The sequence below is a fragment of the Malania oleifera genome, chromosome 3 (genome assembly GCF_029873635.1).
Source record: "Malania oleifera isolate guangnan ecotype guangnan chromosome 3, ASM2987363v1, whole genome shotgun sequence".
Classification (NCBI taxonomy): Eukaryota; Viridiplantae; Streptophyta; class Magnoliopsida; order Santalales; family Ximeniaceae; genus Malania; species Malania oleifera.
Genome location: NC_080419.1, coordinates 99,314,400 through 99,432,622, shown reverse-complemented (window position 1 = coordinate 99,432,622; position 118,223 = coordinate 99,314,400). Strand labels below are relative to the sequence as shown.

Genomic DNA, 118,223 nt, shown 5'->3' with positions numbered 1-118,223 from the left:
GAAAAATTTCTTAGGATTATCCCATCCAAAATGCAACGTCGTCGACGAAGTCGACTGCCTTCTTCAGTTCCTGTTTCCATTTCCCTTTCTTTTTATTATTTAAATACCATTATTCTTCGGGTCGTTACACCATATGTGCCGACCCGAAGAGTGTTGTGGCGAGTAGGGAGGGCGAACCAAGTTAGGTGTTTAGCAGATAGTGCAACCACACTATTCAGAAAGTGTTGGGTCGGAGGCCTATTAGCCCCAAAGTGTTACGGCGAGTAGGATACCCACTGTGTGCCGACCCAAGAAGTATTGCACTGAGTAGGATGGGTGGACCAAGTTGGGTGGGCAATCGTGCATAGTTATGTTATGTTTGACTTAGCCTAGTAGGCCTACCATGGTTAAGTCCAGCCCTCGGGCCGCACAACCCGATCATGCGAGGTTAAATCATGATAGTATGCTAGTACCATTAGGGAAGGAAAGAAAAGAAATTATACTATAAATATATTTATGCAGATTTATGAACACGGGATTATTTATTAAGTTAAAGTATGTTTGAGTAGAAAATAAATATATTTTCAATTATAGGTGTGAATTACAGTTTATTTAGAATTTATTTACAGCTAAATTAATGGTTATATATATTTTACTCATGCTAAGAACTCATTTGCCACACACTAATAATAATTTATTCCTTCTTACCGAGAGGTGTCTCGCCCCATGATTATTCAATATTTTTCAGATGTCATATGAAGTAAAACTGTGATCAGAGTAGCGCAATGAAACGTGGGTGGGATAGAAGGTTTTATTTAGAATAGATTTTTATTAAATTATGTTTTTAATGTATTTAGAATTTTAGGGGTGTTAATTGTGATATTGAAAATAATATTATTATATTGGATTAATTAGTATTATGGTAATTTGTATTTGAGGTCTTCCGCTGTATGAAAATATTATTATAGGTGGTATTAGAGAAATTGAATGAAAATTTTTGGGTCGTCACAGTTGGTATCAGAGCTTAGGGAATAAGTTCTGTAGACTCTAGGGATGATTATTACCAGAGTATAGGTATGAAGTAGGATGAGGATAGGAATGGGTAGGCTAGGTGCGGTAAGAGTGATCAGATATAGGATGCGTAGCGGAGTAAAATATAGCAAGCAGTTGGAATTTTAAAGTTTTGTCTTGCAGTTGAAAGTAGAATTTCATCTTGGGTTTTCTATGATTTTTTCGGAACAAATGACAGTTCCAGAAAAGTCATGGCAAACCATTGACGTTTTTCTTTTGGAATGCTACACCATGATCTTGTATTGTGTATATGGTCATTGTAAGGAATGAGCTACCATTTGCAATACTAAAATATGTCAAATAGAATTTTGTGCATTTTTGGAATGTGCGCACCTTTGCACATTAGAGTATACTCCTAACTGTGATACCCCATGGATGAAAGACTTAAAAGATTAGATGTTACTACCCATATCAACAAGGTGCACCTTTATTTTCGGGAGCCTTTCCATAAGAACTCCATAGTTAAGCGTGCTTGGCTTGAAACAATCTTGGGATGGGTGACCACTTGGGAAGTTTTCTCAGGAAGTGTGTGAGTGAGGACAAAACACACTGAAAATGACACGTGTTGGTTTGTGGGGCTAGTCATTAGTCTGATAAGGCCCGTCACCCCTGTTGTCTGGTCTAGGTGGAGGAGAATAGATGTAGTGCTCCCTGACAGATCTAGGTTGGGGCGTTACAAATGGTATCAGAGCCAACACCCAGCCGGAAGTGTGATGAGATTCACATCGCTTGGGTTTGGAAATGTGGGTTCGCAACAAGGACGTTGCTGTCTATAAGTAAGTGAGAATGTGATACCCCATGGATGAAAGACTTAAAAGATTAGATGTTACTACCCATATCAATAAGGTGCACCTTTATTTTCGGGAGCCTTTCCATAAGAACTTCATAGTTAAGCATGCTTGGCTTTGAGCAATCTTGAGATGGGTGACCACCTGGGAAGTTTTCTCAAGAAGTGTGTGAGTGAGGACAAAACACACTGAAAATGACACGTGTTGGTTTGTGGGGCCAGTCATTAGTCTGATAAGGCCCGCCCCCCTGCTGTCTGGGCTAGGTGGAAGAGGAGAGATGCAGTACTCCCTGGCAGATCCAGGTTGGGGCGTTACAAAAACTATAACGACCTGCTTAATAAACTGGGGTTTATATATATATATATATACTCTACATACTCTGATACCATACTGGGAATAAACCCAACCATAAACCTAAGCAGCGAGAAGCATAAATCACATACACATAACCATATGAAAATTTATACACAGTACAAAACCAATACCAGAGTGCTACATGTTTCCCAAAATATGTACACATATTTGTTTCCAAAAAAAAATACCCTCAACTAGCTAGTTTTATACATAAACACTCCCAAAATATACTCACTCTCTGACAGGGCACTACAGAAGCCCCTCTATTTGCGAGCCTGGTTCGCTCGCCTACCTGGATCACCTGAAAATAATTCAACACTGAGATGAGCCAATGCTTAGTAAGAAGAAATATGCTATTACTAGTGTGTGGCAAATGAGCTATTATATCATGAAAATCTATTTTCAAATAAATATGTATAACTGAATATATACTGAAGTATAAGTGATAAAATCCACCACCCCTGTCCCTATTGCTTAACATGACAGTTTTGAAGTTTTTTATTCAAAATACTTTTAATATAAGTAAGTATGTTCCCTGTTTCTGCAAATCAATACATACGTAATAATAATTGAAAATGATCCCTGTGGCTATCTGTGTGTCATGACTTACCCCCTCATTACAGGGTTGTGCGGCCTATAGGCGGGATTTACCCTGGCTATCAAATTAAAAATAAATCATTATACTCCATCGGTCAATCTGCCCACCTCAACCCATATCTAGATGGGGAGTCTAACCTCTTCAAGGGCCTAGGTGATTGACCTTACCACGTATTATCTAAATAGGTGGTTGCACTCATAAAGTAACATAGTATCTGTAGCAACGGTACCGTACTCTGTAACTGCAAGTTCAACAGGGTCTGATATCATATAATATAATTCTATATATATATATATATATATATATATGATTTACCATGATTCTAAAGTACTGAAATAACCTTGATGCTGCATAAACTGTAACGTAGTTCATACGTAATACTGAGAACTGTATAATCATAATAATGTCATTTGCATAATCATGATACTGAAACTGCATAATCATAATACTGATATTCGTGTAATCATGGTACTAAGATTCATAAAATCATGGTACTAAAATCCATAAAATCATGGTACTAAAATATCGTAAAATTAGGATACTGAAATATCCTAAAACTTATATTCGTACTATATTCAAATTCAAAAGCCACACGATACGGTAATACGTAATTTTCATCGTTAAATAGACTATATAATATTTTAAAAATACCTAGCATAGTATATTTCCCTTACCTGACTACTAGAAAGCCCCTATGGAATACTAGCCTAATACCCGCAGGGCCTCCTACGAAACACCCTGAAACCAACATTTTTCAGAACTAAATATTAGTATTTCATCGCTTACATCATTTCTTATAACTGTCATAAGACAAAAAACAGGCTAAATGGTCTTACCCTGAATTTGGGATGAAATCCAACTTTGTTTCCCCAACGATCCGCTCCGGCAGACGTGTAGAGAACTTTACCAGAAGCGTCGTGGTAGCTTCAAATCTTCGATCCGGTGACCAGCGGGGCCAAAATCGAAAAGAGAAGGGAGAGAGAGATGTAGAGAGAGAGAGAGAGAGGAGAGAGAGAGGATCCGGAAATTATGATAAAAATCCGAGCTTTTCCTACTTATAGGGTCAGATTCGTCAACGAGACACATCACCTCGTCGAAGAGTCCTTTATTAAATTTGTCGACGAAATCATGTGTTCATCAACGAAATTCAGAGCAGCTAAAATCTTGCTCGGTATTTTCTCGTCGACGAAGCCCTGTATTCGTCAACGAAATCCTTCATACCTTCGTCGACGAAACCCTATATTCGTTGACGAAGCTTGACAGTTTTCTTGAAATTATTTTATTCTCCAAAATGCAATGTCGTCGACGAAGTCTACAACCTCCTTCTGTTTCTGTTTCTATTTCTCTCCCTCATTATTATTAAAATGCTATTATTTTTAGGGTCACTACACTAACTCTCTATGGTTCCCTTATGGTTTAGTGTGCGTGGATCTAAGAGCAACTGAAAGAATGTTAGTGGTTATCCTCAGATTTAGATGCTTAAAAATCCCAAGGGTTCTTTAATGGTGAAGTCCTTGTGGATACTGATTATTCTAAGGTTTCATGAAAAGTTATAGTTCTTTTGTGTATGTTATTTGTTGACCTTATAGGTCATACCCTGTTTTGATTATGACAAATACTCTGGTATTTAATGTTTGTCAAGTTTGTGTGCAGGATCAAATTGGCAAAATCATATGGCGGCACACAATGGCTTGAAGCAAAAGAAAACCCAGAATATTCATTTATTGTAATTTATATTATGCTTAATTCGGGTCTATAATAGTAAAGTAGGAATGATCTATAATAATTTATGTGCATTATGCATGTAGGAACTTATAAGCTCAAGACCATAAAGTGACCTTAGGGATATTTATTTTTAGGCGTACTCTTAAAGGTCATAGAATGACCTTAGGTCCTTGCACTTACACGTAAAATTGTCCCCAACATCACATATAATATGAAGGGAATCAACTGAATTAAATTAGGACTTAAAATAGCAAAATCACAAAGGGTTTCGGGTGACCGAACTAAGCAAGTTAAATTGCCTCGGGCGACCGAACTATTGAAAGGTCAAACGGTTAACCAAACTATGGGCGACTAAATCGAAAAGGGCACCACCGTCCTCGGTCATCTGAATGTCCATTCTTACTTTTTCCACCAACTCGGCAGCCCAAACTCTTACGTTCAAAACTGCTTCGTGCTACTAAATGTTCAAGTTCTGTAAACCAAGCTTAATATCAGGCGACCGAATTGTGAACTTTTGGAAAATCATCTCAGCTCAGCAAACCGAACCTTTTGTCAGGCACCCGAACCTTGAAAAATTACTTTTCTTGTTGTGTCTGTTCGGGCGACCGAACCACAGATCAGGCACCTAAAACTCTCGAGTTGTCCCAATTTTTACCGTGGCTATTTTAAGTTAAACATGGTTAATTTTATTAAACGTTTTTAAAACAAATTTAATAATGCCCTATGTATCCCCAACGGTTATAATTTTAACCTTCTCTATATATAGGGGTTCATTTGCTTGGATTAGCACTAATTAGCACATTGATTAAGCAAAAATTCTCTGAAATTTCCTAAGCCCTAGTTTCTCATACAAGCCATATACACTCATATACTACCATTCCTTTGAGAAATCTAACATTGTGAGTGTGTTATTCATTGTGTGCTATTGCTAGAAACCCTCATTTGTTCATTACATTGTTGATTATTGGATTGAGGGTTAAGCTTTGTTTCCCCTCCAGATTTAATTTAATAGATCTTTTGAGTGGGAAAACTTAAAGCTTGGGAGTCTTTGCACTCATATTGCAAGACACCTTAGCTTATATTTTTGTGTGTGCAAAAATCGTTTTACAAGCTCATATTTGAATATCTCCTTGTGCTTTGATTTTGAGAAATTTTTTTTGAGATATTCATATTTCTCTTGGTACAAATCTTTGAAACCCTAAAACTGTGATTGAGATTTTTATCTAAACATAGTTTCAAAGATTAGCTTGTAGATACACTATTGTGCTTAAATTTGAGATAATCTTTACTTTGAGTGTTGATTGCACATATACACCATTGAGCTTATTATTTATACATTACTGGTGTGTTTGATTATTACTGGTTTGAGAAGCATAATGTTTGTACGCATCTTGTTTTGAATATTGGTTGTATTCCAAGCGTGGCCTGAGAGGGCGGTAATCCAGCCCGGAAGGATTGGTTGTAAAGGATGAGGTCAGCCCTATGCTAATTGACCTGGTTGTATTCAAGTGCCGCTCCACCCGTTAAGTAAGCTTTAGTGTAATCCTTGTGCTAGTGAGTCAAGGTGGGGACGTAGACAGTTTGCCGAACCTCAATAACATATCAGGTGTCATTTCTCCTTACAGCTTTATTGTGCATGCTTAATTAGATTACTTGTGCAGTTTAATTTTCGCTAAATATTCATTGATTTTTTTTATCCGCACTAGCTTGACCTTAGGTTTGTGTAATACTACTGCTGGTTGATTGACCTAGGGGATTAATTTTTAAAATACCAATTCACCCCCTCTCTTGGGATTGCACCAAAGTCAACATTATTCTCTCTCATATTTTTTGTGCTTAAAGAAAATATTCAATCTTTTTATAAGTCAGTCATGAGTCCTTAGATCACTTTTTAAGGAGAGTAGAGGGTCAAATTCAATTCCAAGCTGCCATAAAAATGTCACGAAAGTAAATGTAGATTTTGTTTGAGGAAAAGAGGAATAGAAGATATTCTTTTATAGCCCATGAGCCAAGCATCCAATGAATTTAGAATTTCAAAGAGTGAGGATCCTTTTAATTGGTTAAAGAAAACAAGAAATAATAATAATAATAATAATAATAATAATAATAATAATAATAATAATAATAATAATAATAATAATGGGATAAATTTAAATTAAATGGGATTACACATAAAAGGATATGGAAATAATAAATTTAGGTGAGTGTGAGAAGATCCTACAATAAGAAATCATATTGCTAGCCCATAGAAATGTAGGCAACACCCAAGGAAATATCAACTTGTAAAAGATACTGCGATGCATAAGTGTCTTAAGACTCGTCCCATGATCAGTCGGGCCAGTTATTTCAGATTTGGAAGTTACAATCCTTGCATCTGTGTAACAAGATAATCTAGTATATTAAGTTGATAAGCTAAGGAAAAATTTAGTTTGGAAACCATCAAAGTTCTTTAATGTATGAAATTAGAATCAAAATAAATGAGCACACATATATTGTAGAAACTCGAGCCCGAAAAATAAAAGAAATAAATAAGAAAAGAAGAAAGGAAAATTTTAAAAGGGCAAAGCAGTAGAATTCGTTGACGAATCACCTATTTTCATCAACGAGTGCCCTTCTGTGACCCGTCGACGAAGTTCAGGCGTTGTCGACGAAGAAATCCCGAAAGTCAAGAAATTTCAGGCTTAAGGTTCATCGACAAACCCCTTCTTTTCTTCGAATGTTCTTCTGCAACTCGTCGACGAATGCTCCATTTCGTCGATGAAGTCGGTTGAGTCAACGACCTATAAATAGGTTTTAAATTACTTCTTGATTAAGAAACAAAAATATCTCTTCTCTTTCTCTCTAACCCGAGCATCCCGCCCCTTCTCTCTTTGATTTCTCGTCATTGGTCGCCCAAATCAATGATCGGAAGTCACCACGAGGATCTAGGGGCAATTCTCTACGAGTTCACCGAAACGGAATTGTGTTTTGGGGTTTTCCAAACATCACTCCAAAGTTGAGGTAAGAGTAGAAATGGGTTATTTATTTAGCAGTTAACTGATTAAATGGGGTGTATGGGCCTAGGGATGTTTAATGATTATTATTCTGGGGTGGAGTTGTTTGAACTGGGGAAATGTGTTTTCAGGTTTTGGAGGCTGTGTCACTGTGGGTTGGGCTTGGGGAGCGTCGTAGGAACTCTTCCAGTAAATAGGTAAGCGGATTAAGTTAAGTTAGATTTTTATTGAATTAATTAAACTGTTGTGTGTGTGTATATGTAAATATGTAATAACCCGAAAAATTTACACAGGATCTAATCGACAAATACAGGGAGTTCGTCAATGAGCACCCCTTATGTGCTCGTCAACAAAGTCACTTCTCGTCGATGAAAAGATATCGAGAGGGGTTTTAAGTAGTCTGAAATTCGTCAACGAGGAAGGAAGGTTCATCTACGAAATTCCTTAAGGACTCGTTGACGAGATGACGTGTCTCGTCAATGAATCTGGACCTATAAGTACTTCTAAAAACCAGATTTTGACAGAATTTACAGCGCATGAATTTTCTTTTTCTCTCTCTACGCCCCTCTCCCCTTCTCTCTTCGATCTTGACTCCATTTCTTGCTGGATTGAAGATTTGAGGCCACCACGATGCTCCTGGTGAAATTCTCTGCAAGTCTGCCGGAGCTGATCATGGGAGAAGTTGGTTTGAAATTTATCTTAAATTTAGGGTAAGATGTTTTATTTAGAATCTGCTTTTCTTGTAGCTATAGGAAATGTTGTTTGCAGGAAAATACTGACGTTTTGTTTCAGGGGGGATGTCGTTATCAAGGTGTTGAGTGGAGAACCCTGCAAGTATAGGGCCAAAATTTAGTGGGGGCTTTCCAGATTTAAGGTAAGGGAAATATGCTATGCTAGGAGTTTTACAATATTAGCAAAGATTTTATATATATACCAGTTTATTATCCAGCATTTGTAGAATAAGAGTTTTCAAAGCTTGTGTGGCCTAAGTAGATATTTATTTGATATAGAATCTATATAGCTTTTTACAGCATATCATACTATATAGTATTTATAGATAAAGAATGACGTATATCATAGTATATTTCAAAACAGTTTACTATGGATGTTTATTCAGATTAATATACATATACAAAAGTTTATTCAGATTAGTATATTACATTTTATTCAGAATCAATACATTATAGTTATATAGATCATTTTATACAGTATTTACAGTATGTCATGTTTTCCTAAATGCCATAACACTCAGAGTATACAGACAGATTATACAGGCAGATGATGTAGACAGATTATACAGAGAAGCATTAAGATGCTACAGTTATACAGATATTACAGTATTTACAGTACAGAGTATAGTGTTATGGTTATTTTGGAAACATAATGAAAACAGTAAAAGAGTATATATAGTATATATAGTATTAGATCCTTGTGAAAAGATTACAGATAGATACGGATATAGAATACAAAGTATGGTACCGTTGCTATATACAGAATAGAGTGCAACCACATATCTCAGATAGTGTGTGGGTATCATCTAACCATGCTTGAAGAGGATGCAGCTCCCCGGTTCGTTGGGTTTAGGGGGCTGGATAGACAAGGTAGCAGCCAGTCCTGAACTTAGGAATGGATGCAGTTTGGCCGGACTAAGGTAGAGTAGAGTATAGTGACTTACCTGGAGGGCCGACCAGGTTAAGTCCCGCCTACAGGCCGCACAACCCTGTCATGAGGGGTCAAATCATGACATATAGAGTTCTAGGGATAAATCACAGTTATATATATGTATACAATTTTATAGTATTTGATAAATATAGTATGATATTAGTAGTATGAAAAGTAGAAAACTCATATGATACAATTATGTTTTAAACTACGAAAAATGTAAGATTTGCTTTATAGATTTATCATGTTATTACAACTCAGATGTTATAATAAAGTATATGTAACTTAGTCGCCACATACTAGTAATAGCATATTTCTACTTACTGAGCATCAACTCACCCTATTATTCTAACATTTTTTTCAGGTGAGCTAGTTAGATGAGCAGATCAGGCTCGCGGATAGAAATTTCTTGATTACCCTGATTATAGGGTGAGTTTGTGACATAATTTTGTATTTTTGGGGTAGATGATACTGGAGGAAAATGTTTTATGGCTATAGTCTGTATGTACTGAATTCTGGTATTGTATAGTATATATGGATGTGTGACTTATGATTCTGCTGCATAGGTCTGACTTTGATTATATATATAAAAAAAGATGTAAATTTTGAGGACGTTACAATATATATATATGATTTCAAGGGTTATTTCAAAAATCGACCGTTCAAGGTGGACTTTATAAATTTAGGATATATGATATGATATGATATTTTGGATAAAACAAATGGTGGAAAACTAGGTTTTATCTTACGAACTTCAAATTGTGTTTTCTTGATTGTTTAAATGGCTATATTCAAATATTGAAATTGTGTGGCAGGTGATTAATCAGTATGGGTTATGATATAACTGAATTTGGGTATGGTTGTGAAATACAAAATTGTTTGTGAAAATACTGAAACCGCCTTTGTGAAATACTGGGTTTTTATTTAATGGACGAGGGCACGTTGTATTTAACGGCTGTGAGCAGAGTTTTATTTAACAGTCGAGGGTCGGGTTGTATATGACGGCTAAGAGCTAGGTTTATTTGACAGCCAGGGGCCGGGTTTTGTGAAATGGCAGATTTTATACAGAATGAAATTTATAGTACAATTTTACTATTTAAATTGCATGATATGGTTTGAGAACCCTGAGGACCAGTTGTATTATGAGCATGGTACCGTTGTTAGGGAATTATTATTTGGCCATGTGCACCCACACTGTACTGAGAGGTGTAGGACGGTTTTAGCCAATTAGCCTACGTAGAGGTGGTACTTTACCTGGGGTTCGCACCAGGAAGTGGTAAGGCAATTGGACCTACAACTGGGTTGTGGATGCCCATAGGTGTATTAGCAAATGGATACTTTGACTTTGTCTAGGTTGATCCCCTAGGGCTAAGTTCAGCCTTTAGGCCACACAACCCGTCATGGGGGTTAAGCATGTCGTTTAGTCCCAGAGAGTGTCTTTCACGCATATATGTTAATTTATCTAAATGGTGTTATTATTTTTTGAAATGGTTTATACTGTGGAAACGAAAAGGGGTATTTTCAGCGGTGTAGGATGAGTATATTGTATAAATGCTATTTTTGGTTAAATGGAGAATGAGATGTGTTGGCCTAAACAAGGCTTACGACACTTGATTTTGATGATAACAAAGTAAGGTTACTTAATTGCTTCAAAGTTGTGATGTTTCAAGAAAACTAGATTAAGAACCAACATACTTCATAAAGTGATCAATATTGAAAGCTCAAAGAAACATGAAGCTTAGGAACACAAAGCAACAACTTCGTGAATATTCCCAAAGAGTTCAAAGAAATGAAGAGAGTCAATTAGGATATGTATTGTAAGTACTTCAAGTATATTTTGAGTATGAAATCATTTTGAAGCTCATTAGGCAAAAGAGACTTAGAGAGCACTTGCATTTTAGTTACTCATTCACAAAGTGCTCAATCTCTCTTACTCATTCATCTTGTTTGAATCATTTCTTAAGAGAGTAGTGTGAGTTTGTGTTGTAATTATTATCAGATCATTGTGAGGGGCATTTCTTTGTAATCATCTAGTTGTTGTAAGGTTCTTTATGAACCATTTGGTGAAGGTTATTTGTGAACCGAACTAGCAAGGCATCTTGGTGATCCTTGTGGCTCTTGGTGAGCGCAGTAGGGATTTGTTCCTGAGTTGTAAGGCTTATCCACCGGTGAAGAAGTTTTATAGTGGATTGTGGAATCCTTGGCTTGGTGCTAAGACATGGATGTAGGCTTGGTGTCAAACTACATTAAAACTTCGGTGTTAAGCTTTCTCTCCCTATACTCTTTAATTTATGTCGTGGGCTTGATTTTTATTTTGTATATTGTGATATAGTTGCTTGCCATCTTACCAAGACTTTTGTTTTGTAGAGAGAAAATCTTGAATACGCGAAAAGAGTCATTCACCCCCCCTCTGACTCTATATTTTATATTCGCTATGGGGCGCACGTATATACTCCCGGGCTACGACGATTAACAACATGGTTGTTGAGAATTATATTGCTATTATATAATATTATGTAAATTGCAATATAACATTGGCAGGTTATGAGGAGGTCGTTATATTGTTATTATATAATATTATATAAATTGCATTATATGGTTTAAGAACCCTGATGGACTAGTTATGTTGAGAGCACGATACCATAGCTATAGGAAGAGATATCAGTGCAGTCACACTATTCAGAAAGTGTTGGTATAGAAAGTCGATTTGGCCAGTGAAAAGGGTTGAGTATGTTGCTGGTATACGGACAGGTTCGGTAGGCGAATTGAACGAACAAAAGAGTTACTTTGACTTAGCATTGGTCGGTTGGCCAGATACTAAGTCCAGCCTTCGGGCCGCACAACCCATCATAGGGGTTATACATGTTGTTTATCCATGCAGAGAGGTTCTTTTACTTATATTTGCAGATATAAAGGAAATTTTGTATTTTTTTTTTAATAATGGGTGTGAGTTACAATTATAAATGCATATTTATTTAAAGTTAGATTAATAGTTATATTTTGTCTATACTAAAACTCATGTGAGCCACATATTGATAATAATCTATTCTGTCTTATTGAGAGGTGTCTCACCCCATCCTTATCTAATATTTTTCCGTACCTACAAGGAAAAAGAGCGTGGCAAGCGTTGGGGCAGGGTTAATTATTACAGCTTAGAGTGAGTGTTTGTATGATGTTGAATTACTTATGTTTTATGTTATTCTTGGAATGTAATATTATTACTTGTAGATACCTTTATGTTGTGACGTTTAGTACTCTGTTAATGTAATTGAGGATTATATAATTTCCGCGGGCTGTATGATAGTCATGTTATCAAAGAATTAGTTAAAAGAACTGGGCCTCAGTTTCGGGTTTCGGGTGTTATAGGTGGTATCAAAGTAGTATGTTTTTCCTACATGGCACTCTGGACCCCACTTTTGGGTTCGAGGCGTTACACCTACCTCCCACGTCTTGACCTTATTCGAATCCATCCCTAGCCTAGATGATCCTTATTGACATTGGTCACACACTTGGTCCTTCGACTGTTAGCACTTCAAGAGAATTAGTTTCACATCTCGACTTTTTACGATGTCACTCACCTAGAGTTACGAACCGAACTGTTGGCTCTGATACCACTTGTTAGGATCGGAGGAGTTTATGGGTGAGTTTGATACACATGGGTGAACATCAATTTAACCCAAAAGTAAAAAGTCGAGATGTGAAGCTAATTCTCTTGGGCTCAACCATGTATATAAGCTCCCATCATCCACTCAAATTTTGTAATTTAGGAAAACTCACAAGTGGAATTCTCAACAGTTAAAAGGTAGTTCCTATCTCTCGACCTTTTCTTAAGCTGCATTAGTGTCTGCATGCCATTTGTAACACACATTTCATTTTATTTTCTCTCATCCTTACCATGTGTCATGAATAAATTCGCCAAAAAATTTATCATTTTTCATTATTTGAGATGCTACATGTCATTTTATTATTGGAGGATAACATATTACACTATTCTACCTCGCCCCTATGAAAGACTTCAACTATTCTTCAGAGGGGATCTTTTTAATACTCAAGCAATTAAACTCTCTCTCTCTCTCTCTCTCTCTAAATTCTCACTAGTTCAGGTAATCCTTTAGCCATGAGAATAACTTCACTTACGACAAATCCATGTGTTGGGTTTCTTGGAAATTGCCTAGTTCTCCTCTTTATCCCTCTCCAAAACATCAATGAGTTGTCTACAACAAATCTCCCACACTCTCTTGAGAACCCCCTCCACATTTTGGCTGACTCCCCTAGGAATAGTTTGATTATGTAAGGTTATAGCTAAACAAAAAAGGTAAGTAATGAACTAGAAGCTTCTAGTATTCAATCCACTCAAGATACTAAGGATGGGAGGGATATTGGCTATCATGCATCCTGCCAAACATGAAGAATATCTGGACTTTGCCACCCATATGACTCATGATGCAAGTATTTTCAAACCTTTTATGAAAAGGTGTTTGGTGTTCTTTAGGAGATGATGCAAGTATTTTCAAACCTCTTATGAAAAGGTGTTTGGTGTTCTTTAGGAGAATACAAAAAATATTTAATCAAACACTAGCTACCATTAGTTAAATGATTCCCATAACCACTTCAGTTCCATGACCTTAAGGGACTACTTTGAACCCTTTTGTCGAATTATCTCCAAGTGGGAACAACGACTCAAATGCTCTTTTTTTATATCCGGCAGGACATAATAATGACACACCATCGTCCTAAAGAAACTCTTTTACCTTAAACCTTGTAGCTGTCTCTCAAACACCACCTTTTAGGGGTATAGTCTCTACTATATAGGAGCATCCATTATATCTCTTGCACAAAATAAGCACGACGAACCCACTTCACTGCCTCCTCCAAACCTCCTTCTTTTTTATTGAACACCAATTATATCCAATTCTACGCCCCACATTTTGAGGAGGAAATAAAATAAGTATGTTATATCGGGATGAACTTTATTGTTTCTTATATAAATCAGATTATCTCCAAGCATCATCCCTAGGACTATGCTAGTCCTAATATGAAGTTTGTGGACACATCTAATGTCTAGGGATTGAATAGTGATCTCAAGCTAAAAAAATTCTCTAAATCCTCAAATGAGGAGATATACAACATAAATGTAAATCACGGTCATATGTGTCATCCTTTTTGCAAGAAGATCTTCTCCATTAAGTTAGGGGCAAATAAAATGAGTAGTTCTACTTTTGATGCATTCATTTTAACATCAACCTATCTCACTTGATATATGTGAAAAGCAATGCAAAATTTTTATTCTTAATTAGTTTTTGATTTTGTGAATGTAAATTATGAGTGTGTGCTCTAAGAGTTCAAATGGAGTTTTGTCTTAGGTTCAATTGTATAATCCTAGGAAGCATGTACCTAAATCAACATTGTGCATAGCAAATGGATCTTCTTTGGTCTTGATTTGATTGGATATTATTTTACAAATTGAATGAAGGAGAGTGACAGTATTGGTGTGGATAGCTGCAAAAGCAAAATAGTCGCATAAAGCATAACTCTACAACATCTATACTATGCGCAACAACTATAATATGCATCAACTATGAATTATTATTATTATTATTATTATTATTATTATTATTAAAGACACTCAACTCCCATGTTTGACAAAAAGTTAGAGATTTCTAAAGGGATTTCAAAAATTTCAGAAATCTCCTTTAAGGTTTGTAAAAAATGACACAAACTTTTTATGAGGTTTCAACATGCCAGATTTTCCCTGAAGTTTGCAAAAAAGACATAAATCTCTTTTAAAAAAACTAATCTTTTCGTAAAATATAGGGGATATTTGTGTTTTTTTGACAAATCTTAATAGATTCTTGAAAATTTTAAAACATTTGGGGAGGTCATTATTTTTTTACCAAACCTTAGAGAAGGTTAGTGTCTTTTACCTTTATTATTATTTTTATCATGAGCAAAAAACACTTATCTCCCCAAGACTTAACAAAAAGGCATTGACATCTCCTAAGATTTTAAAAATTTTAGAGACCTTTCATGAGATTTCAAAAATGCCACAAGCCTTTTCTAAAGTTTGACAAAAAGAAACAAATTTCCTCTAAAAAAAACTTATCTTTTTTACAAAATACAAGTGGAAGTTTGTCTTTTTGATAAACTTTAAAAAGGTCCTAATAATTCTTGAAATCTCATAAAAGGTCAATGAAAATTTTAAAACATAAAAAATGGAGGTCATTATCTTTTTGTCAAATTTCAGGATAGATGAATGTCTTTTGCCCTATATTATTTGTCAATTTTAGGAAATCAAAATTTGTTTGCTATAATATATATATATATATATATATATATATATATATATAAAGACGAGTGGAAATGCAAAAGAAAATTTTTTTTTCTAATTAATTCGTTATTAAAAAGATGCAAAATTCTAATAAAATTGCTCAATAAAAACTTTACTAGTTCAAACTTTAAGAGAGAAATAAGGTTAACCAAAGTAAAATTGTGTATTCTTTATATTTGGCATATCTATTTTATAACTATTTAATTTTTTTAAAATAAAATAATATTTCTGTAATTATTTTTAAAATTATAAATTTTAAAAATAAAAACTCATTGTCATAAATCAATATGTTGAAAACCTGTAAAACCGGTCGGACCAAACCGAAACGAACCAGGTCACAATGGATGCTCAATTTTTCACTCAGAACTCAAACTAAACCCTAAACCCCGAGTAGAACCGCTCGGAATATCCGCACTTCAATCATCTCCTTTCCCTCGTGAGCCTCCTCTGACGCATGCCATTCTGTACAGTTCCTTCAGCGAACCCATGTCGTGGAATTAGCGCAAAATTTCCGTTTTTGTGTCAGTTGATCAAGTTTTGTTCATCATCAGTTGCTGTTAGGACTGTTGATTTCGTCGAAGAATGCAACGCCCACGAATCCAGTTACGCCGAACTGCGGCAGAAAATGCAGAGTTACGCTTCCTCCGGCAGCTTAGCAAAAGCTCTGGAAACTTTGAATTTCATGAGAAGGATCGATGGGAAGCCGACTGTGCATGATTATAATGCTTTAATTTACTGTTATTTAAAGCGGGGCAATCCCGTAGGGGAAGCGCTATATCATTTGTATAATGGGATGAAGCGATTCGGGCCGTGTCCGAATGCATTGACATTCAACACGCTTCTTAATGGGTTGCTGTCTCGTGGGATGATCCAAGATGCTCTTTTTATTGCACAGGAGATGCGGCGAAGTGGGTTTGCGCCGTCGTTCAGTTCTTTGTCGAAAATGTTGAGAAAAGCATTAGAATTGGGGAGCTTAGTAGATTCATTTCGCGTGTTTGGATTTATGCTAGCTTCGAGCTTCTTTCCGACCTTACCTACTTTGGATTGGATGATTTGTAGGCTTAGCAGAGCTGGGATGATTCGTGAGGCATATTTTGCGCTCTCTATTCTTTTGGGTAAGGCTTATTTTTGTGCTCCATGTAGTTACAATCCAATCCTGTGGGCTCTGTGTAAGTCTGACCAGAGTAACATGGCCTTGGCACTTTTCTATTCTTTGAAGAAGAAGGGCATTGCTCATAATGCTTGCTCATATACAGCTTTGATATATGGATTTAGTAGGGAAGGGACGTGGGAAGAAGCTCTCTGTATGCTAAATGAAATGCAAAGAGATGGGTGTAAGCCCAATGTGATAACATATACTGTAGTTGTTAAGTTTCTTTGTGATCACAGGAGGATCCAAGAAGCTACAGGCCTGTTGGATGAGATGGAAAAGGAAGGATGTGATCCAGACTTAATCACATATAATATAATTCTCCGTGAACTTAGCTATCAGGACAAAGTGGCTGAAATTAGTGAGCTCATGCAGGTTATTGATCAAAAGGGTTTTGCTCCCAATTCCTTCACACATTCTGCTTTAGCTGGAGGCTTTTTGAAAGCTGGTAAAATAGGTATAGCTAATAAATTATTGACTGATATTATTTCATGGGGCTGCACAGTTGATATTGTTATTTATAATATATATTTCCATAGTTTTTGTCGTGGTAATAGATCAGAGGAGGCATTATCCTTAGTTAATAGCATGGTGGAAAGAGGGTTTAGGCCAAATAATGTGACATATAACACAATTTTGAACGGATTTTGTAAGGAACATGATGTAAAGAAAGCTTTGGAACTATTTGATCGCTTTGAGTGGGATGAAGATGGGCCTGATATGGTTTCCTTTAACACTGTTCTTTCTGCAGCTTGCAAACGGAGAAACTCCTTAATAATTCGTAAGGTCTTGTATTTTATGGAGGACGCAGGTGTTAGGCTCAATGTTGTTAGCTTAACTTGTTTGATTCAGTATTTTTTTGTTGCTGGGAATATTCCCGAGTGTTTGAAGCTATTGGAACACATACTATGCAATGGCCCTAGTCCCACTATAGTGACTCTTAAAATGCTTCTGAACTACCTGTGCAAGAGTGGGTTACTTGAAGCAGCACACCAAATTTGTAAATATTTTAGAAGCATAGGGTATTCTCCTAACTTGACTTAATAAAATATTCTTATACATGCCTCAATAAGAGAGTGCAATGATGTGTTGGTGGATCAGTTGTTTAGAGATATGTGTGACCACTGACCAGAGATTAAAACCAGATGCTGTAACATATGGATCCTTGATTAATGGTCTTTGTAAGGAAGGGAAGATATCAGTCACTCTTGAGATAAGGGATCAGATGCGAGAGAATGGGCTCACGCCAAGTATATCTATTTAAAATGTCATCTTGGATGTAATGTTTCAGAGAGATAAGTTCCAGGGTATTGTATTTTTTCTGAAAGACAGGGCTATGGATGGATGTGAGCCTGATACCGTTTCTTTTGAGATTTTAAATCAAGCAGCATTAAAAGGTTGGACAAAAAGCTTTCCCAAGGCCATGAAACTTCTTGAATTTGTGATATGCTGTAATTGCAGTAAAGGGATATGTCAGGGAGCTGTAATAAGGTGACTGACATGGTTAGTGTCTGCCATGCTTGTTTCTGATGCCTTGTTTAAATAATTCACCTGTTCTTGAACAAGGATGTGTTCCGCAAAGATTACCAAGAACCAGGTTTGGTAAATTCTTATTGCATGTCCATTTTGTGCCTAAACACACGAATACAAATGCACACACACACAAACACATACATGTTGGGATTTTATATGCATTTTTAATGCACTCACATACTTACACCCCCTAAATCATTGAATCATGAATTTTTACCATTTCCTCAATTCTTTTTTTCTAGTTCTCATTCACTAAACAAAATTAAGATCTTTGTTAAAATGACCTGCTCACGTACCCTAAACCAGTCCTTCAGCTGTCCATATCTTATATATTGTGTAAGTATGGGCATTACCACTGTTTTTATCCCCACACGAATTGTTTCTGTATTGCCACTGAGTGCTACGATGAATGTTGGATTGGAGGAATGGCAAGTGCTCATCTACCTCATGAAGTGGCATGGATTTGAATCTGGAAACGACCTTCTAGAAAATAGGTTAAGTTGCATGTCATACACTTTCCTCAGACCATAAGTGTGAGCTTTGTGCTCCAGGTCTACTATTTTATTGCTATTTGATGTATGACATGGTTACTTTTTTAGATATTTTTTTAAGAATACTGTTTTCCTCCTGAGAAGTGTCCGTATCTCATATATATGACAATTGAACAGGACCAAAGAAGCCAGGAACTTGTTTGGGGACTATCCACAGAAACAAGGAACAGAAATTTTAGGATGAGGTAAATCACCCATATCTATGAGGGCGATACTGGTTAGTTCTTAGTTTGCATTATATGTTTTTGCATTTTGATTGATTGTTTTATAGAAGAAGAAGAAGACCACAACTGAACAAGTTTTTATTTTAATTTTTACTTTTATGGCTAATCCTTTTGTCAATCTCTTGCAGCTCTACGCACAAAAGGTTTTGATATGTGCATTTTTCTCCATTCTTCAGCTGAGAAAGACATAGCTCAATGTGAGTAAGCAATGAAATCATTCAATTTATTCATGAATTACGTTCTTTTGGTGGGACAGGCATCAGCATGCTATTTTAATTTCATGTATGGCATCACAATTAGGTTAGCATTTGAATCTGCTAAAAAAAACTGAGTTATGCAGTATATGGTAGCTAAGGGGATATAAACAACAAATCCTGTCAAGCCCTTGCTAATGTATGGAATTGGTTGGGGCATAGTGGGATATGTGCATGGGATCCTTGAGGGACATGATGCCTATGCACGACTTTCCTTTTTGGGACAGCTTAGCACTTCTGCAAGATAATTTAGGCCTACTGTTGTAACATAGACTTTGACCTGGGTTTTTTTGGGCCACTGGTTTATGCCATGAACTATAGGAACCATGCTTGTTTATCAAGAGTCTGCACCAGCTGTCATTACCTGGTCTCTTTATGTTGTGTTGGTTTTGGATGCTTGAAGGGAGAGCTTTTCAGAATTTCAGCGAGATTGGAGGATTCTTTTTGCTTTGATACTTCAATGTATTTTTTTTGGGTGATTTTAGTTTCTTTTCTTTGGATTTTTCCAGAATTTTGATGGGATATGTCTCATTCTCCTCTTTGCAAAATCTTCTCTTTCTAGTTAAATCTCTTCTTTTGCTATCAAAGGAAGAGTCTACGCCAGCTGTTGGCCAAGGTGTGACAACTATTGGCTCACATGGTGGAGGCCTGGGTTGTAGGTCAAGTGACGATCAAAATGTGGCATTGTTTATTCGTTGTATTAATATTTTGTCTTCATATATGTTCCTGTATTAGGAAAATAAAAAAGTCACTTATTGGGAACTGGGGTTATGAGAATTGAATGAAAAAGAAGAATATGATGCAAGACATAGGAGGTGGTGTGAAGAGAAAGGAATTAAGAGAGAAGGCATAGAGTGAAGAAGAAGAAGAAGAAGAGTGAGGTAGGACAAGGAGCAATGCCATGGGAAGGTCCTTGTTGGAAATAATTTAGAGGAATTCAGCCAAGGGATTGTTTGGTATAGTTAATAGTTAATTGTGTGTTAAGTTTAATTAGTAGTGTTTTGTGTATTCGAGCATTGGGGGCTTGTTTGTAATATTGGTGTATTTTTTAGGGGTATGTTTGTAATTTCATATAGTTTTAGGCAGTGTATATGTAATTTCATGTGTTAGAGACTTTCTTATAATTAGTAAAAAGCCATGAACAGGTAGTTGTTGATGAATTTGAATAGAGAAGTGAATGTGTGATTACCCCTTGTATCTCCTCTTTCCTCTCTTCAATTTCTTCGAATCTCTCCCATGGTTGCAAATCCTTGATGTTGTCCCGCATAAGAGAGGGGAGTAATGTTTGCAGGATATGCAAAATTTTCAAAAAGATATCTTTATGGATGAGCGGATACGCATCGATTTGATGTTTCTATGTCTTTCTTATGCATGTGCTTGTGTGATGTATCTTATATGTTGGACAAGATGCATCTGTGACCCTGGCTTGAATCCCTTCACAGGCCACAGTGTGGCCAATCATTCCTACTTTGGTTCTTGCTGATTCTTGTTCGCCCATTGTTTTGATATTTTGTCAATTTGCGTGTGGTGTTTTTTTTTTAAATAGAAATTTATAAGGGTAAGGTTTGTATAATTTAGAATTGTTTGGTGGTCAACTTATATGTTGCAAAATGGTGAAAATTTTGAATTTTTGGAAGCGAGTTTTTGTAGGGGTTTTGAATTTTGCAATAATTAAACAATAGGGAAGAATAACCTAAGAACAATTGGGTTCATACAAGTAGAGATTGTTGCAAAGGCATTCTTTGAAGTCTATTGATGGTGGGGATGATAGAGGATGGACTTTACTCAAGGACTTAAATTTTAGTCGAAATGTCGAAATTTCGAATTTCAAGGGGTCCCGAAAGGAAACTAAGAGACAGATTTGATTTTGAAAAAATTCAACTGAAATTTCGAGCTTTCGGCAAATTTCATTCGAAATTTCGAAAATTTCGAAAATTTTGGCTGTTCTTCCGAAATTTTCTGGAAATCATGTGGAAGAAAAAAAAAAAAAATTGGAGGGAGGAATTTCAGCGCTATTCTGAGTATTCTTAGATTTTTTTTTGTTTTTCCCACGTGATTGTGCACGTTGTGAAACCCGTGAGCTTATACAGTGAAAAACAAAAATCTCGTAGAGATACTCTGCACTCTGCAGATCCATTATTCAACCCAATAATTTCACCGACCACTACACAAATTATTTGTATAAATTAACATGCATTCGGATACATACCTCAAGCTCAAACTCTCAAAGCCTTCTTCTTCTTCCATCTTCAAACTTCAAAAAAAAAAACCCTAGATTCCAAATTTCTGCTGCCTCCTGCCTCCACCTTTGAAGTTCGAACTCCAGCCCTAGCCTTCGAATCCCCTTTTGCCAGCCCTTCGAGCCTCTGCCTCTAGCCTTCGGCTTCACCCTCCACCTCCATCGTTGTCGGCGTCGCACACAGTCGCAGCTAGGCCTGGCAAAACGGGTCATAACCCGTCGGGTCACCCGGACCTGTCTGTTTAAAACGGGTCCGGGTTTAAGAAAGTTAACCCATTTAATAATTGGGCGGGTCACGGATTAACCCGTTTATAAACGGGTTAAATGGGTTTGGGCGGGTCACCCGCCGGGTGACCCGTTAATTTCAGTTCAGTCCTTCTCACACGCGCACGCCTACCCTCACGGTTCACACTTCACAGTTCACAATCACACACACTTAAAAAAAATAAACCCTAAGGTAAAGTTCCCCTTCCCGACTCCCTAACCAGCGCTGCGCCTCTCCACTCTCCAGTCTCCACTCCAGTCTCCACTCTCCACTCTCCAGTCAGAGAGACGACCTCGGCACACCTCCACGATCTCAACACCGGGGCACAGTTGCCGTCGTCACCCTTCGTCTCCGACAAGGTCCTGGACGAAAATGTCGTCGCCAGCCTCCAGTCTCCTCGTCTGGCCAGCTCCACCTCCACAGACCACTACTCCACACGCGTCAACCCCCCGGCCCCCCCCCCCCCAAGCTCCACACATGACACACCATTTCTTTTTATTTAGAAATTAATAAATTAAATGCAGTTTTTTTTTTTTTTAAATGTCATTTTATATGAAAATTTAAAAAATTTTAAAATAAAAAAATTATATATTTTTAAACGGGTGACCCGTTACCCGCCCGTTTATTAAATGGGCGGGTTAGGGTTGGCATGTGTGTGATCCGTTTAACATTGATCCGTTTATGACCCAACCCGTTTATGATCCGACCCATTAGTGACCCGCCCAAACCCGGCCCGCCCGCCCGTTTTGCCAGGCCTAGTCGCAGCCGGCCGCAAGAACTCCAGCCTGCAATCTTCCTTTTTGCCGAGGCTCTCGCAAAGCTGCGAGCAAGAAACCGAGAGAAGAGAGACGAGAAACGAGGGACGAGAGTCTGGAGCCCCTGTCGCCCCTCCCTCCACGAGCAGCAGCAGCTCCACAAAATAAAAGGGCTGCAAATTAAAGGCTGGTTTATATTTTAAATAACATGTTTTAACTTTTAAGTTTTTTTATTTACTCAAAATCTTCCTTGCCCCCACTATATTTATAGCAATGCCCTCCTCTCCCATTTACTATTTACCCCTTAGTATAAATGTATAATAAATAATTAGTTAATAACTAGTAAATTTAATAACTAAATAAAATTAGAATAATTTACTATTATTGTCTTATTATAGTATAAATTAATAAATTATTTCATTTATTTAAATATATTCATTTTAAAAATTTATTACTTAATAATAATTTTCTAAAAATTATCATTAATTTTGTAATTTTAATTTAATAATTTAATATTTCTCTTAGTAAATAATTTATCTTTATTTAGCATCTAAATATTTTTATTTTAAAATTATATAGTAACATCCAAATAAATTTTTTTTTTTTTTTACAAATTTAGAGTAATTTAACACCTAATCAGTATAGCCTAGTAATTAAATAAATTAAAGTACTTATTAGCTTAATATAGTTTATATTATTTCATTTATTTGACTAATTTAATTTCCATAATTTATTGGTAATTTTGTACATTATCATTAAATTTTGTTAATTTAATTTAATATTTTAATGTTTGTCTTATTTATTAATATTATATTGATAATAAAACATCTCAAATAATTTTCTTTTAAAATTGTTGACTAATTTAACACCTAATTTTTGATTCATTGGTACCTTGTAGGAAAGTAAAATTATCTACAAAACTGTCTGAAAGAAGAAAACAAGATCCAGCATGAGAACATTTATATCCGATGCCCAATGTCAAGAATGGATTTATTTGCAAATACTGCGAAATACAAATGAAGAGTGATGGTGCAACAAGATTAAAAATGCACCTAGCAAATTACGACTCGCAGCATAATATAAAATTCTGCGACAAAGTACCTCCAAAAGTTAAGCAGAAAATGAGAATTGTTTTAGAAAGAAAAACAACAGCTAAGGCCAAAAAAATAGAAATAATGGATCAAATAAAAAACGAATTGCGTGGGAACTTGATGCAATCACAACAAATTGATGAAGTTGATGATATTGCATACCCGCTTGACATTTCTTCCTATGAAAGGTCTGCATATTGTCAAGCATTCTATGCTTCAAAACAGACGGAATAGGAAAGAGACCAATCTCCTAGGTTTGCAGGTAGTCAACAAGGAGGTAGTTCAGGGGCTGGTAGTAGTGCAGGGCAACCTCTGATGAGGCGATCTCAAAGTGTGAGAGAGCCAGAAATAGAGCCATATATTTCAAAGCCTTCTCAATATTACAAGTCAGATGCAGCAAAACAAAGAAACTTAAAAAATTTATTCAGCCACTTTGTCCATTTCGGCCTCCATATCTCTTATTCGAAGCTTCATGTTGTAATAACAAAAAATAAGCTGCTGAAGTCTGCTGTAGGCTAGTCTATTTGTTTGCTTTGTGTGAATGAGTGCAAATGTGCTCCAATTTCGTTCACAAGCTGATGAAGATGCGGTTTGTGACAAAATGCGCAATGCTAGCTTTCTTAGGATTGGAGCACTTGATCCATACATCATCCACCAATCAGCTGTGCAAGATGTTTTAAGAACACAAGTTAGTATTTACTACTTAGTAGATTATACTTGAAGTTTGTAACTTTGTATTGTACATTTATATAAAAATACTTACCAGGTGCCATGGTTGCCCTAGCTGCTTTAGCAGTTGCTTCTCCAAAGCTTCTTTTAGCATCGCTAAATATAATAATCTAAAAAAAATATTGTTATTGAATAATTAAACATGGATTAAGACTTATTTTATTTAAATTTTATTTTAAAAATATACCTCATTTCCAATTTGATCCAAGCCTGAGGAATGTGGCTCAAGGGTGTTAAAAACTTTGTGAACTGCATCAAGAAAATAAGGATCTTCCCCAACATCTTCTTTGTATTGACATTTTGGATTTAAGAAATAAGCTGCCAATCAAATAAAGTAAAATATAAATATGTAATAAGTATTTTGATATATGAATTTCTTGAATTTATAAATATTTTATACCTGCTGCTTGAAGAGGATGTTCAAGGGTTCTTTCCCACCGGTCATTGATGACTTTGAGAACTCATCTTGCACTTCTTGCACCTATTTCAACGGCCTCTTTCATCACCCTTATTGCTTCAAACACAACTCCTAATGTTGGCCACACTTCACTGTCAACTATACGCAATACTCGATATGTAGGCTCATAAATGTTACAAACTTTTGCCACTTGATCCCAAAATTGATGGTTAAAAACTGTACTTTCAATTTCTCTACCCATTTTTGTTCGACTAAGAGCATGCTCAGCCCATTCATCAGATGTGAATAGAGATTTTAAACCTACTCTTTTTTTTTTTGTAGGCTATCAAGTGCAATGTAGTTTGTAGCAAATCGTGTGGCCCCTGGACGCACAATATCCCCTTGACAGTGCTCCCTCATTTTAGCAAGCAACCATCCATGATTATACATAAAATTAGTGATCTGTCTCCCCTGCAAGATCACTATGCTTATTGCCTCTCTTTTTCCGATCTCTTCAAAAATGAGATCAATACAATGAGCGGCGCAAGGAGTCCAATACAAGTTGAATTTTTTCATTAATTTTAGACCCGCTTTCTTGTAGGCACTACCATTATCGGTCACCACTTGGACAACATGTTACTTTCCTACCTCTTGCACAACATGTTTTAATAAGGAATATATGTATTCATGGTCTTTTATTTTGTCAGAAGCATCTACTGACTTTAGAAAAATTGTGCTTCCTTTTGAGTAAATCATGAAATTTATGATGGATAATTTTGTAGGGCCTGTCCATCCATCACACATTATAGTGCAGCCATACGTGGCCCACTTTTTCTTGACTTCTTGTACGTGGTCTTCCATTTCCTTTACCTCTAAATCAAGGTATTTTGTTTTGATTTCATAGGGTGTCGGTGGATTGACTCCCATTCCAGCTGATTGGCAACCCCATACCATGTTTTTAAAATGAGGTGATTTTGCCTTCTCAAGTGGAACATTATCATATATAAAAAACTTTGAAATCAACCTATTCATTTCTTCTTTTATTTTACCTCATTTGAATAAATTTTCAGGTTTCTTTGTTTTGCTGCATCTGACTTGTAATATTGAGAAGACTTTGAAATATATGGCTCTATTTCTGGCTCTCTCACACTTTGAGATCGCCTCATCGGAGGTTGCCCTGTACTACTACCAGCCCCTGAACTGCCTCCTTGTTGGCTACCTACAAACCTACGAGATTGGTCTCTTTCCCATTCTGTCTGTTTTGAAGCATAGAATGCTTGACGATATGCAGACCTTTCATAGGAAGAAATGTCAGGCGGGTATGCAATATCGTCAACACCATCAACTTCATCAATTTGTTGTGATTGCATCAAGTTCCCACGCAATTCATTTTTTATTTGATCCATTATTTCTATTTTTTTGGCCTTAGCTGTTGTTTTTCTTTCTAAAATAATTCTCATTTCCTGCTTAACTTCTGGAGGTACTTTGTCGCAGAATTTTATATTATGTTGCGGGTCGTAATTTGCTAGGTGCATTTTTAATCTTGTTGCACTATCACTCTTCATTTGCATTCCGTAGTATTTGCAAATAAATCCATTCTTGACATTGGGCATCGAGTATCCATGTTCCCATGCTGGATCTTGTTTTCTTCTTTCAGACATTTTTGTAGATAATTTTATTTTCCTACAAGGTAACAATGAATCAAAAATTAGGTGTTAAATTAGTCAACAATTTTAAAAGAAAATTATTTGAGATGTTTTATTATCAATATAATATTAATAAATAAGACAAACATTAAAATATTAAATTAAATTTACAAAATTTAATGATAATGTACAAAATTACCAATAAATTATGAAAATTAAATTAGTCAAATAAATTAAATAATATAAACTATATTAAGCTAATAAGTACTTTAATTTATTTAATTACTAGGCTATACTGATTAGGTGTTAAATTACTCTAAATTTGTAAAAAAAAAAATAAAATTATTTGGATGTTACTCTATAATTTTAAAATAAAAATATTTAGATGCTAAATAAGGATAAATTATTTACTAAGAGAAATATTAAATTATTAAATTAAAATTACAAAATTAATGATAATTTTTAGAAAATTATTATTAAGTAATAAATTTTTAAAATGAATATATTTAAATAAATGAAATAATTTATTAATTTATACTATAATAAGACAATAATAGTAAATTATTCTAATTTTATTTAGTTATTAAATTTACTAGGTATTAACTAATTATTTATTATACATTTATACTAAGGGGTAAATAGTAAATGGGAGAGGAGGGCATTGCTGTAAATATATTGGGGGCAAGGAAGATTTTGAGTAAATAAAAAAACTTAAAAGTTAAAACATGTTATTTAAAATATAAACCAGCCTTTAGTTTGCAGCCCTTTTATTTTGTGGAGCTGCTGCTGCTCGTGGAGGGAGGGGCTCCAGACTCTCGTCCCTCGTTTCTCGTCTCTCTTCTCTCGGTTTCTTGCTCGCAGCTCTGCGAGAGCCTTGACAAAAAGGAAGATTGCAGGCTGGAGTTCTTGCGGCTGGCTGTGACTGTGTGCGACGCCGACAACGATGGAGGTGGAGGGTGAAGCCGAAGGCTAGAGGCAGAGGCTCGAAGGGCTGGCAAGAGGGGATTCGAAGGCTAGGGCTGGAGTTCGAACTTCAAAGGTGGAGGCAGGAGGCAGCAGAAATTTGGAATCTAGGGTTTTTTTTTTTGAAGTTTGAAGATGGAAGAAGAAGAAGGCTTTGAGAGTTTGAGCTTGAGGTATGTATCCGAATGCATGTTAATTTATACAAATAATTTGTGTAGTGGTCGGTGGAATTATTGGGTTGAATAATGGATCTGCAGAGTGCAGAGTATCTCTGCGAGATTTTTGTTTTTCACTGTATAAGCTCACGGGTTTCACAACGTGCACAATCATGTGGGAAAAGCAAAAAAAAATCTGAGAATACTCAGAATAGCGCTAAAATTCCTCCCTCCAAATTTTTTTTTCTTCCATATGATTTCCAGAAAATTTCGGAAGAATAGCCAAAATTTTCGAAATTTTCGAAATTTCGAATGAAATTTGCCGAAAGCTCGAAATTTCAGTTGAATTTTTTCAAAATCGAATCTGTCTCTCAGTTTCCTTTCGGGACCCCTCGAAATTCGAAATTTCGGTCGAAATTTCGACATTTGGATTGAAATTTAAGTCCTTGCCTACAGCCGACTTCAGCAGCTTGTTTTTTGTTATTACAACATGAAGCTTCGAATAAGAGATATGGAGGCCGAAATGGACAAAGTGGCTGAACAAGATCCCCTGGACCTTCTTGACATACCAGTTGAATTGGGTGATGAGGATGAGTATCCACTTTTTCAATGGATTAGGCCATCCCATCTTGATGAACGAGACGGAAGTCCCCATCCACAAATGGCCAAGCATGCACAAGATGACTTTGGCATTGATGTTAATCAGGTAATGGTAGAAGAAGTAATATCTAGTAGTGATGATTCTCAAATGAATCTTGGATCTAGATATGGAACTTCATCCACTATGCCCTCTGGTGGTGATGATGATAATGACGACGATGATGCTGGTGGTGACGGATCTAACCATGGCGGTAGCAGTGGGCAAGGTGGTGATGGTGGGGACTATAGAGGAAATGAAGGATGGCAAGATTATAGACCAGAAGTGGAATATACAGGTCCTTCCCAACTAGAAGATGAGGGTCCACAAAGAGAAACACGTCCAGTTGATAGGCAGTACAGTCGTAGAAAAGGAAAAGGGAAGATGCATCAAATAGAAGAGGATACCTTTTCCCTTAGTATGGAATCTATGAGTATAGGAACAGAGCACGACTCTAATAGTTATGGTGGTTATGAATCTACATAGAACAACTCCTCACAATCTACATATGGCCAACCGTTTTCACATGCAAATGAGCAGGCACAACAATATGGAAATTGGCAACCACATGTCTATGGGTATGGACAAACAGGTCAAGAATATGGGTATGAGTATGACCAGTATGCAAATGCAAAACAATCCTATGGACATGCACAACAAGTAGAACCTGCAAGAAGAAATCCTAGCACACGAAGATCTTCTGGCCGAGTAGAAACTGCCATGAACCAGATGACTACGGAGGAGTATAACAACACATGTACACCTATACTCAATATTTTGGAAATTATATGACATGGAGTGATTATTGTAAACAATATATGTCATCTCGAAATCCTAATGATAGGGATAGGAGAGATGACTTTGAACCACCAAGAAAGTCCATGTGTTATTAGATCATTAAATGTATAATTTTTATTGAAAATGTAGTTGTTTAAATGATAATTTGTTGCCTTAAATCTTAAAGGAATAGCTTCAAAACTTTATAATCATTTGAATGTTCTTCAGTTCGTAGTTTGTTTCGCGATATGCAGTTTAATATCCTACACACTGGAAACTTGTCATAGATGCATTTTTTTAATGTATTTGATACCATATTAAGCATAATCATCTATTCTAATATTTCCTAAAGTTTTATTGTAAATTTCCATAATTTAATATAAATTTTCGTAACTTCTTTAAATCAAAATCGAAATCGAAATTTCCGTAAATTGAGACCATTGAAATTTCCATCGAAATTGAAATTTAAGTCCTTGACTCTACTCCATACTAGAGCTCAAAAAGGTGAACTCAGGGAGGTACATTATAATGTCATGATGTTGCAGTACTTATTTGTTTTCTTTATTGACATGAGTTGAACATTTTATGCAATTTTTCATTTCTCAAGGTGCTAGCATAGGGCTTCCTTATAATGGAATCTTTCTTTATAATGGAATCTTATACAGTTTTTTCTTGTCTTAAATTTTTTTGAGTTTCTAAAACTGTGAACAAGAATCAACATTTCTTTTTAATGAAGCGTGATTTAAAATGTAAATTATCATCTCATGGGTATCTGGCCCACCACTTCCCCCCTCTGGTTCAGATTTATTAACTATTTTCTTTTTCCAGTTTTTATTCCCCAGAATGCATATGAGAAGATATATTGAAAACAAAAGCCTCAGAATAATGTGGATCTGTGATCAAGGACTTAAAAATTCCAGTTGAAATGTTGAGGTTTCGAGAGTTTGGAGGGTATTGAAAGAAAATTGAAATTCATAATCAGTTTTGAAAAGTTCGGAAAATTGGACAATTTCAATCAAAATTTCGGGTCTAAACTTGAAAATTGATGGAAATTTAGAAATAAAATGAATTTGGAGGAAGACATGAACATCTGACCACTAGTGGTCGGGGGGGATTATCAGTCCCTTGTTTTTCCTTTTTTTTTTTCCTTCCCCCAGATGTGATTTGTGAATTGTGTCTTATGCAACTGCACTGAGTATACAATGGAGAGGGGCAGAGCATCTCTGTAAAAGGGTTTAGGGTTCTTTCTCAATTGCAGATTTACTAAAGCACGAAGAGATGTTCTCTGCATCTCTGTAAGCAGTGAAATAAGTCTCCTAATCCCTTTGTGTCCACAAATTAAAATTCTTAAGCATAGAATCACAGTCACAGTCTCCACTTCTTGTCTTCATCGTCTTTTACTTTCTTCCAACTCCAAAAAAATCCCTAGCTTGAACAAGGACTCTTGTGCAGCAGTTATCCGCCCATTGAAAAAGTCAGAGAGTTGATGACTGAGTGGTCATACATCACCATCACACCATTGCACGGTTTGCACCGCTGCAAGCACCCCCAGCTGTGGCATCCCTTGGGTCTTGATGTGCCAGCTCCCAGCCTTCCACTGCTCTTTCCATCTCTGCAATTTCTCCCACAAGCAACAGCAAATTAAAACATACTCCCTCCCCAAAAAGCACTTTTCTTGTTTTGCCCCTTCATAAGTCTCAATTCACACTACCTGTTCCCATTTACCCTCCTTATTGTTGGTAATGATTGTATTACTGAACAAGATCTTATACCAGATTGGGATAGGATGTGACTAGCTCCACAATTCCATCTTGATGAGTCAAGGATTGATCTTCACGTGAATCGAACCTTGGACCTCCTATTACCAAGTAGCCATGCAGCCCACCCATGTACTTGGTATAATTATTTTTGTCTAAAAATGATAAAGATATTTAAATTTATAAATAAATTACATCATAAAATGATTAAATATTTTAATGCATTTTATTTTAATAATTTTTATCCTATCTAGTTTAGCGCATGTGTTATTTTTTAATTTTATTTTGATTTAGCATCTGATTAGTTTTTCTTTGAAATTATTCCTTAATTTAACACCCAATCATTGTAGGAAGGTGAAACTATTTGCAAAAATGTTTGGAGGAAGAAAGCAAGATCTAGCGTGGGAACATGGGTATCCATTGTTGTGTGTAAAGAATGAATTGATTTGCAAATATTTTTGATACATATAAAGAGTGGTGGAATGATTCTATTAAAGATGCATTGGCAAATTTTGATCCGCAATATAATATCAAATTTTGTGACAAGGTACTTCTTTGATGCAAAGCAAGAAATGAGGATTGTCTTAGAAAGTAAGACAATAGCTATAGTAGAAAAAAGCAGAAAGAATGGAGGAGATCAAAAATGAATTGTGCGAAAATCTAATGCAACCTCAATAAATTGATGATGAGGATGATGTTGATGAGATAACTTTTTAATAGCAAAAGAAATTTCATTAATAGAGAGAATTTACAGGGAGAGAGAATAAGAAATTATCCAAAAAAATTCGGTCCATACAAAAGAAAATTAAAATAACAAAATTCAAGTGTACGTGTTCCTCCAACCCCTATTTAAAGCATGAAAACTAGTTTCCTTGAAAATTCCAAACCCGACACACCATAAAGAAGTCAAAAGCTGAATCTTTTTCCACACCAAAGACGAATTCAACTTTTTCCCAAAAAAAATCCACATGTTGCTTTCCAAACATGAACTGCATAAAATTGCATATTTGCTGCCCTTCTGCAGGGCTGCCCTATCCTTCCTTCTCCCAAGCCGGTAAAATTGATGACTAACAAGTCTTCCATTGAATAGGGGGCAAACCCAACTCTCTTCCATAATACCAAACAAATTTTTCCAAATCCACCATGCAAAGTCACGATGCAAAAAAGGATAGGAGGCTGTTTTGGATTTCCTATAACATATCATGCAAACATCTGGAAAAAGTGCCTTCAAAGGGGCTCCTAATTTGCAGCAAGTTATTGGTGTTAATTTTGTTAAGCACAACCAACTAAGTAAATGCTATAATTTTTGGGGTAACTTTTACCTTCCAAATAACAGGGTTTAAAGGAAAGGGTGAGTTTGAATAGGTCGAAAATTCAAAGAATGATTTACAAGATACGCCCCGGAATGATCTAGATACCAAGAACGAACATCCCTTCCCAAAGATAAGTTGCAATTGTCAATATGGATAACAAGGACGACAACTTCACCATCTCCCTATCATTTAGGGATCTCTTGAAATAAAGATTCCAAGAGACTGGAAAGCTACTCGCATTGTCCACAAAAAAAGAAATAACTCTGTTCGGCTCAAAGCCTAAAAAGACAAGGAAAAGAAGTGGAAAAAGATACTTTCCTGAGCCATGGGTCTTTCCAAAAATGAATCTGGGAACCACTCGCCACTTCAAATTTAGTGTGGGTGAAAATAGAGTAAATCTGGGGAATAGACCTTTATGGACTCCCTAAGAACATCTCAAACTAGCATCATTATCCTATCTATTCTCATCGAACCCAAACTTACTATGTATAACTCTGTGCCACTGGAAATTATCTTCTAACGGGAAGCGCCACAACCATTTAGCTAAAAGAGCAGTGGATTTAGACACCAAGTTACCAAGACCCAACACCCCTCCTTTTTAGGTCTACAAACAGGCCCAGCTCACTAAATGGTCCCTATGACTCCCTGCATTAGACCACAAAAAATCTCTCATGATCTCAAGCTTACTAGCAATTGGCACTGGAATTTTAAAAACATATAAAAAATACAGTGGAATGCTAGACAGACAAGCCTGGATAAGCATAATTCTAATCCCAAGAGAAAAAATGGCACCCTTCCAACCATCTAATATCTTTGTAACCCTTTCCATTCTGGATTCCAAATCCCAATGGAACTCCTAAATAAATTAGGGGCCAATCCAATAAACTACGCCCCACATTGCAGGCTGCAGCCCAATCGCAATGGAGCGTGACCTCTCATGAGGTGATCTCAAAGTGTGAGAAAGTTAGAAGCAGAGTCGTATATTTCAAAGCCTCTTTAGTATTAAAAGTCAAATGCTACAAAAAAAATTCTAAAAATTTATTCAGTGGTAAAATAAAAAGAAGAATGAATTGGATTTCAAAGTTTTTATTGAGAATATTCTAAAAAAGGAAAAATCATCTCACTTTAAAAACTTAGTGTGGGGTTGCCAAGTTGATTCACCAACACCCTATGAAGGTAGAACAAAAGACCTTGATATGGAGGTAAAAGAAATGGAAGATCATATAGAAGTGAAGAAAAAGTGGGTCATGTATGATGTATAGCATTGTAATGTTTGATGGATGGATGGACAAGCCCCACAAAATTATCCATCATAAATTTTATAGTTTACTTCAAAGGGAGTACAATTTTTCTAAAGTGATAGATGCTTCTGACAAAATAAAAGACCATGAATACATATGTGGCCTACTAGAAAAGTGTAGTGTAAGAGGTAGGAAAGCAAAACGTTGTAAAGGGATTGATAATAATTGCAGCACATACAAGATGGTGGGTCAAAAATTAATGAAAAATTCAACTTGTACTAGATCCCATGCGTGATGCCCATTGCAATGATCTGATTTTTCAAGAGATCAGGAAAAAGAGAAGCAGTAACTGACGTGATTTAATAGGGAAGGCAGATCATTACTTTTATAAATAACCATGGGTCGTTGCTTGCTAAAATGAGGGAGCAGTATCAAGGGGATATTGTGCGTCCAAAGGCTACACAATTTGCTACAAAATATGCTACAAAAAAGGGTAGGAAGGCAGATCATTAATTTTATATATAACCATTGGTGGTTTCTTGCTAAAATAAGGGAGCAGTATCAAGGGGCTATTGTGCATCCAAAGGCTACACAATTTGCTACAAAATAGGCTACAAAAAGGGTAGGCTTAAAATCTGTATTGACATCAAAAGAACGGACTGAACATTCACTTAGTCAAACAAAACTGGGTAGAGAAATTGAAAGTGCAGTTTATTTTTTTAAACTTTTTGATAGTATTGAAAGCATAGATCTTAACCACCAGTTTTGGGTTAGTATGGAAGAAGTTTGTAAAATTTATGAGCCAATATATCAACTATTGTGCATAGCTGACAATGAGGTGTGGCCAACTCTTGGAGTTGTGTTTTAAGCAATAAGGGTGATGAAAGAGGCTGTTGAATTAGGGGCAAAATGCTTAAAATGGGTTCCCAAAGCTTCCCAATTCCACAACGAAGGCAATTAAGTTCATGCAGCAATTAACCGAGTGCTAATACCAATTGTCATGGCCCAAGTATTTCACATCTTTGTGAAGGGCCGTGCAGTGCTAGCTAAAACACTTGTTTAACTAGCCAACCTTTATCACAGTTTACCAATAGAATGCATTCATCGTCGTTGAATGAAATGTAAGCAGAATCAGTAAGCGATTCATGAAAGTAATTGCAAGTAAGTGGTAAATATTGTAGCAACATAATTCATTAAAGCAATACCTCCATTAACCATGTGTGTCTAGCAAGGGAGGCTAGTAGGCTAAATACATTTACAATGACTAGTGAGTTTTACAAATTGATGAATACTCACCCATACCTAGTAACAATAACAACAACAAAACCAAGCCCTAAGTCCCACTAGATGAGTCTGCTACATGAATCCTTTTCCGCCAATATAGGCAATCATGGACAATTTCTTTTGAAACATTCAGGACTATTAAATCCTTGCTTACTATCTCACTTTAAGTTATTTTAGGTCTATCCTTACCTTTTCTATTGCTCCTCACAGTAACTAATTCACTCGTTCTCCTTAGCGCACTATGTGGCCTATGTTGCAAGTGCCTAAACCATCTGAGTCGTCCCTCCCTTATTTTATCTTTTACAGAAGTTACCCCTAACTTACCATGAATATGTTCATTTCGTAATTTATCTTTTAACGTTATACCACTCATCCATCTAAGCATTCTCATCTTGACAACTTTTACTTTTTGGATATGTTGTTCCTTATTCACCCAACATTTTGATTTATATAGCACAACTGGTCTTATAGCTGTCCTATAAAACTTCCCTTTTAATGTTAAGGGTTTTCGATGATCACTAAACACACTCGAAACACTTCTTCATTTTAACCAACTTTAACTCTGCATTATATTTTCCTCAATTTTTCCTTCAGCTTGCATAATAGATCCAAGGTATCGAAATCTACTAGTGCTATTGATTTCTTATTGATTTCTTCATCATCAAGTTTAACTTTGTCTTCAGTATTCCACCTACTATTATTGAAATTGCATTTCATATATTTTGTCTTATTTCTACTTTTTCTAAAGCCTCTAGGTTCTAAAGTTTCTCTCCATAATTCTAACTTAGATTCTACTCCACCCCTAGTTTCATCAATCAAGACAATACATCTACAATCAACATACACCATGGAACCTCATTATGGATATTCCTAGTCAATTCATCCATCACTAAAGCAAAAATATAAGGGCTCAAAGCAGATCTTTGATATACACCTACTGTGATTGGAAATTCTCTAGTCTCTCCACCTATACTCCTAACACTAGTCATTACTCCATCATACATATCCTTAATGACATCAATATACCTACTACATATACCATTTTTTCCTAAAACCTACCATAGAATTTCCCTAGGTACCATATCATATGCTTTCTATAAGTCAATAAATACCATATGCAAGCCCCCTTTTTCTTTTTTTCCCCTAAACTTTTCTGTTAATCTTCTTAAAAGATGTATAGTTTTTGTAGTAGATCGCTTAGACATAATAAAGCCAAATTTATTTTTTGTGACCTTCATTTCTAGCCTTAATATTTGTTCAACTATCTTTTTCCACAGTTTCATTGTATGACTCATAAGTTTAATTCCATGATAGTTTTTATAATTTTGAATACCTCCTTTATTTTTGTATATAGGTATTGAAGTGCTTTTCCTCCATTCATATGAAATTTTCTTAGTTTTTACAATTGTGTTAAATAAATTAGTTAACCATATAATTTCGTTATCACCTAAGCATTTTCAAACTTTGATTAGGATGTTATCTGGTCCTATAGCTTTTCCATTTTTCATCTTTTTTAAGTGCAAATTTAACTTCATTAACTCTAATCTTGCAAATAAATTTCATATTTTTAGTCTTTTCCTCATTTGTAAATTCTAAGTTTAAGCTTTCTACTTGGCTTTCATTAAATAGCTTACTAAAGTAACCTTGCCATCTTTCTTTTATGTCTTCTTCCTTAAACAAGACAATATTATGCTTATTTCTATACATTTTACCTTACCTAAGTCCTTACTCTTTCTTTCTCTAGCTTTAGCAAGTTTAAATGTCTCTTTCCCCTTCGTTTGTATCTAATCTAGCTTACAAATTATTAAATGATCTATGTTTAGTTTCATTTACTACCTTTTTTGCATCTTTTCTTGCCTATTTATACTTTTCAAAATTTTCCATGCTTCTACATTTTTTCCATGTTTTATATTAATATCTTCTTGTCTTTATAGCTTTTTGGACATTTTGATTCCACTACCAACTTTATTTTCTATTCGAGAATCTTCGTCTAGATTCATCTAAAATATCTTTTGCTATCTTTTTAGTAGAGCTAGCTATCCTACTCCAAATAGTATTTGGAACTACACCATCCTCTATAGTCCAATCGCCATCTTTGATAATTTTATCTTTAAATTTTATTATATTTTTTCTCTTTATGTTCCACCACCTAGTTCTCTTATACTGATTTATTTTATCCTTTCTCTTCCATCTTTTTAATACATATATCTAACACTAAAACTCTATTTTGTATGGTTAAGCTTTCACCTAAGATAACTTTACAATCCTTACACGATAAATGATCCACCCTCTTAGTTAAGAAAAAATCTATTTGGCTTTTATTTTGTCCATTTTTGAAGGTTATTAAGTATTTTTTTTCTTTTCTTAAAGCAAGTATTCACTGTAATCAAATCATATGACATGGCGAAGTCTAAGATCATCTCCCTAGGCTTATTTTTGTCTCCATATCCATATCTTCCATGTATCCTCTTATAACCTTTATTATCCCTTCCAATGTGTCCATTTAGATCTACTCCTATGAATATTTTCTCAGTCTTTAATATGCCTTGTATGAATACTATCCATATCTTTCCAAAATTGTCTTTTAAGGTTTTTTGCTAAGCCTATTTAAGGAGCATAAACACTAATAACATTTATTATCTCTTGCCCTAAAATTATCTTGATTTTTATAATTCTATCCCTTACTCTTTTGACATCGACAACGCTATCTTTTAAGTTTTTGTCTACAATAATTCCTACCCTATTCTTATGTTTTTCTTTTTTAGCGTACCAAAGTTTAAATCTCGATTTTCAATTTTTGTAACTTTCTCCGCCACCCACTTAGTTTCATTCATAAGGATTCATATCATAATGATTTGACAAGCTTTATGCTGGCTATCAGCTACCTATGCAAATCTAGCTTTGACACTAGGAAACATAAAATTGTCCGAGGAGTCATACTCCCATTTTTACCCTAGGACAGAAATACTCTTGAAAAATAAACTTACATTAATATATACGTGATGATAACCCATCCCATGCACACAAGACAAGCGGTCATATGAAAACATAATTCCTTGAACAAGCTTGGCTTGTGATGACTATGCCATGTGGTGATGATGATGATGATGATGCCAATGATGGCGATGATGCCTCTCGAGATGGGTATAATCCTAGTGGTAGTGGTGGGCAAGGTGGTGATGGAGCAGACAATAGAGGAAGAGAGATGTCAAGACTACAAGCCAGGAGTGGAATATTCACATCCTCCCTAAGTAGAAAATGAGGGTTTAGAAAGAGAAATGCATGTAGTTGAAAGGCAATACAATTGAAGAAAGGGAAAAGGGAGAATGCATGAAACAAAAGAGGAGACCTTTTCCCTTAGGAATGTATGTGTATTGGAATTGAGCATGACTCTAATAGCTATAATGGTTATCCGTCTATCCAAGATGGTTTCTTATGATCACCATATGGCTAATCATTCCATATGCATATGAGCACGCAGAACAAATGGAAATTGGCAACCTCATGCCTTGAGTATGGACATGTAGGCCAACAATATGAGCATGCAAATGCAAGACAATCCTATGGACATGCAGAATGAATATAACCTGCAAGAAAGAAGACATGATGGTACAAGAAACTCTTCGTGCAAGAACTACCATGAATTAGATGACGATGGAGTGTGAACAACACTTGTACACTTGTCGCTTCATGGAATGCAAGTACAATTAGTGTAGTACTCCAATAATATAAAAGCATGCCCAAATTTGGTTTGCAATGGAAACATGATATTCCAGTCATTCAAGGTATTTTATATGATTTGCCCACATTTGGTTGGAATGTGATTACTATAGTATAGATGGTGTTTGTAATTTTCCTGGAATGAGACAATGCGTCAAAAAATAAATGACAAAATACCCCTTTTTTATGGAAATTTCAAGACCCTATCAAAATAATCCCAACCCACCCCAATATCTTCCTGCTATCTGCCATGGCTGAGGTGAGAGTTTCTGCAATGGTAATGGAGGAGAGTTGATGGGATCTGGAAAAGACAGTGAGCTCACATCATATGGAGAGCTAACTAGAGTCATGATGGTAGGCGACAATGTTGATTTAAATCAGTGCAACTTTTGACACTGTTGCCGGAGCATTTGGTGGAGATGAAATCTTAGGCATGGATGAAGCAGGAGCATTGGCTGGAGTTGGCGAATGGCAATTTAGATGTTGAAGGCGTGGCGCACTAGCACTCTAGCAGGCAACGAAGAGGGTGTGCCAGCAATGGGAGTTTCTGTAGTCGGGAGTTGTTGAAGGGGTAGCAGCTGGAGATTTATCCATCTCCGGCACTTGCGTTCACACCATGAATTTCGAATGCAAAGGTGAAGGTACTTGTGATCCATCACTTCACAAAAGAGGCAAAAGCTTTTGAGTTAGTGGTAGATTCTAGCAGCAGATCTGTAGCAGCAGCAATTATAAGTAATAATTATAAACAAAACTTTAAAAATTGAAATAAAAAATCATGATTTATAAATATAAAAATATTACTATGACTGATGGACCAAACACGGGATACATGCATGGCAATCTAACTATTGGAATTCTAGAATCTAGTAATTTGAAACTTTACTGGAATATTAATTTACTTGAACCAAATCCCTCTTATATGTCATCTCAAAATCCCAATGCTAGGTATAGGAGAGATGGGTTTGAGCAACCTAGAAACTTCATGTGGTATTAAATGTGTGATAATTATTGGCAATGTACTTATGTAAATGATAAATTTATTAGCTTAAATCATTAAATTATGAGCTTTGTAATTATTTGAACCTTTTTGCTTCCTTGCTTGCTTCTTGATATGCAATTTATATATTCTCGACATTGCTGCTCATGAACTTGTCATGTTTGCATTTTAAAAATGTATTTCAATACCATATGAAGCATAATCATCTATTTTTTTCCAAAGTTTCATTGTAAATTTATGTCATTTACTATAAATTTTCTTAGTATTCTTTAAATCGAAATCAAAATTCCTGTGAATTGAGGCCATCAAATTTCTATCAAAATCAAATTTAAGTCCTTGTTTGTGATAGGTTGGGACTGCAATCACTGTCCTTGTATTCTTTTTTCTTTGATGCTTCTATGTTCAGTGGCTGATGCTCTCAAGCATTTCTTGAGTGTGCATTAGAGCAGCATTCGGATGACATGGATTTCTAGGATTGGGCATTCTTATCAATCACTAGTAATAGCACTTCTCCATCTAAATTTATTTTTTGTGAGCAACTGGAGCTACAAAATTGAACAAGAAAATTTTTATTTAACAATTAGCATGGGTTTCTGTTTATACACACACACACACACACGCATGCACACATTATATATAGATAGATAGGTTGTAATTTTCTCTCCTCTCTTTCTTCATATATATATTTTTTTCTATTGGGACCAAAATCTCTACACACATTCGCAAAAAAAAAAAAAAAAACCATATTTTGGAGGTGCATGGTTTTTGCAGTGTTATGAGAATATGGTCAGAACAAAATGTGTGTATATTTCTGGGGAGAAAGTTGACTTCCTTTGAGTTATGGTATTGGGTTCGTTATATTCGTGTTTTGCTCTTGGTTGTTAAAGGAGTGGTGCTTTCAGATATCTAGCTAAATTGGCTAGCATTTTTATTTGGTTGGTTGTTTTTTTCTTATCTTTTCTTTATTTTACTTGTAAATAGTTACATGCATTGCACGTGTAATAAGTAAGACATAACTCTTAAAAGACTCTTATTGGAATAGACACTTAAATGAATAGGTATCTGTGATAACTCTTAAAAGACATAGAAGTAGGTACCTTTTAAAAAGTAAGGATAAAATTGTAAGATTAATATAGGGGTAATTTTGATTAAATCTTCTCTAAAGAAAAAGAAAAAGAAGAAGAAGAGAGATGATGTTATTGTGTGTTCTATGTTAAGCATTTAAATATTATAAGGAAAGGAGACGTATCTGAGAAGGCATCTATCATGAATATGGCATCTCTTATGGAAGAAAGTCTGTCGAAGGATACATATTGGAAGAGGTACCTTTTAGAGAGTGAATGGGTAGAAGGACATAACTTCTTAAAAGAACGCCTATTGAAACAAGTACCTTTTAGAGTGTGAATAGGTATCTCTCGTGGAAGGAGAAGGCACGCTTAATAGACTAAGGATAAATTTGTAAGATTTAAGGTGGTGGTAATCTTGAGAAGTTTGGAACGTATCTAAAATATAGGAAGAAGAAGAGAGAGAGGAGATGATGTTATTGTTGTCTTATTAATATCTTTTGTATTAAACATATAAACACCATCTCTTATATAGACACCCTTTCATGATTCGCATTTTAGAAGACACATATATTATGAATGGGTATTTTATGGGTACCTTTTAAAGAGCTGATGTGTATCTCTTCTGCAAGGATATCTCTTAATTAATAGAAAAATATCGGAATAGGTACCTGTAAAATTAAAATACGGGTAATTTTGAGAAGTTTGTGAACTTCTCTAAAACAAAGGAAGAAAGAAACAGAGGAGATGTTGATATTGTTTTGTCAAATCTGCATTAAACGGATAAACATTATTTTCTTATATAGAAGAGACACCCTTTCAGGCATTTGTTATGGGAGGGTATTACTTTTAAAAGATGCATATGGAGATAGGTACCTTTTGGGGAGTAAGGATAAAATTGTAAGATTAAAATAGGGATAATATCGAGATAGGTACCTTTGGAGAGAAAGGATAAAATTGTAAGATTAAAATAGGGTAATTTGGAGAAGTCTTTGAACTTCTTTAAAATAGAGGAAGAAGAAGAGAGAGAGGAGATGATATTATTGTTTTGTTTTTTTGAGTTAAACCTATGAACATGTTCTCCTTGTATAGAGACAGAGACACCCTTTCGTGAAAGGAGACATGTATTAAAAGACACATCTATTATGAATAGGGTATCTCTTATAGAAGGAGATAACATGTACCTTTTAGAGAGCGAATAGATATCTCGTCTGAAATACGACACATCATTTGGTGGTTTTGTTTTTTAATTTTAATAAAAAATAAATATTTAAGAAGGCATCCCCATGAAAAACACACCTTTTCCTTGTCTTTTTATAGCTAGTGTATATGTATATATATATGTGTGTGTGTGTGTGTGTGTTTGTGTGTATGGATGTATGTGTTGTTAAATAAAGGATCGCTGGATGACTTTTGTACCTCTGATTACTGATGGTCAAAACATGTTTTACACTAACAGACTAACCTTGTGTTTGGGAGCTATTGTTGGTAAGAAAAGTGTCTTTTGATGTAATGCAGTTTTAGCTATATGAATTAGTATTTGTTGATGCTTTGGCAAAATGATTTCAGAATTATTTTCAATCTATATCTAAATCATTGCTTTGAACACAAATATCCTTATCATATGAAAAAAGAAAAAAGGATTCTTTAAAAATTTAATGAATGAGAATCATAGCTTCATGAAATTTGTACCTCTGATTAATGAAGGTATAATCATATGTAAAGCAGTATCCGCAATATGAACTAATATTGTTGATGCTCTGGAAAATTCGATTTAGATTGTAAAAATATGCAAACTGTGAATTGTTTTGTGGATATAAAATCCTTATCATTGAAACATAAGAGAATCCATTCCTGAAAAAATTTAAAATGAATCAGAATTGGATAAAATTTTTGGTCAGGAAGCAGAAAGAAAGCAATAGTTTGATATTCTAAATGACGAAGATTTGTCCTGAAAAAAAGCGGAGTGGTTAAATCCTTGTAGCATATTTCAAAATTATTATGAAGTGTCTAATATCATTCTAGTCTATTTTCACTCGTTTTTTTTTTTTTTTTTAAAGGTTAGTTATCACACATCACTGGAGCCGTATTAATGGATCCGTTAGGTACCTATCTAGCAGTATATAATTTTCCTTGTTTGCGTGAAATGAATTATCCCACCAAAATGTAGTTGCAGAATCCTTATTGTTGAATTTATATTGAATTTTTCATCCACCTCTTTAGTTCTGTTCAGTTGCTCTCTCTTCTCTTTATGCTGCTTTTCCTGTTAACTACATATGCCTAATGATGGAAATTTACAAAACATCCCTTGTATATGTTTGATGAAATGCTAATGATAAATATCATGAAATGCCTTCCTAGCCTTTACCATTTTGCTCCCTTCATGAGTTTTTAACATTGCATTTTACATGTTATGCCCTATTTTCATTGTAGTTTATTCTCTTGATTGAGTGTTTGAAAGACATGGTTGCTTCAATTTAATCATAGATTTGAATGTCATAGAGTTGTATTTTTTGGAGAATAAAAATGCTTAGATGAGTGATATTTGATTGTGTCTAGGGGACATCTGATCAGAGCTTGAGACTTTCATGTTGGAGGTCTCAAGTTCTAATCTTAGGAAGGGGTAGGGATGGATTTGAGAGGGAGATGGGCTACCCTCCTTTGTGTAGCTCTTGATGGGCTTCCAAGTTACCAAATTACCTTGAAAGGCCTTCATCTCTTCCCTCTCTGCCCACCCTAATTGCTATCATATCTCTCTTTTCTTTTTGGAATTGTTTCAAATAGTTAAATCCATTAGATTTTGATTTTTTTTTCATCAGTATAAATTAGTCTCAATATACAGATGATTTCTACAAATATGCTCTAGCCAATTCTATTTTTATTGCTAAGGACTTTTCCAATTTTTCTTTGTTGGTTCTGTCTAGATCATCTACAAGAATAATTTGCACATTTTGATTTGTCAAAAGCCTAGTGATAGTTTTTGGGTAATAGTTGTTCCAGTTCTAGTCCTTTTTTACCCCCATTAATTAGTGAGATTTGAATTGTAAGTCTTTGACACCCTGTACAAGAGTTAATCACATTAGCCGAGCCTCATGTTGTAACCTGCTTACTTTTCTTGGTTCCATCTGTAAACTGATCTGCTTTCTCATTTCGCACTTTGAACCTCAAACCTCAACCCCAAATACTATATTATGTTGTCATCCCTCTAAAAGTACTTTTTACCTGATTCACCAGCAGATGCAGCTTTCAGTGTCTTCAAATATGTTGTCTTCCTGTAGAGCATAGAATTCTTCCAACTGAAGCAATACAAAGAAAACATTACATGTATATAAATATTTGACTTATTATGGTGCCAAAAAACCTCATTTTAGATTCTTTAAGTTTTCAATTCTCTCTATTCATCTGTTTCTCTATATGTATTTTTAGACCTCCTGATATTGATCCTGAAATGTCTGGATACTCTACCTTCAAATATTTTTCTTGGCACTAAATCATGACAACAGCAGTCCTTTTAAATAAAATTGTCATCTCACCTTACTAGTATTGTTATTTTAGCACCACTTATGGTTCCAAAGATTTGGGGAAGTTATGTTTGCCCTCTGCCCATGAGCATTCACAACTGCACTAAAACTGTTGAGAATATCATGCATTATATACCAACTTGGGTTAAGAAATTCGTGTAGAATATAATAAATTTGAAGAAAAATTTTGTTTTGATATGAGAATACAGGAAAATGGCTAGGGGCTGAGTGAAAAATCTTGATTTTGAAATCATTAGGAATCAATTGCATTAAATAGATCATTATGTTTATGTTCTTTTAATGTGTTATGCAGTTACAATCCACTGTTTGGGAGCAATGCAGTTTTTTCAGAGGCTTTACAGTTGCAAGACCACGTGCTGGTTGGCATAACTTGTTGGTTTCAGGTGCAAGATAAATCATTGAAAATCATATCAATTACTTCAATTTATACGGTTTACAATAACCAGAAAATCATTGCCTAATATATATGTGCCCATAATCATGAATATGCATATGCTTAATTTCAAGGACTATCAAAAGTAACTAATGCATGCTTGCATTTATTGCTGTATTTTCATCAATAGGGATTGACATTAATGTGGCCAGTCTGAAACTTTATCTATCTATTCAGCTAGCACATGCTCTGTATTAAACCACCATTTTTAAATATCAGACATAAATGAGTAATCAAGGAGGTTATACATTTATTTATTTTTTTCCTGAAAAGGCGAGAGTCCAAAGCACCCATGCTGATTGCTCCATCCAAAAGTAATAAACTCAAGTGCTTAAGAATTAGTTCTGTGATCATTAATGCCTTCCTGAGCAACATAAATAATGGAACACAACAAATGGTGGGAATAGGCTTCAATAGAACACAGTGAAATCGTAAAGGAAGAAATAGAGAGGATGGACTAAAAACCTTTTATTGTTTAGAGTGATCTTTTAAAAAACACATTTATCTATGAATGAATTATGGACTATAAAAAATTAAAGAACCAAAACAATTTCTAGAGGTAAGAAAACATAGTAAATGCATGAAAAATTCCTCAAATTGGAAATTTTATGAAGAATCACAACTAAAGCTATTGTTAATGTTATAGGTGTGTCAAAATGGACTTTTCCAATAAAGGATTGGCTACCTCAACTGATTCCAGTATTGAAGAATTGGCATGAGAAAGTCCAGGAGAATTGTATTAATCTTGTCATAAAATTGATGACTTTAGGGTTGACTTTGTCCTAGCAAGAAATTGGATGTTTGGAGCTTCTGGAGATGCTTAAATCTCATAAAAAAGGTATTGTGCAAGCAACTGTGTGAACACTCGGCTATACTGCAAAGTCCATTGGGCCACAAGATATCTTGGCAAGAGAATCTCAAAGTGCAGGAGCACCAACGTTACTGTTTGATTGCAACTGTTGCTGAAACATGTTCTCCCTTTTCAGTACTGCCAGCGTTTCTGAATGAGTTACGAGTGCCAGAGCTTGAAGTACAGAATAATGTTTTAAAATCTGTATCTTTTCTACAAAATGGGTAAGAAACTATACTTATGCAGTCACCCCATTACTTGAGGATGCTCCCATCGATAGAGATTTGGCATGGTCAAATTGCTGCACCACTGTTAAGCACATGACTTTGGGGGTTGTAAGGATGCCTTAGTCCACTTGCCCAACACTTTGAGGCATCTTCACATGCAATAAATGTCGTCATGAAGCCATTGAAGGATGAGGTTGCCTTGGGTGCAGCTATAGTCCTGAAATGCTGTCTCCAGGGGCTTTCTCGTCCACCAGGAATGGTCAGGAAAGTGTATTGGAGCATTTATAACTTGCAGTGTATTGGATCTCAAGGCGCACATACATTTGGCCTGAGTTGATGGTGTCTGATGTTTTGCTTGTTCATCATGCTTCGTGCTTATCCACAGGAGACTGTTGGAAACAGATGAGAACCTACACTTGGGATCTTTGGCTGCTGCTGATTGTTTGGATAATATATAATTTTTGATGGCTTAGAAAGGATTGAGAGGCTAGAGGCGTATGAGGAGTGGCAGGCCTGAGATAATAGATTTGGGTTTAGGCAGCTGCTTTTAAGAGGTCATTAGGGTAGCAAGGGAGAGTGGAAAATTCAGTCTCTCACAAGAATTCTGTAGTTGATGCAGATGGCCAGCGGTTGTTGCAGTGATGAGAGGGATGAATTCACAATTGGCTCTTTGCATTGAAGCCTATTTGTTAATCAAATGTATCTTTATTGTTACTGATAAAGGGCTTTATTGCGCTATGTTAGGGAGTGATAATGTAATGGGGAAAAGGGAGAGAGAGATATTGCTATAATTGTATTCTCCTGGGATTTAGAATGAATATATGGTTATTTGTGTTAACGTTTGTATGATTATTCTTGTGGATTTGAATAATACAAGTAGTCATTTTCATTATGGTGTTTTGTTGCCTTGGATTGTGATATACCTGATTGTTGTAGCCTTATTCCGTGTATGTGAATATATTGCTCATGTGATATCATGTTGTCCCTTGTTTCTCTTGAGTATTGAGACTCATTTGATGCTCGTGGTTGCAGACTTGAACATGTGAGATTTAGTTGACTCGTCGGGGGAGAGCTCTCAACGAGTGCTGCATAGCCCTTACTTGAGTCCCATTTTGGGGGTCCGTGACAGTTGGTATCAGAGCACAGTGTGTGTGAGCACCATGAGTGGTAACATGAGAAACAAGTTGGGAAAAGTTGAGCGCATTGAGGCGCTTGAGACAAAACTTGTAACCTTGGAGACAACGTGTTGTGAACTCCAAGGGTTGGTGGCAACATTGATAAGGGAGAAAGACGAGTTAACAGAGCTTGAGGCCGCTAAAGAAAACCCCAGAGGAAATCTCTATGGGGTATCAAAATTTGTAGAGAGATTTGAGGAACTTGAAAAATTCATTCCACGTGTAAAATCCCTAGAAAAAAGGCCAATAGAGCTTGAGGCCTTCCAGAGGAGTATCGAGTAGTTGGAAGCCTTTGAGAGTATGCTGGAACATATTGAGGGCATATTGCCATCTCTTTCATCCCAACGGGGAGAGCCAATAGAGCTTGAGGCCTCCTTACGGGAGCTAACGGATAATTTTGATTTCTTTGCAAAAGATGTTAAGGAGTCCATCACTGTTTTGAAGGAAGATTTGAAGGAGATAGACAAAGGTTCAGAAGGATTTACAAGAGATGACGGTGAAAGTGAATGCAGTGGCACATATAGCCCGAAGGCCGATTGCAGATCCAAGTGAGAGTTTTCGATTAAAGGTACTGAAACCTAAAAGTTTTGGGGGTACGCAAGATGCAAAGGAACTGGATAATTTCTTCTTTGATATGGAGCACTATTTAATGTGCTCACGAGTCAATCTAGAAGCTTACCGAATAAATATGACAATCGTATACCTGGTTGGGGATGCTAAATTATGGTGGAGAATTAAATGAAATGATATTCAACACAATAAGTGTGTCATTAATACTTGGGAGGGGTTGAAACAGGCGTTGAAAACCTAATTTTACCCAGAAAATGTAGAGTACGTAGTACGGTGCAAAGTAATGGAATTGTACAAGACTGACTCAATAAGGAGTTATGTACGATAATATCAGGTCTTGATATTGGACATCATAGACATGATCAAATCAGACAGGCTATTTCATTTTCTCCGGGGTTTGAAGACATGGCCGAAGAACGAATTGCGCCGACAAGGAGCTAGTGATCTCTCTTCCACCCTTGCTGCTGCTGAATGGTTGGATGATTTTTGAGACAGTTCTGGGAAGTGAAATTTCCTCATGTTCGCTAATAATGATTTTAGGCCCAATAAAGTGTATAAGCCCACAAATGGGGGAAAAGACAAGGAGATGAATAGTTCTTGGAAAGATAAAAGAGTGCCCATGACTAGGGAGTGGAGGGGCGGATGAACAGGTGGTGGGGAGTGTCGGGTGCTAGTCTCATGTTTCCTAAACAAAAGGTTTTGAATGCTTTAAAGGCCCTTCGAGGGGAAATCGAAACCCCAACAGCAACCCCAGAAAAAATAGAATATGGTGGAAGCATTGAGATATTTTGGGGCATTAGAGCACCAAGTAGTTACCAACAAGTCTCAGGAGAAGAGCTTAATGTACGTTGATATACTTTTGAATGGAAAGAAAATCAAGGCCATGATTGATACAGGGGCCACCCATAGTTTCATTGCCGATTCAAAAGCTCAACGACAAGTAGATAAAGATGTGGGGAAGTTGAAAGCAGTGAATTCTCAAGTGTTAACCACGGTGGGAGTGACACCTAAAGTAGCCTGCCAAATGGGGTCATGGTCTGGAACAATTGATTTCACCGTGGCACCCCTCGATGACTTTGATGTGGTATTGGGGATGAATTTTCTTAAAGTGACACGCTCAATGCCGATCCTAGTTGCGGATTGTCTTGTGATAATGGGAGATACACCTTGTGCGGTTTCCGCAGCCTACAACACTTTCGATGAGAGGAAGTTGCTTTTAGCCCTCCAATTCAAGAAGGGAGTAAAAAGGGGAGAACCTTCTTTCATGGTTCTACTAGTAGTTTCAGAAAATGAAGAAATAGGCGAATATCTAGTTGAAATTAAGAAAGTTTTAGAAGAGTTTAAAGAGGTAATCTTAGAACAGCTACCCAAGGTTTTACCACCTCGACGACAAATTGACCACGAAATTGAGCTTTTGTCGGGGGTAAAATCGCCAGCACGTGCCCTTTATCGAATGGTGCCGCTTGAGTTAGCTGAACATAGAAGGCAACTAAATGATCAAATTGCAGTAGGATTCATCCGCCCATCAAAAGCACCTTTTGGGGTCTCAGTGTTATTCCAAAAGAAATAAGATGAAAGTTTGTGTTTGTGTGTAGATTATCGAGCTCTTAATAAGGTGATGGTTCACAACAAGTATCCCATTCCACTGATTATCGATATTTTTGACCAATTAAGTATAATTAAATATTTCACTAAACTAGACTTGAGATCGGAATATCATCAAGTGCGCATTGTAGAGGGAGATGAACCTAAGACCACTTGTGTCACCCGGTATGGAGCATTTGAATTCCTTATCATGCCTTTTGGGCTAACAAATGCACCTGCTACCTTTTGTTCTTTAATGAATCAGGTTGTTCGGGACTACCTTGATTAATTTGTGGTCGTTTACCTTGATGACATAATGATTTTCAGCGCATCCTTAGCAAAAAATAAACATCACCTTCGGCAGGTTTTTCAAAAACTTTGGGAAAATCAGTTATATGTAAAAGGGGAGAAGTGTGCTTTTGCTAAAAAGCGTATTAAATTCTTGGGGCATATCATTGAAGACCATATGCGGATGGATTCAGGTAAAGTACAAACCATCAATGAATGGCGAGCATCTACATCCGTTAGAGAACTGTGATCCTTCTTGGGGCTAGCCAACTACTATCGAAAGTTTATAGAGGGGTACTCTAGAAGAGTTGTATCGTTAACAAATTTACTGAGGAAGGGGGTACTATAGGGGTGGTTAGAAGAGTGCCAATCAGCATTTGTTGAATTAAAGGAAAAGATTGTAGGAAATCCTGTGCTAATCCTTCCTGATGTGACAAAGCCATTTGAAGTACAAGCAAACGCCTCAGACTTTGCATTAGGGGTAGTTTTTTTGTAGGAAGGACATCCAGTTGCTTTTGAAAGTAGAAAATTATCGGGTGCCGAATGGAACTATACAAAGCAGGAAAATGAGTTTCTCGCTTTGGTACACTATCTCTTGGTGTGGAGGCACTATTTCTTGGGGTCCAAATTTGTAGTAAAAATCAATAATGTGCCAGTTACTTACTTCTTGTCACAACCAGGACTAACTTCAAAACAAGCCCGTTGGCAGGAGAAGTTAGTTGAATTTAATTTTGATTTTGAATACAAAGCAGGGAAGACGAAGGAAGTGGCTGATGCTTTAAGCAGAAAAATTGAATTGGCAGCATTGAAACTCGTAAGTCATTTATCAACTAGTAGGGTGATGTTACCTTTAAAAGATCTTATCAGGGAATATTTAAGTACAGACCAGCAGGCACAGACACTGAGCAAACTGATAGAAGAAGGGAAGACACGACAATTTTGAGTAGAAGATGGGCTGATAATGACTAAATGCAGGGGAGTTTATGTGCCCAAAGCTGGAAAATTGAGGAAAACTTTACTAATAGAGTGCCATGATACATTGTGGGCTGGTCATCTCGAATGGCGAAGAACTCATGCATTGATTACACAGGGGTACTATTGGCTGAATATGTAAGACGATGTGATGAGGTATATCAAAACTTGCTTGATTTGTCAACAAGATAAGGTAGAAAGAAAGAAGACCTCAGGTTTGTTGGAGCCATTGTTAGTTCCTGCAAGGCCATGGGAGAGTGTCTCTTTGGACTTCATTTCCTCATTGCCAAAAGTAGAGGAGTATGACACGATTCTGGTGGTGATTGATCGGTTTTCAAAGTATGCAACTTTTGTACCAGTCTCGAAGCCATGTTCAGCAGAGAAGACAATTCAACTATTCTTCATGCATGTGGTGAAATATTGGGGTGTTCCAGAAAGCCTAATCAGTGATAGGGATGTCAGATTTACTAAGGGATTTTGGGGTGAACTCTTTCGCTTGATGGGTTCAAACCTTAATCTGTCCACCAACTACCACCCGCAGACAGACGGTCAAACCGAACGTTTTAATGGGATCCTGGAAGAATACTTACGACATTTTGATAACTCAAGTCAGAAGAATTGGGTTCTTTTACTGGACACGACACAATTCTATTTTAACTTTATGAAATTTTATGCAACTAATAAAAGCCCTTTTAAGATTGTGACAAGTCAACAACCATATAAAGGAAATTGCCCGAAAGCATACCAATCACAAAGAATTGGCTGCAAAACATCGAAGTCACTCGAGCTCAGTAGAAAAAGCATTGAAGCGCATGAAGAAATGAGCAGATAAAGGGAGACGACCACAACAATTTGAAATTGGAGATCTGGTTCTTATAAAAGTGTCGCCAGAAACATTTCGATTTCTTCGCGGCAAGGATAAAGAGCTTTTACGCCGTTGCGAAGGTCCAATCAAAGTGATTGAGAAGGTGGGGCATGTATCTTATCGGATTGAACAACTAGAGTGGTTGAAGATCCACAAACGACCAGTCCATCTCGTGTTTCATGTAAGCAACCTAAAGCCATTCCACACAGATAAAATAGATCTGCACTGACAAAAGATAATGAGATCAATAATTTCCAGAAGGAAGCCTGTAAACAAAATGTTCAGGAGATCATTGCAGACAAGGTCGTTAATGCAGAAGGTCGTCAACAACAACAATATCTAGTTCAGTGAATGGGGCTGGAAGAAGAAGAGAACAGTTGGGAAAAGGCATAAAACCTTTAGCATGCCATACAAAAGATTGACGATTTCAGAAATTCGAAGACAACGACATTAGCTTCAACATCAGCAGAGTGAGGAGGTCTTCTACAACACATCGACGAGGATGTCGATAAAATGAGTGGGGGAGGATGTTAGGGAGTGACAATGTAATGGGGAAAAGGGGGGGAGAGATACTGCTATAATTGTATTCTCGAGGGATTTAGAATGAATATATGATTATTTGTGTTAATGTTTGTATGGTTATTCTCGTGGATTTGAATAATACAAGTAGTCCTTTTCATTATGGTGTTTTGTTGCCTAGGATTGCGATATACCTGATTGTTGTAGCCTTATTCCATGTATGTGAATATATTGCTCGTGTGATATCATATTGTTCCTTGTTTCTCTTGAGTATTGAGACTCATCTGATGCTCGTGCTTGCAGGCTTGAACATGTAAGATTTAGCTGACTCGTCGGGAGAGAGCTCTCAATGAGTACCGCACGACCCTTACTTGAGTCCCACTTTGGGGGTCCATGACACGCTGTTTGTGCATTGATTGAGAATTTTGTTTGACGACTACCTACTCTATATGAGTTCATTGTTTCTTTTGTTTTTGGGTGTCTATAGTTTTTCTTGTTCACCTGATGATAGAAAGGGGGTTGGGGTTTGTATAATTCTGTAACATGTATTGAAATTTCTTTCGTTGTTCCATATTTGGCGAAATGTTATTCATTTTATAACACATGATCGTTCAAACTTCGATCGTTTATTGTGATAAGAGTTAAGTCTTTTGAATACCTTATTTATTTGGAATCTATTAGAATATATTGGTTTGAGAAATATTGGAAAAAAGTTTGCTCATTTGAGAATTCAGCTCCTCATGAACATCATTTTAAAATGATGATGGTTATGATGGAAACAATTAAACAATAGGTCATTTTAAAATAATGATGGTTTGATTGAAACAATTAAACAATAGGTCTGGTTTCCAAGTTTATTTGTTGCAACAACAACAACAAAACAAAACCAAGCCTTATTTGTTGCACCCTGTTGGTATTGTGCATGCTGAGTAACAAGTTGACCCTCTTCATATATGTAGGGTGTGTATTATGTTTTTAAAAGTGTAAATGAATAATCTAACATAGCAGGTATGAGGTATGGATGAAGAAAATCTACTTATTAATATTTTTACAGGGAACATTTCAATTTTTGGGAGGGATGAAAAGGGTTATGGAATGGTAGACAGGACGATCTTGTGGTGTGTAGCTCAGACAATGGACTCTCAATTTACCCGAAACAAAACATAGAAGAATTTCATCATCAAGATCACCTTATAAAAAAATTATAATGCCTGATGAAACACTTGATTTTTCGCGCATCATTCAACACAACCAATGAAGTCTCAATTCCAACATTTCCTAAATGTCCTTAGCCTCAAATGTCATGCAAATATTTTTTTTTTAAAATATAAACAATACTTATATCACCAATAATAATTAAATGAAAGTTGAAACTTTATGTTATTCAAGAAGATCTATCTTTTAAAGACATTAATTTGAAGATGTGTAATTTTTCGTTCACTTACTGCAATAGAACAACAGGTATGACACAAGCTTAAAGTACCCAAACTCATCTTTGTGCCCCCAGTAGGCTTTAAAGAAGAAAGGAGAGACTTTTGGGTTTCCTGCATATGTTTTCACTTTACTGAAAATTATGGAAGATGATGTTTAATTAGGATTTGTTGCTTGCAGTATAATTTTGCATTGAGAAGATTGGGCAGAATGAACTTGTTTAATATTTGCAAGCTTGTTTTTGTTGAAAAATTGCTTTATTTGTTACAGTTGGCTTCTTTCTCCTCTATGCATTACAGGCAGGCAAAGCATAATTGGCATGAAAAAGTGCATATGCCTTGGTGATAAAGCCTGCAGTGAGGTTTCCTTTTTGCCCTTTTTAAGGACATCTACTACAATGGCCTTGAGAGCCAAAGTGTTGGAACTAATTGCATGTTTGGTACATTAAACTTACTATTTTTTCTCATCATACTTTTCATTGAAATTTCATTCATTCTGTCTTTTTTACTTCGTTTAGAAATGACATAGATGACATGTTACAATGGTTGTGGAGGGCACAATATTCGTACTTCAAGAGATTTCCCTAGCTTCATGCTTACAATGCCTACTCCAATTGGAGCGCATAACCTTGAGTTATCATTTTTTGTAGAAGGAATACAAATAAAATGGCAGCTCTTTGTTTGGAATGCCATTACCAAAAAATCACATTTCGGGGAATGGGATGCTTGTTTCATGGGAGTATTTTTGTTTGATTCATACCGTAAGATTTCGATGAACACTGGATTCCCACATTGGTGTTTGGTTTAACATGGGAATTTTGTTAGGCATTTCAAAAAGATGTTGACATGTGTGTGAAGACAATATAAGAATATATATAATTATATTTCTAACACAAAAAAACTTTAAAACTTAATTATATCCATATCTTAAATTTTTTTATTAGTCATAAATTAAAAATATTTAACAATTAAATAATCAATTATTGAAATAATTAAGAACAATATAGTATCTAAAATTAACTATTATATTAAATTATTAGAACACATAATAGTATCATTTTTTATTAATTATCCATTATTTAAAATATTAATAGAGTGTGATTGTAATATACTAGAGGGACATTATTGTCCCTAAGGGTTGGTCTCACGTGGGCATTGGTGGGCTTCAAGAATTCTTGATAAATAAATAATATATAGGAAATGAGAGAGGGATATGATTGAACAAATAAATAAATTAAGCAAGCAAAATTGTTAATTTTATTGAGTGATCAGAGAGGCCTTTACAATAGAGGAGACCACAGAGCACAAGCTACACGTACATAAACACACATAGAATAACTATTGAAAAGTATTGTACGTCGGAGGGAGATGGATGCTGCAGCAGCCTGCAGCAGCTAGCTTAATTGCTTTGCTTTCCTCGACTGCGCACATGCGACTTTAGCACGTACCAACGTAGTACTATATACTAATTAATTGATTGATTGATTGATCGATCAGTGCTTCAATTAATTAATTCTTTTTGTCACTCGGCGTCGGAGCTTTCCGCAAGCTTGCTTTCTGTCCTGCTTCCTCTGGTGGCTGTAGACCGCCTCCCGCTGAGTTAACGATACCCCATTAACCAAAACAAAAACACAAAAACAAAACATCAAATACAGCCTTTAGTAAATTCAAGACACACTTCTAAGGAGGAGCTTTAGGTTATAATCTTTGATGAGACTATAGCTCAGATGCCTAAAGAAAAAAGTTGAATAAGATGGATATGTTCCATATTATCATTATTTCCTTTGTTGCATATGCTACTGTATGTGTAATGGACTCATACCTCGACCTGGGGGAGATTAATTGTGGCCATGCATTCAACTATGAATAATGAGTCTTGTCTTTTTACTCAAGGTTGTCGTATAAGAGAGAGAGATGACTTCTAAGTAAAAGAGCAGTATAAAGTTTTCCATATATGGAGTCTAAGAAAGAGATGGATCATGACGGATCTATATATATATAGACTGGGTGGTTCGGAGAGGTGACTTCTAGGTGATAATTAATATGAAGATGCATGGATGTATGTGTGTGTGTATATATATATATATATAAAAGTAGTAATTAATTACCTCCAGGGGAGTAGATGAGGAAGCATTTGACTTTGCAGAAGAAGTTGCCGTGGCACCGATCCAAGCAGCCAGGGTAGTCTGCGTTGGCGACGGGGGTGGTGGACAGCATCAACATCACCATGCATGCCATAGCCAATACCCACTTCCTGCTTTGTTCCATCTCTCTCTCTCTCTCTCTCTGTTTCTCCCTCTGAGATCCTCTCCCTATCAAAAAGTCTCTCACGGGGGGACTTGCTAATTATTGATTTTGCTTGTCAAGGAACAAAGGCTGAAGGTGAAGGGGTATTTATATGGGCGATGAAGCCATTTTTGGTACATCCCAGTTGGGACAGGTAATTAAAGAGAAATTGTACTTAATTGGTTCATCCAGATGTATGGTTTAGTGCAGATGTTTGACTTTTTTTCCCCTTTAAAAACGATTTTGACTTGTGCTTACAAATTATTGATCCCTGAAATTTAATTTTGACATTCAATTGCAGCCATTGTTTCCCTAAAATTTCGTGCATATATATATATATATATATATATATATATATATATGTAAGTTTTGTGTCAAGTCATTGTGGAGTAAGAGATTTGTGCGCATGAAATGTTCAAATGTTGCATTAAACGGTCATGCATGCATGCCAATTAGAATCATCTTAAAGATAGAAGTTGTAAAATACTAAATGGGTTTTTTTTTTTCTCTTTTTTGCACCCTCCAAACAACATCAATTTAAAATCAATAAGAAAAACTTACATGCCGAAGGATAACTTGACCCTTCTAATAAAATGGAGTTGCATAAATAATGTTGCTTCACATAAGTTTATGTGACAAAGTTTTAGTAAAGGAAAAATGAGAAGAAAGAAAAATTGTAATTCTCATTACACTGAATGAAATGTAAACACTAGGTAGTTCAGGAGGATACAAGGAGGGGTATTTAAATAAGATTACATGATATAATTGCAAATCAAGGAGATATCTTAAATCACATGAAATTTAAGATAAAGGACTGTTATGAATCTCATAAAATCTGAAATATTCACAAATTTTATTAGGAGTCCATAAAATTTGCTTTGTTGATATATATATATATATATATATATATGCTCTTTAGATATTTTTTTTTGAATCAATAGGCTCTGGTTTGTTAATATATATGATCCTCAGATTTTTATTATGACGATTGACTTTGGGTCTTTGACACTCCTTAAACTTTATTGTGACGATTTGTCTCGAATTTTTGACGTTTAAATCTTCAGCTAGCAGATAAAATCGTTGACGGTTTGATAAAATAGTCAACGGTTTCCTTCTGAGTTTGTTTCTGCCTGAAATCATTGATATAAATATTGACAACATCACTCTCATTGAGTGTGCCGAGCTGTGATGCATTGTTAATAGTAACAACTATACATTTTTCAAAGTCAATTTTTAAAATTATAATGTCAAATCAACGAATGATAACATAAAGTTTTCTTTGTAATTCAACGGGTAACGATGTGAGATACATCTTTTCAAGTTCAATGAATGATGACATAAATCTATTCAAATTAAATGGACAGTGATAATGTCTACTCTGATCCTAAATGATGTAAGAACAATGTAAGTCAATGAGGAAATTATTATTACATTTTGTAATGACCCGAAGTATAATGTGTTTCGTCAACGAGAAAATACAGAAAATATGTTTTTGGGCGACTTTGAATTTCGTCGACGAAGGGGGAGTTCGTCGACGAATTTCTTCATGACCTCGTCGACAAGGTGACGTGACTCGTCGACGAAACCCATAGTATAAATTGCTTAAACTTCATTTTCAGACTGAAATTTGACGCACAGACTTCTCTCTCTCTCTTTCCTCTACATCCCTCCTACCTTCTCTCTACGATCTCGGGCCGGATTTACGCCAGTTTAACCATCTGAAACCACCACGATGCTCCTCGAGAAGTTCTTTACATATCTGCTGGAGTGGATCGTTGGTGGGTTTGAGTTGAAATTCATCCCTAATTCAAGGTAAGGCTAAATATTCCAAATTTGGTCTTCTCGTAGTTATAGGAAAGGTTATTCACAGAGAAATACTTAAGTTTATTTCTGTGAGTTGTTGGTTTCAAGGTGTTGCTCGGGGAACCCTGCGGGTGTAAGATGAGTAGATTTATAGGGGGTTTCTTTTCAATATTAAGTAAGGGAATAAACTAAAGCAGTTATTTTCCATGCGAATTATTATTATTTATCAGCAAATTAAGTTTTAGGGAAGCATGTATTATATTTGAATATTATTGAGAAAATGCACATTTGAGAAAATACTGTTGTTTTACAGGAAATACGATTTTAGAATGAAATGTATGATTTTACTCAGCAATGTGTGGCATGAATATTATTTTACATGATAAGTATTATATTATGGCAAATTTTACGAGTAAAGCATGTTATCAGGAATTATGAAATAATACAGTACATTATGATTTTGAAAATACATGATAATTGATTTATTTATTCAGAATTATATGTATGAGATATTTGGCGCAAGGCCATGTATAATATATGATTTCGGCGCAAGGCCGTATTTATGAAATGTTTGGCGCAATGCCGTATTTATGAAATTATAGAAAATGCTATCAAACCATTTATGTTAAATGCTATATTATCATGTATTATATGTTATCAGAGTCCAGATATTAGTTTAGTTCAGTTTTAGGAGCACGATACTGTAACTATATATATCAGATATCTATGTTCAGATTGGTGCTAACCACCCCATAAGGGGGTGGATAAGGGGGTGAGAGATGGATAGTCAATGTGACTTTTAGTGTAGAGTTGTAGACACCTAACAGTCCAGACCAGGGTGTGGCGGGCTCATCGTACTTACAGACATTTTTGACTCTGCAGTGGTCGGCCAGCCATTGTCGGGTCCAGCCTTCGGGTTGCACAACTCGTCATGGGGGGTAATACATGACATCAGCTAACTATTCATTCTGGGTATGTTTTTAGTATTATTAGTTATACCAGACAGTTATGATTTGTATGATTTATTAAAAATATGAAGGTATATGTTTATGCAGTTATTAAATGATTAATGTTTTCTGGTATGAAGAATGTATTGTATATCTATATTATCATTAAATATTCATGTTGTCACACAACTGTATTTAATTTATTTTCCCTTATTAAGAAGTGTCTCACCCCCAAACATTAAATGATTTTCAGGATAACCAGAAAGACCGGTGGAGCATGACCGTCGTTGAGTCGATTGTACTACCATGCTAGGAGGGTAAGTTTGGGCTAGGGTCAGAAGATTTTTGTTGTGGGATCCTAGTTGTATTTTTTATATTTTGAGGTTGTATATGAGTACGGTATTGCTATGGATTGTAGTTAGCTATCGTATTTTATATTTTATGGTTATGAGAATGTGATTTACATTTACTGCTACCTAAGTTTCCGCTGTGTATGACAGGTATCCCCGCTACTGTCGAGTTCGGGTTGATTATTTTATTTATCATGTTTGCTTATATGATAATATAAGCACGTCGTTATAGTTTTGTATCAGAGCTTAGGATAATAGATTCTATAGACTTTAAAATGTAGCAGTAATAATACCAGAGTATAGGATAAGGTAATTTGAGGTCTGATTTTGTAGTCTAGATGCAGGACTTTCGTGGTGGTTTGTGTGATTTTCGTAGGGTGACAATTTCAAGAAATTTATGGTAAACTGTCATCGAGTTGGGTATCTAGGTTGCAGGATTGAACCTTAAATTAAGATCAGGAGTGATGAATTAATTGATGAAATATAGTACTAGTTGGATGATATGTTATCGTGATAGGGTTCTCAGTTAAGTTATTTGTTTTTCAAGATGGACCCTAGTGGTAGTAGTGCCTATGCTAGTGGAAATGAGGATACTGGACCCTCAAGCACTACGGGTGGTGATTCGGATGCAGTCTTACGCAGCGTGGCACAACAAGTTATGGCCAAAATTGCCAGGAGTTCGAGGGAACAGGGTGGTTCGTCGGCAGGCCATGGTAGCTCAATAGAGAAATTCATAAATATGAATCCTCCGGCTTTCTTAGAGGGAATAGATCCTGCAGTCACTGAAAACTGGGTGCAGAAGATAGAGAAAATATTTGCAGTACTGCAGTATTTAGAGGAGCAGCAGGTGCTATTTGCTACCTATAGATTGACTGGAGAGGCCGAGAGGTGGTGGACGACGGTGAAACTCTTAGAGCAGCATAGGATAGTACCTGTGGAGATGACATGAGAACGGTTCAAGGAGATATTCTTCAATAGGTATTTTTTGGCTTCATCCAGGGAAGCAAAGATAGAGGAGTTCCTGAATCTGAAGCAGGGATAGCAGATCGTGCAATAGTACGCGGCGAGATTCATCGACCTATCTCGTTTCGCCCCGTACATTATACCAGATGAAGCAAAGAAGGTATGGCAGTTTGAAAGAGGTTTGAGGAGAGAAATATATAAGCAAGTGTCGATTCTGAAGTTGTAGGATTTCGTTGAGGTGGTGGATAGAGTCACTATAGCAGAGATTGGAGAGCGGTTGGAGGCTGAGGAGCAGAGGCAGAAGAAGAGATCCACACCTTCTGGTTCCCAATAGGGATTCAACCGTGGTTCGTGGAAGAGAGGTGGCTACTATAGAGATTGGAGGTTGGAGACCGGGAATCGCGGTTTCCAGGGTGTGCAGCCATCTCCAGCTTGCCCATCTTGCGGGAAAAGACACTTGGGGGAGTGTCATTCCGGGCAAGGTGTTTGCTATCATTATGAAGAGCCAGGGCATATGATAAGGGATTTTTAGGCTCAGATTGGTGTTGCTTTTGGTCCTAGACCTGCTTGAGGAGGCTACTAGGGGCCATGTGGAGGCTAGTAGAGGAATATGGCTCTAGCCATGGTTTTTACTATGGCGTCGGGTGATGCTGAGACAGCTGATGACGTGGTGACAAGTACGATTAATATGTTTTCATTTAAAGTTATTGCACCTTTTGACTCAGGAGCCACACACTTGTTTGTATCTGTGGGGTGTGTTAAATTGTATGGGGCCGAAACACAAACATTAGATGTTGAATTATTAGTGGCCACACTGACCGGGTCAGCGGTGAGATGTAGTAGGATGCTCTGGGGTTGTCCAGTTGATATTCAGGGGAGGATTCTATCTGTTGATTTGGTAGTGCTGGATATGCATGGGTTTGATATCATTTTCGGCATGGATTGGCTAGCAGTTAACTTTGCTAATATAGATTGTCGTGCGAGAGAAGTGATATTCAGATCGCTAGGAAAACCATAATTCAGATTTACAATGTCACGAGTGCAATCTCTACCTCATATGGTCTCAGCTATTTAGGTGAGGAGACTATTTCTGAATGGTTGTCAAGGATTTGTAGCCTTCGTGAAAGAAATGTTGGAGAATGAGTTGAAGCTTATTAACACTCCAGTAGTGAAAGAATTTATAGATGTATTTTTAGATGAATTGTCGGGTTTGCCACCTGATTGTGAGGTAGATTTTCTCATTGATCTATTTCCAGGTACAGCGCCGATCTTTGAAGCATCGTATCGAATGGTGTCGGCAGAGTTGGCAGAATTAAAAGATCAGTTATAGGATTTACTTGATAAGGGTTTCATACGACCTAGTGTATCTCCATGGAGAGCTCTAGTACTATTTGTGAAGAAGAAGGACGGGTCTATGAGGATGTGCATATTACAAGGAGATTAATAAAGTGACCATCAAGAATAAGTACCTTTTACCCAGTATAGATGATTTGTTTGACCAGCTCTAGGATACACGAGTGTATTCTAAGATCGACCTCAGGTTAGGCTACCATCAAGTAAAGGTGAGAATAGAAGATGTATCGAAGACGGCTTTCAGAATCAGGTATGGGCATTACAAGTTCCTTGTTATGCCATTTGGTCTGACGAATACTCCTGCGATATTTATGAATTTGATGAATAGGACTTTTCATCCATATTTAGATCAGTTTGTTGTTATTTTTATTGATGATGTACTGGTCTATTTGAGGAGTTATGAGGAGCATGAGATACATTTGAGGCAGGTTTTGCAGATGCTCAATGAGAGAAAGTTGTATGCCAAATTCAGAAAGTGTGACTTTTGGCTCAAGAAAGTTGTGTTTTTGGGGCATTTTATCTCAGGAGACGAAATTTCTGTGGATCCCAATAAAATTGATGCGGTAATGAATTGGGCTAGACCGAGGAACGTCTAGGAGATCAGGAGTTTCTTGGAGTTAGCTGGATATTACCATCATTTTGTTGAGGGATTCTCAGCTTTATCAGGGTCTCTAACACGATTGACTAAGAAGATTGCTAGATTTGAATAGGACGACAGCTGTGAGCAGAGCTTTCAGGAATTGAAGCAGAGACTAGTCACAGCACCAGTACTGATCATTCCGTCAAGGGGTGAGGGTTATACTATCTACAGTGATGCATCCTTGAAGGGACTTGGTTGTGTATTGGTGCAGCATGGCAGGGTAGTGGCGTATGTGTCTAGACAGTTGAAAGAATACAAAAGTTGAGTAGTGTGAGATTTTCTCCAACCACAAGAGTTTAAAGTATTTCTTCACCTAGAAGGAACTAAATATGAGATAGAGAAGGTGGTTAGAGTTAATTAAAGATTTTGATTGTACTATTAGTTACCACTCAGGGAAAGCAAATGTGGTAGCTGATGCACTGAGCAGGAAGTGTGGGGAATTAGTATTGACGGCTATGAAGATCCAGCGTCCGATCATGATGGATCTAGACAGACTCGATATAGAGTTGGTAGGAAGTGATCCTCCTACATGCATCGCCAATTTAATAGTGCAGCCTACTCTGTAGGAAAGAATTAAAGCCGTTCAGAAGAAAGACCCAGAATTAGCAGAGGTGATAGATAGAGTGCAAACTGGTCAGGGTGAGGATTCTGCATTTCTGATGACGGGGCTTTGCGGTTTCGTTCTAGACTGTGTGTTCCTGCTGATGTTGGGATCAGGAAGATTATTTTGGAGGAGGCTCACAGATCCTTTTATACAGTTCACCCTAGCAGTATGAAAATGTATAGGAATCTGCAAGAGTTTTATTGGTGGAGTAGTATGAAGAGAGAGATTGCCGAGTATGTAGTCCAGTGCTTGACGTGCCAGCAGGCAAAAGTTGAGCACCAGAGGCCAGCGGGTTAGTTACAGCCACTATTTATCCTAGAGTGAAGTGGGATCATATATCCATGGATTTTGTTTCAGGGCTGCCATCGACATCACATGGCCAGAATGCAATTTGGGTGATTGTAAATCAGTTAACTAAGACTGCCCATTTTCTCCCTATCAAGATTAGCTATTCCCTCAGCCGTTTGGCAGAGATTTACATTCAGGATATAGTTTGTTCTTACGGAGTGCCTGTATCTATAGTGTCAGATCAAGACCCGTGTTTCATGTCATGTTTCTGAAGAAGCTTACAAGAAGCTTTAGGGTCTCAGTTATCATTTAGTACAGCATTTCATCCTCAGTCAGATGGGCAGACTGAGAGGATGATACAGATATTAGAATATATGCTTCAGGTGTGCATATTAGATTTTGGGGGTAGTTGGACTCAGTTCATGCCGCTGGTAGAGTTCGCGTATAATAGCAATTATCAGACCAGTATTGGCATGACACCATTTAAAGCTTTATACGGTAGGAGATGTCGATCTCCTTTGTATTGGGACGAGATAGGTGAGCGGCGAGTTGTGGGACCAGAACTTGTACAGTAGACATACGATAAGATGTGGCTCATCAGGGATAGAATTAGTGCAGCTTAGAGCCAATAGAAGAGTTATGCTGATAATCGCTGCAGGAAATTAGAAATGGATATTGGGGATCATGTATTTCTAAAGATAGCTGCGATAAAAGGAGTTATGAGGTTTGGAAAAAAGGGTAAACTTAGCCCTAGATTTATTGGTTCGTTTAAGATTTTAGAGAAAGTGGGGTCGATTGCCTATAGGCTAGCTTTGCCACTTGCATTATCTAGGATGCACGACATATTTCATGTTTCTATGTTGAGGAGATACATCTCAGACCCTTCTCATATTATCAGTTATGGTGAGTTAGAACTCCATGATTCGCTAGTTTATGAGGAGGTACCCATGCAAATTCTGGATAGAAGAGAACAGGAACTACGTAATAAGAAGATTCCTCTAGTAAAAGTTCTATGGAGGAATCATGCAGTAGAAGAGGCTTCTTGGGAGCTCGAGGAGCAGATTAAACAGAAGTACCCGCAATTATTCTAAGAAGTTCAGATATAATTAGGAAATGTAAGTAAATATGTAGTATTTCTTTTGCGGGTACATGTAATACTTTAGTTAGTAAGTGGTATATTTTCTTTTGATATATGTAATCTCCCAGGACTTAAAATGTAATCACGGTATTTCTCCGTCATAAGTGAGGGTAAGTAATAAAATAAGTAAACTGTTTTTCCTTTAAGGGATAATGAGTTGTATGAATAGTAAATATTGATGACGAAATTTTATAAGGAGGGAAGAATGTAATGACTTGAAGTATAATGATATTTAAATAATAATTAAGAGAGTAGAAAATGGAAACAGAAAAGAAAAGGGGGCAGTAGGCACATTCATAGACAACGTCATGTTATGAGCTCGTCGATGAAGGTGTGTTTCGTCGACGAGAAAATACCAAAAAGATGTTTTTGGGCAACTCTGAATTTCATTGATGAAGGGGGAGTTCATCGACAAATTTCTTCATGACCTCGTCGACGAGGTGACGTGACTCGTCGACGAAGCCCATTGTATAAATTGCTTAAACTTCATTTTCAGACTAAAATTTGATGCGCAGACTCCTCTCTATCTCCTCTACGTCCCTCCTACCTTCTCTTTACAATCTCGGGCCGGATTTACGCTAGTTCGACGATCTGAAGCCACCATGACTCTCCTCGAGAAGTTATCTACATATCTACCGGAGCGGATCGTTGGTGGGTTTGAGTTGAAATTCATCCTTGATTCAAGATAAGGCTAAATATTTAGAATTTGGTTTTCCTGTAGTTATAGGAAAGGTTATTCATGGAGAAATACTGAAGTTTAGTTCTGTGAGTTGTTGGTTTCAGGGTGTTACTTGGAGAACCCTGCGGGTGCAGGACAAGTAGATTTATAGGGGGTTTCTTTTTAGTATCAGGTAAGGGAATAAACTAAAACAGTTATTTTTCATGCAAATTATTATTATTTATCAGCAAATTAATTTTCAGGGAAGCAGGTATTATATTTGAATATTATTAAGAAAATGCACATTTGGGAAAATACTGTTGTTTTACAGGAAATACGATTTTAGAATGAAATCTATGATTTTAATCAGCAATGTGTGGTATGAATATTATTTTACATGATAAGTATTATGTTATGGCAAAATTTACGAGTAAAGCATGCTATCAGGAATTATGAAATAATATAATACATTATGATTTTGAAAATACATGATAATTAATTTATTTATTCAGAATGATATGTATGAGATATTCGACGCAAGACCGTGATTGATAGTTGGCGCAAGGCCATGTATAATATATGATTTCAGCGTAAGGCCGTATTTATGAAATATTCGGCGCAAGGCCGTGTATAATATATCTTTTCAGCGTAAGGCCGTATTTATGAAATATTCGGCGCAAAGCCGTATTTATGAAATGTTTGGCGCAAGGTCATATTTATGAAATTATAGAAAATATTATCAATTCATTTTTGTTAAACGCTATATTATCACGTATTATATGTTATAAGAACCCGAATGTTAGTTTAGTTCAGTTTCAGGAGTACGGTACCGTAGCTATATAGATCAGATATCTATGTTCCGATTGGTGCTAACCACCCCACGAGGGGGTGGGAGATGGATAGTCGATGTGGCTTTCAGTGTAGAGTTGTAGACGTCCACCTAGCAGTCCGAACTAGGGTGTGGCAGGCCCATCGTACTTACAGACATTTTTGACTCGGCAGTGGTCGGCCAGCCATTGTCGGCTCCTGCCTTCGAGCTGCACAACCCGTCATGGGGAGTAATACATGACATCAACTAGCTATTCATCCTGGGTATGTTTTCAGTATTATTAGCTATACCAGACAATTATGATTAGTATGGTTTATTAAAAATATGAAGGTATACGTTTATGCAGTTATTAAATGATTAATGTTTTCTGGTATGAAGAATGTACTGTATATCTATATTATCATTAAATATTCATATTGTCACACAGCTGTATTTAGTTTATTTTCCCTTACTAAGAAGTGTCTCACCCCCAAACATTAAATGATTTTCAGGAAACCCAGAAAGACCGGCGTAGCGTGATCACCGTTGAGTCGATTGTACTACCCTGCTAGGAGGTTAAGTTTGGGTTAGGGTCAGGAGATTTTTATTGTGGGATCCTAGTTGTACTTTTTATATTTTGAGGTTGAATATGAGTACGGTATTACTATGGATTGTAGTTAGCTCTGGTATTTTATATTTTATGGTTATGAGAATGTGATTTACATTTACTGTTGCCTAAGTTTCCATTGTATATGACAGGTGTCCCTACTACTGTCGGGTTCGGGTTGACTATTTTATTTATCATGTTTGCTTATATGATAATATAAGCAGGTCGTTACACATTTCATATACTAGTAAACATTCATCATAACATAAATGAATATGCATATACTTTGGTAATTTCTAATAAATCATAATGTACATAATGTCTGATATAACCGATAATACTGAAATTTACCCAGGATGTATAGCTAACTGATGTCATGTATTACCCCCATGACGGGTTGTGCAGCCTGAAGGCAGGACCCGACAATGGCTAGCCGACCACTGCCGAGTCAAAAATGTCTGTAAGTACGATGGGCCCGCCATACCTTGGTTCGGACTATCAGGTGGATGTCTACAAATTTACACTAGAAGCCACATAGAATATCCATCTCCCACCCCCTCTACTTGCAGGGGCGGTTAGCATAAGTTTGAACATAATAATCTGATCTGTATAGCTACAGTACCGTACTCTTGAAACTGAACTAAACTATCATCTGGGTTCTAATAACATATAATTCATGATGATATATTTGTCTAACATAAATAGGTTGATAGCATTTTCTGTAATAACATACATAAATATATATGCCCTTGCGCTGATTTCTTTCATATCTGCGGCCTTGTACCGAACATTCATAAATACGACCTTGCGCCGAAATCATACATAATACACGGCCTTGCATCGGCTATCAATCGAGGCCTTGGGCTAAACATTTCATACAGGTTATTCTGAATAAATAATATGTTTATCATGTATTTTGAAACCATAATGTATTGCAATATTCCATCATTTTTTAAAACATACTTTATTCGTAAAATTGTCATAACATAATACTTTTCATATAAAATAATATTCATGCCACACAATGTTGAATAAAACCATACATTTTATTTTAAAATCATATTTTATGTCATTCCATACTCATACATACATTTCAGTATCATAGCAAAATTTTCCCAAATAAACATTTTCTCAATAATATACAAATATAATACATGTTTTCCTGAACATAATTCTTTTAATAATTTAATACTATTTTTCATTGAAAAATAATTGTTTTAGTTTATTTTCTTACCTAATTTTCAAAAAGAAACCCCCTAAAATATACTCGACCTGCACTCGCAGGGCTCCCTATTCAACACCCTGAAAAGGACAACTCGCAAAACTAAACTTCAGTATTTCTTCGTATAAAACATTTCCTATAACTATGGAAAGACCAAATTTTGAGTAAAAAGTCTTACCTTAAACCAAGGATGAATTCCAAAGTAGTTCCACTGACATTCCACTCCAGTAGGTTTGGGGAAAACTTTTCCAGGAGCGTCGTGGTGGCTTCAGATCATCGAACCGGCGAGAATCCAGCCCGAGATCTTAGAGAGAAGGTGAAAGAGACAAAGGGAGGAGAGAGAAATAAGTTTTCGCACAATTTTCCGGCCAAAAATGAGATTTAGGCCTATTTATACACTGGCCTTCGTCGACGAGCCACAGTGGCTCGTCAACGAGATCAAGGTAATTCATCGACGAACTCTCACCCCTCGTCAACGAAATTCAGAGTCGCCAAAACACCCTCTTGGTATCTTCTCATTGACGAAGCGCACCCTCGTCGACGAGTCCAAAATGCCACTTCGTCAACGAAGTCTACTGCCACCCTTTTTTCTATTTCCATTTTCTCTCTCTTTATTATTTGAATACCATTATTTTTTGGGTCATTACACAAACTATCCCAAGCAGCATCGTCAAATATAATTAGATGTAGTGAAAATGAATAGGGTGTGGAATGGTGTGAGGTTGAGATGGATTTAGCATCCCAATCCTCTCTCCTTAATCTTCATCAACATACTTTGATCTTAAGAAAAACACATTCACAAGCCTTATTAATGATAAAATAGGATCGAAGACAACTTTGTTAAAAATGGCATTATTTCCTTTTGTCCAAATAAATGTAGCTAGAACAGCAAGCAAATTACTAATATCATCACCACAACCAATTCAATGCAAAAATTGAATAGAGGAGTCCCCACCAATTCTAAAATCCCCTTAAATTTGGTTGAATACGAGAGGCGAACCAAATGAGTTAAACTACCAAATATCGCAAGAAAACATGAATAATACATTCAATATGAAAGCCACAAAGGGGACAATTGATATCATCCCTTTCTCTCAATATGTGCTTGAAAAATCGGTTCCCCTTTGTGAGCAGAAAATTTGTAAGCAGTTTCAAGAAGAACAATTTACATGCTGATATGTGTCGCGACGTCCCTGTGGAGCGAGGGTGCCCCGGGGTTGGCGAAATAAAAATAGGTGTAGTTTTAGTTTTCATGAAAAATGGAAGGTGAAGTCACCACTAACTTTTTTGAGTGTGGTTAGAACACTTGATTACTACCCAATTAAAGGTAGAATCGGTCTGCATTACCAAAGCAGGGATCGGGAGTTCGGTTATGTGAAGGGAAGGTATGAGCACCCCTTATACACCCGTTCTACGAACGATACCTAATTAATTAGAAAATTATCCCAAATTAAACTTAATAGACTTTATTTATCCCTTTGGAAAAACTCCACAACACTAATGCAAATAATAAGCCATGTATATACTATATAATTATTCCCTCAGAACTAGGGCACGAGAAGCTTAAAAAGCTCATACCCTTTCTTTATAATCATAGGGATAAAAATCGAGAAAATATTTTATAAAAATAACTCCCAGATTTATTTCAAAAATTTTATATAATTTTTTTAAATATTAAGTAATATTTTTAAAATTTTTTGGGAAGCTTTTAGAACCTATTAGACGTCGTAGCTTGTGGAGTAATTACGTGTGCCCCACAGCGGATATACAATGTAGAGTCAGAGGGGAGGTGAACGACTCTTTTCGCGTATATTGAATTTCTCTACAAAATAAAATATCTTGGCAAGATACAAGAAATTATATCACAATATAAATATAAATCATGCCCAAGAAATAAAGTAAAGAGTGTAAGGGAGAGAAAGAACAATACCAGTATTTTTACGTGGTTCGACACCAAGCCTACGTCCACGCCTTAGCACCAAACCAAGGATTCTTCAATCCACTATCAATGCTCCTTCCCCGACGAAGCAAGCCTTACAACTCAAGTACCCAACCCTACTTTCAGGAACAAATCCCTACACGCTCACAAAGAGCTTTTAGCTCACAAAGAACCCTCACCAAAATGGTTCACAAGGAACCTTACAAGATGATGGAAATACAAAAGATGCTCCACAAATGAGCTAATATAAATTACAAACCAAACCTTACACACTCTCTCAAGGATTGTATCAAACAAGATTGGAGAACAAGAGAGTTTGAGCACTTTTGAATGAATGAACTAAATGTAAAGTGCCTAGGTTTTGTAATCAAAGAGATTTTTCACTAAATGCTTGTATAAATCACAAAAACCATTGTTAAACAAGTCTAAGAACTTGTATTTATAGGCAAAGTGGGCTACTAGCCATTTTGTTGCCGTTGGGCCTTTAAAACAATAAAAAACTATGCAAACTAGCCGTTGGGGTGGAAATCTCGACGCAAACCATTGAAAGTTTTCCCAAAACCATCAATGATTTTCCTGAAACCATCAAAGTCATTAACATGAAAGTTTTGGGATTTGCTCTTAGCTTTCCATAGACACCAAGATCTCTTTTTTCTATAGTGACAGTCGATGATATGTTCACGATGTATTGTGTGTGGCATGGTCACAGGATTAGTCTGCCATCCCTCATTGTGCAAATGATGCAAGATAATATGGGCAAGAAGACCGGATGCCTACCCTTTGGACGACTCCTTACAGCCATCTTCTCCCATCACGATGTACATTTCGCATGTGCTAAGGTGGAAAATCCAAGATTTGAAGATGCATATTTAGAGTTCACCCTGCGCCAAATGCATTTTGTTTGGGATGAGCACACCTCAATCTAGATGAAACAAGATCAACAATGAGCTCCCATTGATGAGGAAGAAGAAGCAATGGTAGAGGAGGCCACATCAATAGGAGAACCTAATGAATATATGGACATACCTGAGGGTAGTGGACAAGCATATGATTCTGTTCTGCAATGCCTTGATAGGCTTGAGTTGGGGATGAACACACGCATCGATTCAATGGAGCAGAGAATGGATGCTCTCATGGACAACATCGATCCTCATTTTTCTCAGATTCTTGATCTTCTTAGATGAGGTATTTAGAACCCCCATTTAGATGGTGTTGGTGTATTATTTGTTTGGTTAAACTCATATGTTAGTTAATAGTCTAGTATGGTAAGTATTAATGATTGTTGAGTACTACTACCATATCACATATTATCTGGAAATTCATTATGATTGGCATTGATGATTGTTGAGTACTACGACCATAACATATGTTATTGCTAATATTGCTAAATACTGCCACTATATACTTGGCTATTAACATTATGGTAGACTTATATGAAAGAAAAACAAATATGTACTATGTAAAGAATTTTTGGATGTGCTGTCTATTGGTTGGATATACTGACTCTCGATGAAACTTTAGTATTTGCTTACTGGTCCATATTAAATGAACTGTCCAAAAATTGCATGGTTGTGAAATGTAGAAATGAATAATTTTATCATGCCTAAAATGCATACAGCAAGGGGGAGTAATGTTTTCATATCCTTCAAACAATATGAATATGTTGAGGGGGAGTTTTTAAATTATATCCTACAAGAACCTCAATGGTTTGCCATCATCAAAAAGGGGGAGATTGTTAACCTTAGTGGTGACATTGTCCCAAACTATAATGTTTTGATGATAACAACCCATTAGTGATTCTAAGTTAAACTAATCTTTGCACATCAAGTTTAGTACATGAACAACATGACAATACTAGAGCAAGCACAAGATAACGTGAACATTCATGAAGCAAGATCAAAGCTTACTCAGAAGTACCCAAGCACAACCAACGAAAGCTAATGTAAAGTCACATGTATATAATGGGATGTGTTTGAGATAGGAATAATTTGTAACTCTTGTAGTTATGATTCTAGCAAATATATTTAGCAAGAGTTGAGCAATTACATATGCATGCTAGTATATAGGATATCAACAACAAACTTAATAAACTTTCAAATGCATTTTATGCAAGATATCCTATAATCAAAAGAATTTTCGTAAGGACAAGTTTTAAATGAGATTGGTATTATAATACCTTATAAAATTGGTCTTGTTTTAGTTTAAACCATGATTAAGCACCCAAAAGAATGAAACAGGATAGGTACTTCAACGATTTTAGCAATAGGCTAAATTTAAACCTTTGACGGTTTAAGAAAAACTACCAATAGTTTGCTTTAGAAACAAAACTCTAACGGGCAAAAAACGGCTAGTTCTCAACTTATCTTATTATATTAAATGTCCAATGCCCATAAAACGGCTAGTATGCCTACTTGCCTATAAAACAAGCTACTAGCACTCATTAAATACCTTTGTTAGTTGTTGATTAAATTATTGCAAGTATTTAGTTCATCACTTATTGCTTAAATCTCTCTTACTCTTTATTCTTGTGAAAATCTTTACCTGAGAGAATAGTGTGAGGCTTTGTATTGTAATCAGCTCAAGAAGGAGTATCTCTTATATTAACCACAATCTTCCACTCTCGTTTGATTGTCAAAAGGTTCTTGGTGAACCTAGGGTTCTTGGTGAATCGGATCAAAGGGGTTCTTGGTGAACTTCGCCAATCGGCTCTTAGTGAGCATGAGGGATTGGTTCCCTAATTGTAAAGGCTTCTCCGTCTTCAAAAGAGATTGGTTAGTGGATTTTGCAACCCTTTAGCGCGTCTTAAGGCGTGGACATAGGCAAGAGGTTGAACCACATTAAACTATGATGTTAAGATTTTCTCTCTTACCTCCTTTATTTAATGTGTTATTTAGTTAGCTTATATTGTTATTTAAATTGCTTGTATCTTGCCAAGTTCCATTATTTTGTAGAAAAATCTATTAATCCACAAAAGAGTATTCACCTCCCCCCCCCCCCCCCGCGCGCCCGACGGGTCTCTCTAGACACGACTTTAGGGACAACAATTACTAATACTTAAGAATTAGTAATTGTTGCTAAGCAATGGGGAAAAAAATTAGTGACAATTTATAAAACATCTCTAATATTAGATTTTAATAATGCTTTCAAAATCGTCATTACTAATGTGTTACTAATAATACTTCTGCATGGGTTACTAATAAATTTTGTCACTAAAAAATAGATTTTTTTTATTGTGGATATTAGATTATTGATATGTATTGTTTTAAAAAAAGATTGATAGATTTAAATTGAAGACAACCAATTAGCGAAAATATATAAACTTTTATTTTAAAGAAAAAGTTCTAATAAATACATGTTCTTATTTTTCTTTTCAAAAAATCTTATCAATAATGAATGATTGGCATGAATATATTGGTTCTTCATGCACAGTAACATTTTAGTTTAGGCAACTTACATTTTAAAGTTTTACAATGTGTGTGTGTGTGTGTGTAAAAAAATAAAAATAAGAAGAAAAATCACTTTTCATTTCGAGCATTTTCTCTTTTTATCAAATAGGATTAAAAATAAAACTTTGTTACAATATGATTAAAAATTAAGAAAAATCAAATGTTAATGATATATAAATTTAATTTTTATTTAATTATTTGCTATATATTTTAATTGTATTTCTCACTTTCTGATAAATAAGTATGAAAAAATGAATTCCTTTATATTTTTGCATCCTTCCTTCTTTCTTTTTTCCCATAATTTTCAAGCTCCAAACAGGTCATGAGATAAGAGAAAAATGATAAATTTATTTTTTTAAAATAAAAAAGAAAAAGATATATTTCTCTATACTTTATTTGGTTCGATGCAAAATAAACTTGAAAAAAAGCTTTCATTATTTATAACTAGTTGTGGACACACAGTGTACTTCACATTTTTAAATATACTATTTTTAGGAGATAATAGGGAGTAAAAAAAAATAGGAAGTTAAAAATTAAGATTTATTTAAAATTTTCACATTTTTAAATTTATTATTTTTAGGAGATAATAAAGAGTAAATGTTAATGGAAGTCATCAAAATTTATTTAAATTTTAAATAAAAATAATTTATTTATGCACTGAGCTACCTTTTTTTTTAATCAATAATCTATAAAAAATTATCGCAATCATAAGATAACCTTTAAATTGAGGGCACAACTGAAAAAAGAAATGAATGAATAAAAAAATAATTAAATTTTATTTTTCCTTAATTAATAAATTTAAATTTAATATTAACCTATTTGTTATTAATTGACCTTTTTTAAGAAAAGATAGAAGACCTATAGATATTTTAGAAATTGGTGTATATAAAGTGAAGAAGGCGATCGATTGAAACATAAGAAAATTCATAAAATATAATTTACATATTTATCTTTATTATTATTTGAAAATCGATGCAATTTGAGTGGTATTAAGGGATTTTCTTTAGAAAGATGATTCGATTAAAAACTAATTTGGGTTTGTTTAATTAATAGAGAACTAAATACAATATTTTTTTGCAACTTCTTAAAAAAAAATGATAGAAATTTTAGTAATTTCTATTTATTTTTCACTTTTTCTATTTGAGTAGAAAAAATGACCTTGTGTCTTTTTTTCTTTTTCTTTTTCTTTTTTTCTCCCTTATTGACAAAAAAAAAAAGGAAATTTTTTTTTACAAATTTTAAAATTATTTGCAATTGTGTAAACTTCAGGGAATTATTTGCAATTGTGTTTACTTTCAAGGAGCTACCTTGTAATTTTACAATTTTACCAATATCTAAAAACTGAATTTTGGGGAGAGAGAGAGAGAGAGAGAGAATTGTTTGCGTCGATGATTTAGAGAGAATAAAATTATTGTTTTGATGATTCGGGAAGTGGGGTCATTTGAAATTCTTGTTTTGATGAAATTGCGAGAGAGAGAGAGAGAGATTTTTTTTTCTTTAAGATGACTTGATGTGCGTGAATTTGCACTCGTCAATGGTCTATGAATCTTGTTGATCCAATTGTATTGTACACTGTTCGAATTTATAAATTCAAATCGACATGGGAGTCGATTACTACAGCGTCTTGAAGGTGAAGAAGAATGCAAGCGATGACGACCTCAAGAAATCATATAGGAAATTGGCCATGAAATGGCATCCTGATAAGAACCCCACCAACAAGAAAGAAGCTGAAGCCAAATTCAAGCAAATCTCCGAGGCTTACGAAGTACGATCCCCCATTTTTTCATCCTTTTTCCTTCTTTTCTTGCTCGTGATCGTGTCATATCTTATTCTTTTCCCCCCATCATTAAATTGCATATGTTTTGTTTTATTTAATTCCATCATCGTTTTTTATTGGTGCCATACCTGGTGTTTGGTTCGTGAGAAAATGGAGGAAATGTGAGAGAAAATTAAATTTCTTGCTTCCTAGTTTTCTATTTGAAGAAGCACACATTTCCTTGCGGTATGAACACGACATGATATAGTGAATGAGCATAACTGAAGCTGGGATATTGAGATGAATGAGCTCGGTGGCGTAAAAATTGATAAAATAGAAAATGGCTGTATTTGGTAAAATGGGTGTTTGAAAAGAATCAATTGAAGCTGACTAAGATGGTTTCATCGTGTGCAACAAAGAATTTGACGCCATCAGTAATGTGGAGTAATGTGATTGAAGTAGAGAAGATGATAGGGAGGTGACAATGTAGGTCAGGGTGGTGAGAGGGACATGTTGGTCACCTGCTATTTATTAGAAAAATGGTGATGCATAGAAGAAGTTGAGAAAAACATTTGAGCAGCTGGTGCCATGCAGTTGAAATACAAAGCATTTTTAAGCTTAGTTCAATTGGGCTAGGTTCCACAAATGAAGTGCTCAAGATGACCAAGCAGCATAACTAGTGCCCTCCTCCCCTTTCTCCCCCTGGGTGGGGTGCGCACATTCAATTTTTTTTCTCCATCCTGTATTTAAAAAGAAATAGATGTTTGAAATTTAATTTCTCATCTTGTTTCCACATTTTCTCAACAACTAAATAGGGTTTTTAAGGCATTGATTTTTGTTAGCGACCAAATGTTAAATTCCATTGCTTTGCACTTAATGAGGTTCAGTCACGCTGTGCTTTGAAACTTGTGTCATTTAAATCAACAAAAGTGAGATTTGTTGTGTGTAAATTGCCTGGACTAACCTAAGTTGCGGATTTGATGATTATTGTTGATTCAGGTGTTGAGCGACCCACAAAAAAAGGCGATTTATGATCAGTATGGCGAAGAAGGGCTAAAAGACATGCCACCACCTGGTTCTGGTGGATTCCCATTTGGCAATGGAAGTGGCAGTGCATCTAGTGGCTTCAATCCCCGAAATGCAGAGGACATTTTTGCAGAATTTTTTGGAAGTAGTCCTTTTGGATTTGGGTCATCAGGAATTGGCAGGTCCATGAGGTTCCCATCAGATGGTGGGGGAATGTTTGGGGGATTCAATGCAAATGAAAATATTTTTAGATCTTATAGTGATGGCAGTAGTGCAAGTAGCGTGCCAAAAAAACCACCATCTGTGGAGAGCAAGTTGCCTTGCAGCCTTGAGGAATTGTATGCAGGATCGACTAGGAAAATGAAAATTTCTAGAACTGTGGTTGATGCTAATGGGTATGTTTGCTTATCTCATTTATATTTCTTATTCATTTTCTTTTACTTTTCAGCATCATTACCTTTTGAATTAGATACTCAACATACATTACCAACTGTATGGCAAAAGGTCACCATAATGATTGTAAATTTATGTGGTCAGATGAGGCTCATGGAACATAAAAACTGATATTAACTTATTTGAGAATCCATTTGAAATCTTAGAATAATGTAGTTTTGTCATTTTGTTACTTTTTTTTTTTTTTTTTTGTCTCTTAAGGCCTTTAGGGGCTAATTATGGGAGCAAGACTCCCTATGAGTGGTTTGTTTTTCCGCAATTATCAAATCTTATTCATTTATAATTTGTGATTCCTGCCTCCTTTATTGCTCCTGGTTCTTTCAAGTTGCCTAGCTTGTTACATGCCAACCATTTAAGTCGTGAACATTTTTGCGATATGTGCAGCATATAATTGAGGGAATTTTTTCATTCAGAAAGTTTGGTTTCCACGCTTTTGTTTGATATGCAGAGAAGCATTGATTGTGATTACTTTTTTTTTTTTTTTCTGTGGCGTAATTCATTGGTCTCTCCTTGTCATGGTCATGCTTTTGTTTGATGTAGAAAATCTGGTTTTTACTCCTTTTATGAATTGATATTATGCTTGGTCTCTGCTAAATTATTCTTGCTGGTTTATTGACCATATATGCTGAACAACACTGGAATATTGCTTCAATAAGTCTCAATATATGTGCTCGCCAATTTGAACAATATAGTTGTGACAAAAAGAGAGAATTGGGAAGGTGGATTGCATTTTATGATTATGTTGATGACTGTCATATTGATTCTTTATCGTCATTAAGTCTGTTGCTCATCTTGCTTTATGCATACTTGGCTGCCACTTGTGTATAAACAATCTAGGTGCATCATTACTTTACTGGGTTAAAAATAGAATAATGAAATTGAAACTTTTATATAAATTTTCATACAAATACAGCAATTATCTACATTTATACCCTCTTATCTGCTGGTATCCACACCTCTTGTAGTACAAATTTCAATAGTCATGCTGATACCTTCATACCATCATAATCTCTGCCTTGGAATGACAGAAACTACTTCATAAACAAGATCTTTTTTCATAGATTTATTCAACCTATGCCATTTAATGTCAAGTCTCAGTTTGCTTCTTGTTACCATTGGATGCTTGCGTCCATTTATCTGGCCATGTGTCATTGTTATTTTTCAGCACAATAGACAATTAGTCATTGTTACACAGCGAAGCACATTTTAGCCTAGAATTGTCAATTTCTCTTGATATAGTCTTTTTAAATTTAAAATGTTGCAGAAGATTAGTTCCAGAAACAGAAATCTTGACCATTGATGTGAAGCCTGGGTGGAAAAAGGGAACCAAAATCACTTTCCCAGATAAAGGGAATGAGTCGCTGAACCAGCTTCCAGCGGACCTCGTGTTTGTGATTGACGAGAAACCCCATGATGTTTTCAAGAGAGATAGCAATGACCTCATTGTGAGCCAAAGGGTGTCACTAGCAGAGGCACTTGGGGGAACCACAGTACAGCTTGTGACCCTCGACGGACGTAATCTGTCAATCCCAGTGTCCGACATTGTTAGCCCTGGTTATGAGCTTGTGGTAGCCCAGGAGGGGATGCCAATTGCCAAGGAGCCAGGCAATAGGGGTGATCTAAGAATAAAATTTGAGGTAAAGTTCCCAACAAGATTGTCAGCAGAGCAGCGAGCAGGCCTCAAGCGAGCCTTGGGAGGTTGACAGTTGATGACACTGTTCAATTGGTCGCTGATCTGGGCATCCATGCTTCCTTGGCTAACAGGGCAACTTAGGCCTCTGGAAAACCAAAGTGGCCTGCTTCCCGTCTGTGGATATTAGATATTTGATTGTGTTGATGACCAAAAACATATGGTAATCAATCAATCCACTATTTTTCATTTTTCATCTTTTTAAAGATCAATAGATGTTACTTATCAATTATTGGTTGCTTGTTGTATTATATTCTATTTATTTTTTGGGGGATGTAATATTGCGTGTATTTTTGTTGTATGCCTTCGTATTTTTCTAATAATTAATGAATCCATAATATTTAATATTATGCATTTGAAGCAGCACACACTTAAACATGCTAGCATTTAAATCTTGTATCTTTTTTTCTATTGATTCCTGAACTAGTCTATCTTATCTTTTTTTTCCTATACCCTTTCATGTCTTACCGAATTGTTAAGATTTGGATTCAGAGACTTACAAATTTTAACATAAAAATTGCAAATTCAAACCTCTTACATATCTTATCTTGTATTATGGACTGCCAACATATTTTATCAAAGCTTGCACGCATAGCTAGCACCGAAGCACGTGGGATAACAACGCGTTAAAGGGATTCCCATGTGCTGTTTACCCAAAAAAGAGAGAGGAGAAGAGAAAGGAACTGATTGTGCATGTGCCTTTCTTGGTCATCTCTTGTGTAATGGCATTATCAAGATGCAGCCCACATGGTATCTATCTTCAACGAACCCACCGCACGTTTTCATGGAAAGGATGCTTCATATTAGAATTCAATAGGCAATTGGGTATGTTAACAATTATGACAAAAATATTTTAATCACCTTACCGACTAATCTCATGAAGCCAATTAATTTTATCCAAAATATCTAACTTATTTTGTATTACTTCACGAAAGGAACTTGATGAACTAGTTCAAGCCCAAGATTCGTATTTTGAACGCACCACTACAAAATTGCATTTTCACACTGAGAAATTCAACTCTCAAACTCTGTAGTACCAAACAATCTTTAGTATGGAAAGCCAAATTATGGGCATCTACATATTAAATCTCGAACATCCCAAAACAAAAATACCCTTTTGAAATAACAGTCAAATGACATAAAATTTCTTTCACAAATCCAAAAAAGAAAAAATATTAAGTGATTTTGTGCCATCTCACAGGCCCTTCCAAGCTAAATATTTCAGACAAGCGACCACCATTTTGGAAAATTGCAAGTAAGGTGTTTTTGGTTATTAGAGTAATCATGCACCGTCTCTAGATTCAGAGTTTCCCATAAATAAGAACGTCCGTATTTAAACTTCAATGCCAGGCCATGGTTGAGAGTGCACATAGCCCTTCGTTAGGGCATTGAACTGGCTTTTCTTCATTTCCCAACAAAGCAGAGAAGATAAAACAGAGATTACTTGTTTGATTCGGAAACTGCAAAATCTAAAGAGGCCATGTACAAGCACAAAAATTACAAAACAAGCATTGCATTTACAGGGCAGGAAATTAAAGACCTCTACTCCTAGGGGCACCCTGTCTCCACTCTGCGCTCGGGGGGATGCCAAAAAACTGTCCTGTATTGGATTGAATACCTACATTAATAGGTTGCAGGGCGGCGCCCTGTGTGGGGAGGCCATGGGGGCCCGTAGATGGTGCACTCCATGTGCTAGGTATGACATTCATGGGCGGCTGCAGGGGTGGCAGTACTCCCAAATGAGGTTGATTTAACAGGTGCAGCGGCGGCATCGGCTGCTGGAAGCTATGAATCGGCGCTGCTGGTGTTGGTTGAGGCATTGGAGGGGGCAGGCCCTGCAGTTTTGGGGTCTGGGGTTGGGATTGGGGTTGGGGTTGGGGTTGGGTTTGGGTATGGGGTTGCCACTCTGGAATGTCGTCATCCTCATCCTCCCATGGCTGAGTTGCAACCCTAAGACCTTTTCTGTCATGAAAATTCCCTGAAGCAGCATTGGTTCCAGGCTGCCCATATTTGTGTATCAACTCCCTCATTTGCTCAACAGGTCGAGATGGGGCCTGAGGTGGGTGAAGGGGGGTTCGGCCCGGGACCTGAGAGACGTTTTGCCCATTAGATTGCATCATTGGTGGGTTAGATCCACCAGAGAACTTGAACTCAGGTAGGTCATCCTCATCCCGGGCCGTGGCAGGGCCAAACCCAGGAGGAATATCATCGTCGCCATCGTCATCATTGAGTGGTAGATTAGGATTGGTGAAAGAAGGGCCCATGTGTTGGGGAGGTCTGGATGAGAAATTGGCATTCATGTTTGTTTCTCTCTCTTGCTGTCTCCTAGAATATTGTGGCTTTCTAGAGCCATGTTTGAAGTGCGAAGATGACTTTGGTGAAATTGTTGAACTCAAGTTAGTTTTTCTCCATACAGTAACACCAATTAGGCTATTGTCAGAAGCATTCAGTGTTTCTGTGTATTGTTTTGGAAGGTGCTTGCTCAACAATTCAAGTGTCCTTGTGTGAGGGGGGCAGAAATAGAGTTCAATCCCAGGGGCAGGCTCGGCAAACCCCAGCCTCTCATCCAAGATGTATGACTCTACCACCTGCAGGACAATGCCAGTACAGCTGAGTATGAGAATAACAGTAAGCCAAGGTGAAATTAGAATACCACGAGTGGCATTAGTCACCTCAGAAAGGGCCTCGCGCTCACTCTCTGGGGATCCTTCCTTCGAAACAAACTGAATAACCTACAGATTAAAATTGATTCTGTCAGTGCTGAAAATTTTCAAAAGAAAACCATAAAACCACTGCACGTGTCACAGAGACGCAGTGTACATGTACATGCACGTCTATTTATCAATACGAAAGTAATATCCCGAACAAAAAATAGATTTCAAGTAAACCAATCAGACAGCAAATCTGGAATCCACTTGGCTGCAATATTTAATATCATTTTCCTTCACTTAAATTTTCCCACAGAAACATGAATAGAAAACAAAGGGAAAAAAAATGAGAGGTTTTCTGTAACCACAAAAATTATTAGATATGGAAACATGTTCTTGCAACTAGCATAAAGCCAATCCTGCACAAATTTTTACTGGAAGACAGGCAACAAATTGGTTTTACTTGACTAAATGCAACAATGCTACAAAAGGTAAACAGTTTAACTGCTCCTGGTTCTCTTTGATGGCAACAAACAGCCTATTATATGAAAATAATAGGCTAATGTTGTGAACCAATGAAAGCTTGTTAATTATCACAGGCATGCAGAGTTCTTACAACACAAACAGTTAGTCTAGAAATAATGAGAGAAATTTTTATTATCTACACTTGTGTGTGTGTGTGTGAGAGAGAGAGAGAGAGAGAGAGTTCTTACAACACAAACAGTTAGTCTAGAAATAATGAGAGAAATTTCTTATTATCTACATTTGTGTGTGTGTGTGTGAGAGAGAGAGAGTTCTTACAACAAAAACAGTTAGTCTAGAAATAATGAGAGAAATTTCTTTATTATCTACATTTTCTCTAACACCAAACCAGAAACACATTTTTACTAGCCTAAAGCATATGTTTTTTTAACAAGAATGAGATAAGCATACAGTGCATCAGTAATGGACAGATATAGCACTAGAGCAGGGATATAAGTTCAATTACAATGGACAGAAAAATACCATGATAGCACGACTCCGCGAATTGGGAAGCTCTTGGATGAACTTTTCAAAGGCATCAAGTCTGACTCTCCCCTTGATCTCAAGAAAGCTAGGCCACTCCTTGGTGGATGTTTTTTCACCACTGTAACAAAAATATCATTTCAGCGCAAATCAGGAATAATACACCAAGGACTCGAAAAGTATTCTTTCAAAGAAAACCAGAGCCCAATGAAAATCATAACAAAGCAGCCTAAGTATCTAAACATAAATTGTGAAACAAGAACTTGATTCTTGCATTATATAACCACCTACAAAGCGACCGCAGTATCTAAAATAAATTGCAATTAGTCAAACAAGATGCTAATTTCATATTAAAATTCTATTACGTCAAGCAATTTATATTTGAAATTTAAAAAAAAAGAAACAAGGTGTATTTTCTCACAAATGGTCATGAAGAGTACATACTTTTTGATACCTACACTCCAAAGACAGGTTTTTCTCTTAAACTACTACAAGCATCAATAAATTATGTCCACTTCCTCTCACCAAAATTTAACTCAGATTAGAAAGTTTACAGTCACTGAAACTGCAAAAAGTGAGTTTCAAAAGGCAAGTATGCAAATGATGGCATTAAATTTCATTTTTTGGAAACGCAGCAAAAACTGGAAATATGATTCGTTGCCCTTGCGCAAGCACATCTGAAACAATGAGTTGGAACAGAAATATGCACGCCAAGGGTGTAAATTCATAAACCAAAACACATAATCAAACCCATTTTATAAATTTAAGAATGAAGAGTTAAATGCAACCATACTGCACAAAGTCTAAATTCATTTTCATGAACAAAAAGCATGCTTGCTTAGACTTCTGAGTGCCTATTTATTTTCTATCAGCACCTGTGGATTGACCACGAGCCAAAATATGACTGGGTCCCTTATGTGTCTTGAGCTTATACTAAATACAGATAATATAATTTTTCAACATTTTCTGAACTGATAGTAGCAAACTTTTTGAGAACTGCTTTAAAATATTTAAAATTAAAAAAAAAAAATACTTGCATGGCTAAGAAAGTTTAGCTTTAAAAAAGAAAAAAGCACACCTTCTAAAGAAGCCATTGACTGTAGCAACAGCCGAGACATTCAGTTGAAGTAAGCCTTCCCAGAAATGTTCACCCATAGAAGCCCCACTAGGAATGAGGGTTTCTGATTGCAAATGAATTTCACTGGACTTCACATTCATATCTGAACCTGCATTAGATTCTTCCATTTTCTCAGGCTTGTCTGGAGTGGTATCAACAGGAGCATTAGAAGCTAGATCAGAAGACTTCAATTCAGAGCCAATTTCAGAATTGACCTTGTCTGAAACAGGCATTTTTTTCCCAGCATCCAGAGGTATATTTTCAAATGGTGGCTCTGAATCAAGGGACTCCATGAATTCATCCAGAGATACAATTGGAGGAAGAAATTCTGCATCTTTCAATTCATCTACCATGAGTCCTTGCATTAAATCAGTTCCCTCATTAGGAATAATTGTAATGGCAGATGAATTGTTCTGGTCTTCTAAATTACTCTTTTCACTTGTACCATTTGTTTCATCCTTTGCTCCATCAGATTTAGAAGCAGGCCGAGCTTCCTTCTCCTTTTTTTTGGCTCGCATTTGAGTAAGTGCATTTGCCCCAACGGAAACCTCCACTGAAACACTATCATCTTGTTCGACCTCTACTTGAAACTCACCCTTGTGTGTTTTCTTAACCAAACGTCTGACATCAACTTCTGTATCAAGCAAAACTACCATTTGAGCAAGCTCTTCTGCTTTTGCAATTCGCCACTGAGAAAGCTCCTTTGAAGCAAGTTCCTCTGCAGTCATAGAACATAGCCGTTTGGGGGAAATTTCACCAGCTATGACTCTTTCTCTCAGCTCTGGATTACTACGATCTTTTAAATTGAACAAAAGAGACCTACCCTTTTCTTTATACTTCTTATTTACACCTCCAAATAACTTGAAGAGTTCTGATTCAATTTCAAATGCCAAAGTTTGAGGAGACTGAACCGCTTTTCCCCTCACTTCTTCTACTACTTCCTCACCTACCAACTTCTGCTTTTGGGGGGCTTGAATTTCCTTGGGTTTTGCCATCCCTGTATCAATATCCACAGCCCAAGACAGTCCATTTCCCTGCAAAAGTTCATCTTTAGCAAAGAAGCCATCACTAAAAGAAACATCTACATCAGGCAGAGCTGTAGTAGGTTGAAAGTTTTGCACATTGCCTCTCCGTGTGTCTGTAGAATTTACAGTGTTTTCTGCGGTAATTATTTCCTGAGATACATTTTGTCCATCACTGGGCTTCTGAGAGTTATAATAATCTTTGGAAGGCAAAGTCCCCATAGGCTTTTCTGATGAATTTTCAGCAGCTTCAAGACTTCCCTGTGTTAGACCTGGAGCAATTGCAGTCTCACTCTGAGAGTCCTTTCCTAGACTTGGTGATTTATCTTGCTGAGTCTCAGTATCTTTTTCAATATTTGGTGGCTTATCTTGCTGCTGAGAAACCAAGGCAAGTGACGCAATCAGTGATTCCCTCATCTTCGACCTCACAGATTCAAATGATTCTGTTTGATTGTGGGGAGACAATCCCATTTGTGTGCCTCGACTTTTAGGAGTCATTACTTGCTGTGCCCCAGATTTACTGAGACTTGATTCCATTTGCCCTGTTTTCTTTCTTGGTGTTGCCAAATGCTGTGATCCTGGAGCATTGGGCATGAATGCCATCTGTGTGGTCCTTTTATTTGGTACAGGAAAGGACTGTAGCCCCAGTGTACCAGAAAAAGGCCTCATTTGAGCCATCCGCTTGTTAGACATTGAAAATTGTTGGGATGCAGGATTGTTGGACATTGAGTCTATTGGTGCTCTTCGTTTATTTGATCCAGGATTAGCCATAACTTCTTCCATCTGGGCATGTTGCTTAACTGGCACAGAGAACTGATGTGAACCAAAACTATCTACCTTGGCTTCAATCTGTTCCATTTGTTTGTTCATTGCAGGACTATTGGATAGGGGTAGACCCATTTGGTTGTCTGATATTGACAACTGCCGAGATGCAGAAGGATTGGCAGACAAGGAGCCCATTGGTCCCATTTGCAAGTTCGGTATTGACGTACCCAATAAGTTGGAAATGGGATCCATCTGACCCATTTGTTGAGTTGATACTGGTAACTGCTGCGACACTAGATTATTGGACATGCTGAACTAGCAGCATAAAAATATATGCAAACAGAAGGCAACGGGAAGCTGCAATGCAGTTCTTTCACCCAGTATGAGGAATGCCAAGAATTCACTCCTAAGGAGTCGCAAACCTGCATTCAAAAAAGGTAATCCATATCTGATTAAGCACTTCAAGATTACAAACTCGTGAAAACTACAGCCTAGCAATGCATGAGAGACATAAGCAACCATGCATTTTTAACTCCAAACAAGGATTACCCAGATCAATAGATCAGAGTGTAGAGACTGAACAACTAAATTAACAGGGGGTCCCTGTCAACAGGTATTTTTCTATGCACATGCACGAGAGACACAGATACACAATCCTAAAAAATGAAAAAGCGTTTAAGTGACCAACTTAACAAAAAGGTTATAAGATACGTCAACAAGACAAGAAGAATGAAGATAAAAAAATGTTAATTTATCCTAGAACATAACGCATAGCAGTTGGCGGTTGCACCAGAATCCTGTAATTAGAACATAGACGAGTTCACAATTTTCTCCACACGCACAGCAATTATTGCGCACAAACGCATGAAGAAAATAAAAGATGGGCGCAAGCACAATCTAATACACGTATCATGCAGTGGCCCAACTACAGTGCGTGGCAATATTTCTTTTATAGTAGTAGGCTTCCACTCGTTCTGAATAAGTTGGGGTAGATGTAACGAAAGACCCACATGACAGAAGTTGCTTCTTATGATAGGATCAACAGTCGTTTATAAAATGATCGCTGAAGATTTTTTTTTTTTTTTGGAAACATTTTAACTTCTTGATTTATTTAGTTTTTGCTTTTACATGTTGGTTGGGGTCAGAATTGACGACAGGGAAAGCAAAAGTGAGAAATTGGTCAATGTAAACAAGCAGTGTATTGGAGAACCAGTTTTCTTTAGATCATAGCTATTTCTTTATTTGCCCCAGAATGATTTGCTGCGACACCCAGCAGTATCTTTATGCATCCAGGGGGGGTTATTGTTACCAAGTCAGCGATTTGAGCGTGTTCAATTTCTGCAATAACTCAGCCTGCCTCCATTTTGCTATCGCTTAGAAGGTCCAAATGACTGATCCAAACTACCTCAATCATAATAAATAAATAAATAAATAAAACAGTTCCTTCATTGGATCCCTCTTTACCGAAATGAAAACGCAGATGGAGGACAGTGGGCTGAAAAATGAAGGTTAAAAAAAAAGAAAAAAAACCATTAATATTTTTTCCATCAATAGGCAGAAATAATCATTGTTTTGGTCATCATCCGGTTTGACATTTTATATGTATGCTGCAAGCCTCAGTGGGGTCTTTCACTCGTACAGATGAGCCATTATTCATTTAATTAGAGGGGGAGAGAACCATAATCATCCCCTTCACGCCCAACTTCATAGCTCCAGTTGTCTGGAAGGAAGATGGTTTGGCTCATATGTCCCCCAAGCGTTGTTTAGCTTAGTTACACATTTCACTGCGTTAAACCAATTTGCATTCGGTTGCAGGATGCCCCCTGTTCGTTTATTTTAATATGTAACTTTTTTATTCAAGAAGAAGAATTAGCAATGCAAATCTCAAACGTTGGTTTCTGGTGAAGCCAATCACTCCTTGCCACTGCTGCTGCTTCCCCGCATAGCTTCCCCAGTAGAAGCACAGGAGCTTAAGAAAGAGGAAAAGTTAGCGAACTCAGAAGTGAAAATAACATTGAGCTAAGGAAAGGAATCATCCATGGTGGCATGCGTCATTTTAAAGCAAACTGATTAAAATTAGCTCTACTCCAACCAATTTGAAATAGACAATTTTGATAAAAATATATATATACATATTGTTTGGAATAAGATTGCAATCATTTGTCTAAAAATGCCACAACCCATTTTTTTTTTTTTTTATAGAATTTGTAATTATTATATCAACCAGTCCTTTCTCACTCCTCCAAATTACAAGGATTTTCTCAATTTCCAGCATGAGCACTCGCATTTTCTTAAATCTATTTCAGGTTTACCAGCATCACACAAACTATTGCTTTTATGGAAACATAATTTATCTTTTGTAAACTACTGGATTCTGACACTACAGCCATTCCATCTGCAAAGCATTCAAAACACAAGGTGCAGCTTAAACAACTTTACACATTAAGAAACCCAACCAAACAACTGATTTTATATTTGACTTGTAATACCGGCCATTCATATATATATAACTTTCAATTCTTGCAAAAATCAAACTGCACTAGTGGATGTGTAGGGTTCTGCACATGATTTGGCCTTTTAACGTAACCAGGAAGCAATACAGCAACCAAAAAATAAATAAGAATACAGATTTTCCATTAGTATAAATCTCATAACTTATTAATGGATGACCCCAAAAAGTTTTATTTTCCCTCAATGGTTAACCCTGTGCAGTAAAGAGGAAACCCGTTCAAATGGCTCCACCTTTTTAAATTAGTGATAAACATTTAAATTTTGACATCAGCTTGAATTTCAAACGGAAGGTTGGAAGTTGCAACCCAGGAACCCACCCCTCACAACTTGCATCTGAACTAAACCTAAAATATACACAACTTCGGGAGGCCATTTGCTAAAACTGTTTTAAGTCTTTCTTCCAAATCATAACATGCTTACAGATTTCTACCTTGCACACAAACATATTCCAAATGCAAAAACCTATGATGAGCTACACCAAATGGTTCAGGTTTCAAGATCGATCGTAATTAAGCATCCATTACAAGATGAAAAGGGGAGAAATGCCATCTAATTAGTAATCTAATGGGAGCAGATGCGCAAACTTATTTGGGCATGGGATTATTAATTATGTTTTTTAAAAAAAAAATTTGATGATCACATAAGTTATATCCTCATGCTTCATTTCATGGAGGGGTCTAGGAATTATTGATTTCAGATAACTTAAAATTACTACCAGGAAGATCTCAAGAAAGTTTCCAATTTAGATACAACCAACAGAGGAAATGGAATGCAGCAGTTCAACATAAACATTAACGCAATTCCAACAAATTTGGTTGTTGATCACACACTTTTCTCTTCAAACTGTATAACAATAAATAAAATAAAACAAAGTTCAATATAACTTTAAACCTAAACCATTGGAGAATTGATTCCCATTTTCTTTCTTCAAACCCCATATAATTTTGAGTTCCGATTCCTTGCACCCTTTAAATATACCAAGATCATCACCCCTTCAACTCCCTTCACAACCAGAAACCCCCTTTCTCCCCTATTCCAAAAAAATAAAAATAAAAAGATCAGAAACAAAAAAGAAATACAGCTTCTTTACTGAGTGGGACGGGGGACCATTTGGGTACATTAAATTTTCAAGTAACCATTTTGGATCTTCCACATAATATAGGCATGACTATCTTTTCAATTTGGCCTATTTCATTTCATACAATTAGGTTAAATGAATTATCAAAGACATCTCATATACTCCAGACATTTTTGGACTCTACCAAAAAAGAAATTTTTAATGTCATAATGTAAAACAGAGTGAATAAGCAACACCAATTGAGATTACAATTTACATACTCGGAAGAGTTTTAGTTCTATAAATCTTATTACTAACCAACACCTATGCTATAATGAAATGTTCCTTTTTCCTCTGTTTAAAAATATTACATGCATTTGGGAGGCTAAAAGTTTTTGAAAAGGGGAAGATTGGGATTTCACAATCCAACAGTTCATTTGTTAAGCATAGATAAAAAAAAAAATGCCCCTAATCAATTCAGGCATGCATGCCAATAAAATTTGGAATCCTGGAGCAGATGGATCATTCATATCACCAACAATCCAAATAACTCCAAATCTCCGCCTTCTAGTGGTTTATCTCAATAAATATTAGGCTACAGGCTGACCTTCAAGTTCACAATAAAGCTCACACGAAGTCTTTGTTCAAGCAAGATTTATAAAGAAGCATTAATAAAAGGCTAACAATACATATTTCACTTGGTTATGTTGATTTTAAAACCTATGAGAAGCCTGCAATTATGTTGCAATACACCAACAAGGCAAGGTTAAAGTATCAAAGAGAAATCACAAATTCTGGAAACCTGACAAAGGTTGCCATATTGCCAACATACAAGTTAGAGAGACGCATCTTTTGGGTTTTATAATCCATGGTTTTAAAAACCTTTTTAAAATTAAAACAAAGCATGCATAAGCTACAGCAGCATTGAAATAGGCCAGTTAGGTTTAGCGTGAGCTGGGGGAGGGGGGGTGGTTTAACAAAAAGGATCACAAAATAATTGAAATGAATATATATATATATATATTAGCCACCATTGCAAACAGATCAAACTGTATTCACCTTCCTCATTACATGTTGAACTTGCTAAATTGAATATGCAAGTAGGAAGCTTTTAGATATAGGGTTTTGTGTAAGGGGTGGCCTAAGTCATTATGCCATGCCAACCCTTTCGACCCTAGAAGAAAGATGGACTTTGGAAGATGTGCATAGATAGTAGACTCGTTGATAAAATTATCATCATGTATAGTTTTCATACCTAGGCTTGACGACATGCTTGATCCAATTGGTATTCCAGTATTTGATCAATGAATGCCACCACATTACAATTAATCCAAATGATGAGTGAAAAATAAATGTTAATACCCATGATGGTTTAAGTGATAAATCATCTAATTTGTGAATTTTCTAATGCCCCAGACATTTTCTTGAGGATTATGACTCATGCCTTGGGAATTTCTAAGTTTCACCCTAACATCAAGAAGTGCACCTTTTTGCAACCTAGTGTGCTCTTTCTTGGTTTACAGATTTTGTACAGGGTATGGCCATTAACATAAAAATATTAGATCCATTAGAGTTCTTTCAGCCTAAGACTATTATGAAGTTTGAAGCTTCAAAACTTCTTTACTTTCTATAGGCAATTCATTAGGGATTTTGGCACTATTATGGCACCCCCTTACTGATTGCCTTCAAAAAATAGTTCAAAATTAATCTGCCCAAGTATAGGTGCTGGATTCATTTTCTACATAATCTCTCTCCAAAGGCTTTGGAGAGAGATTATCCATCAACTGCTTTCAAATCATACATAACTTATCAAGGACAAAGTTCGTACATATGCTATAGAGCTATGAGAGTGGACCATGTAATAAAAAAGTCAAAACTCTTTTCCACCAAAAGAATATGACACAAGACTGCCACCATTACTCTGTTTGCCTATTTGGGACGCATATTTTAAGCAGACTTACGAAACTAGGATTCATGTGTTTCTTTCAAATGCTTCTTTTATTTCTATAATATAGTAATTTTGGGGTTAATGTGTAATTATATATTTTTAATCAATGTTTTAAAAGGCGTTCATAAGGCGCGCCTTTGAAGAATTTTGAGCATAAAACGCCCTAAGGCATACCTGGAAAGGTGTAAAGCCCCAAACGCATACGCCTCAGGGGATAAGGCATACACCTCAGTGAGAAAAACTCGCCTTGTACGCCCCATTTGGAAAGGCGTACGCCTTTTGGGAGCACTTGCTTTGGAATACAAAAAATAATAAATAAATAAACGCAGCCTGATAGGAGCGGCAAAACCCCCTCTCTCTCAACGGATCTTCTTCCCTCCAAACATCCGTATCACTCCGACGATTCCTCCAACTCCTCCTCTCTCTCCAACAACTCGACGACTGCTTCCAACGATTCCTCCAAGCTTCTCGTCTCTCTCTGATGAGTCAACGTTCCCTTCCAAACTCTAATCTGCCTCCAACGACTCCTTCTGGCATATCCTCTCCCTTAGACAAACCCTTCGGAGTTGTCGTCTCTCTCGAAGCTTGCGTGTGGCTTCGAATACTCCCCCAACATCTCGTCTCTCTCCGACGAGTCGACGATCCCTTGCAACCATTGATTTGCCTCCGACAACCCCTTCCGATGTCTCATCTCTCTCTGACTACCCATTTGAACCTCTTATCTCTCTATAGCGACCCTCTGTAGCCTCTCATCTCTCTCCACAACCATCTTGTACTCTCTGCTAGTGTCTCTAAAACTGAAGGTAGCTCCAGCTAGCTTTTAGAAATTAGAATCTTGGATGATGAGACATTGTGATGCTTTAATTTGGCTTTTTATTATGGCTCATGCTTATTTTTTAACATATATTGTTCGTGTTTGTTAGTTAAAATTGGCCTATATTATATTTAAAAATAATGTTTTTATATTTTTCTCCATTATTCTAAAATTTTTCACATTTTTTACCACATATAAATTGATTTTATTTATTAATTATTTAAAAAAAAAAAAAAAACAGTCCCAAAATGCTTATGCCTTAAGGCTTACGCGTTGTCTCACAGAGGGTAAAACGCCTCCCCTTATGCCTTCGCCTTTTAAAACATTGTTTTTAATTAATTGTAAGTTGTATAAATAGAGGATAGTTGTGTTATGGACAAATATCAAACTCCTCTATTGCATAAGTTCAAGAAAAACACAAACTTACATCATCTACTTACAAAATAGTAGTTTTATTAAATTAATTTGTTAAATTTTGTCCTTTATAGTATAATTCAATGTATTTTTTCTTCTAGTGAATCCATGAGCTACACACATTACAAGAAGTCAATAATTTAGCAGTTAAGGCACATTATATGACAATGTCTCTTTAGAATCAATAAAATGTGTGATATTTAACAGTAATAATGCATTCAACAAACTATTAGAAAATATACTTTTCTTAAGAAATGTTAAAAAAAAAAAATTGTGTCTTGATTTCTAAATTACATGTTTTTCAAGAAAGCCTCTACTTTCTATCACTGTGATAGAGGCTATGCATTTTTTAGGCAACACAAGATCAACTATCCAACCAAGACCAACCGCCAACACTTATACAAGCCATGACACCAACATTGGACGAGTTTTTCCAAGGGGAAAAAAAAAATACATTAAATGCCTAATAAGTTTCCTTGGCAAATATGATAACTCAATGCATGTTTCATACACGATGCGCATGTCAACTCTTTATCATCGTGTTAAAATAAAAAATATATATATACATATTTAAAAAAATCTAATCAATGTTTTAAAAGAAAAAGGTGTAAAGCGAGGCATTTTAACCCTTAAGAGGCCCGGCACAAGACTTAAGGCATTGGGGCAAAAGTCTTTTGAGAAATTTCTTTGTAGGTAAGAATATGTAAATAAATTACCAATATTTTAAAAATAAAGAAAACATTATGTAAATCACAAATATACTGCAAACAAGAATAAATATAATTTGCAAACTACTTACTTGCCATTCAAAAATTGTTAACTCATTACATAAATCATGACAAGAGATAGCTAACAATACAAATATCACATTCTTTTAAATATATAAGATACAACTCTCAATTTAAGAGTTTTAGAAATCAGTTCATACTATGACATTCCCTTTTTATATAAATATCAAGTTAAAATTTTCTAACCAAATCTAACTTGAGAATCACATACCCAAAATGCGTAAGCCTCAACTAAAATGATAAAAAGGCGTGCCTTTTATACAAACGCATAAGCCTCAACGTACAATGCATCATCCTCTTTGGAATTTGGTATTTTAGATTGAGCTTCAAAGCATTTTAGGCATGTTTTGCCTTGAGTCAAGCCTCAATTGAGCCTTTTAAAACATTGATTCCCACTAATTAGATTCAAGAATACAGAATTTACAATAAAATGCTTCCCAAAAAAGAGAACAAAAATAATAAAAGGGATATGGAGGAGCTCTTGTGTATTATGGAATTATCAAATAGACATTTCATGTGCTCTTCATTTGCAAACTTGTTAAAAACTTTTCCAAAAAACCCTACATACTAATGCTTTAAATGATTTTAGTAAATTTTAATCAATTTAAATATAACATATAATGCACATATTGGATGTTATCCTGCTTTAGTTGCAGTTGTTAAGAAGAAGCATGCATTTGCTACTTTCCACTGCTTTATTGATTATAAGTGAAGTTTAACCTAAGAATCATTAATATAAAGAAATGTAAACAATAGAATGCATTTTTTTTCCCCAATTAGGTGTAAGAAAAACACCCAAATAAAAAAAAAATGGAAGAACTTAGAATATGAAAATAGGTAATTTTGGTGAGAGAAAGATTAGGTTTATTTGAATTCTAATTAAAAAATACCTACTAAATATCAAAGAAAATAAACCCAAAAATGATTTTTTTTATTAAAAAATTCATAAATAAAGGGAACCAACTTAAATTTGAGTTTTAAAGATTCAATAAAAGGGAAACATTTTTAAAAAAGGACTCATAAAACTATTTTAGTCATTCACAGCAGCCTGGTTGTGTTAACAACCCAAAATGGTCCATAATGGTCCATTACGTTTGTCAATTGGAGGACCCCTTGGATATCGATGTATAACAATTTCATAACCAGCCCCTATGCACCCATTTTAAAACTATGATCCAATCTACTTTTGCAAATTTTCAACACACAAGGTGTAGACAGCATTTACTACCAACACCAGAAGGCAACCATAACTTTTAAAACAGATAATTGGCCTCAAAAAGTACAAAACATCAGGAGCAGCCTTGGCATCCACTAGGAGCATTACATATCACAAAATAAAAACTGATCACATAAAAGAGCAATTATTGCAACTAGGTAAAGAGTTGTTCGATTCTGGAAGACTCTTTTCATTTTTCACTTTAAAATTTCAAATAATTACAAAAATGTTTGCCTATTTTCCAATTGTTCAAAGCTTGCATGCAAAGCTTTTGGAAACAGTTCAGTTCAGGAGGGTTTTTCTATGTTTCCTACGCAAACACTTAAAAAGAAAAGGCCAAGATGGGATTTTATAATTTTTTTTAAGGAAAAATTAGAATTAAAATTGAAACAATTTTCAGCCAACGAATAGCCCTAGGCAAAAATTCAGCCTAACATCAAGTTTATCGAAGCAAGAGCACACAAAGATGGCGAGAAGTTAAAAATAATAGCAAAACCAATAAATTAATTGAGGTAAATCAAGAATCTCAAAATAAGCCCCTCAGAAATTCCAGATGTCGATTCAATCCTAGATGATCATACCACCTAATGCATGTTTCATCTAAGTGCAAGAAGGCATAAATCAAGACATCTATATAACAAATTCCCAACTTATGAAACCAGAAAAAAAAAAAACTAACCATGCAAATAAAAATGCGTATATTACTGACTGATAAATTTTCATCTATTCACCAGATCCATACACATACAAAACCATCTAACATTTGAAGGAAAGAAAAAACAATTTTTCACACATAGACCTAATCAGACACATGCATTACAAGGAGACACTCAACGAATTAGCTTCTAATTTCAATAAATCACAGTAGCACGTATGTGAAAACGGAGCAAACCTACAGCACAGACGGCGACATCGGCGACGTTGTTAGGGAAAAACAAGGAGGTAATCAGAGAAGTCGAAAGATCGGAGATGAGTCGGCTGTGACCAGAGCCAGGGATTGAGATATTTAGTTTCTACGACCCGATAACATAAACCCTAGAAACTTAATAAGGTAGGGATGAGACTTCCAGGAGTTGCCGCATGTCCAGTGGCATGCTTCACACGTGGGAACCGATCGCGGGAGTGGGCCCCACTTTGAATTGTTCAGAAACAGAAAAAAGAACGGGTTTTACGATCAACGTGCGCCCGCCGCTAGAGGCGTCCGTTTCCGGTCACGGGGAGAAAGTGGATCTGTGGGAAGAGAGAGGGAACAAATGAGGGAGCGAGGGGAAGAGAGAGAGAGAGAGATTACCAGAGGGAAAAGTCGCCGGGGATTAAGAATCAGAGTGCCTCTGATGGCCGGAGAAGAAAGGCGTTCGCCGTCGTCTGTGTCCGTACGTCGGAGGAGGCTCGGGAAGGAAAGAAGAAGACGGGAGAGTGGACTCCTTCCGGTTTTGTTCGGGGTTGAGGAGCTAGGGTTTGTTCCGACACGGAAAAATTGAGCACGGAGCGGACTCGGGTTTGTCATATACGGGAGATCATGGGACCAAAAGTCATCCATTCACATCTGTGGAGTATGAGAACCAAACAAATTAGCAATGTTGACATTGTGGAAAATGTAAAGGCTCTGCAAATTCTGAAAATTCCATTATATATATATCCTTATATTTTACAACAACATATGTTTTTGGAAGAAAATTATGTCTTTTTAACATACTTAAGAGGGATATATGATATTTTTTAAACCTAATGAGAGGTTTATCACATTTTAACCTACTTGGAGGTCTATCAAACCCTCAGGGAAGGTCTCTTATCTTTTTATCAAATTTCAAGAATCTTGACATAATCAAGTCATATTATTTATACCACAATAACTATATTAGAGTTCTAATACCACCATAATTATACATATACCTCTAGTATCCTGATTATTTACATCCCAAAAAGTCAAAAATATATCTACATACACGTATCAGTGTCTCACCAGAACTTACCCACACAACACTAACTAATCCCGCTCCTGAACTCTCTGAGCTTGTTTCTAGTACTTCCTGAAATATTGCAATTATTAGGGTGAAACACTTCTCAGTAAGATGGAATAGATTATCATCAATGTGAAACAAATGAGTTTTTACATAAGCAAAACATAACCATTAATTTAACTTTAATTGAAAAAGACATTTATATATCATAACTCACACCTATACAATTTTAAATACATATTTTCTACTCAAACATACTTTAACTTAATAGATAATCATGTTTCCATAAATCTACATATATATACATAAAAGAATTTCCCTAATGGAACTATCATATAATATCATGCATAATCCCCCATGATTGGGTTGTGCGGCCCAAAAGCTGGATTTAGACATAGCTGGCCTACCAAACTAAGTCAAAAATGTTATGTCTATAGTACGATTGTCCACCCAATCTAGTCCGGACCCAGTGGATAACCTGCTCCTACAATTCATCACTTCAAGGGCCAATCAACTGTCATCCACCTACACTTTCCTGATAGTGTGGTTGCACTGCATATAATACTAATTATGGTACCGTGCTCTGAATTATAACTAGTCTATCAGGGTTCTGCTACCATATAATATAATTCATATAATAAAACTGTAGTATGATCTCATTTTCATAAGTCTATATAAAATCTGACATGTTCACAATTGTGTATAAAATTTGTCATATCATATCTCTATATAAAATTGTCATTTCATAACTCGGCATAAGCCGTCTGAACTCGGCATAAAGTCATCTGAACTCAACATAAAGTCGTTTGAATTCGACATGAAGCCATATGAATTGTAATTACATTACTATATAAAAATCATCATGTTTAATCATACAATAATAATTATTCTCTTGTCACACGATTTGACTAATAAATCATAATATAATAACTGCCCGAGAAAAATATATTTTACTGAAAACAAGAGTGTGATTGATTTCACCTATTTAATTTAATTCCATTATATTTCAAGAAAACCGGATATACTCTAATTCCTACTATTTAATTTAATTCTGGTATATTTTTAAAATAAAATATGTACATAAACATAATTAATTTCACATACTCAAAGTGACGACCTGCTTATTTTTCACATTTAAAAAAAAATCAATATCACAAATCCCAGCTCAGCAGATCATAATCCACCTGAACCCGTGGGTACTAGGGATAAATCAGAACACAACACGGAAGCCTGAGCAGTAGGAAACATATAATCACAATATTGTAAATACAAAACATCCATCACATTACTACAAATACTAGAGTCACTATACCACTGTATTTTAGTATATACACATCTCAAACAAAATTTAGGGACATTTCCCCCAAAAAAAATCCAACTGACCCTACCAAGGCTTATCTTTCAAAAAGGGCAGACAACAGCTCTAATTCAGTAGGGCTTTTCCTGTAATGACCTCAAAATTCATACCATTTTATAAATATAAATATATATATATATATATATCCATATCCAAACCTAAGCAGCGGAAACACATATCATGCAACCATTTACATATTTATAATGCAATACCAGAATTCTATATATATACAGACCATGGTCACATAAAAATACCCCTCCAGCATCATCTACTCAAAAATACTCAACTCTGACAAAAACTCACCCCATAACTAGGGTGATCAAACAACTTTCTATCCGCGAGCCTGATCTGCTCGCCTAACTGGCTCACCTGAAAAATGGTAAAGTAATGGGGTAAGTCGACGCTCAGTAAGTGGAAATATGCTATTACTAATGTGTGGCAACTAAGTTAAAAATACTTAAAAATAGTACTGAACTGTAATGCAATAAAACATATGTAAAACATATTTTCCTTTCACAATTTAAGATATACTGTATTGTCTGTATTTTCTACTATTCATACTGATAATATCATACTATACTCATCATATACTGTAAAACTATATACATTTACATATCTATACTTTATCCCTGGGACTCTGTACATCATGATTTGACCCCTCATGACAACGTTGTGCGGCCCGTAGGCGGGACTCCATCTGGTCGACCCTCCAAATAAGTCAATATACTCTACACTACCTCAACCCGGCCAAACTGCATCCTCTCCTAGGCGCGGGACTGGCTACTACCTCATCTAACTAGCCCCCTCTACCTAGTGTACAAGGGAGCTGCATCCTCTCCGAGCACAGTTAGACAGTACCCACACACTATCTGAGATATGTGGTTGCACTCTATCTGTATATAACAACGGTACCGTGCTCTGTAAACTGTATTTGTACTGTATCTGTCTGAAATCTTTCCACAGGGATCTAATACTATATACATATATATTCTTTTACTGTATTCGCCATGTTTCCAAAGTTACCATAATGCTATCTTTCTGTACTATAAATACTGTAATCTCTGTATACTATATCAGTAGCATCTTGATGCTACTCCTGTATCTCTGTCTATACACTCTGTTTTAATGCTCTGTATGTTATGGTAATAGGAACACGGCATACTATAACTCTGTATATACTATTCTGTATAAAGTTGTGATATATATACTGATCTGAATAGAACTGTACACATGTACACACACACACACACACACACACACACACACACACACACACACACACATATATATATATATATATCTGTATATCTAGTATAGTATGATTCATCATGAAAGCTGTATACATTTCTTCATTATATAAAAATCTACTCAGGCCACACATGTATTTAAACTCATATTCTATAAGTACTGTATAATGAACTGGTATAAATATGTGTTCATGAAATCTCTAATAGCATTATGAAAACTCCTAACATAGCATATTTCCCTTACCTTAACTTTGAAAAGCCCCTATAAAATTCTAACTCTATACCCGCTGGGTTCCTAACTCAACATCCTGAAAACATAATCCCCCAGAACAAAATATCAGTATTTTCTTACCTACAACATTTCTTATAACTGAGGGATAGACAAATATTGAATAAAATGTCTTACCTTGAGATTGGGACGAAATCTAACCCAACTTTTACAGCGATCAGCTCCGGCAAACTTGCAAAGAATCTCGTCAGGAGCGTCGTGGTAGCCTCAGATCTTCTATCCAGTGAGAAACAAGCCCGGAAACGAAGAGAGAAGTGAGAGAGAGTCGTAGAGAGAGAGAGAGAGGCGCAGATAAATGATAAAAATCTGAGTTTTTCCACTTTTATACTGCGGCCTTCGTCGACGAGACACGTCATCTCGTCGACGAATCTTTCAATAAATTCGTCAACGAGTCTCTGTATTCGTCGACGAAATTCAGGCTGCCCCATAACCCCTCTCAGTATTTTCTCGTCGACGAGGCCCTGTATTCGTCGACGAATTTCCTTATGTACTCGTTGACGAAGCCTTATATTCATCAACGAATTTTGGCAATTCCTTGAAATTATTATTATCGTTACTATCTCCAAAATGCGATGTCGTCGACGAAGTCTACTGCCTCCTTCTGTTCCTGTTTCCATTTTTACTCTCTCTTTAATATTTAAATATCAGTATTTTCTGGGTTGTTACATTTCCCGCTCTCCTATCTGGGGCTCCTGAAAAGTTTATAAAATTTAAGGATAAGACACCTCTCAGTAAGGGAAATAAACTAATACCAGTGTGTGGCAACATGAGTATTCTGTGTTCTACATATATCATACATAACATATTCTGTAACTATTTTGTCAAAATCTGGGAAAATATATATATATATATATATATATATATATATCAAATCATGGCAGAACATACTGCATTTTCATAAACATATCTCATCTCATAAAGTATAATACAAAAACATTCCTAGTAGGTTAGCTGGTTGTTGTCATGTATTACCCCCACATGACTGGGTTGTGTGGCCCGAAGGCAGGACCTGACAATGGTTGGCCGACCACTTCTAAGTCAAAAGTACAGTCTGTAAGTCTGATGGGTCTGCCTGACCTAGTCCGTACACCAAGGGCGATCACACACTTCTTAAAAAACCACATCGACCATCCAATCTCACACCACTCTATACAGTGGTATTAATACAAATATCATAATCACAAAGACAATGGACACATAGCAACGGTACCGTGCAAGTGCTAGCCTAAACCAAGCCAACCAGGTTCTGATACCATATAACATATATTGAAACTGTGATACATGGATATTTCATATCATTAATTTTCACATCAATCATATCATTTTGCATATATATACGTATATCATGAAAATCATCGGCTCATACGCTAGTATTACACATTTTATCATAACTCAGCCCGTACGCCGACAAATCATAACACAGCCCATACGCTGGCAAATCACATCATAGCACGGCCCGTACGCCAGCAAACATATCATAGCACAACTCGTACGCTGTAAAATCACATCATAGCATGGCCCGTACGCTGACAAACATATCATAGCACGGCCCGTGCGCCGGCAAACATATATAAGAATCTCGGCCCGTACGCCGTTATTTTCCCATTATTAAAATCTGTATCATAATCCCATTCCAGAAAACAGTATTTCGTACATTTTATACTCAGGTCATACTAACAGATTTTCACATATTCAACATACCATCATTTCCAACAGTATTTTTCCAAATATAAATCATATATATGTAAACATATTTACTTTCCTGAAATCAAATGCTATATATATATATATATACATTTTCTCAAAAGAATTAGCTTAATTTATCCCCTTACCTGACTACTGAGAAAGCCCCCAAAATAATCTAGTCTAACACCCGCAGGATTTCCTGACCAACACCCTGAAAATGAAAGCTCCCAATATTAAACTTCAGTATTTTCATGCGTACATCATTTCCTATAACTATCGCAAGACCAAATTTGGCTTAAAAGGTCTTACCTCAACTCAGGGATGATTTCCAACTTGCTTTCACCAACGATCCACTCCGATAGATTTCGAGAGAACTTCCCTAGGAGCATCGTCGTGGCTTCGGATTGTCGATCCGGTGTAAATTTAGCCCGAAATCGACGAGAGAGAGAGAGAGAGAGAGAGAGAGAGAGAGAGAGAGAGAGAGAGAGGAGAGAGATTACTTAATTTGAAAGTAAAAATCCAAATTTTGATATTTATAGAGCAGGGGAATCGTCGACGAGCCACGTCATTTGTCGACGAAATTCAGTCGGCTCAAACCTCTCTCGGTATTTCTTTGTTGACGAATCTCCTGTATTCGTTGACGAATTCACTTATACCCTCGTCGACGAATCCCCTGTATTCGTTGACGAAGCCCTGATGATTCCCCTTGGTTATTCCTTCCAAAGTGCAATGTTGTCGACGAAGTTGACTTCCTCCTTCTGTTACTGTCTCTATTTCCCTTCCTCTTATTATTTAAATCCCATTTTATTCGGGTTGTCACACTTAATTTAAAATATAAACACATGTACATTAATTTTGTCTATCTTGTCGAAAGACCAACATATAATCATTTGAATCATAAGTAAACTTGGTTGTAAAATTTTCAAACTCAATATAACCAAATTGTGTGCATATCACAGAGTCTCAGCTAGTATAACTTATAAAAATTTTGTTGACGTTTTGGTCAGATCCCTGTTTTGATTATGACAAATCACAGTATCTCATCTGTGTCCTTTAAGTATTTAAACAGATTTATATTTTAGTTAGCACAGATGATGATGCAATTTGGAAGCCATAAAGAGCACCTAAATGAGCATAGCTGTCACGACCTGCTCATTTTCCACACATTTTTTTTTTATAATAAAATCATTACCACACACATCTCATTTCCCAACACAGTAGGTCACACATCAGAACATACAGCAGAAGCCTACGCAGCAGAAAGTATAAAATCATATACATCTCATCATAATGTGCAATACAACATACCAGAGTACTGCAATCACTATCTCTCCGTATATACATTCCAAAAATGGAATCTAGGGACAATTCCCACAAAAACCCAACTGTCCCTATCAAAAACTTACCCTTCAAAAAAGGGCTGATAATCTACACTATGTCAACGGGGCTTTTCCCGCTCTCCTATCTGGGGCTCCTGAAAAGTTGATGAAATTTAGGGGTGAGACACCTCTCAGTAAGGGAAATAAACTAATACCAGCGTGTGGCAACATGAGTATACCGTGTTCTACATATACCATACATATCATACTTAGTACTATTTATCAAATCTGGGAAAACATATGTATATCAAAACATGGCAGAACATACTGCATTTTCATAAACGTTTCTCATCTCATATCATAATAATAATAATAATAATAATAATAATAATAATAATAATAATAATAATAACATAAAAACCATCCTGGTAGGTTAGCTGGCTGTTGTCATGTATTACCCCCATATGACTGGGTTGTGTGGCCCGAAGGCGGAACCTGACAATAGTTGACCGACCACTACCAAGTCAATAGTCTAGTCTGTAGGTCTGATGGGTCTACCTAGACTAGTCCATACACCAAGGGCGATAACAGCACACTTCTTGAAAATAACCACATCGACCATCCAATCTCACACCACTCCGTACAGCGGCGTTAACACAGATATCATGATCACAAAGACCATGGACACATAGCAACAGTACCGTGCAAGTGCTAGCCTAAACCAAGCCAACCAGGTTCTGATATCATATACATATACTAAAACCGTGATACATAGATATCTCATATTACTCATTTTCACATCGAACATATCATTTGCATATATATACGTGTATCATGAAAATCATCGGCCCGTATGCCGGTATTACACATTTTAACATAGCTCGGCTCGTACGCTGGCAAATCACATAGCCCAGCCCGTACACTGGCAAATCACATAGCCCAGCCCGTACGTTGGCAAATCACATAGCACGGCCCGTACGCCGGCAATTCACATAGCACAGCCCGTACGCCGGCAAATCACATAGCACAGTCCGTACGCTGGCAAACCACATAGCACAGCCCGTACGCTGGCAAATCATATAGCACGGCTCATATGCCGGCAAACATATCCACATATATATATATATATATATAAACATCTCGGCCCGTACGCTGGTTTTCCATAATAAAAATCCATATCATCCACATTCCCAAAAAATAGCATTTCACAACATTTTTACTCATGCCACATAGTAGATTTTCCACATATTCAACATACAATCATTTTCACAGTATTTTGCAAATATAAAACATATATATATAAACATATACATTTTTCCATAAATCAAATGATAACTATATGTATATAAGCATTTTCCAAAACAGTACTAGCTTAGTTTATCCCCTTACCTAGTTCCTGAACAGCCCCTAAGAAAGTCTTCCCCGCCTCCGTAGGGTTCCTAATTCAACACCCTGAAAATGAAAAGTACCAGAATTAAAGTTCAGTATTTCTAAGCATATAATATTTTCCTCAACTGTCAAAAACCCAAATATTTAGTAGAAAGTTTTTACCCAAAAGCATTCAAGTTTAACACCTGAGGGGTTCCCTGACCAATACCCTGAAACTGAAAACCTCCAATATTAAACTTCAGTATTTTCATGCGCATAACATTTCTTATAACTAGCGCAAGACCAAATATGGCTTAAAAAGTCTTACCTCAACTTTGGGATGATTTCCAACTAGCTTTCTCCCACGATCCGCTCCAGCAAATTTGGAGAGAACCCTACCGGGAGCGTCGTGGTGACTTCGGATTGTCGATCCAGCGTAAAAATAGCCCAAAAACGAAGAGAGAGAGAGAGAGAGAGAGTGAGCCAAAGGGGGGGGAGAGAGAGTGTTAGCTTCTTTAAGAAGCTTAAATTATCCAGATTTTCGTATATATAAAACAGAGGATTTCGTCGCCGAGCCCGTTCTTCGTCAACGAGTCCTTCACAAATTTTGTCGACGAGACCCTGTATTCGTTGACGAAATTCAGGCTGCCTCAGAACCCCTCTCGGTATTTTCTCATCGACGAACACAAGACGAGCCCCTGTGTTCGTCGACGAATTCTCTTAAGCCTTCGTTGACGAAACCCTATATTCTTCGACGAAGCTTGGCAGCTTCCCTTCTTTCCCAACTTCCATTTCCCTTTTCTTTTATTGTTTAATTTCATTTAAAATTCGGGTCGTTACAATATCCCGATGTATTCCATGGAATTGTAAAGGAGCAGCGCATGAAGAATGATTTTTGTTTTAAGTTATATTTTTATTTATCAAGGGTCTATAATTATTATCAAAGGTCTATAATAATTAATGCATGACATGCATGGTAGGACTGTAAGCTCAGCAATGACCGTAGACAAGCTGTAGGTTAATTAGAAGACCCTAGACAAGACTTTGGTCGACCGAACACCAGGTTTTTTAGGCTAAATTAAAATGCCTAGACCTTAGGGACACCATAGGTCCATGCACATTCACTTAGAAAAATCTCCTCTATAATAAAAATCATAGTTATGCAATCAGGGGAACATCATACTTAAAAACATGACCTAATCTTAAAATTAAAAGGGATTTGGGCGACCGAACTAGCCACGTTAAAAATGTCTCGGTCAATCGAATGGTTGAAAAGTCAGAAGGTTGACTTGGGTCAGGCGACTGAACCAAATTGAACTGAGTGTCCTCGGTCAACCGAACATATAATACTGACTTTTCCACTTTCTTGGGGCGCCCAAACTTCACGTTCATTTTGACCTCGCGTGACCGAATATTGAAGTTTAGTAGACCGAACTTAGGCCTAGGCGACCGAACCTCAAGTAGGTTGGAAATCGCCTTAGACTCAGCCACCCGAACCATTTACCAGGCACTCGAACATCGAATATGCACTTTTCTTAATGTGTCTGTTTGGGCGACCAAACCCAAAGGTTAGGCGCCCAAAACTCTTGGGTTAGCCAAATTTTACCACGGATAATTAAAATTAAATCAGGGTTATTTTTGTTAAACATGTTTTAAATAATTTTAAAAATTACCCTTATGTCCCCAACGGTAAAAATTTTGGACATTTCTATATATAGGTCCTCATTTGCAAAGATTAAGCTAAGATTAGAGCTTTTGATTAAAACATTTTTCTCTGAAATTTCTAAAGCTTCACTTCCACATACAAGCCCATATACTCCACCTATTTTCGTTCTCTTGCAAAATCATATTTGGGATGAGTGCTTTGAGAGATCCTACACTGCTTATACTAGCTTATACTCTCATATTGATTGTTGATTTTTGAGAGAGTTAAGCCCAAAGTTTTCCCCCGATTTAATTAATAAATTCATTGTGTGGGGAAACTTTTTAACTTATGAAGTCTTTGCACTATTATTGCAAGACTCATTAAGCTTATCTTGTGATTGTGAAGCAAAAAAATTTTTGACAAGCTTGGTTTGCTATTGTCTCTTGTGTATAAAGTTTTTGAAAATCATTTTAAGACATTTGATTATATTCTTTGAAAATTTTTAAAATCCTACTTGTGGTTGAAATATATTTACATATTGTCCCAAAGATAGATTGATAATACCCCCTTACACTTGATTGATTATTGACATTACCTAGAGTGCTATTACACATTGTTTGCACTGAGCTTATAGTTCCTATCTGCTTGAGGTGCACTAATTATTACTTGAGCGTGTTGGTACGTAATCTACTTATTTAGAAGCATTTGTATTGTATAAAATTTTATCCTCATTGTTGTATTCCAAGCGTGGCCTGAGAGGGTTTGATCTAGCCCGTAAGGATCAATAGTATAAAGACCCGAAAATTTAAAAGGATTAAAATCATTTGGAAAAAAAATAATAAATAAAATAACAGATAAATAAATAAAAGGAATGGCGTGGGAAAAGAAAAAAAATTAATTTAAAAAAAAACTAATTGAAATAAGATATGTATATATATATTGTAAACTTCCTGAAGCTTTGCTTCAGGAAGAATCCTGTCTGCAGCGCCAACCCCCCCCCCCCCCTGAATTTTATTTCCTGTGGCCAGCCACCTCCGTGTCCGTCTCTCTCTTTCTCTCAATTTCTCGACGGGTTTGCATCGGATCGGGACACAGAAGGTGCCATTGGATTCCTAGTTCCGCCGCCGACATTTCTACTAGAACAGATTTGTCGTGGGAATGGCTTAAGCCCTACTCCTGGGGAAAGGTAATTTTTTCCCATTTTCTTAATTTCTCTGTAAATATTCTGTTAAATCGACGATCAGACACCACCACGGGTTCCTAGTCATCGTCGTCGTCATTTTGGTGTAGGTAATTTTCCAATTGGGGTTTTCTAAGTCTCACTCCAATGCGAAAGTGGGATTTGAAAATTTTGACAAATTAGTTAAATTTGCAGGTGTAATTGTTAATTTGAAAATTATGACCCTAGAAAATATTTAAATAGTATTTTATTTAAGAATAATTACATGAAACTAGAAATTTTGATTCAAGGTCAGGGTGAGTGCCACAGGTATTTTTCCGGAGTCCCTGTCGGTGTAGTTCGAGAATTTAGGTAAGGGGGAAATTTATATATTAAATCAAGTTTTTCATGAATTAAAAAAGATCATGCGTTATTTATGTATATATGTTTTTATGTGGGTTTAAAATGCCAACCATGAAATTCATGTTTTGTGAGCCTAGGGTTGTTTATATAGTCATGTATGTGTGAAAGTAAACGAATGAAAGTGAAAGGAATTTTCTGAGGAATTATGTAAGAAATGAAATTTATTTTGAGTATATAAATGTTAAATATGGGTTGACTTATTTTATGAGAAATATGTATGCATTTTACTGTTAGATTGTGTGGCATGAGAATCTATGCAAATTATATATTAAATGTATAAGATGCAGGCTAAGTAAGTAAAGCAATGAAAATAAAATATGATATGAACAATATTGCTTGTGCATGTTAAATGCAACCATGTAAAGGTACGACAGCTGAAAGCCGGGTTAGTAGATTCTAACGCATTTCTATGTGGACTAACTATGGTAGATTCTAGCGCATTTCTATGTGGACTAACTGTAGCAGATTCTAGCGCATTTCTATGTGGACTAACTGATGACGATTAAAGAGCGGTTATAGTATAAAGGAATGAAATGAAAATGTTATGAAATGAAATGACAAGGAATGACAATGCAATGAAATGAAATGTGAAATGTGAACGATACAAATGGGAAAAAGTCACTTAAAGTGAAATGTAAGGAAATGTTAAGTTATGAACATGAAAGGATGTGAATGATTGAATAATGATACACAGAATGGTGTATTATGATATTAGAAATATGTATGTACGTAGAACATGTTATGATTGGGCAAGGCGTACCTTTCGCCTGAGGGCTTACTAAGTAAGGCGAGTGCACTAGTAGCTACAGATGTGGTAGTAGCCGCATAACGTATTAGGACATAGGAAACCTATTTGTATGGGCGGGTAGATTTCCCTATCCTTAGGACCTTTGTTGGTAAACTATTGTTGAACTGTGTGAGTACGAGATTAATCTTACACTTGAGGGCTTACTGAGTAAGGTGAGTGCTCTGATATGTTTTATTTGTGACCTTAGGGTTACCTAAATATCAGAGCAGAGGGGTGCTACTTGTATGGGCGGGTAATCACCCTTATCCTTGGGTAATCTTGTGGGTTAAATATTTGCGTGTGATTGTTTAAGTTCAGAAAAAGATTTCAATGTTATATGATGATTTTCAAATGAAATAAAAATGATATCTATTTACCTCATGTTAGCCACACGCTGTTTTAATATATTGTTTCTTCCCTTACTGAGATGTGTCTCAACCGAATATGATTATTTCTTTTTCAGGACATCCTCGAGGTCAAGCTTAGAGAGCTCAAGGGTTTTTAGCCTTCTGAGGATTGTATAAAGAGAAAGGGTTTATTTTTATATACTTTGGAGGAATGTAAATATTTATATTTTATGTCTTTATGTTTTAAGTCTGTTGAGAATGGAATGGTTGTGAACATACTGAAATGTTTTAGAGATTTGTGTATTTATGGAAATGCAAATGTTGGAGGGATATTGTGAAATTTAGCTAGGGTTAGTAAACTCTGGTATATTGTTATATGGAGATTATATTTATGTTTTCTGCTGCGTATGATATGGATTATGGATTATCAGGATTTTACCAGGTATAACGCACTAGACTCAGGTTTAAGGGTTTAGGGCATTACAGGTATGGCCTTCTCCGCCCCGTAAGGAGAGTGTGTAAAGGTTGAGGTAAGCCCTGGGAATTTGACCTAATTGTAACCAGTGCCGCTCCACCCGTTAAATGAGCAATAGTAGTAATCCACAGGCTTGCAAGCTAAGGTGAGGACATAGGCAGTATTGGCCGAACCCCGATAACATATTGTGTTTCTACTTTTATTTCTAGCACTTTATATTTCTGCACATGTATGTTATATTTAATATATTATGAATGTTGCACATGATTTAATTTTTGCATATCATTATTTGCGCAATTGGTATATTATTAGAGAGACCATAAGTTATGCATTACTGATATCTAGTTAAACCTAGGAAGAAGTTTTCTAAATTTACAATTCACCCCCCCCCCCCTTTTCTTGGGATTGCACCAAAGTCAACAATTAGTATTAGAGCCTCGTGGCATTGACTTGAACGTTTTTGCTAAAGATCGAGATGGCTCACATTGGTGTATCCCCATTCAAAGAGAGACAGTCACCTTCTTGTCCTCCATTATTTTTTGGTATTAACTACACCCACTGAAAAATTCAAATGAGCCGTTTTATAAAATCTATGAATTGGAGGGTCTAGCAAGCGATTGATAAGAGAATTTGTATGCTAGTAGAAAATGATATTAATTTAATGCATGAAAATTCACATGCCATCGATTTCCTATATTGCGCTTTAGATTCTAACATTCTTATTGAGATTATGGCATGTAAGAGTGCAAAGGATATATGGGATGAGCTGGAATGGAAATATGGAGAGTCTTAGGAAAAGGTGACCACCACTTTCGAAGTGTCAAACTCAGATGATCAGGAAGTGGTAAATGATAGTGTTGTTGCACTAACAGACAAAGAGGTATATGATCCTTACTTAGCCTCTATAGATGATTCTTATGCTGAATTCTATGATATATTACATGATGAATCATCTATTGAAAATCATGATAGTTCTATTAAGAATGCATGCGATGTTTCTTGTGTTGAATGTTGTAATGCATCATTTATTGAATTTTGTGATGATATTGTTAACAAAGCATGCAATGATTCATGTGTCATTTATTTTGATATATCTCATAATGAATCATCTATTGATTTTACTGTTGAAAGCATGCCTTCCTCTGTAGAACTAGAAAAGACCTTATTTAAAATGCACAAGTTTCTAGTTCGGGTGTCTAAGCAGAAAAATCTTTTTAAGAATGAAAATAAGAAGCTGACAATGTTGTTAGAAAAATTGAAAGAATATCATGTTATCCTAGAAAAGAAAAAGATTGAGAAGATATTGAAAATTGTCTACTTGGAAGGAAGTGAAAGGAAGATTCATGAAAAACCCTCAGGAGCTGAAAGAAATAAATTTTTCAAAAAGGGTTCGAAAACATCCTACAAATCCCATAATCGTGCCTCATCATGGAATCATAAGATTAGTAAACATAGCCTTTCACGAAAATTCAAAACTTGTTTACAACATAAAAGAAAAGGGCACAACAGGTTTAATTATTTAGCTAGAGGTGTCAGAGGCATGGAAAAAGAAATGAAATGGATAATCAGCAAAGCAAACCCCGTAGGACCTAAGGAAAAATGGATCTAAAATATTACATAATTATTTAATTCTTCCTTGGTTTTACGGGTTGTGATGACTATAGGCTCGGGAAGTGGTGCGCGCTTAAAAATTCAAAATCTTAGTATATGTATTCACTATACACTATTGTCTTACTAAGAATCATAAGATTAGCAGGCCAATACAAAAATTGAATGCTCCAGAAAATCTATTTCAAAATGGACAAAGCATCTTTGCTTGGTAAATAATTTAAATGCTTAACTCACACTTAAACGTTAGAATCTTTAGTTAAGCACATTTTTTCCATCACACAAGTCTGTGGTTTAGGGGATCCATCTTACACTATATATCATCTAATCCTAAAATCACTAGTTAGTCTTAAAAGCCTGGATCAAAACTTTGACATTACTCTAGGCTTAAGCACTAATGATCACAAATGCCTATTATACAAGTGATTGTTTAAAATACATCCCTCTTAATCAAAATTTGAGGTAATCAGTAAGGGAATCAAAATGTTTCCTTGAGTTTAAAATATAAAAATCCTCCAATCTTGGTTCACTACCAATCCTCTAATCAAAATGTTTCCTTACCAAACCACGATTATATTCAGTAAGGTTTCTCCCATTCCTTAGCTCGTATCCTTGCTCATGATTATAATCATATCTAAAGGATACATTCCATTCACCAAAGAGCAGTGTTCAAAAATTCATATACTCCTAGTTGCTCTTTGCCAAAAAGGTGTGGACATATTAACTAGCATGAAAATATTTTGAAAAATGTCCTGTTACTTCCAAAATACTCTTCTGAATTTATAAATGATTTAATTTTAAAGAGTATTTATTCACATTCCTTTCATAAGCTCTTAAACTTTAAGTCAAACTCATTAGAACTTCATATCCTTAGAGATGAGTTGAATGGCTAATATGATCACACTAAGTCTCTATCTAGATGAATGCATAAAATTCAAGTAGACCTATGCTCATGCATTTAAAACTCAAAACCATTAGAACTTGTGTCTCTCACTCGTTAGGATTCATAAATAAAATAGGCAATGTAGGCTTAGTTCATTTAAAGAAATACTTATTGTGGCTTTTTGGTCCTCTAAGCCTAAGCATGATAAGCCAAGATTAAATCACAAAAAATCTAAAACACTTGCCTAAGCAATTAGAAAATGAAAACGTCATAAAATGAGTAGAGTACATAATTAAGGGGGAACATTTATCCTTCATATCTATATAAATTAAAATGCTCTTATATTCTTATACCGTTCATGCCTTTATGCCTATATGTCTATATTTGTATAGCATTACAGCACTATCCATGATTCAATAAATGATTAAAATTTTTTTGATGGATATTTTATTTCTTTTCCTTACACGAACTACTATTGAGCTATAGTGAATATCTTGAGTTGATTATACTACATGATTGCATGCTTGTGTTGAATGCCTCCTACATGGCAAATGCAGTGGATGTGAATTGCATGTTGATAGTATATTTTAGGTTGTTGCATGCTATATATGATCTATCTTTTGAGAACAACCATTTATCAGGTACAAGTTTTATGGAAAATGTTCAATTTACAGACAACATGCTGCTAAAATTTTGAGAGACTTTTCCTAACATAAAACTTTGTGCCAAAGATGATTATAATAAAATAAATATTGAAATATTTTTGAAATGATGAGTGCAAATCAATTGAATATTAAATTTCATCCTTACATAATCATCAAGAACATTTAGGGGAGCTAAGCTCCATCCCTAGAGAAATAGCATAAAGAATTTATATGCATTATGCTTTGATTTTTGAATATTGAGACTCTTCTAAGAACCTTAAACATCATATCCAATTCTTAAAGCTATATATTTAGATATGGATTGTTCTTGGTTATGAATACAAAATCATGTCTTTATATATCTTTTCTTATGCATGTGTAATCCATAGGAATAGCTATACTGGTTGCATAAAAGAGTAAATTAATCTTTACTAGTATATTTATTTTAAGAGATTTAAAATGAAGGCTTATACTGATTGGCATGTTAAATAAATTTAATTTTTGGCTAATATAAGTAGTTCACTGTATCTAAGCTAGAATTCAAATCGATAAGGGGAACATCTAAAAATTAAAATGCCTATCATATTATACTCACAAATGTTTGCTTAGATTAGTTCTTGAATTCATTGTGGTTTATGTGTTAAAATGATAGTTTTATTGAAAATCATAATTAGATACATATTTCTTAGCCACAATAGTTCTTCTTTTCCAATATGATCTTGCATTTGATTGATTAAATTTTTATGATCTATATGGTTGTCCTTTTCTGGTTATATGTTGTATGACTCCTAAATGCTAAACCAAAATGACTATTGCTTGCTTGCTTTAAATTAAAAAATTTCCTTTTCAACAAGCAACCCTGAGTGACTTTTTGCAAACATCAAAGGGGATTATATATATATACATACATATATATATATATATATATATATATATATACATTTATATTTATTTACATCTAGTTTTTGGCAAGAAATATTCTCACAACTTAAAATTTTTATGTCTTATCTTATTATTTATATATTTATGTATATGGTTTTAAATTCCATAACTGGTTTGGTAACTACACATGAAAATACATGCGAACTAGTTAGACTATTTTTATGCTCAAACCTTCTATTTGCTTTCATATGTCGTGTGCTTTGAACTAAAATCTTTCATGGGTCTTATTAAATATTTGAACTAAAATGGTTTGTGGATAATTCTAGTCTGATTTGTGTGCTTAATTGCTATACTTTTCAAAAACCAGTTATATTTTTTACATGCCCTTTTGCTGATGACAAAAAGGGGAGTTGGTTATAATAGCAAAATTAGTTCTTTCTCCCTAAACTTTGTTATTCAAAATGGCAAATGATAACTAAACTTTAATACAAAACTTGAATCATTTTGAACTCTTCATGCTTGTTTGTGAACTTTATTGAATATCATTTTATATTTGTGTATATTGTTAGGGGGAGCCTTGTCAGGTGAACCAATATTTTGTTCTTGTGTTTGTCATCATCAAAAAAAGGAGATTGTTAACTTTTTGGTCAGATCCCTGTTTTGATTATGACAAATCACAGTATCTCATCTATGTGCTTTGAGTATTTGAGCAGGTTTATATTTTAGTTAGCACATATGATGATACAATTTGGAAGCCATAAAAAGCACCTAAACAAGCATACCTCGGCGTATTCTATGAAATTGTAAAGGAGCAGCGCATGAAGAATGATTTTTGTTTTAAGTTACATTTTTATTTATCAAGGGTCTGTAATTATTATCAAATGTCTGTAATAATTAATGCATAGCATGCATAGTAGGACTGTAAGCTCAACAATGACCGTAGACAGACCGTAGGTTAATTAGAAGACCCTAGACAAGACTTCAGTCGACCGAATGCTAGGTTTTTTAGGCAAATTAAAATGCCTAGACCTTAGAGAGACCTTAGGTCCCTGCACATTCACTTAGAAAAATCCCCTTTATTATACAAATCATAATTATGCAATCAGGAGAAAATCATACTTAAAAACATAACCTAATCTTAAAATTAAAAGGGATTCGAGCGACCGAACGAGGTACGTTAAAAATGCCTCGATCGATCGAATGGTTGAAAAGTCAGAAGATTGGCTTGGGTCAGGCATCGAACAAAATTGAACTGGGTGTCCTCAGTTGACCGAACATGTAATACTAACTTTTTCACTTTTCCCAGGCGCCCGAACTTCACGTTCATTTTGACCTCAAGCAACCGAATATTGAAGTTCGGCAAACCAAACTTAGGCCCAGGTGACCGAACCTCGAGTAGGTTGGAAATCACCTTAGACTCAGCCACCCAAACCATTTACCAAGCACCCAAACATCAAATATGCACTTTTCTTAATGTGTCTATTCGGGCGACCGAACCCAAGGGTCAGGCGCCCGAAACTCTGGGGTTGGCCAATTTTTTCCGCGAATAATTAAGGGTAAATCAGGATTATTTTTATTAAACATGTTTTAAACAATTTTAAGAATTACCCTTATGTCCCCAACGGTAAAAATTTTGGGCATTTCTATATATAGGTCCTCATTTGCAAAGATTAAGCCAATATTAGAGCTTTTGATTAAAAAAATTTTCTCTGAAATTTCTAAAGCTTCACTTCCACATACAAGCCATTATACTCCACCTATTTTCATTCTCTTGCAAAATCATATTTGGTATGAGTGCTTTGAGAGATCCTACACTGCTTATACTAGCTTATACTCACATATTGATTGTTGATTTTTGAGAGAGTTAAGCCCAAAGTTTTCCCCCAATTTAATTAATAAATTCATTGTGTGGAGAAACCTTTTAACTTATGAAGTCTTTGCACTATTATTGTAAGACTCATTAAGTTTGTCTTGTGATTGTGAAGTAAAAATCTTTTTGACAAGCTTGGTTTGCTATTGTCTCTTGTGCATAAAGTTTTTGAAAATTATTTTGAGACATTTGCTTATATTCTGTGAAAATCTTTGAAATCCTACTTGTGGTTGAAATATATTTACATATTGTCTCAAAGATAGATTGATAATACACCCTTACACTTGATTGATTATTGGCATTACCTAGAGTGCTATTACACATTGTTTGCACTGAACTTATAGTTCCTATCTGCTTAAGGTGCACTAATTATTACTTGAGCGTATTGGTACGTAATCTGCTTATTTAGAAGCATTTGTATTGTACAAAATTTTATCCTCATTGTTGTATTCCTGGTGTGGCCTGAGGGGGTTTGATCTGACCCGTAAGGATCAGAAGGGTCTTCTCCGCCCCGTAAGGAAAGTGTGTAAAGGTTGAGATCAGCCTTGAGAATTTGACCTGATTGTAATCGGTGTCACTTCACCTGTTAAGTGAACAATAGTTGTAATCATCGGGCTTGCGAGCTGAAGCGAGGACGTAGACAGTATTGGTCGAAACCTAATAACATATCGTGTGTCTACTTTAATTTTCAGCACTTTATATTTCTGCACATGTATGTTATATTTAATATATTGTGAATGTTGCGCATGATTTAATTTCCGCATATCATTATCTGTGCAATTGGTATATGATTAGAAAGACCTTAGGTTGTGCATTACTGATATCTGGTTAAACTTAGGAAGAAGTTTTTTAAATTTCCAATTCACCCCCCTCTTGGATTGAACCAAAATCAACAAATTTTAATATTTAACCTTTCCAAATTAAAATTTTATAAATTATTCTACAAATCAATTCAAATATACGGAGCAAGTACACTTAGAAGCTTCCTTTCAAATGTTTGGAGCTCTTGTTTGTTTTCAGCCTTTGTTGGAATATGAAACAACTCAATTCCAGTTGCAAATTCAATTCCAATTCAATGCAGGGATATACTCCTTAATTTCAATTCCTCATAATTTTTTTTTTTTTCCATTCACTTAACACAAGCCTCGTATAACTCAAGTCCCATAGCCTTGACAATGAATCCAAATGCAACAAACAACTTAGAATTTGCTTGGTATCGTTGCTATTTTCTATTTCTGTTTCTCTATAATGAAAAATCGAATATTAAAAAGCATTTACTAATTTTTTATTTCTATTGACAGATTTCAGCTGTTTGCCAAAAAACTGAAAATCAGGTTTTATGGTTTTCAATTATATCCAAAAATAGTTTTATGGATTAAATTATTCATTTTATGCACTTTTACATTAAAATAAAAATTAAATGATCATATGAATTTAAATGTAATTAAAAGAAAAGTATACATTAATTTCAAAAAATAGTAATACAGCCAATTACAAAATACTTATACTATTTTTCAATTGTCATATCTAATAATTTTTTTTATTGTAAAATAAAATTTGAAAGTAGAACAAATATATAAAATAATTATAATAATTTTTTTAATGTGTATAATTTTATTTATTTTTTTATTATATATTTTTAATATTATTTGATTTAAAAATGAAAATGAGTTTTTTTAATGAAGTTTTTAATTTGTTTTAGTTTTATAAATGTTAACCAAATAGGTTGCTCATTTCTAGTCTTTAGTTTCTATTTCTCATTTTTAATTTTCGTTCCTCTAATTCCTTAGCATTCAATCCAACCTCAACCGATGCAGCATATACTTAGAGCCTTAGCCAACCCAACCCGTTATCTTAGCCTGAAGTAAAGCAACTTCTGCTTGATCCACAACTCAACTCATGCCTCAGCCGCAGGTAACACAGCATCTGACCCAACCTAGTGTGAGTTATGACAGTGTCATTTGATTCAGGTACTATAAATCAAATATATGTTTGCGTGGATTTCGCATATTTTAGATTGCTTCTAATTGTCTGGAGATTGTCGACTTAAAGTCTTTCAATTAAATATTTGTTTTAGATTTTTAACTCATCCTAAAAGAAAAGGTTGAAGCCCTGTAGGAATTGATACTTAAAGCACATAAGTTACATGCTAAGCTTGACGAGTATTGGGAGCCATGAAGAAGAGTTGAGGGAATCATAGTAATAACTGGGTTCAAAGTTCCAATCACGTATGCAAAGCAGACAGACATGGCAGATGATGGTTTGGATAACGTTTGCAGATTGGCAGAAGCATTTTGTGAATTTTTTTTTTTTTTATAACATGAGGACTGCAGTCATCATCGTGCGACTTTGGACACTATGGTGCGGCACCAAACCCAGGAGAGTAAAAGTCGTCCGCCCATTGACATATCACTGGTAATTCACCAGGGTAAACTCTCAAGGAGGAATTGAACCCCCTAGCATTCCTTGAAGATTGTTTGTGGGTATTGTTATGTTGGTGTTTATTGCTCATTGCCTGGACTATTATTGCTTGAATGGATGTTTTACTTTTATTTATTCATTTGTCCGCACTACTTGAAATTTAGTACTAGGAGGACACAAATGCTATGGAATATGAATGTAACTTCTTGAAGACAATTGGTCAATTATGGAAACAGTGGGTGAGTAAATTAAAACAAAAACATTGTGACATGCATGATACTCATAAGGAGCCTTTAGCCAATGTTATTTGGTGGTAGATTAGTAAAAGGTTTTTGTTAGAGTTCAATTTATATGCATACACACATCTATTTTGTTCATAACTGCTATCATTTGGCAAGGTGTTATATTCGCCGATAAAGTAGCTGCTTTCAAAATGAAATAATATAAATAAAATTTTTAATTATGACTAGTAAGTTGATAAAATTTAACAGATGAGTAAATTTTTGTTGGGTGTTCATTTGTTCATATGAAGAAAATATCTGGAGGCATATCCATGGAGTGTGAGAGAAGAGACGAAGATGTCGAGGTGTTAGTGCAGCAAATATAATGCTGCAAATTATTACATAATTGATTGTTGTTATCCACGACCTTCAAAACTATGTTTAAAGATTGTTGCAAATACATTTTGTCATGGATAAAACCGTGGCAGATGTATTTGCATATTTGCAACACTGCAAAAATCATGGCAAATATTTTTTGTTACAGTTTTCAACATTATTTGCAACAATTTTTTGGTCGTGGGAAAACACCCTTTTTATTATACTGAAGACCATTTTTGTTATACTGATTTATTATCCATAAGATTAACTTATATGTGGCTTACAAAAAAGTAGATTGTCAAAATCTCTCCTTGAAGAGCATCCACCCTTTGTGTCAAACATTGGAGAATTTTTAGCAGCTTAAATGTGGTAGATGTAAGTAGACCAAAGAAGCTTGTAGAGAATGCCTTTCTTATTGTTGTGTAGGTACAATTGCCAAGATAGTTTATTATCCCAAGAATTTGATCTGTCTTGGATGTTAAGAGCAGCAAATTCAAATATAAAAAACAGACTTGAGTAGGAGGAATGGAATCAAAGATGATCTCTAGACTCAGCATAAACTTTGTAAAGGCAACAAATATTAGAGGAGATCTTCTCCCATTTATAAAGTCTATCAAGACTACCAAGTCTATTAAGCACAACAAGCCATCTGATGAATGAATATTTAGGTATACAAAGCTTGAATGAAATGGAGGGGCCCTAAGCAACTAAAGGAGACTTCGTCCTCACATAGTCCCAATTTAAGTAAAGGCTTAATGAACCCAAAGAAGAACAATTCTAGATGATTTTGTCTTCAGAAGTTGAATCATGTTGAAAATGGATAGCAATAATATCTTTAAGAATTTTTGAAGTTCTTCTAGGCCTTACTATGAAAGACTTGGATATGATATTAGAAACCATAGCATTGATAAAAAGACTAAGGTAAGATATAAGAGAATTGTCATTATTGACAATGAGGGGATTGTTTTGGTGCTAGTTATCATAAGGAGAGATGTTTTTGTCCATTTCCAAAATTATGCTTGATATAAGGGTATACCGCCTACCTAGTGTTTAAGATTCTTCTCTAAATCAAAGAGCTAGTTAGGGAATTTCCGAGTGCCCAAAAGTTATGTTTCTTGTTCTAATAAGAGTATATCCAAGGTATCCACTATGTATTACACAAGAATATAAGCCAAACAATCTAAAGATAGAAGCCTTCGTCTAATTAGAAACAAAACTTATGCCAAGACCTCCTTCAGGTATAGGTTTGCATTACTTTGCAGCATTGAGTGTTCCAATCATTTCCTTTCAAAGAAAGCTTGCCGAAACAACTTAATTAAGTAGGAAGGAATATAACCCCAATAGGCTTGAATGCTATTGAGAACAAATTTGATTAATTTTAGCCTTCCAACATAAGAGAGAAGCTTGAAGGTTTATGCGCTAGTTTGATTAGTATCTATGCCAATAAAAGGAATACAATATTCATGGTTAACCATCTTGGAAACCAAAGGAACGCCAAGGTATCAACAAGAAGACACCTTCTTACATCATTAGGATCTCATGTATTTGATTCCTAATACCAAAGGAAAAGTTAGAAATAAATAGATTGGATTTAGCAAGGTTGGCTTAAAGATCATAAAAGAGGGCCAAGGAATGCATTATAATTAAAAAAAGAATCAATATCCCCGTGAGCAAAAATTAGAAGATCATTTGCAAAACATATATTGACGATTGTGTTCTTCTAGCATTTTCTGTGAAATTTGATAGTGCTTTTAGTATAAGCTCTTTGAACAAGCTTAGTCAAAACCTCCACAAACATAACAAAAATGTAAGAAGTGTTGGGTTATCCCACATCAATTATGGAAGGGGCTGGTGGTCAATAATTAAGTGTGAGGAAAAACCTCACCCCTCGAGCTAGCTTTTGGAGTTGAGAAGACTCTTGACCGCCCAACACTGGTATCAAAACCTGGTTCGCCAACATTCTCCCTAATGTGCTGTGCCGGGGGAGACCCCAATGGTTGCCTTGCCGGGAGAGACCCCGATGTGTGAAGGGGAGATTGTTGGGTTATCTCACATCGGTTGTGAAAGGGACTGGTTGTCAGTTATTAAGTGTGAGGGAAAACCTCACCACTTAAGCTAGCTTTTGATTGTTGAGAATTCCACTTATGAGTTTGTCCCACATTGAAAATTTTAAGTGGATGATGAATGCTTGTATACATAGTTGGGCCCAAGACCCAATAGGCATAAGCTTTTGGATCAAATTGGTGTTCACATATGTGTGTATCAAGCACACCTATGGACTCCTTCAATCCTAACAAGTAGTATCAGAGCCGACGATTCATAGCTCTGGGTGAGCAACATTGTAAAAAGTAAAGAAGTGAAACTAATTCTCCTGACGTGCTAACAGTTGGAGGACTAAGTGTGTGACTGAGACCAATAAGGATCATCTAGCCCTGGGATGGATCCGAATAGGATCAAAACATTGGAGGTAGAATTGGTTCAGAGGCACGTGGAATGCAATCCGAGGCACGTAAGGCACAATGGTAAGATCCACTTGAGCAACTGTTGGGGAATTGGACATAAGACGGTTTCTGTTCAAAGGGAAGCAATTGGAACTCACAAGTGAGGGGGAGATTGTTGAGAATTCCACTTGTGAGTTTATCCCACATTGAAAAATTTGAGTGGATGATGGGTGCTTCTATACATGGTTGGACCCAAGACCCAATAGGTTTAAGCTTTTGGGTCAAGTTGGTGTCCACCCATGTGTATCAAGCACACCTATGGACTCCTCCGGTCCTAACAAGAAAAAATAGGGTCCCCTTGTCTAATGCCTCCCCTTCCTTTGAAAAAAACCATCAGGGAATCCATTAGTTAAAATGGAGAACAAGAAGCTATACATTCCTTAATCCAATTAATAAAGCTTGGAGGAGTATCAGTTGCTTCCATCAAGCCAAGAATGAGATTCATAATTCCAATGCTAAATCAAAGACTTTCTTAAGACCAAATTCAACAACCATTCCACAAGTGTTAAGGTAGAGGTGATATTTATGAAGAAGTTCTTGTGCTAAAAGGATATTATCTTGGATAAGCATGCCTTTTACGAGGGCAGTTTGATTGTTCTGATAAAAAAGGGAAGACGGTTCTATTAATGATTGGCAAGGATTTTTCTATATAATTTTGTATTGAAAATTGCAAGCAGTAGGTTTGAAGATAGAAGGACGGCAGGGATTTTTTATCTTACAGGTAGGGATCAATTTAATACCGCTGGTCTACTTGAGTAGGTTAGAATCTTTAAAG

At 35.9% G+C, this 118,223-nt stretch overlaps 2 protein-coding genes and 1 pseudogene across 8 annotated transcripts; 2 read left to right on the top strand and 1 right to left on the bottom strand.

The window, feature by feature from the left end:
- The first annotated feature begins 15,812 nt into the window (after nt 1-15,812).
- LOC131151910 (pentatricopeptide repeat-containing protein At1g09900-like) lies at nt 15,813-51,922 on the top strand (annotated as a pseudogene).
- Nucleotides 51,923-73,067: 21,145 nt separating this feature from the next.
- LOC131151908 (uncharacterized) lies at nt 73,068-77,022 on the top strand. The gene is made up of 3 exons (XM_058103394.1): nt 73,068-73,512; nt 74,503-74,924; nt 76,247-77,022. The coding sequence occupies exons 1-3, from the start codon at nt 73,348-73,350 to the stop codon at nt 76,683-76,685; spliced, it is 1,026 nt and encodes a 341-aa protein (XP_057959377.1). The 5' UTR covers nt 73,068-73,347; the 3' UTR covers nt 76,686-77,022.
- An 889-nt stretch (nt 77,023-77,911) lies between these two features.
- On the bottom strand, nt 77,912-93,543 carry LOC131151907 (uncharacterized). Of its 7 annotated transcripts, none has more exons than XM_058103393.1 (5): nt 93,269-93,543; nt 81,404-85,198; nt 80,326-80,446; nt 79,345-79,404; nt 77,912-79,260 (listed from the first exon to the last, which is right to left on the bottom strand). In XM_058103393.1, exons 2-5 carry the CDS (start codon nt 83,536-83,538, stop codon nt 78,205-78,207), a joined length of 3,372 nt encoding a protein of 1,123 aa, XP_057959376.1. In that variant the 5' UTR covers nt 83,539-85,198; nt 93,269-93,543; the 3' UTR covers nt 77,912-78,204. The 7 variants fall into 7 exon arrangements, with proteins under 7 accessions (XP_057959376.1, XP_057959374.1, XP_057959373.1 ...); XM_058103391.1 differs by having other exon boundaries at nt 81,404-83,651; XM_058103390.1 differs by having other exon boundaries at nt 81,404-83,651; nt 92,870-93,537.
- Between the last annotated feature and the right edge of the window lie 24,680 nt (nt 93,544-118,223).

Coding starts and splice junctions, on each gene's coding strand:
- LOC131151908 (XM_058103394.1), top strand. CDS start 73,348: ATGGGAGTCGATTACTACAGCGTCTTGAAGGTGAAGAAGAATGCAAGC. Junction 73,513..74,502: donor AAATCTCCGAGGCTTACGAA/GTACGATCCCCC, acceptor TTGTTGATTCAG/GTGTTGAGCGACCCACAAAA. Junction 74,925..76,246: donor ACTGTGGTTGATGCTAATGG/GTATGTTTGCTT, acceptor AAAATGTTGCAG/AAGATTAGTTCCAGAAACAG.
- LOC131151907 (XM_058103388.1), bottom strand. CDS start 83,538: ATGTCCAATAATCTAGTGTCGCAGCAGTTACCAGTATCAACTCAACAA. Junction 80,447..81,403: donor GTCAATGGCTTCTTTAGAAG/GTGTGCTTTTTT, acceptor TTTTTGTTACAG/TGGTGAAAAAACATCCACCA. Junction 79,405..80,325: donor CGCGGAGTCGTGCTATCATG/GTATTTTTCTGT, acceptor TTTAATCTGTAG/GTTATTCAGTTTGTTTCGAA.